The sequence below is a fragment of the Staurois parvus genome, unplaced genomic scaffold (genome assembly GCF_062004578.1).
Source record: "Staurois parvus isolate SC_StPar_1 unplaced genomic scaffold, SC_StPar_1.0 ptg000061l, whole genome shotgun sequence".
In the NCBI taxonomy this organism is placed as follows: Eukaryota; Metazoa; Chordata; class Amphibia; order Anura; family Ranidae; genus Staurois; species Staurois parvus.
Window position 1 is genome coordinate 2863499 of NW_028317857.1, and position 144179 is coordinate 3007677.

A 144179-nucleotide genomic window follows, 5' to 3' on the forward strand; every position below is an offset into this window, starting at 1 on the left:
AAACCCTTTTTAATGAAGTGGGCTGAGTATGCCAACAGTGTTCTGTTGATGGTAAGTTATACTTTTAAGACTTTGCATTGCTAGGACACCTCATATGATCCACCATACAAAGTCAAGGGGGACAAGACCCGGGGTGAATGCAGGGTTTGGTAGTAGTGGAGCAAGAGGGGTGTGGGTTGACCTGAAAGTATATCTGGAAGATAACCTGTCCCACGGGCTGTCAGTTTTAAAGCTGCAGGGCTTGTGGATGAACTACTAGCGCACTCATCAGCACCCTCACAGTTCACTGCGAACTATAAGACATCTGCCATAGTGGCAGACAGGACTTGCAGTGCTTTCATTCACAGATCATTGTCAATGAGGGAGGTAGCTTTGCTGGTGGAGTCCTGCTGTTTTTGAAGTCACAGCGGATGTGGGAAGAGGATCCCCCACTTGTTGTCAAGGGGTGGGGGAGTAGGGGAGACTGCAGGAGCATGTTACACCCTAAATATGAGTGTAGCATATAACAAGCTCCAAAAAGTGAAGTTAGCCTTTAATAGTGCACAAAAGATGGATTAAAACAGTCTGAGCCGTATCTATAAGGCACCCGAATAACCAGCCCAATAATAGCAAGTGATGCTCTAAAGGTGTTTCCCTTATTGCCATAATTATTAGGCCGTTTCATCTCCTAGAAGCTATTAAGTGCCTTCGCAAGATGGAGGCACTCACACACACAATTTTACAAGACTGAAGCTTTCAGTCTTCCATGCACAAGAGTAAAGGAGGAACACGTAACAAGTCCATCATTGTTTCAATCAGGTCAGAACCTGCTGCAATTATTGAAGATATACCGCGCATTCCTAAATGATAGTATTCAGACCCCTTTAACTTTTTCTAATTTTATGTTGCAGCCTGATACTACAGTTATTTAAATTCATTTTTTTATCAATAATCTACACTCAGTACCCCATAATGACATGTTTGCAAATGTAAGAAAAAGGAAAAATCTAAATATCACATAAGTATTCAGACCCTTTGCAACAACACTTGAAAATTTAGCATAGGTGCCTCCCATTTTGTTTCATCATTGCCAAAATGTTTCTGCACCTTGACTGGAGTCCACCTGTGGTAAATTGATTGGACACGATTTGGAAAAGCACATGCCTCTCAGATGACAATGCATACTGGATCAGCAAAACCCATGAGGTTAAACTGAACTGCCTGCAGAACTCAGACAGAAGTAATTGCAAGGTACAGATCTGGGGAAGATTCCCAAGAGCACAGTAGCCTCCATAATTCTCAAATGGAAGAAGTTTGGCACAACCAGAACTCTTCCAAGAGCTGGTCGCCCGGCCAAACTGAACAATCAAGGGAGAAAGGCCTTAGTAAGAGAGGTGACAAAGAATCCAATGGTCACTCTGGCTGAGCTCCAGAAATACTGTAAGGAGATGGGACAAAGTTCCAGGACAACCATCACTGCAGCCCTCCACTGATCTGGACTTTATGGCAGAGTGGCTAGATGGAAGCCTTTCCATCTTTGCAAAAAAAAAAGCACCTAAGGACTCAGTGTGTGGAACAAGATTCTCTGGTCTGATTAATCGAAGATTTAACTGTTTGGCCCAAATTTTAACGGTATGTCTGAAGGAGACCAGGCACTGCTCATCACTTGACAAATAACACACCAAAAGTGAAGCATGGCGATGCTGTGGGGGTGTTTTTCAGCAGCAGGCACTGGAAAACTGGTAAGGGTTGAGGGAAAATTTAATGGAGCAAAGTACAGAGATATACACAATGAAAACGTGATCCACAGGACCTCAGACTGGTCCAGAAGTTCACCTTTCACCAGGACAATGATCCTAAGCACACATCCAAGACAACACAGTTGTAACTTAGGGACAACTCTGTGAATGTCTTAGAGTGGCCCAGCCAGAGTCCTGACTTGAACTCTATTGAACATATCTGGAGATATATCCAACGTGACCAAGTTTTAGAGGATTTGCAAAGAATAGCAGAACATTCCGAAATCCAGGTGTGGAAAGCTTGTGTCATACTGGGAAAAAAAAAAAACTGGCTATAATTGTTGCCAAAGGTGCTTCAACAAAGTACTGAGTAAAGGGTCTGAAATACTTAAGTACGCGTGATATTTCTGTTTTTTTCTTTTTAATAAATTCAGACATTTTTTAAATCCTGAATTTATTTTGTCATTATCGGGTACTGAGTGTAGATTGATTAGAAAAAATTAATTTAAACAACTGTAGTATCAGGCTGCAACAAAATAAAATTGAAAAAAGAAGGGGATCTGAATACTTTATGAATGCACTGTAATTCCTGACATTTGTTCTCAGAATAATATTCCCCCAATCAGGGGTCACCAAAAGGGGGCTCAAAACTTTCACACACAACGTTAGTTTTCCAAAGACCTTTACAAGAAGGAAATGGTTTAAAATAATGGTCTTTGAGCATTTCTGAGTGAGTCCGAGGAGATGCTCAACTTATATTGTATTAGTATGTAAATGAGTAAATATGTTAATGAGAAAATGAATTATTATTGATTTGGCAAGATTTAGCTGGTGACCAATTGTACAGAATGAGAAGCCCATAGTTAAAGTACCATCTATGGCCCCATTAGTGTTTATTTTTTCCAAAATTATGAACATATTAAAAATGCAAAGGATTCCTGTGGCTCATATCCTTCCTGCTATACACCAAGGGGTGCACTATGTGCAAACAGCAGCTGATACTCCTTACAAATCAATGGCTGGTGCTGCCTCTGAGCGATTACAGTGGATATAAAGAGTCTACACACCCCTGTAAAAACGCCAGGTTTTTCAGGTGTAAAAAAGTGGAGCAAAATAAATCACTTCTAAATTTTTTTCAATCTTCACTGTGACCTATAATTTGTGCAATTCAATTAAAAACAGAGATTGAAAAAATAAACAGAGGGCGAAAAAATAAAAAACCATTCACTAACGTGGTTGCACAAATAGGCACACCCTTAAACTAAAACTTCTTTGAAGCACATTTAGATTTTCTAACAGCATTCAGTTTTTTTCTTGTATGAGTCTATCAGCATGGCACATCTTGCCTTACAAATCTTTGCCTACCCTTCCTTGCAAAAGAGCTCCAAAACTGTCAGTTTGTGAGGCTTCTCCTGTGCACAGCCCTCTTCAGGTCACCCCACAGATTTTCAATTGGATTCAGGTCTGGGCTCTGGCTGGGCCATTCCAAATATTTGGTGAATATCTTCTGATGAAGCCATTCTTTTGTTGAATTGGGGTTATGCTTTGGGGTGTTCCCATGCTGAAAGGTGAGACTTCTCTTCATCTTCTTAGCAGAGGCCTAAAGGTTTTGTGCCAAACTGACTGATATTTGATACTGTTCAAATGTCCCTCCACCTTGACTAAAACTCTGCATCCAGCTTAAGAATAGACCCAAAGCATAATGCTGCCACCACCATTCTATACTGTGGGTATGGTGTTGTTTTGGTGATGGCAGTGTTGCGCCAAACTTACATTTTGGGATTGTGACCAAGTTCAACTTTGGCCTTATCAGACCATAACATATTTTCCCACATGCTTTTGGCAGACTTGATTTAGGTTTTTGCATTATATACTTAACCTGGATGGTTTTATTAGTAAGAAAAGGCTTCTGTCTTGCCACCCTACCCCACAGTCCAGACAGTGAGAGCTGTGAAATGTGGAATAGACCCCTCAAAAGTTGGTTCTGGCCAGCTCAGTGGATTGCTTCAAAAAAGGCCTGGATTCTTTCTTAGATACACAGAATATACCTGGATACTAACATTTATAGGTAAAGTTGATCCAAGGAATATCCGATTGCCTCTTGGAGGATGAGGAAGGAATTTTTTTCCTAGCAGGAGCAAATTGGATCATGCTTTGCTGGGTTTTTTTTGCCTTCCTCTGGATCAACTGTGGGTATAGGATTATAACTTTTTTTTTTATGGTTGAACTGGATGGACTTGTCATTTTTCAGCCAGACTATGTAACTATGTGAAGAATACATGTGTCACATATAGCATACAGCCAGTACTAGCCAGAAATTCCTGTAACTCCTTTAACATTGCTGTAGGCCTCTGGGCAGCCTGCCAGTTTCCTTTTTTTTTTCCTTTTCAAATCAATTTTGGAGGAACATCTAGTTCTTAGTAATATCACTATTGAGCAATATTTTCTCCACTAGTCGATGACCATCTTCACCATGGTATATCTAATGCCTTGGAAATTTTTTGTACCTTCTCCTGATTGATGCCTCCCAACTATGAGATGACTTTGATGCTTTGTAAGTTCTTTGCAGATCGTGGCTTTTTCTGTAAGAGGCAACTGAGTAAATGTCAGAAAAATCCAAGAATAACTGAACTTTACTGCAGGTATAGAAATCACATCCCTTTAAAATAATCACATTTTGTTGTTTTGCAGCCTGAAATGAAGACAGACACAGTTTTTGTTTTATCCAGCTGTATTTACTCAGCGCAAAATTCAAAAACAGAAGCACTGAGTTGGAAAAAAATATCACCCCCTTTGTGTCAGTATTTTGTTGAACCACCTGCTTTAATTACAGCCTTTAGTCTGTTGGGATATGTCTCTAGTAGCTTTGAACATCTAGCCACCTCCAAGTTTTATTGTAGGAATGGTGGTATTTGGATGGTGAGCTGTATTGGATTTCCACAAGACATATCGAATAGTGTTCAGGCCAAATCATTCAAGGTTAGTCTCATCTGACCAGAACACCTTTTTCCATATGGCCGCACAATCTTCAAGGTGCGCTTTGGCAAAGCTCAGTCGTGACTGCATGTGGCCTCTCTCGAGGAGTGGCTTTTTCTTGCAATCCTCCCATATAAGCAACATCTGTGGATAATTTGTCAGATTGTTGTCACATCCACACAATGAACACTGTCATAAAATCCTGCAACTGCTTTAGAATTGCTGTAGGCCTCTTGGTAGCCTCTCTGACCAGTTTCCTCCTGGCTCTTTCATTCAGTTAGGAGGGATGTCCTGATCCAGGGTGGGTCTGTATTGTACCAAATACTTTCCACTTCTTAATAATAGACGTCAGTGTGCTTCTAGGCATTGATAAAGCCTTTTAATTTTTTTTTGTATGTAACTATTGACTTGTGCCTGTCCACAACTTTATCCTTTTTGACAGTGCTTTGCCACCTATAGTTGATGGTTTGCTTCAGTTGCACTATCAGGGACTGAAATGCTCCAGGAAAGCTCTTTTCATGCTGAGCTAATCAAAATGACCACAGCTAACCACAGGTGAAAGTCAAATGGCTTTGTGGGCCATTGAGAAGGTGAAGAGCTTCACATTGAGTTTACAAGTCATTTTTAGGAGGGGGGGGGGGGTATCTTTTTTTCCAACATGGTGATCCAGTTTCTGAATTTGTTTTAATTTTTTTCTGACATGTTAATGTTATACCTTTCACCTGGATTAAGCACAGTTGGATAAAACTATCTTCATTCCAGGCTGCAAAGCAACTAAATGATATTTAAAAGGGGTGATTTTCTATACCCACTGTATGTAGGCTTAATTAGAGTCACATACACTGATAGCCGGTGTGTGCTCACTACTATTTAATATAAGTTTGAATGTGATTGGTTAATTCTGAACACAGTCACATCCCTAATTATAAGAGAGTGTGTACACCTATGCAACCACATCATTTTATTTTCGCCGCTAAACAATTTGTTTATTTGAACTGCACAGATAATAGGTCACGTTAAAGGTGGAAAAAAATCTGAAGTGATTTTCTTGGCAGGATTTTTTGAAATGTAAAAAAAAAAAAATCAGACCATTTTTATATCCATCGTACATTCTAATACAGCCTCTGACGGACTATGGATGCTAACAGTGTGTGTCCAGGGTCTGCGTTTATGTCGCACCCAAAATGGCTTCAGTCAATCGTCCAGCCTGTATGCAGCCATTGCACAGTGTTTCTGTGCATCCGGAGGTGGCATTCAGCCATCATTAAATGCAGCAAACTATTCCCCCCATCCAATTGCCAGAGTGTAGCCTAACAGTTACCCTGTATGGTCAAATGTTTGCGGACACCTGAACATTACACTTACAGCATATTGCCAAAAGTATGTGGACTCCACTCCAAATTACAGATTTCAGGCATATTCAATAAAGAGCACTGTTAGTGCAGCAGCATACAAACCACACTTTAGACCAGGGGTGGGCAAACTTTTTGACTTGAGGGCCGCAATGGGTTCATATATTGGACCCGGGGGCCGGACCAAGAGTAGATGAATGATGTGTATGTGTCATCCATAGTAAGTATAGTAATATTCCCCCATAGTAATTCATCCCCCATATTAAGTCCCCAAGTCCCCCCTGTGTCAATTCACTTACCTTTGCTCCGCGCGTTCCTCTCACGCCGTTCCGGTGTAGCATGAAAATCTGTCTCCTATGAGGCTCTGTCCCCCTCGACGTATCTGCGCATTTGCCAGTTTCAGGCATTAGCAGCCGATCGGCGATCTCCGGCACATGCGCAGATACGTCGAGGGGGACAGATCCTCATAGGAGACAGATTTTCATGCTACACCGGTCTTCAGGGAGGACTGTGAGAGGAGCCTAGCTCCGCGGGCCGGATTAAAAGGTGGGCCGGATTAAAAGGTCCGCCGGGCCGTATACGGCCCGCGGGCCGTAGTTTGCCCATTGCTGCTTTAGACAGTTGTATACTTCCAACCTTGACAAAATATTTTGGGGAATGTCCTTTTCTGTTCCTGTATTACATGAGCCTGGTCCATAAAGACATGGTGTGATGAGTGTGCTGTGGAGGAACTTGAGTGGCTAGCATAGAGCCATGACTGTAATCCTCCTGAACACCTTTAACATGCATCAGGATATCGACTGCAAGCCAGATTTTCTCATCGAAAGCCAGTACCCGACCACACAATTTTTTTATTTTTTTTCATGAATGGGCAAAAATTCCCAGACACACTCCAAAAATTTGTGGAAGGTCTTCTCAGAAGGGTGTTTTTGCTTAGTTTTGCATTGGGATGACCAACAAGCTCATATGGTGCAATGGTAAGTTGTTCACAAACCTTTGAGAATTCTAGGCTAAAGAGGAAAAAAAAGACTTTTCTATACCAGTTCAACCTCTCAAATCTCATAAAAAAATGCAACAAAACATTCTACACCTCTTAAAAAAAAAATGTAAACACCTTTTCAAATTTTTTTCTTTTTTTTATTTTGAACACAAATACATTTACAGCATGCAGAGAGTCTGACGTAAATGGTGTTTTAAAAGTTGATGTGAGTTGATGTATTGGAATTACATGGCTGAGACATCTTACTGGTTTTATTTTCTCATGATGACCAGTAATAGTCTATAGCTTTTAAATAATGCAAATAACTTAGTTGATAATCAAGAATAAATAGGATGCTTTACTATCCCCCCCACACATGTGCCTGGCAAACATAAGAAAAGGAGAACAAACGAAAAGTGTTTTATGTAGAAAATGGTTTGCTGAAAGTTATAAAAAAAAACCTGACAGCAGTTAACAGAGAACGTAAGACAAACCACACAATCTTTAGGAAGTGATGTGAATTTATCTATGCCTGATTCTTATCGGAGGGTGCACAATTTTGTAAAAACAATTAGACTGAGTTTTGGACCTATACTGAAAAAGCCCTGCTTGACCCATTATTGCAGCAGCCTAATGGATCCAACAGTGGACAAGCCCCTTCCATGCAATGTGCCATTTGCCACACATTTACATTCCCTGCTGGGGACCACTTTGCACTTTTTAATGTGGGATTACAGTAGCTCACAATCATAGAATGAACCAGGACGTACATAACCTATTAAGTACAGTTTCTGGTCATTTTTATCCTGGCTAGAAGTTAACATATAAAATAGGCTAGTTTTAGCGAAGGCAAAGAGAAAATATACTAATTCTTGTGTAAGCTTCAGACTAATGTTTATTTCAAGCATTTTGTATTCTTGACACAGAAAATTAAAATCTGATATCATGAAGATCTGTTAAAACAAAGAGTAGATAACAGTGGAAAATATTCTGCTTCCTGTTAGTGTGATGCATATGGTGTGAGGCAGGTCTCTGCTAAAGTGCACCTGTTGCCTATGCCAGCATTGCTGAACCCTTCTCCTTCAGGGACACATGACAGTGTATGTTCTACCCTCTTCCTACAAGCATATATGCATTAAATTAAAAGCATCATCAAGTACATTTGTTTTTTTTTTAAACATCCAGTAATAAAAGCTTGTGCGGCCGTTTGAAATAAAAGCTGTACCCTACTGGGAACATTGAACTTTTGCTTGTTGTCATATGGAATCCTGTAGACAGCTCAAATCTTTCCATCCAGCAAACACACCCTGAACATCTCCCAGCTGGCACAAAGGACACTTTGTAAGCTTGTATGGGATAGTTTCAATATGAACAGCCACATAGGCTAGTCTAGTGTTCCTGAAATAAGCAATGTATACCAATAGCTGTGCATTATAGAGCTCCTAAACAGAGGAATGAATAAAGAACCCAAATGAGATCATCTTCTAATGTCTAGCGGCTAATCCATAGAAGTAGGGAAAAAAAATTACTATTCTAATGACAGATATTGGGCGCTATGTGTGTGTGGACATGTACACTGTGGTGGGGAGAGTGTTTGTTTCTGTAATCTCCAGGTATTTTGGACAAAGTAGTGTCCTGATTTTATCCACAGGATGACCGAGAGACTTAATAGAAAAAAAAAATGCAAAGATTCTGACAGCAGAAATAAAATGTTGCAGGGTAAGTAGGCCTAAACTGAAGTTCAATGGCACTTAGACATGGCATGACACCATTAAAAGTTGGGGAAACTTGAATCCTGTGAAAGGAACAGGGAAAAAAAAAAAAGCACAGTTACATAGTTTTGAAGGCCAGGGTTGAGAAACAGACCTATAAAAAAGGTAGCTCTTTATATTCACAGCCTAGAAGCCCCAACACTGACCCAAATGTTCTACTTACAAACGTTTTCCATATATTTGTTTTCAGCACAACATGAATGCTTTTACAGTGACAGGTGCACTTTACAACTCCAATGACCATTCACACACTGTACCAATGGACAGAAACCGATCTCAATAACCCAGAGCGGCTTAGTGTTTAGAGTTGAATCAATCTTACAGAAGATCAGTACTCACACAATTGGAGTTACCATGAGATGTCCTGCTGTCCTCAGAACCAATCTTGCAGTTATAACTTACAGATAGGGAGTGTACACATTAAAAGGAGGTATTTAAATAGAATTCTAAAACTTACCAGTGATGGACAGCTATGGGTACTTAAAGCCGCCTATAAGTCAAGTATATGTATTTATGGCCTGCATGATCTATTAACATTACTGCAGCTCACACTATCATGCACCTACTGCAAATGACCAGGCAAAGCTTATAACAAAAATAGAATACCAGACCACCATGAACAGGCAGCAAGCCCTATAACCTGAGCCAACTATCCTAGTCATTACAAGAAATGCCATTTAAATATCTAAAACAGCAGAAGACTATGAGCCAAAACAATATTTAGGACAATGCAGTATGTCAGTTTGCTAAGTGAGCCACAAGCCACCTAGTATACTGGATAACTGCATTATATGTAAGCAATGAATTTACTTTCATTGGAGATAGTGGTTACATCTGCCCTTGACTCTTACAAATGGCTTGTTTTTAAAAGTTGTGCAATAGATTTGAAAATGGGGGGGAAAAAAAATAAAAACTAAAAACTAGTCATGGTAATCTCAATCTGTAAAGAGGTAGAGTGCATAACTAATGACATTAACTCCCTAAACTAAAAAAAAAACAAACTATCTACAAAATAGAAAAAGGCAATATACTGAACGCTTACTGAGAAAAGTATGTATGGCAACCGAAGCTGGCTGGCATCCTGATTCAGTAGCTTCTTAACTTTGAGCCAATGTCCTGGAATAAATATTACCAGTTTATGCTTTACTTTCTGCATGCTAGTGACTAGATTGTCTGGCTGTGACTAGCTGGGTCCTAACCAGACAACTTATATCTTCTGGATTTTCAAAAGGAATAACAAGATGACTGCAATGGCAGCCTACATACTCCTTCCAGTGCAAAGTTTTTTTTAATAGACATTCTATTATTTTCAAAAAAAAGTGCCAACTATATTTACTAAACATGGCCACAGGCGGTGATCGGAACCCCTAGCCCTCTCTACACAACATGAAAAATCTTCTGCTTTATGGAAATGAGAGCAAGGGTGGTGTTGTCCATCACATCCAATCTCTTTACTTGTTTTAATATGAAACCTGACTAACCACTATGTGCAACAGTGTCACATCTTGTAACTGTACCAAAGTCACCTTTCCTGTGATCCGCAGAAAGGAAAAAAAAAAAAAAAACAAACAACATGCCAAAACCATTGTACTGACACACTTAGTTTTTTCCAAAATGCTATCAGGAGATGATCCAGACTTGGCTCTGTACAATGGCCTTATGAACAGTTTAATTCCAATGGGCATTTCCTACCCAAAACGTTATTGTATAACAGAGAAGGCCTAACTCTGTTACAGTCCATAAAGATGACAGAGAGCCCTCTTCCATGTTCCCAGTCTTCCAGAAGAGTACAGAGATGCAGATTCGTCATAAAACCTTTGCGACGTTCCCGTAAAACATCAAAAAACACATTCCCATAACCACATCTAAGCTATAAAAAAAAAACAAAAAAAAAAACATTAAATTCCTAAAAGAGCATAAAATCCAGTTTGCTCTTACTTGTTTAGTAATTCGGAGGTCCTGCTGTAAAACATGTTTTTACTGATTAACTGCTGCTTCCCATTGAGTATACATACATTATTCCAGAAAACCACCGTTGCAAGGAATGTTTGATCTCTTAGCTGAGCTGGACACTTACAAGTGGTATTAGATGAATACAGAAAAAAATAGTATAATATAAAACATAAAAAAACAGAACCAAAAAACACCTTAACTGCCAGTGCAAGCTGCATATTACAGTAAAATGATTAAATAGCTCATGATAATCCCATACACATTTATTAACAGAACGAAGCAGAATGTTTTCACAGCAGTTGTGACACATTAATGCTTGCTATAGGACAGTCAATGTTTTTCAACAATGAATCCCTATTGTCATGTATAAAAGTTTTATTCCTGTATGTCATTACTATACATTATTTAAACCCGAAGACAGCATGGCAACTGGCTATTCCACTGGATAACAGTAGAGCAGCCTCATAGGAACCAGAAATTTAGATTTTATGCTAGCTGGATTGGTGGCAGCTTGGTGTAAAGCACACTTTTATAGCCAGACACTGCAGTACACTGTACAATGCGACAGTGCCATATCTTAGCATCGCCATTAATGAAGTCACTTCAGAAAGCTCTCTACTGCTGCTGTATAATAAAGCAGTAGTGTTATACAATTAAACAGGTTAACCTGAAGTGTAATAAACCGTTAATGTTTGCTCCATGTCCCCAAGACGAAAGATTTACAGAGACCTATCTAGGTTCTACTCGACCAGCAACATACATTCAGACTTGGCACAGTGCAGACTAAGTTTAAGACATGGATAACAAACTGTGCAATAGATGGAGCTATATACCTTAAATTACATGTTGTATGCAAAGACATCAAAATTGCACTCTAGTTTTGCTGCAAATCATTACAAATTTGCCCAAAAAAAGAAAATTTGTTGGGAATAAAAGGAAGAGCTGTACAGGCCAGATATAAATTACAATTGGAAAAAAAAAAAAAACAATCCTACAATCCCAAAAGGTAAATGAACCCCAAAAATGGCCGTCGGGCACTGTTGTCATTCTGATCAGTACTTCAATGATCCTTCACCATCTGAAACACGGAAGAAAAACAGAAATAAGTATAAATGTGTACTGCTGTTCTGTGGAAAGACTTGTCATCTAAAACTAAAAACTTAAATTGTATTACTCATTAACCTCATGATACAAAGAAACAAAGCTCATATTAATGTATTATATACTATATCCTTCTTATTTTGTCTACAGTTTTATAACACAAAAACATTCAGTACATCTCTGCAAAATATGCCTATTACCCAGTTTTTGTCTTTCAAAACATTGCAAGCACACAATGTTCTGGTTGAGATGGAAGGAGGAAACCAGCTTAGGATGAAGAGAGGCTTCAGGCCTCAGGACAACCTGGTCTTTGTGTAACACTAGGAAAGGCTCTTTACAAGGTCAGCCCAGTAACTCAGGGACCCTTCACGCAGAGGTGATCTCAAAAGGTCCCAAGAAAAAACAGGGGAGCAGACAAAGGTGGAGATGTGTGCTACATTCTACACAAATACCTCAACTAAGAAATGACTGACTGATGGTCTCTGAAAAAGAATGGCCAAGGCCAAATTTGTCCTTTGATGGTACTCAACTCCAGATGCCAGTGAAGACCGGACTGTAGAAAGGACTCCTTAAGATGGGGCTTCCTAGCCTCACACCACTCAAAATAGGTTTTCCAGGTGTAATGGTAAACTTTCTGATAAGCTGACTTCCTAGACTTCAAGAGTGTAGGGATGACCGAATGTGATAAGCCCCTGTTCCTAAGTACCTAGGCCTAAGCCGTTAAAGCCAATAACCAAGAAGAAAGATACAAGATGCACTGGCCCTTGGGACAGAAGGTCCCAGAGTCTGCCAGGAGTCTGAGTACCATGTCCTTCTGAGCCAGTTTGGTGCAGTATGAATCACCAGAATGCCCTCCATCTCGATTTTAAAAAGCAAACAAAAAGGGCTTCACTGGTAAAAACCTACTCTGTACCAGCACTCATGATTAAATGCCACATATATCATGTCATAATAAAGTTCACTGTCTCATGCTTCTGCTGCTATGTGTTTATCAATCAAGCTATGGAGAAAAAAAGAAAATGCAAATTCACAGCGCACAGAGTCTAAAAGGTGGACATATTATGAGTTCCAAATATGGATGTAGTCTATCAACTGATTCCAGTATAGTGAATACTCAGGCTTTGCCATAAATTATATAATGCCAATAAAGATCACATGAAAGGCCAGACATTATCATCCTTTACTCAGATTCATCAACATATATTTATATATCCATATAGTTCACAGAATCTTGACCATAAATGCACAGCCACCAGAATGTATTATTATTCAATTGTATCCACTTTTTTAAAAATTATATAAAAAAAACAAACACCATGTCCTTCTGCTAGATAGGTAATGAACCTAATACTGCAAAGGAAGGCTTACATGCTGCTCTGGTGACTCCATGGTGTGTGGTTAAATCTAACGGGCAAAGAGAGATGGTGGCAGCCCCTTGTCTACCTCCTCAGGCACTGTGTCTGCAGACAAGAAAAAGTAAAAAAATCGACCCAAAAGAGGGAGAACAAAATGCCCATGACATTGGATTGGTAGAAAAATCCTCTTTAGCAGAAGAGTGGCTGAGTGGCAGTAGAGTCAGTGGGGAGTTCCCAGAGGAAGGCTCTCCACCTTCCTGGAGACATGTGTTGAGTCTGTGCTAGTGACCTTGTGCCAAGGTGAGTGCCAAAGCAGGATCAACTGAAGTCAACCGACCTGGAAAATGCAGAAGCACAGTGACTGTGGTGCAGTCAGGAAAGGTTGATAGGAGAACCAATACATCTTCAAAAAAAAAAAAAAATTCTCCATAAAAAAGGGGTAAGCATTCTTTCAGTAGAGGGGAGAGTCATCAACTAAGGAAACGAGCCTTAAACTAGTTGGCAGTAGGAGGGGTTATATAGATGTTCCACAGCTTTCTTTTTTGCCAGTGTCTAACCATCTAAAAAGGTAGCCACATATGAGTCACGGTTAAAGACTAAAAATCCTGTGTCCTGTACTGTACAACTAACACAACTGCACACCAACATTCAGAGCGTCTATGTATAACAGAGAGTGATTTTTTTAAAATTTTAATTGATCTAAACTTTAATAGAGACAGACTTCAGACCACCCTGCACGTGCAGCTTCTGTCCTAAAACTAATTCTAGCAGCTATTTAGCAGCTGTATAATTTGAATCTCCAGTAGGTAAATGTCATTCTTGGCAACAGCTGACATTTGGAAAATGGGCTGGGCCAATGGAAACAGTAAAGAATTATGGAAACAAGAAAGAGGCAGAAAAAATATTTCAGATACAAAACAAAAAAAAGGGCAGCTTAGGCCGTATAGAGAGTGCAGCGCCACCGACCTGTCAACAAGCACAATCCATGGGAAGTGTAGGGAAGGAAGCAGATACTAATCCTTTTTATTAGGTAAATTTGGGGCATGCAAAATGCAGTGTAAATCTGGCACATTCAAAATGTCAACCACAATGTTACAACATGGTAATGTTCTCTCTGCTGAGTCTGGCTCCTCATACCTCCACTTTCCAGAAAAGAAATGCTAGGTATTTGCGGATACATAAGAGATATAAGAAACAAGTGGACAATTCAGCAGGGTATTGACCAATCCTCTCATTGTATTATCAATTTATGGCAATGAATCAAATTCAAACCTTCACTAACTGCCATTTTTAACTACTTGCTTCGATCTGAGTGGTTGTGGGAGTAACAGTAGATGGTTCTTCCCTTGTAACTCTAACTGTTCATTGATAGGTTAACCTTAGGGAATACAGAATAGTTCTTAGCTTTACAATGGAAAAAAACCCATCGATTTAAAGAAGAACTTTAGTCAGAAAATTAACTCCTGCTAGATCACTTCAGGCTGGCTCCTTTTGCAGGTATAGCCATGTAACATATTAAAAATAGATGCCTATACGGTTTAAAATGTAGGAATAAAACGGTCTCACCCTGCTCTGCACATGCTATTTTTTGGCACTGTGCCAAATTTTTAGAGGCTGATCTGCTGACAGCCTAAAGATTTAATGCTGCTCAGAGGCTCTGGGCTTCAGCAAAAATGGCAGCCTCCAGCAAGAGGAAACAGAAAAATGCTGGAGGCAATGTACAGCACACACTAATTTTGGTAGCGGAGTTATTTATATGGAATGTATGTTCCTTGCGAAAGAACTTTTTTTTAATCAAGTTACTATGGGTAAAGTTTCACTTTTAAGCAAAACTAAAAGGTATCAATACTCTTTTTCCAATGGTTCCTCTCCAGCACCAGCATCTCCTGTGTGCTGGTTTCCGGCCATCTTAATTGACTGGCACGACATGACATCTCTCGTGCACATGAGCAGGAGCTAGTCACTCCAACGGATCAGGAGGGCCACTGTAAGCCAAGCTGTGTCTACATCACTGTGGGAATCATTGTGACAGTTTTGCTCAAAATAGTTATGTTAAAAGGTATGGCATGAATGATAACTGTCACACTTATTTGTACTCTCAACTGAACCGCCAAGCCATCAAATGGCTGGTGTCAAAACTGATCACATGTAGCCAAGGGCGGACTGACCATTTGGAAACTTGGGCATTGCAGTACAATGACAACTACAGATCAATCAGATGATAAGATGGCTGCTTCTTTGACTGTAAAGGATAGCAGGGTGTAGTTCTGCTTTAATGCAGAACAAAAAAAGAACTCTGAATACAAACTATCAGTAATGTTCTCAGAGAAAGAAACGATCATTAAAGCTTACATTTTGTCAGGGTTTAGTACTTCCTCCACGGACAGACAATGGCTGACTATTCTGAGGGAACACGGCTCCCCCACGGATTGCGTTTGGATGTGTTGGAGAGGCAGCTGGGTGCTGTCCAGGACGGATGGGTTTAGCTAAAAAGGAAAAATAATGGATTGTTAGTAGGTGAATCATTGTAAAAGTAAGGTAAGTTTTTACAACAGTCTCAGACATTTTAGATTGAACTTTGTCCTGTTAAAGGCCATCTAAACCCAAGAACTTAGAAATGCTATACTTTGTATTGATTGCTGGTGTGACTTATCAACTCTTTGACCTGTTATAAATATTTAGCTAGATATTTTGCATAGCACATGGCCATGTGAAGGGAGGAGGTTGTACTTTGATGCAGTTTGATTGTTTTAATATTGTAATAAAGCCTTTTCCATTTTAAATGTAGCTTTCTGGAGCCAATACAGGTAGGTCTTGTTTTTCAGATGGTACAATCTTTTGTTCACTAGTAAGCTTCAGACTAAGGATACACCATTTCTAAGTGCATTTACAATAGAAATATGTGGTATGCCATTGCTAGTCAGAAAATTCTAGTTGCTTATACTGACCTCAAAATGTTCTGACTGACCTTGAACAAGTTTCTAAATAGGAAAGTTGGTAAAAAGGTCTTCTCTGCATATTTGTTCTGGATCACAAATTGAAAAGTAAATAAAATACGTGGAACTGCTAGCTAGACAAGTATCTAGCTTTTTTAGGAGAGGTTATCAATGCATGTTTTGTTTAGGACCAGTCCTTTTCAAGTAAATATGTGTCTGCACATATGTTTAGTCATCTTGTCTGAGTGCCAAGGTAGTTTTGAAACTGTGCTCTATAAACAAAATCTCTTCTGCAGAGAACGCCAAATTTAGGAAGCCCCCTAAATCGTTCCAGGACTCATTACTGATCATTGAGGCTGCCAGTCACTTAAAAAGGGACCAATAATGTGATCTATGAGCTTGACAGACTTTTTGCCAATGTGCAAGTTCTGTTTACAATGGTGACTCATGATTCCAAAGTTTGTTACATAGTTCCAATAATAGCAACAAGTATGTGCATTGTGTTTACCAATCTGTGCTGAATGTCCTCTTCTAGCCATGTTTTTGGACCTTACGGCCTCCTTGATGCGATCCACCTCTTGCTGATAGCGTTTCCTATCGCGGGATGCATTTTCTTTGGCTTCTTTTAGAGCAGACTCCAAGGCCTTAACTCGCTCAGCTGTAGCTCTAAGTCGTTTCTCCAGCTTTGGAAGCTCGCAGCGAAGATCTGCATTATCACGTACCAACTACAAAACAATAATAAAAATATATATATATAACACACACACCTACCTTCATTTTTACTGATTCGCATAATGCTATGGACAAATCAATTTAGGGGAAATGTTGCATACCTGTTTGTGGACTTTTGTGAGCTGCTCCAGGTTGTTCTCAAGAAAGGATATCTTTTGCTTCTGTGCAGCACTTCCCCCTGTGTCATCAGAGTCCATTTCTGCACTCTACAGAGAAAACACCCTGTTAAGTCATAGGGGGTCGCCAGAGCAAAGGACTATGTAAAGACATTACATATAGCAGACTGAGACATACCTTTTTCACTCTAGTAGTCAAATCTTGAACAAACAGCTTCCTGAGATTGTGCAGTGTTTGAAGCTCTTTTGCCTACAATAATACATGAGTACATGATTGGGTTTTTTTTTTGTTTTGTTTTTTAAAAAAAAACAAAAACACAAGTAGTAGAATGAAACAGCAACGTATGTATTCATTGAAAGATTTACTCACCACTGTCTCTTCCAGTCCCTTCAGATCCTGCCGTGCTTGTTCTCTTCTATCTTGCATTACCCTGAGGAAATGGTGCAGCACATTAGAAAAACTGGCAATCACCAAGGAAAAGGTCTGAATGTGGACCGAGAGAACTGCATTTAGGTATTGCAAGGTATCAAGACGCACATACAATTTTAACCCTTCAATAAACCCAACAACTGTTCACTTTTCTTAGCACATTTGTACCTATCCCAGATGAGGCAAGTTGTGGAAAAAAAAGTATCTGGACAGTTTACAGGCCTGGGGTGTGTGCCAGCCACACTCACATAACTATTAGAATTCTTTTTGTAACCAATTTTAAAGGCTAAAAAAATTCTAACGTTTAGAAGGAGCCATTTATTTTTTCCAGTCACTTAATCCTGAACAGAAGGCAGAAGAAACTCACTGCCACAGACCTCCTCTTCCCAAGTACCCCAGGACCTGTTGGGGACTAAAAATCACACCAGTATATTCTGGGTCCACCCCATAAGGGAAAATCCCCAAACCACTTTAGTCGGTGCCTCTCAAACTGCCACTCCACTTATCCTATCATAAGTGAATCTCAGTTTATGATCTACAAAGATGCAGGTATATTAGACTGGTCTTCTTCTGCTGCAGAAGAGTGTGGCATGTTTACCAAGCATTCTAGGTAAAGGAGAAGTACTACTCCCAATATTATCTTAAAGTTGACCTTCACCCAAAGGGACATTTCCACTTATTTGCATTCTAACCACCTCCTCCTCAACATCTGGCACTTTTTTAGGGGGGGGGGGGGTAGAGTAAGTCTCTGGTTTGACAGGTACCCACTCCCACCTCTGATCAGATCGCCTCAGCTATCCGAGCAGAAGTTGGCCCCCCTTCTTTCCCCATAGCCTTCTGGGACTTGTCACAGGTCCCAGAAGGCTGCTGATCATTCACAATATACAGCGTGGCTCATGCATGTGCACTGGGAAACAGTCTGTGAAGCCGCAAGGCTTCACTGCTGGTTTTCCTTAGTTAAGATGCCGGCTCCTGGACCCTAAGCGGATTGAAGAATCGGCTCGGGTAAGGACAGCGCTGGATATCTGGACAAGTAAATGTCCTTATATTAAAAGTTAGCAGCTGCTGACTTAATTTTTTTTTTGGGGGGGGGGGGAAACCACTGGAGAACCACTTCAAGCAATCCCAAACAGCCATTATATCTGAAAACTTCACTGCAAACATCTTATTTCAGGCATCATTTGCAGAATCTGAAAATCAACTATGTACTACCCATCCCTAAAGCCTAGTACACACTATGAAATATCAGACGACTAATCTTCCAATTCTCCACAAAGGTGCATATCACGATGTAACCAACAATGGTATTAACGTGTATGAAAATTCCTGGCCTACGTTGGCAAACATTCTTTCTTGCGTACAATGTCTATTTTCGTTGCCACCTTCTTCCGGGTCTATCTCTGCTTCTGTTCATACGCGTTTTTTCTATTTGATTTCCATGCTACATTGAGTGAAAATCAGAAGTTGTATTCACGTATGATAAAAAATTTCTAGCTTGCACTTTCGATTTTTTTTCCCCATCCGACCAGTCAGAATCGGCTGTCAAAAGCACTATACTTACCAGCAGATAATCGACCAATCGTTCCTCGTACGGAAATCTTCGTACAATTTTCTTATGTGTATGGGACTTCACACATCAGTGTACTTGATGAAAAAAATATCTGCAGGATACTGATTGCTTTACTTAACATCTACTTACGTGAGGTCATGGAGTTTCTTACTCTTCTCCTGGTCTGCATATTTTAGTTTTTCATGCTCCACTCGAAGTCGTTCCTGCTCCAGCATCATCTTCTGGTTTTGGCTGCAAGAAACAATGGAAACTTATTAAAATAATTAGTATTGTCCATGTTTTGTTAACATATTTCAATAGATCAATTTAAATTAGCACTTGTTATATATGCGCTAAACAGCATATCACAATACAGTTCGATGCACTGTGACCGAAGGGTGGTATGACACTTCACCCAGGTCAGCAGGAGAGTACACAGTGATGTGTTCTTCCAGGATTACCCATGGATGGAGTGACATCCCTATACATACTGGAAATGGATGGAGTGACATCCCTATACATACTGGAAATGGATGGAGTGACATCCCTATACATACTGGAAATGGATGGAGTGACATCCCTATACATACTGGAAATGGATGGAGTGCCATCCCTATACATACTGGAAATGGATGGAGTGCCATCCCTATACATACTGGAAATGGATGGAGTGCCATCCCTATACATACTGGAAATGGATGGAGTGCCATCCCTATACATACTGGAAATGGATGGAGTGCCATCCCTATACATACTGGAAATGGATGGAGGGACATCCCTATACATACTGGAAATGGATGGAGGGACATCCCTATACATACTGGAAATGGATGGATGGACATCCCTATACATACTGGAAATGGATGGATGGACATCCCTATACATACTGGAAATGGATGGATGGACATCCCTATACATACTGGAAATGGATGGATGGACATCCCTATACATACTGGAAATGGATGGAGTGACATCCCTATACATACTGGAAATGGATGGAGTGACATCCCTATACATACTGGAAATGGATGGAGTGACATCCCTATACATACTGGAAATGGATGGAGGGACATCCCTATACATACTGGAAATGGATGGATGGACATCCCTATACATACTGGAAATGGATGGATGGACATCCCTATACATACTGGAAATGGATGGATGGACATCCCTATACATACAGGAAATGGATGGAGTGACATCCCTATACATACTGGAAATGGATGGAGGGACATCCCTATACATACTGGAAATGGATGGATGGACATCCCTATACATACTGGAAATGGATGGATGGACATCCCTATACATACTGGAAATGGATGGATGGACATCCCTATACATACTGGAAATGGATGGATGGACATCCCTATACATACTGGAAATGGATGGATGGACATCCCTATACATACTGGAAATGGATGGAGTGACATCCCTATACATACTGGAAATGGATGGAGTGACATCCCTATACATACTGGAAATGGATGGAGTGACATCCCTATACATACTGGAAATGGATGGAGTGACATCCCTATACATACTGGAAATGGATGGAGTGACATCCCTATACATACTGGAAATGGATGGACATCCCTATACATACTGGAAATGGATGGAGTGACATCCCTATACATACTGGAAATGGATGGAGTGACATCCCTATACATACTGGAAATGGATGGAGTGACATCCCTATACATACTGGAAATGGATGGAGTGACATCCCTATACATATTGGAAATGGATGGAGTGACATCCCTATACATACTGGAAATGGATGGAATGACATCCATATACATACTGGAAATGGATGGACATCCCTATACATACTGGAAATGGATGGACATCCCTATACATACTGGAAATGGATAGAGTGACATCCCTATACATACTGGAAATGGATGGAGGGACATACCTATACATATTGGAAATGGATGGAGTGACATCCCTATACATACTGGAAATGGATGGAGTGACATCCCTATACATACTGGAAATGGATGGACATCCCTATACATACTGGAAATGGATGGACATCCCTATACATACTGGAAATGGATGGACATCCCTATACATACTGGAAATGGATGGAGTGACATCCCTATACATACTGGAAATGGATGGAGTGACATCCCTATACATACTGGAAATGGATGGAGTGACATCCCTATACATACTGGAAATGGATGGAGTGACATCCCTATACATACTGGAAATGGATGGAATGACATCCCTATACATACTGGAAATGGATGGACATCCCTATACATACTGGAAATGGATAGAGTGACATCCCTATACATGCTGGAAATGGATGGAGTGACATACCTATACATACTGAAAATGGATGGAGTGACATCCCTATACATACTGGAAATGGATAGAGTGACATCCCTATACATACTGGAAATGGATAGAGTGACATCCCTATACATACTGGAAATGGATGGAGTGACATCCCTATACATACTGGAAATGCCTACTTAACCCTTTTCTCATACATAATACACCTGAAAAAAAAGAAATATTCTTAACATACATGTAGGGCATACAGTTTAGAAAAGTTGTAATTTTAACTTTTCTAAACCGACACTACAGAGAGAGAACAAACTCCAGGTATCAGTAAACACTACCAGTTTCTTAAAAGATTGCTGCAAAGCATCAGTACATCAAAATGATGAGTTTAATTCACAAAGAAACCTCGGTGTACATTCTAGGAGTACACATTTTCATATTTAATTTTAACAGTTAAGCTAAAAGTAATATTTTATGCAACTTTTCCATTTTTATAAGCTTGTCATTCCATATTTTCACGAATGAATTTTATACAGAGTTCCATAGAAACTCCCCCTTGTATGTCTGGAGTGCGATTAGCTGCCCTGCTCAATAATTGCAGAGTTAAAAATGTTGGCCGCATTAAAATCCAGAGTTGGTTGAACTTTACTGAGCAATGCTATTTATAGCGAAGAGGTCCATTCCATGGGATATGAATTTATTAACATCTGATGGATTTTCGAAACACTGAATTAACAGAATGAGATGCTGTTTAGAGATCTTTGCGGCTTTATGATTTAACCATTTCCCGTCTGCCCTATATCAGAAGGACTGCAACACAGCGGCACGGGTGTGCAAAATCACATGTATATATACGTGATTTCACAGTTCTGGGTAGGGGGCGCATGCACGCCCTACCAGCACCGCCGGTCGAAACCTCGGCTGTCAATCATCAGGACCCGGCTGGTGATTACTTATCGGCGCCCGGTGAATGCCGATCATCTTTCACAGGGGTAAGAACAGTTTGTAAACAATACAGTTCTCCCCCTGCATAACACAGTCATAAAAAGCAGTGTGCTTGCTGTGAAGCACACACACAGAACACCATGTATAATGGCACACACACCACACAGTTAACCCTTTGATCGCCCTCATGTTAACCCCTTCCTGCCCAGTGCCATTAGTACAGTGTCAATGCTTTTTATTAGCACTGATTACTGTATTGGTGTCACTAGGGATGTCAGTGACACCAAGTCAGTTCCCCCCCAGTGTCAGAATGCCCGCTGCAGTCCTGCTATAAGTCTCTGATTACCGCCATTACTAGTAAAAATTTAAAAACAAAATTCCAATATATAGACTGCCATTTGTAAATTTCACGTAAACCAATTAATTTACACGTATTGGGTTTTTTTTTTTGTTTTTTTTTTAGCAAAGTCATGTAGCAGAATACAATTTAGCATAAATTTATGACGAAATTAGATTTTTACAATTTTTTTACTAGATATTTTTTATAGCAAAAAGTCAAAAATATAGTTTTTTTTCTAAAAATTGTCAGACTTTTTTTTAAAAATTTATAGCGCAAAGAATAAAACCGCAAAAGGAGATCAAATGCCACCGAAAGAAATCTCTATTTGTAGGAAAAAATGACAAATTTCATTTGGGTGCAGCGTTGCATGACCGCGCAAGGGTCAGTTAAAGTAACTCAAAAAATGGCCTAGTCAGGAAGGGGGGTAAATCATGTGGAGGGCAAGTGGTTAAAAGGAAAAGTGTAGAAGTAAAAAAAATAAAACATACACTCTCACCTATATAGCTGCAGCTGTGCTGCTGGCTCTAAGCAAGAGATCTGAGTGGTTACATAACCACTGATCGCTCATTTCTCGGGCCCCTCTGGACTGTCAGTCACCAATCTGCGATTTGCCCCTCCGGCACAGGAGCACCGGGGCTGTGTAGGGGGCGGGACCAGCTGCCTCAGGCTCTCAGAGGCGCATGAAGAAAGGCTGAGCCAGCTGCCTGTAAGGTATCTGAGTGGATCTCAACATTGTCAGGATACATCCAGAATTTGCAGCGGCTCTGTGACATCACCCAATTGCAGACTGTAGCCCACTGTTGGCTGGTTCTTGGTCACGGGAGAGCAAAAAAGTAAGTGCACTCCTCTGACCCACATGAGAACTATGACCAAACAAGTTTTAGCCATACATTTGCTGCAGTTATTGGTTGCAGTCGTAAAATGTACAGTAAGTTATATTTTCGTCTTGCTTGCAATTAGTCTGAGCACACGAATAGATCAACACTGAGAAAGTGGAAGATTTAAGTACTACAAAATACAGGGAGCACATCATTTATAAGCAATAGAAAAACAAGTCTGTTCAAAGACCATATATACAGCGAGTAAAATAAGTATTGAACATGTCACTATTTTACTCAGTAAATAGATTTCTAAAGGTGCTACTGACATGAAATTTAGACACCTGCTGTATGAACTAGTCAAATGCATTGCTCAGGTGTGATTCTGGCCCATTATTCCACACAGTCTTCAAATCTTGAAGGTTCCGTGGGCCTCTTCTATGAAATCTGATCTTCAGTTCTTTCCATTGATTTTCTATTGGTTTCAAGTCAGGTGATTGGCTGGGCCATTCTAGCAGCTTTAGTTCCTTTTCTTTTAAGCCAATTGAGAGTTTCCTTGGCTTTGTGTTTGGGATCATTGTCTTGCAGAAATATCCACCCTCATTTCATCTTCATCATCCTGGTAGATGGCAGCAGAGTTTTATCAAGAATGTCTTGGTCCATTTTTCCATTCATTCTTCCTTCAATGATATGAAGTTTGCCAGTACCGTATGCTGAAAAACCGCCCCACACCATGATGTTCCCACCTTCAAACTTCACTGTCGTTATGGTGTTTTTGGGGTGATGTGCAGTGCCATTTGACCTCCAAACATGGTGTGTATTATGTCATCTAAAGAGTTCAATTTTGGTTTCATCTAACCAGACTATATTCTCCCAGTATATCACAGGCTTGTCGAAATGTTTTGCAGCAAACCTTAAATGAGCTTCAACATGCTGTTTCTTCAGCAATGGAGTTGTGTGGTGAGTGTGCATACAGGCCATGGCGGTTGAGTGCATTACTTATTGTTTTCTTTGACACAATTTTACTGGCTAATTCCAGTTCTCTCTGAAGCTCTCCACAAGTGGTCCTTGGCTCCTGGACAACTCTTCTGATAATTCTTTTCACTCTGTTAGAAACCTTGTGAGGAGCACCTGTTCGTTGCCAGTTTATGGAGAAATTATGTTCTTTCCACCCCCTGATTACTGCCCCAACAGTGCTCACTGGAACATTCAGAAGTTTATAAATCCTTCTGTAACCAATGCCATCAGCATGTTTTGTAACAATAAGGTTGCAAAGGCCACGAGAGAGCTCTTTGCTTTTACACATCATGAGATGTTTCTTGTGTGACATCTTGGTAAAGAGACAGCTTTTTATAGGACATCAGTTGAGACTGAACCAGCTGATATTAACTTAACTTGCACTGACAAGGGGCAGGATTGCTTTATAATTACTGATAGGTTTCAGCTGGTGTCTTGGCTTTCCATGCCTTTTTGCACCTCCCTTTCTTCATGTGTTCAATACTTTTTCCCTCTGTCGTTCCATTTTATTACACATAACTTAAATTTTGAACTTATTTGTTTTTAATATCAATAGCACCATTACAAATATATTTACTGAGTAAAATAGTGATGTGTTCAATATTTATTTTATCTGCTGTAATTTAAGATGATGCTTGGAAACAAGATGTGTATCTTACAAAAAAAAAAAGAAAAAAAAAAAAAAAAGACTTGTATTACAGGTTCCCATTTGCTTAACCAGGAACAGAGCAAAGTGAAATGATTTCTCCAGGAGGATCTGGTCAGTCACAGAGTAGTTATTATAATACAGGATTTATAAAGCGCCAACAGTTTGTGCAGCAATTTACAATAGAAAGGGGGACAGTACAATTACACTACAATTCAATACAGAAGGAATAGGAGGGCCCTGCTCATAGAGCTTACAATCTAAAGGAAGTGGGAGGTGGTATAAAAGTTGATAGCTGCAGGAGATGATCTGATGGAGGTGACTCAGGTACAGTTCTTAAGTGGTGGTGGGGTAGGCTTCCCTGAATAAGTGAGTTTTCAAAGAACACCTAAAGGTGAACAGGGTGGGGGCTGACTGACATACTGGGGTAGGGAGTTCCAGAGGATGGGAGAGGTTCTGAAGGAAAGCATGGGAGGAGGAGATGGAGGGAGCTACAGAGCAATATGTCTTGGGAGGAGCAGAGCAGACGATTTGGATGATATCTGCAGATGAGGTTGGTGATGTAGCAATGTTGTGGATGGCTTTGCACGTAATTGGTTAGTATTCTGAATTTTATCCGTTGGGCTAGGGGAAGCCAGCGAAGGGATTGGCACAGAGGGGCAGCAGTCGCTGATCGATTGGCAATAGGGTAGCTAAAACAGAACACAAATTACACAGGCTCTGTGGCTTATTGAGGTAATTTAACTCACTAAGTGCCTTATCTGTAATACATTAGCCTCAGAACCTTTGTAATTAATGTGTTCCGTTTTAAAACAGATGAGGTAGCTACCCTATTACCAACCGATCAGCGACTGCTGCCTCTCTGTGCCAATCCCTTCACTGGCTTACCCTAGCCCAACGGATAAAATTCAATATACTAACCAATTACTGTGATGAGGTGGCAACCCTAATTGGTAAGGTGTATAAGTCTAGCAGTAACATTCATAACAGACTGAAGGGGGAATAGCCTGTATAAAGGTAGGCCAGTGAGGAGGGAGTTGCAGTAACCAAGGCGTGGATAAGTTGTTTTGTGGTGCTGTTAGTCAGGAAATGGCGAATTCTGGAAATGTTGTGGAGGTTGAGGCGGCAGGATTGAGCCAGTGATTGAATGTAGGACCCAAAGGAGAGGTCAGAGTCTAGGATTACACCTAGTACCCTGGCATGTGGGGAAGGACCAATGATTGTGCTGTTGATCTTGATGAAAAAGTTATGAGTGGGGGATTGGGGGGAAGGAAATATTACAAGCTGTTCTAGAAAGACTGAGTTTGAGGAAGTGGTGTGACATACATACTGATATGTCGCTCAGCAGATTTGTGATACATGAGGAGACTGGGGGTGAGCTGGGGTGTAGAGAGATCTGAGTGTCGTCAGTGTACAAGTGGTACTGGAAGCCATGGGAGGTTATCAATTGGCCCAGGGAGGAGGTGTAGAGAGAGAAAAGGAGGGGCCCAAGGAGAGAACCTTGGGTTACCCCAACAGGAAGAGGAGCACTTACTCTTGAAGGTCTGTGATCAGCTTCTCCTTGTTCTCAATCTCATCTCTCAGACTGCTCAGCTGTTTCTGGTGGCTTTCCCGATGACTCTGAATCTGCTGCTCCACAGCATGCTAAGTGAGGAAAAAAACACTTTCATCAATTATGTTATAAATACGTTTTGTTTAAATAAAACTTCACATTTAGTCAAAAAGTAGCCTAAAAGGCTCATCAACATACCTTAACTTCATTGGCAGTCTGTACTTTATTTAAGTGCTCCTTCTCCATTTCATGAACTTTTTCTAGAAAATAATAATAAAAAAAAAAAAATATTCAATAGAATTCAGTGATATCCCCTGGATTTCAGCTGGAGCTGACATAAGCAAGCTCTTTGCCTATCATCCCAACATCAGTTCACTACTTAACTACTTAGAGGGTCACTTATCTGGAACAAGCATGCAGTTTGAAAACCTGAACTTCAGTCCAATGTGCTTGCTGTAGGTCATCGATTCACTGAATAGTGAACCAAATTTTGGGATGATAGCCCAGGTGATGGCTTCTACATTCAGCAATGGCAGCTCCCTTGTTGTTGTTCTGTCCTCGCAAATTTGCTTATAATGGTAAGAATGTACATAACATGTTTGAAAAGCTCTGAAAGCGGATATACCCCCCTAAAGGTATTTTGGCAAAGTGTAATTAAGCCCTAAGCCAGGAGTGTAAAAACTGCGGCCCCAGAGAGTTTAGCATGCGGCCCAGGTCCGTCTGGAGAGACGCTGAGGATCCCATGAAGGAACAGCAGCCACAGCGGCCGACAGGCAGCCTATGCACTGCTGTAGGGATGCTGTGCAAGCCTAGCAGTCGCAGCGGTCTACATTGAAAAGCCAGGAAAATGCACAACTGAAGGGATGCCAGGGCTCCCATTTTTGCAATAACACTGGCAGCAGGGAATACAGGGGCGCCAGGTAAGTGAATGCTCTATGGCCAGATCTAAAGGGGATAGGCGAGGCTGCCAGCCCTGTTCACTATGATGACAGTTCGCCAGCAAGGGCACCTATTCAAGGCTATCTACACAGGCAGCAATCACCTGTGGTAATCACTGCTGGATGCACTTTATCTGCATCCAGTAGCGATCATTGCAGGTAACAGTATGTGTATGTATGAATGTGAGTTAGGGACCTTAGATTGTACATCCCTTGAGGGTTAGGGACTGATGTGTGTGTACAATATATATATGTAAAGCGCTGCGTAAATTGACGGCGCTATATAAGTACCTGAAATAAATAAATAAATAATGCCTAACACAGGCAAAAAGTATTTTAGCTTTGGAAAGGGGGGGAAGAGTTCAAGTATCTGTAAACTTTTAAATCCCCCCCCCCCCCCCCAGAGGGAGATTTTTTCCGCACCACCCATACAAGAAATTGAAAAGGGGGAGGGGTTGTGACCACTGCTAGATCACAGCCATTGTTAACTGGAACTAAGCACAATGGCTGTGACCTAGCACAACTAATGTTAAAGCCTGCCACGGCCTAGCTTTCAGAATCAGTGCATAAACATCATTGAGAAAAATGCTGCAAAGGTGTGCTGTGCCCTGAAACTAGCACAGCTCATTATTAGTAGGGCAATGGCAGCTTCCAGGATAGGGGTCCTTTGATGTTCATTAAGTTCTCTTTAATGCACTTTAAAGTTCAAATGCAAGCAGGTTTATGCCGAAATCTAAAAAGGCATGAATACAAATAATTAGCATACCCAGCCACACTGAAAATGATTTACCTGCCCACTTTGCCCCTCCCTGTTCTATTAAAATTCTTAGCAGGTTTTCTCGACTATCTGGTCTGAGGAGTTTCTAATGACTTTCTGAGATGGTTTATACAACTTAACACTGTATACAGCCCCACCCTGTGCCCGTAGCTTGACAAGCTCCTCATTCAGCGAGTCTACAGATTCTTCCAACTGCCTCTTCTTCTGCTCCACATTCTGTACATACTCTGTCAGGGACTTGATCTTTGCTTCATGCTATAAACAAACAAAAATTAAATATTCATAATATAATCTAAAGCAATGCAATAACATATGTATCACATAGCTACATTAAATGCTGCAGGTAACCTAGACTACAATATGTCACAATAGGTAGTTTTTCTTTAAGGACAACTTTGCTCAATGCTGATAATTCAGTTTTCTACACAACTGCTGGCATGTTATATCACAACCTGGCTTACAGTTAAGAGACTACAGTAGTGAAATACCCAGAAGAACGGTCCACAACATAAATTAGTACTAGGAGACCATTCATGAGAATAAGCCATTCATTACAGCTTCCTGGAAGACAAAGTACTATATAAAAATCAGGTTAGCAAACAAGCACGGAAAGTCTCCTTGTGTTGCTTCTTTCTCCCAGTCTGAGCTCTGTTGTACAGGGAATTGACACCAGGTAAGATTTGGGTCCTTACACTGCTTGCATTAAAAATATACATTCAAAAAGGTATTAATAGATTGTAGATTTATTAAGCAGCTGCAGTAATTTGTGTCCTATAATTATACCTATATTATTTATAGGTAAAGTTGATCCAGGGAATATCTAATTGCTAGGAATTGTTTCCCCCGCTGGAGCAAATTGGTTCAAGCTTTTATTAGGGTTTTCGGCTTTCTCTGGATCAACTGTGGGTATGGGATTGTGTATATAGGATTGTATATATTTTATTTTCCCTTTTAATGGCTGAACTAGAAGGACATGTATCTTTTTTTTTAACTATGTAACCATATGTCTTTTATAAATGCCTAGAGCTCTGCTTTAAGAAAGCCATAAGTGACAATGTTCATGCCTCAGCTGGAGTTTTAATACTTGGCCTCTTCTAACAAGTCATGGTACACTATAGCTTTTTACGCATGTGTCTCACCTGTGAGATGCGGAGCTGACATGCAGCAAGCTCTCTCTCATTCTCATCGATTTTCTTATTGCTGTCAGTCTGGGTGCCCTCCAGCTGCTTGCAGCGCTTCACCATGCTCTTCACCTCAGATTTCATTTTGCTGATGTACAGTCTAGCCACGGTGAACTCTTCATCAATCATGCCACTCACTTCAGGTTGCTAGCAGGAAAAAGCAGGATGTGAGACATTTGCCTATCACTTGGCAGAGGTCACTCAGTTTTGGATAAACGGACCAACAAGCAGCTTTCATGACTCTGCCTGCTGACAGCCAGTCAAGTGAAAATCAATGTGTGCACTGGTCACCTCAATTAAACCAAAACGCAGATTAAAAGCATCAATACAAACAAAATCATTGAATTGGCACAGCCTGCACCGCAAGAGGAACCTCCCCTCCCTCCACCAGAGTTCAGCTTGAATACATTCAAGCAGTTCAAGAAAAAATGCAAATACAGAACTTCATATTTCCTTGTAGCCACTTGACATGATAAAGACGCCTGTCCAACTTTTCTGATTGGGGACTGAGAACACCATCAACAGTCCCAGGACAAGGGCTGTCTTAGCGAACATGAAACTGGACCTTAAAAAGCTGACCTAGAATCTTAAACTTTTTAAAATAGTTGCATCGTATAAGAATGTGTTCGTGTAAAAAATGCACTTTCCCCTATTGCACTAATAACTGAAATCCCATTTTCTTCTGCTGGTCACTGGTTCAATGTTAAGGCACTGGGTATACAGTCTCTGCTAAAGGCTCCTGGAGGACTGATGTTCAAGCAGAGACAAATGTCGGGGCTTTCACATTAACAGAGCCCTGGTCAAGAGACACATCACTGGAGATAAACTGCATTTTCTTGTATACCATTGAGAGCATCCTCACAAGTTGCATCTTCATGTGGTACAACAGCTGCACTGCTTCAGACCGCAAAACCCTTCAGAGGGTGGTGAAAATCACCCAACGAATTATTGGTGTTCAGCTTTCCACCTTGGAGGACATTTAAAAAAAACGCTGCGTAAAAATGGCGAGGGGCATCATTAATGATGCCTCTCACCCTAACCATGGACTGTTCATACTCCTTCCATCGGGCAAACGATATAGGTGTCTCAAGGCCCATACAAATAGACTGAAAAATAGTTTTTTCCCTGTGGCTGTTAAAGCATTGAACAGCTAATCAGACAATATTGCATTACTGTATATTTTATTCACCATTGCATTACTGAATATTTAATCCATTAATGCACTACTCATTGCACAGATTATGGTATTACTGTATATCCCATACCCCGATTTTTATTATATTTATTGTAAATGGGCCATTTATGCACTTCTGACTGGATGCTAACTGAATTTCATTGGCTCTGTACATGTACTCTGCACAATGACAATAAAGTTAAATCTTTTATTTAAAAAAAAAAAAAAGGAGAAGAGCAGAGCACTGCCTGTTTCCTACCAGTCAGTGGAGGTTTTTCACACCAAGTTTTACACCTTCAGCGGGCATGTTCCACCTCCCTGCCTGCTCTCATCCTCTTTGTTCACTCCCTCTACCAGCACTTATTTACAGTACAGCATGACCTGTTATCAATCAGCAGTATATCTGTAACAAAATTCTTAAACATGGTGACATTTAGGGCTTTTAAATACAGATTTGTCTTTGCACTTCCTGGAGAAAATGCTATACACTAGTCTAGTAGACGTTTGTTAAATTGTTTTAAGAATGTTCACTTGTTTTTCTAATCATTAGCGGAGTCAAAGCACATTAGTTATGTGAACAGATTTTGCTTTTTTGCAAAAAATTAAAAAAAAAAAAAAAAAATACATTTTAAACCTGAAGATTTAAAACCCCCAAAACATTTTCTGAAAGCAGAGACCCTGGAGAATGAAGTAGGGGGAGCTTCAAATTTTTTTTTATTATTATATTCCAAATTGATTTGTAGATAATCCAGTATTATATTCCAAATTGATTTGTAGATAATCCAGTGTAGACTTTATACAATCTTCGTGAACCTCAAAACTAAAACAAACTTAAGATAGTGTATTACCCTTTGACTTATGAAAAATCAAGTATCATGCGAAATCCATAACGTGCACACTACACACGTGAGAGAAGAAAAAAAAAATTATAAAATAAATAATAAATATAATTAATTTATAAAATAATGTATTTTATATTCCTAGTAGTGAAGATAACAAATCCCCAAAAACAAACAAAACTACACGTGATAACCTCCACGTACTAAAGGCTAATAGTGAACACTTCAAACAAAGTGGCAAATCAGGTACTCTGGCCTGCGGGGCGGGCCTGATGGTGGCATTGTTGGACGTCATGGAGAAGTCAGTGGGGGGTTGTGTCCGGGCTGGGGGGAAGACTAGGAGCTCGGTTTTGGAGAGGTTCAGTTTAAGGAAGTGGAGCGACATCCAGTCTGATATGTCGTTCAGTAGGTTTGTGATTCAGGCGGAGACTGAGGGGGTGAGGTGGGGGGTCGAGAGATAGATTATTCGGCATAGAGGTGGTAGTTGAAACCGTGAGAGTGTATGAATTGGCCAAGGGAGGAGGTGTAGATGGAGAAGAGAAGGGGCCCAAGGTCAGAGCCTTGAGGGACCCCAACAGAGAGGGGGAGTGAGGGGGGAGGTGGTAGCGTTATAGGTAACGCTGAAGGAGCGTTGTGATAGGTAGGACGAGAGCCAGGAGAGAGCGGAATCTCTGAGGCCGAGGGAGTGTAGTTTTTTGAGGAGGAGGGGGTGGTCGACTGTGTTGAAAGCCGCGGAGAGGTCGAGGAGTAGGAGCACTGAATAGTGGCCATTAGCTTTGGCGGTTAGCAGGTCGTTGGAGATTAAAATGAGAAATACTAAACCCATCCTTCGTCTCAATATGAAAAATAAAAAAAACTGTTAACTTGATTCAAGCTAAAAACCACAGATGGCTGTGTTATCTTAGGACAAGTCAATATTCCCCAATAGGAAGTGTCTGATGTGTACCCCAATAAACAAAACAAATTTTTCTATTGGAAAAAAAAAATGATTTTGACAGACTTGCATCAACAGAAAACACTTTACAAAGAAGTTCAAACACTTGTCAGTGTATAAAGCACTCCAAATGGGTACAAGCAAACATTTCTCTATTCTTTATAAAAGCATAAGCCACATTAATTCTAGACTGTCTGTATTAAGTATACCTAAGGAACATTTCCAAAATGAGAAAATTAGTTAAGTGACGATGTATCAGAGACAGGAGAGGCCTGCAAAAAGCATACTGAGAACAGGAAGGTTTGCATTATTAATATATACTAAATATATTCATGAAGAAAGGCAGATGTAGAAAGTGGACAAGTTACCTTTGAATCATTATTTCCTACTGCGATACCAATTTCAGCAAGATCTTTAAGTAAAGAGGTCATCATTTCTGTAGCTCTTTTCTTTTGATGGTTGGTCATTTCTTTAAGTTTTTGCAGTTCAGAGTCTAAGCTGCTAAGAACAGCCTAAACAGAAAAACAGAAAAGGTCAACTTGGGGAGCCTGATCACAATGCAATAAATTAGTGGACAGCAAGTGAGCCAGGAATTGACACATCCACAGAACAAGTTGTCAAATGTGCTTAGACAAGTACAAGATGGCTCAACTTTGGCTCTCCATTTTTGTCATTGGAAGCACAGATTTCCTAGAATCTTAATACCTACTGGCTTCTTTAAACAACTTAAAGGATATGCCCCTAAACAGAATGCAGGTCATTATACTACTATACATGTAGCACGCTTGTTGCCCCCCATTTTTTTTCGTATCTATGCATTTGGTGAGATCACTTGCCACTCGTAAACACACACCCCATGAATTCTCTAACTTTAGAAACCATAAAGTACTTTGGATTCTCTAAATCCTTTTATTCTGCTTTGCAACTTGGAAATCATAGAACTTTTAAGTACTTACACCTTGTGCTAATGGCAAATGTTCTTAAAGTAACTAAAAAGGGGCTGAATTGCAATTAAATTAAAATGTGTTCTTCCCTTTAGGTTGCTACATTTTCTTTCATTTCTGAATATCCAAGAAAAAAAAAAAAAAAAGGAACATGCGTGATTTGGAGACCCTCAATGTAATAAAAATATAGTCCCCATCTCCCTGACACCGTCTCGTGCATACATACATAGTTATTACAATTACGGTTACTGGTAGACAAGCAACAAGTAGTCTGTAAAAATTAACCCAATGGGAGCTGCAGAACTGGTTGGGAACACCTTAATGGGGGGAAATATAGAGGAAATTCCTGCTAAAACATGTTAATTTAACTACAAATATCATTTAACTCAACCTTGATAAACCAAGACACACTCTGAACCTCACCGATTTCTGACTAAGCTCTTCACTAAGAATCTCGTATTCTTTAGCTTTGTCTTCTACTTCCTGTGACTTCTGATCATAGTTGACAGCCAGTTCCTCAAGGGCCTGAAGGACTTCCTTCACTTCCTCTTTGGAGGCATCATTTTCAGCTTGTAGGCGGTTTAATTCAGCCTGCATGTTATCCTGATCCCGCCTTGTGGAGGCCAGCAGCTAAGAGAAACATTTTTTTAAAAAGAGAATACAAAAACATGAAATTCATGACAATCCGGTAAATCGTTAGCATTATTTGACATATGTAAGAACAATCTTACAAGAAAGAGGAGAGAGAGCGAGAAAGAAAGATGTATGATGGGACATTAGCAGAAAGGTTAAAGCAAAGGTCCCGGTTTCCTGTCACTTTAGATATTTTGTTTGGGCCAAGCTGAGGTGGTGGAGATCATAAAAACATTTACCCGCTTCACCAGAGGAAGCCTTGTATTAATTGATAAAAATACAAGGCTTTCTCTGAATGGTAGAAAAGCACCATTTGTTCCTACAGTAGTGCATACTGTAAGTAGCTGATATTAATCTGGTATGATACAGCACACACAGCCATCAAATAACTTAAAGATCTCCATGTTCCTGTACACTGCTTACCTCTTCTTGATCCAACATCTGTTGCTTCAGTTTTTCTACTAACTGACTCTGCTGATTGATCTCTTCATCCTAAAAGTTAAAAACAAAAAAATGTTTATATGAAGATGCTGTAAGAAAAGAGATTTTTTTTCCTAAACACGGCAGCCAGTAGCTAGAATGTCAGCCAGCTTAACAGCTTTAATAATCAGAAATTAATAAAAGGGACTACTGTAGACAGGAGAAGTTCATTTGATATTCTTGGAGCCATAAAAAAAAAAAATAAATGAAGAAACAACTCTCCAACACCTGCGCAAACTAAACAGAATACGGAGCTTCTGTACACCACAACGCCATGTAACACGAGAGGCAAGATACAATCTAAGTTTCTTTCCAGATCAAGGAGACTCCTGCAATATTCTACAAATAGGACATTATAATTGCAGTTGGTTGTATTTATATATTGACAATGACCTTTAAAACTGATGAAACTAAGTTAAAGCAAATTAGCCATGACAGAAAAATCAATGAAACATGGGCATCCTGTAAAAATAGTTTAAGACATCATTCATGTGGGAAAAAAGTGCCCTCCTGCGGATTTCTGCTTCAAATACACTGCAGATACTTGCAGCCAGAATGCTAGCTGTTCCGATCAGCGGCAGCTGCTCAGCCCAACTAACTGAATGCATGGCAGGCTGACAGCATCTACTGGCATGTATCTGTATATCTAGTGATCACCTGCTGTTGCAGACAGATGTCTGTCCCAAACATAGATAGATTGCCTTCAGGGGTGGACATCTGTCTTTAATCACAAGTAACCACTCGATGTGCAGTTGTACAGGTCGAGCTGCCGCTGGCTGGAACACCTGGAATCCAGGCCGCAAGTATTTGCATTACACTTGTCACAGAAATCCATCGGAGGGCATTTTTTGACCATGTGAACAAGACTTAATATTGACCTTCTCAGCAAGTAGCAAATCAAATCTTTGCTCTCTTGAAGGGATACAGGTGTCGCAGTTATCCATCACTTCCAGGTGTGTTGGATAGCATATCTCCCATTGGACCCTGTGGTTCTTGCTGCTGACTCCTGCATCACTACAGATTTGTGCTGCACCTTTCATATGTTCTAACAGATTATAAAAATTGTACAGAACAGAGCTTACCTTGTCATCCAGTTGTTTGTACAGTTTAGCAACTTCATCCTCACGCAGTCTCCTATCAGCTTCCGTTAAATTAGCAGTAAGTGTAACAGCTGGCTTGTCATTGGCTACCACATTATCCACAACAAATGCATCCAGGTTGGCCTTCTCCTTGTCAAACTGCTCTTCAATAGGCACTGTCTCGCCTGCAGGACACAGAAAGATGATACTTTATTGCACCGTCCTTAAAAAGATATCAATTTGTAGATATAAAATTAAACTTTCTATAAACTAATAATATTTTGTGTTATATGTTGTAGCTTCCACTTGCATTGAGAAAAGCCATTTGTAATGGTTACTTATATACATAAAAACACACACACACACACGGATTAAAACTAAGGGAAATTAAAAAAAACGTATACAGTGCACCCCATGATCTCCAATCGGAGAACTACTTATAAAGAAATATTCCTGCCTCAAAAATACAGGCCACAAAGAATCAAAGATTTGGGACCAAATTGTGATCAGACCCCAGCAACTTAAGCACTACAATGGTACAGTGCTAACAAACTTAAGGCACTATTTTGAAAGGAGACTCATATTCCAGCAGCCTTGTAATTTTAACTATCACAAAGCCAGCCAATCACAATGAAGGTGAATCTGTACTCAAAAGTTAGCTTAGAGCTAAGAAAGCATATGGACTTTTGTAAACTTAGACCTTTAATTGCCAGAGCTGTTTTGGTATGTTTTGTACACATTTAAAAAAATATTTTAGGTCTGAAAAACAACCACTTCCCATCCGGCCCATGTATATAAATGGCTGGACGGGAGCAGTGCAGGAGCGGGTTGCCGTTCATAAACGGCGCCTGTCATTTTAGCCTATGCGTGCTGCTTGGGAAAGAGCGGCACCTTGATCTGGAGCCCACTGTGTCCTCTGGACACAGCGGAACACTGATCGCTGTATGGGATCTCTGTGTGAGGTCCCGGATCATGTGATCACTGATTGGCCAATCAGTGATCACATGAATAGTAGTAAGCAAGACGTCACTTCTGACATCAATGCTTACTACGTGTGAAATCTGTGAATGATCACACGGTACATGGCTATTCACAACAGCCTTGTACTATGTGACAAGCTGTGGCCAATCACAGCTCTCACTGTATTTTTCAATGGTTGCAAGAATGCAGCCAGAGAGAGAGAGAAAGAGAAATGATTGCTTTTACAGCTTTTGTCAGTGTAAAAAAAAAAAATCTCACTATGGGGACACTGTACTGTTGGTAATTACAAAGTTTCGTGTTACTGGGGCTGTGAAGTGAATGCGGATTTCTTTCACTGCCTATGGAACTGTCCCACAGTTTATGCTTTGTGGTTGGAAGTTAATACTTTTCGCTCCACTGCTTTGGGCCTGCTCAATATCCTACACTGTAAGAACTGCCTTTTTGGCATTTTTGGAGACTTCCCTCTTTCCAAGTATATGAACAGCTGTTACGGATACTCTATTATTTTGTAAATAAAATTATACTTTTGTCCTGGAAGGGTGCCCCTCCCTTGTCGCTGGAGGCTTGAAAGGCTATGGTGAATAGTAACCTCCGCTTATATAGGCTAACCTATGAGCTCTGTAAACAACCTTGGCTTTTTGAGAATTTATGGAGTTGTTGGACAGACAATCCTCATACAGCTGCTCTTGTAGATCCAGGGCCGGCCCTAATTATTCATTGTCCATAACTAAATCTTTGGTATCTTTGACTGTTTTTGATGGCACCACCTTTGTCATACTAATTTGTATATTGTATGCTTGATTGTATGAAGGCTAACTTAGGCTGTTACAGGTATTATGTTAGAGAGTTTTTTTTCCTCTTTGTTTGCCCCTTATGGGGCATGTTTTATGTGTTGTAAAACTTAATAAAAAGATCTTAAAAAAAAAAAAAAAGCGTCACCTGATAATTAGTGCAAAATATTTATCCCGGGCAAAGTTTCAGTAAAAAAAATACACAAAAGTTAATTTTACTGCATACATATGTAAGAGATTACCCAACGTAAAATATGAGGTTGTGCCAAGTCAATAGATAACAAATGTGTCAAGCATAAAATTGTGTGCATCCATGAAATGACAACAAACCTCGGAACCCAAAATTATCTATAGATATGGCTTTAAAAGTGCTTGGGTCTAACTCATTTTTTTTTTACTTTTAACTTAACTATTTATATCACATAGAGGGCACACAGTCCAAGTATAATGGAAGCAAGCAGTTCAGAAAATCCCTCCATGAAGAAACATTTTGGTTCTCAGATACTGCAACAGTCACATTACCTGATAGAACCAAAGCTTAGGACAAGAAGGTTCATCACTAAAGCTTTTCCATCATAAATCCAGTACTATGCTTGACCTCACCTTTACGCCAGCGAGCAAGCTCGCTTTCCAGGAACTGCACTGTAGCTCGCAATGTCTTTGTCTTCTCCTTTTCCTTTTCATATTTTTTCTTCCACTGCTCAGCTGTGAGCTCAATATTAACACACACTGTGTTTTTAATAGTCTTCGCTCTAGTGAAAGTAAAACAAAAAATGTTACTTTTGCTCTTCTCAGCTTACAGCTAGAACTTAGATGTAAATGTGTAATGGCATTTATGCATCATTAATACCAAAAAGAAACAGTCCATAATGCTTTGCCACATTCATAACTGTTTATGCTTAACTGAAATGAGCTAAAAGGGACACCCAATTCTGGAGGATGTGCCCAAAAAAAGTCAGGTACAGAACAAAGGACAAGTCACTAGTTTTATCTGTGGTTTCCTTGCAGATAATCTTTTCCCCACAACTGACTTACCATGCTTTATTTTACACAATTTCTCCGTGAGGCAGCAATCTATGTAAAGGCAGGGCTTTGCTTTCTCATTTCAGAGCCACCAGTAAAGAGAACGGTAAGCAGAACAGCAGTGGCATCACCGAATCTAACTCCCAATATCTTAAAACAACCAGTCAGAGGCAGCAGTGCTCCAGATCTCACATCGCAGACATAAATCTATGAGGCTGTAGGCACAAAAGTGCCTAGGCACATTCAAATACCAGGAAGCAAGCTGCTATTGTCCAGGAAGGATTTCTGACAAAAACAAAATCTTTCAGTGTATTTCTTAGACACAAATCACAGATATTTACTTTTCGAGTTCAGCTCCATTTTAAGAAATTGTAACCAGGCTTTACGTATTCATTTGGTTATACGCTGTGTTTTATGATGCAAACGTGACATTTTATTACAGCTCTCAATAAAAAAAGCAGATTGAGGCCAAGGTAATAAATGTAAAAGCAATTGATTCAATTTAGCAATACAGACTATTCAAAAAGACATGACAGATGTAGCATGGAAGACTGAAATGATCCCAGTTTTGCATTAATATATACAGGGGTTGAACAAAATACCAGGTAAAAGAACAAAACTGTTACCCAATATGGTGCTGAATCGCCTTTGGCATCCAACAAGGCCTGATTTCTCCTGCGAGTTGACAAATACAGGTCCTGGATGGTGGATAATAGAATCTGATACAACCCTTCATGCAAAAATTGCTCCAGTTCTCACAAAGATGGAAGTGCAAAACGAGCCCAAACCTTGTTCTCCAAAATTGACCATAGTGGCTCTATGTTATAGAGATTCGGCACCTAAGGTGTGAGACTTCATCTGCATGCTCGTCACACCACAATTTGACAACACCAGGTGTGTTAATTGGAACATTATCCTCTTGGTAAATGGCGCTGTCTTAGAGAAATAATGACTGCACCATGTGGTAAACATGGTCAGCCAAAATTTGTACAGTCGCTGGCTTGAACTCTATCTTTCAAGGTGATGATGGGCCCAGCAGAACAACAAGATATGGCTGCCCAAACCATGATTACACCACCACCATACTTTATCATTGGCACAAGACAGTCCTGGTCGTAAGCTTGGCACGGTGTTTGCCACGCATAAACCAGTGTCCAGTGGTTGGGAATAGTGTGAATATCAACTCTTCGGACCATATTACATTCTTCCATTGATTGATAGTCTACGATTTAGAAGTGTTGCATCAATTACTCTTCTTGTGAGCATTGATATCGGTCACTAGTGGTTTGGCAAATGCAGCTCGCCTGTGAATGTTTTGCTTATGGAGTTTCCTCTGCATAGTTTTTTTTGGACATGAGCTTTGGAAGACTGGGATTGAGCTCTGCAGTCACTTTTGCAGCAGTCTTATTCCGGGTCACAATCCTGTGCAATGTCCTTTAGTCTTTTTCAGTCAGTTGACCATATCGACCCTGCTTATGCTCATCAGACGACGTTTTCCCGGAAACTGTATATGCCGTCATAACCATTGATACTGTACTTCGTGACACAGCCAATAAATTGGCAACTTCAGTCACAGAAGCACTAGCTAAGCGGACACCAACAATTTGCCCTCTTTGAAGCTCAGTAAGCTCTAACATAACTCCGCATCACTAGCAGCTCATGCAGTGAATGATGAAAGGGAGGCTTCCCACCTTGTTATCTAGGTGTCTCATCAAACAGCAGATGCAAAAGAATGTCACATCACTTCTGCTTTCAATGCGAAACACAAAGTCTCTTTCACATCTACAAATCATGTGTCTCCATATTTTTGTATAAAACCATATCTAGATCGATAGCTAGCATTGCTGTTGTTTTTTCTTCCATCTTGTGTAACAAAGTAATTTAAATACTTGCATGCCAGTTCCTACATACATGTGTTGTGTCAATTACTAAAGATCAAACATACAGAAAAACACCAAAATCACCCTAACGATATAGAGTAGATTTTAACTTAACAAATCACGATGTTTAAATATTGGTAATCAATTTTTTTTTGTGGGGGGAGTAAGTTGCAGATCATGCAGTGTTTCTCACCTTTGACCAAACAGTAGAGTAGACTTTGTTTCAGCCTCATTGTAGGAGGAGGGTGAGCAGCAAATTACAATAGTGGTTCGACAATTACCTCCTAGGGAGTCTTGGAGGATTCTAGTCATTTTACTGTCTCGATATGGAATATAGACCTGTATTGGAACATAATGTTATATCAAGCAAGATGAAACATTTAAAACTATGAAGACTAATAATATATTTTAAACACAATGAAACGGGCTAGGAATTCTTACTAGAACTAGGGTCAAACATTACAGTTTAGCAGAGTTTGTAAATTAAGGGGTTTACAATGTTCAGCTATTGAAGCAAGTTGTGAAATGTATTTATGCTTTTGATACAGGTGACCACCTCCACCTCAAAACACTCTATTCTGGGTCTATCCAACTGTACTCTTTGTTGGTTCACATCTTACTTTTCACCACACCTTCAGTGTCGCTTACAACTCTACCTCCTGCTCTCCTATTCCCTTTTCCATTGGGGTCCCCCCAAAAAGGTTTTGTCCTTGGTCCTCTTTTATCCTCAAATTACACCACTTGCCTGGGTCAGCTGATAGCTTCCCACGGCTTCCAATACCATTTCTATGCTGATGACCACCAAATCTATCTTTCTTCCACTCAGCTCACCCTAGTAGTCTCTTCATGAATCACCGATTTACTAACAGACATATCAATACGGATATTACACCCCTTTCCTCAAACTCAACCTCCCCAAAACTGAGATATTTCCTCCCTCACATACCCCTTTCCTTGACTGCTCTGTCAAGATCAATGGCACAACTATCAACCCGCCCCCACAAGCCCGGGTGCTAGGGGTAACCCTGGCATCTACTTTTGGTCCCATATCCAATGACAGTCCAAATCGTGCCACCTCAACATCTCCAAAATATGCCCCTATTTAACCAATGACACCACAAAGCTTCTAATTCACTCCCTGGTTACCTCTTGCCTCGACTAAGCCAACTCCCTCATTGTCTTACCTTTACATAGACTATCCATCTTCAGTTCATCATGAAAGCTAATGCCAGACTCATCCACCTCACCAGTTTCTGCTACCCCTCTTTGCTGATCCCTGCATTGGCCTCCGCTCACCCAACGAATAAAATTTAAAATATTAAATAAGACCAACTTACAAAACCATTCACAACTTGGCACTTGGCTACCCACTAACCTAGTCTCAAAATACCAACAAAATCGTTCTTTGTTCCTCCCAAGACCTCCTGCTCTCTAGCTCCCTCGTCACCTCCTCCCTTGCTCACCTCCAGGACCTCTCCAGAGCCTTTTCCATCCTCTAGAACTCCCTTCCCCAATCTGTCAGACTATCTTCCACTTTATCCACCTTTAGGCAATCCCTGGAAACTTGTCTCTTTAGAGAAGCCTATCCTGCTTCTTAATACACTGACTTTCCGTTCTCCACCAGCTGGTACCCAACAGTTATTACCCTTTGTATCACTTGACTCTTCTCCGTAGATTGTAAGCTCTAAAGAACAGGGCCCTTTAATTTATCTTGTATCGAATTGTATTGTAACTGTAATGTCCCCCTTCATTTTGTAAAGCACTGAACAAACTGTTGGTGATATATAAAACACTTTGAAAACAAATCAGATCTCAGAGGGTAAAAATATCATGCTGGATATCTATACGATATATATCTATACGATATGGACTGAATAATGTGTTAGGAATGCAAGGATGCCCCAATTTTGATGGAAATTAAAATGATCAACCTACAGAGGACTGAATTCAAAGACACCCTGAAAATCAAAGTGAAAATATGATGCAGCAGGCTAGTCCATTTTGCCGAAATTTCATTGCCATCAACTCAAAATGGTCCTCAGTAGTTTGTATGGCCCCCCACGTGCTTGTATGCATGCCTGACAACGTTGGGGCATGTTCCAAATGAGATTATGGATGGTGTCCTGGGGTATTTCCTCCCAGATCTGGACCAGGGCATCACTGAGCTCCTGGACAGCTTGAGGAGCAACCTGGCAATGTCAGATGGACCTAAACATGATATCCCAGAGATGTTCTATTGGATTTAGGTCAGGTGAGTGTGGGGGCCATTCAATGGTATCAATTCCTTCATCCTCCAGAAACTGCCTGCATACTCTCACCACGAGGCCAGGCATTGCCGTGCACCAGGAGGAACCCAGGACCCACTGCATCAGCGTAGGGTCTGACGATGGATCCAAGGATTTCATCCCGATACCAAATGACAGTCAGGGTGCCATTGCCTAGCCTGTAGAGGTTTGTGAGTCCCTCCATGGATATGTCTCCCCAGACCATCACTGACCCACCACCAAAAAAGTCATGCTGAATGATGTCACAGGAATCATAACTTTCTCCACAGCTTCTCCAGACCTATTCATGTCTGTAACATGCTCAGTGTGAACCTGCTCTCATCTGTGAAAAGCACAGGGCACCAGTGGCGGACCTGCCAATTCTGGGGTTTAATGGCAAATGCCAATCAAGCTCTATGGTGCCGGACAGTGAGCACAGGGCCCACTAGAGGATGTCGGGCCTTCAGGCCAACCTCATGAAGTCTGTTTCTGATTGGTGTGAATGTCTCTGACCAACCAATGGCCTGCTGGAGGTCATTTTGTAGGGCTCTGGCATTGCTCATCGTGTTCCTCCTCCACAAAGGAGCAGATACCAGTCCTGCTGATGGGTTAAGGACCATCTATGGCCCTTTTCAGCTCTCCTAGAGTAACTGCCTGTCTTCTGGAATCTCCTCCATGGTGTTGAGACTGCTGGGAGACATAGCAAACCTTCTGGCAATGGCACATTTTGGCACAACCTCTGTAGGGTCCAGGTATCGCTTCATGCTACTAATAATGACACTGACCCTAGCCAAATGCAAAACTAATGAAAAACCATCAGAAAGAAAAAAAAAATGAGTAGGGGAAATAAAAGCCAGTGTCCTTCACCTGTAAAACCATTCCTGTTTTGGGGGTCAGCTCATTGTTGCCCATCTAGTGCACTAGTTGTTAATTTTATTAACACCAAAGCAGCTGAAACTGACCAACAACCCCCTCTGCTACGTAACTGACCAGATCAATATCCCAGGAGTTTAATTGACTTGATGCTATACTCTGATTAAAAAGCATTCCTTTAAGAGTATGAGAGAGTGTGAGTGTGAGAGTGAGAGTGAGTGTGTGTGTGTTTTATACAGTGCTCAGCATAGATGAGTACACCCCTTTTGAAACGTAAGATTTTCATCAAGATCTCAATGAACACAACAACATCTTCCAACATTTTGACATGTTTTATAGAACATTTGTTTAGCTCATTACATGAAAGTAAGGTTACTAATATGACTTAGATTACAAAATTTTCACTTTTACTCAAATTAGTTGATGCAAAAATGAATACACCCCACAACAGCACCAAGTCTTCTAGGCATGGAATGAACAAGCTGGCGACATAATGCAACATCTATCATTTTCCCTTTCTCAAGAACAACCTCTTTTAGAGTCTGGATGCTGGATGCAAAGTGATGCTCAACTTGTCTTTTCTAAATTCCCCATAGGTGTTCAATTGGGTTCAGATCAGGAAACATACTTGACCACTAAATCACTTTCACCCTGTTGTTCAGAAATGAAACAGTGGTTTTATATGCGTGTTTTGGATCATTGTCATGTTGGAAAAGTGCACAACAACCAAGTGATGGTAGCATCTTCTCTTTCGAAATAGAGCAGTACATGTGAGTTCATGATACCATCAAAAAACTGCAGCTCCCCAACACCATCAGGACTCATGCAGCCCCACAGAATGACACTGCCACCACGTTTCATTGTTGGCACTATGCATTTTTTTTTTGTACTCCTCACCTTTGCAACGCAATACAGTTTTGAAGCCATTAGTTCCAAAAACATTTATCTTGGTCTCATCACTCCAGAGTATAGAGTGTAAGTAAAAAGGTGGTTGAGGTTCACGTTATATGACACAATTTCCATCACATGGGAACTCTTTGGTGACTGTGTCCTGGAGCGTTGGCAGGAGTATGGAAAGACACTTGAAATATATAAAGTCATAAGGAGCAGCAGTCATTTTCCTAAAAGGACCGGATTGACATTTTGGATCCTGGAAGCATTGTCGACAAGCGGAGGAGCGGTAATGTATGTGCCGCCCTTATTGGGGAGCCTATGGACATAAGACCATTTAACACTCCCTGAACATTAAGTCCAGTGGGACTGGAAAAAAATGGAGTAAAAGGTCTTGTGTCACACATCATGGGCCTGATGTCCTTACCTGATACTGCCCGCACATATTCCACTTTTGCGACATTTGTTGCTGGACACATGCTTTGCTTTGATGCTTCTCAATCTATGCTTATACTTTAGTCCATGACTGCATAAGATAACAGTAGTCTGTTTTTGCAATACCTCTTAAAGGAAATTTGTGTTTTGTATGGAATTTTTTACTTCATTTTGAACAGACATAATCAGTTATTGGACACATTTTCCTATATGAACTGCCATATTGCCCCCACAAAGAAATTGGCCATTGAGCATTTTTTCTTAAGCCTATAATTTTTTGCTTTATTCAGTACATCTGAGTCTCTTTTAGGATCATTGGGCCCCTAGAGATTCTAGATTCACACATGGGGGTCATTTTGAATGTGATTTTTTATAACAAAAGCAGCATGTTGCTGCGTCATGAAAACCCATATGTGAAACTACATGCGTCCGGACGTAATTATTTTCCGTTTTTCTTGTCTGTCTTGTTTATTCAGTTATTTGCAATGTATACAGTGGAAGCTGTTTGAGTTCACATTGATAAAACACCAATGTTCTATATTAAAATCATTGTATTATGATATTTTGCATTTAGAAGCTTTTCTGCGATACTTTAGCCTAGTGAATTTTTGTCACCTATAGTAATCACTTTGCCTACTATTTGGGCAGATTGTTTTTTATAGTGTCAGTAGTTTTCTTTTTCAGCATGGGCCATGGCAAATTCTAGATGGGCTTTTTTTGTCTCATGGGCTTCAGGAGAGGCTTCCTTTGTGGACGATACCCATGCATGCCATTCCTCTGCAGTGTACACCGTTTTGTGTCACAGCAAAAAAAAAAAAAAAAAAACACCTCAGTTTGGCTTTCTACTTCTTTAGCCAACTTGCATGTTGTTCCAACCCTTCCCATCAGAAGATGCTCCTGTCGAGTTGTTAACTTCCATGGACAGCCTGGATGTCTCTGTGAGATAGTTGCAGTTCCATCCTTGTTAAATTTTTGTATCACTTTTGCTACGGTATTCTGACTGACAAGTAAAGCTCTGTTGATCTTCTTGTATAAAGAATTATTTTACTTTTCAGGCCTTGTGACATTTCTCTTCCATGTGGTGCCATTAATGTCTAAAGGTGTGAATGGGGAGCAGGTGTGTTAAATTTGGTGTTATTGCTCTCACTCTTACTGGTCACTGGAAGTTCAACATGGCACCTCATGGCAATGAACTCTCTGAGGATCTGAAAAAAAGAATTGTTGCTCTACATTAAGATGGCCTAGGCTATAGAAGATTGCCAAGACCCTGAAACTGAGCTGCAGCACGGTGGCCAAGACCATACAGTGGTTTAACAGGACAGGTTCCACTCAGAACAGGCCTTGCCATGGTCGACCAAAGAGGTTGAGTGCACGTGCTCAGCGTCACATCCAGATGTTGTCTTTGGGAAATAGATGTATGAGTGCTGCCAGCATTGCTGCAGAGGTTGAAGGGGTGGGGGGGGGGGGGGGGGGTCAGCCTATCAGTGTTTAGACCATACGCCGCACACTGCATCAAATTGGTCTGCATGGTTGTTGTCCCAGAAGGAAACCTCTTCTAAAGATGATGCACAAGAAAGCCCACAAACGGTTTGCTGAAGACAAGCAAACTAAGAACATGGATTACTGGAACCATGTCCTGTGGTCCGATGAGACCAAGATAAACTTTAGTTCAGATGGTGTCAAGCGTGTGTGGTGGCAACCAGGTAAGGAGTACAAAGACAAGTGTGTCTTGCCTACAGTCAAGCATGGCGGTGGGAGTGTCATGGTCTGGGGCTGCATGAGTGCTGCCGGCACTGGGTAGCTACAGTTCATTGAGGGAACCATGGATGCCAATATGTACTGTGACATACTGAAGCAGAGCATGATCCCCTCCCTTCGGGAGACTGGGCCACAGGGCAGTATTCCAAAATGATAACGGCTCCAAAACACACCTCCAAGATGACCACTGCCTTGCTAAAGAAGCTGAGGGTAAAGGTGATGGACTGGCCAAGCATGTCTCCAGACCTAAACCCTATTGAGCATCTGTGGGGCATCCTCAAACGGAAGGTGGAGGAGCGCAAGGTCTCTAGCATCCACCAGCTCCGTGATGTCGTCATGGAGGAGTGGAAGAGGACTCCAGTGGCAACCTGTGAAGCTCTGGTGAACTCCATGCCCAAGAGGGTTAAGGCAGTGCTGGAAAATAATGGTGGCCACACAAAATATTGACACTTTGGGCCCAATTTGGACATTGTCGCTTAAGGGTGTATTCACTTTCGTTGCCAGCGGTTTATACATTAATGGCTGTGTGTTGAGTTATTTTGAGGGGACATCAAATTTACAGTTATACAAGCTGTACACTCACTACTTTACATTGTAACAAAGTGTCATTTCTTCAGTGTTGTCATATAAAAAGGTATAATAAAATATTTACAAAAATGTGAGGGGTGTACTCACTTCTGAGATACTGTACATATACAGGCGTACCTTTGTTTACGAATTTAACGCGTTGTCAGGGAAATTTCGTAATGCGAAAAATTCATAAACCAAAATGCGGTTTCCCACAGGAATGCATTGAAAACCAATTAATCCATTCCAGAGGTCAGAAAAAAAAGTAAAAAAAAAAAAGTCTTATCTGTTCAAAACTCTTTATAAAGTGTACTTTAAAAGGCATAAATAGTGTACAGGGACATGATTAAAAATTTCCAGAATGGCTCCAAACACTGCTCCGACACCTCCACACCGCGTGCTACCCACAGACTACAGCATGCACGGGTCTGGCGCTATAAACCTCCCAGGCGCAATGCATTCTGGGGAAACTTGCTTTGTATTGCAAAAAAAAAGAAAAGAAAAATGTATACCAAGGCATTATTTTCAATAGATTTTCATTCGTAAACAAAAAAATGACATTAACCGAGGCACGCGTATGTATGTATATATATACACACACACACACACACACACACATATATATATACACATATATATATACACACACATTTTATTCGTGTGCAAAGCCACTTTAGGAGGAACACCAGTTGACTTTAATGAAGAACACCATGTAAACACACACAAACACCTTCAAAAATATATAGCTAGTATTGGCAATGCTTACTCTTTCATCAAGCAGATTGGCAGAAGGTAGAAGTTATCAATTGGACATACAGGAGAAAGGTTTGTGCGGTTTCGTTCACTAAAATTCATAAAGAGAACACTGGGGGTAGAGCAGTGGCTAGGAAACAGCCCTCTAGTACAGCAAATCTTGGTTGAAAAACATATTCCAGTGGGGAATGAGTACCAACTGAAAAACAGTAATACTAAAAGTACAATTTAAGTGTGCTGACAACTTACACTGCCTTCAGCCAGGGCAGAGATGACATTTCCAAGGGCTGACAAAGATTTGTTGATGTTTTTCGCTTCATCGAGTAAAGCTCCTTCAGCTCCAGTTTTGCTAACCTAAAACCATTAGAAAGAAATACATTTTGAAATGAAGGACAAAAGTTTGGTGTTCTTGAGTTAGAGGAAAGGCATAAAGCTTCATTACTAAGAAACAGACTCACAAAATTAAAACCCTTTTTCGGTTTCCAAGTACTTCCAACTTTTCTGCTTTATATTTATATTCCCAGAAAATGCAACCAATCACATTGCACCTTTTCCTGATAAAGGTTCAGTATCCAGGGTTTGGATTGAGTATGTGATACAGTTCTTTGTACTGTTATGCAGGCCATACATGATTTGAACTCCGAACGATTTTTCGTCCGAAATTTGAAAACGTTGTTCGCTCGGTAATTCGATGGTGCCATCGGTGATTTCGAAAATCGGCCGACCAAGTCATAAAGTTCACCCCATATAACAGGCAAAACTTCTGTTCCTTCCAGGTCACTGCTCATGCGCATATTCTTTTCATAAAAATGATCGTACGATTTGACCATCATTGAGTTGAAAATCGGTTGTTTCTCACAAATTTTCTAACACGCCTGATCACCGAAAAGGGGAGGAACAATGAAAAACGGCTGGTGCCATTGACCCACTAATGGAGCAAAAATCGACCGATTATTCTTGGATCCGATTTTTGGACGAAAAATCGGTCGAATTTCGACCCATGTATGGCCGGCCTAAAAAACATTATACAAATATATGTTTCAGTATTTTTGCATAGTTCACCCTATATATTTTATAATAAAATGAAACTCACAGCAAGAGATCAAGTCCCTAAAGCCAGGCATACATGGACTGAAATTTGGCCGATCGACTTCTGTACAACTACCCTTTCTGATTTTCCCTGCTGGATCAGAACTGCAGGGTGTGTTCTGAGAGCAGGAAAGTCTCTACACTGTCAGAATTCAATAGCTCAACGGGAAGGACTACCTCATCCACCTCCAATGTGTGGATGGAAAAACTGGGTCAGTTTTTTCGTTCAACCTGCTGTTTGAACAAAATAGCGGACTCATTTATGGGCTGCTTAAGTATATATAGGGAACAGTAACTATTGACATTATACACAGACTAAAAGCAATCTGAAGCAGCTTACCTTTTCACTACCAGCCAAATCAACCAAGTAAAGTTTACCACTCAGTTTCTGCTCTGTTTGAGTGTTTTCTTGCTTTACATTAATTAGAAAAATGCTGTGACTTCTAGAGCTGTGTTCATTCATATCTAAAAGAAGGGAAAGAATCTCATTACATCTACAGAGGAGGATCACACTTTCCATTGTAGCCTGATATTGTACAGTGAAGTTCAATTCCTGTTCTCTGCTAAAAACAATGCATGTTTTCTTTACAGCCAAGCTGGGGGCAAAGCTTCATTTAGTAATGTAAAGGTCCGGACACTCAGGTTGGCCGGAAGGATCGGTGATCATGACTGGCTGTCACAGTGGTGACATGAACAGAAGCCGGTCCCACCGGCTACCAATTCTTAGTCAGGACCTAGAGCAGTCTTTGGCAGCTCAGTCATTGTGCTGGCAGCGTACAGTGAGCGCTCCTAACAAACATTGGCCGTGCAGCAAGACATATGTGCAGCATGAGGGCAATAAAGCCCATCTTCTTGCCACTGCACAAATGTGTTACCGGGTGTAAAGGCTGGAACTTAAAAACATGCTTAGACAACTGAAAAGGTACATCACATCTTAGGAACATAAAAACCCTTACAATGAGTGTACTCTCCAAAAGACAGCCTGCACAGTAAACATTTCATTAATAAAATGCAGGACACAGTGCAGCATCTCTTGGATGTTCTTCGCAGAACACTTCAGAGAACACTCAATGACAGGAGAGCCCACTCAAAGTCATGCAACATATTGCCCCTCCTCCTCTAAGCACCGTCCCCCACTCCCATTTGCTTGAATGAATGTGGATTTATTTAAGAGATGCTAAACAAGTAGTGTAGAAAGCGCAATTGTAAAGCACAATGCTGTTCTTTAAAAATATGGAAAAATGTTTTTTTCTCTGCTAAAAGCTGCTTTTTAAATCACCCCCTTAGACCTCTTGCACACTGCTACTTAAAAAGACAGCGTTACAGGCTTTTCTTTTTTTTGTACATGCAGAGAGTAATGTAAATGCAGAGAATGTAAATGCAGAGAATAATGTAAATGCAGAGAATAATGTAAATGCAGACCACTGTTTTCAATGTGCCTGTACACACAGGTGCGCAAACATGCTTTGCGTATAGATCAGTAAAAAAAAAATAATATACAGAAATCTGCTTTGCTGGTCAGTATTTGCACACATATACATGCAAATATGCACATATGCCACAAAACCATTAATTAAAATAAAGCTATAAGAATTTTTATGAGTGTTTATGCATACATATGGGCATGAGCTATACAGCCCATCCTCCCGTTTTTCTGCCAGGAATGCCTGCTATTCATACATTAGTACAGTGTGCAAGTACCCTTAAAAATCAAATTAAGAAAAGGAGCTGGGATAATGTCATTCTTACTGGAGAAAATAAAGAACAGCTATTGAGAATTATGGGAGTATACCCTGCTCGGCCATGACACAGCAGGTGGTGTGCCATACACTGTACAAAAGCAAGATGAAATATGGGCCATACAAGCAGCAACAGGACTTGGACACACATCATCCATGTAAATTTTTAACTGTCCATTTCTGCTTATCCTGGAAGATTGTCCAGCAATACTAACATGAGGAGTCTTGAATGCAAGGGTCTCAAAAGCAATGTCTATGGCTGGCAAACAGATTCACTTTTCAATGAAAAATGACCTCAGTCGTAAAACTTGGATGCATAAAAGGTTATTGGCAGATCATGTTGTAGAACTAAATGAAAATGATGTATTGACAGGATGAGATGAGTAAGACATAGCCCCTAGATTTCTTAAGCTATGATAAAGAGCTTGTGCTATAATGCCATTTTAAACACCAACAGTGCTTAACATGAAATATGATATAGTACAGTGATGGCGAACCTTTTTGAGCCCGAGTGCCCAAACTGCAACCCAAAACCAACTTATTTCTTTCAAAGTGCCAACACTGCAATGAAACCTGAATATCGAGCTTTTGGTTTAGAAAAAACAACTCGTACAGTAGTGCAAACTAATTAACAGTACAGGGATGACCAGAGACTGCGGACAGTACAGGGATGACCAGAGACTGCGGACAGTACAGGGATGACCAGAGACTGCGGACACAGTACAGGGATGACCAGAACTGCGGACAGTACAGGGATGACCAGAGACTGCAGACACAGTACAGGGATGACCAGAGACTGCAGACACAGTACAGGGATGACCAGAGACTGCAGACACAGTACAGGGATGACCAGAGACTGCGGACACAGTACAGGGATGACCAGAGACTGCGGACACAGTACAGGGATGACCAGAGACTGCGGACACAGTACAGGGATGACCAGAGACTGCGGACACAGTACAGGGATGACCAGAGACTGCGGACACAGTACAGGGATGACCAGAGACTGCGGACACAGTACAGGGATGACCAGAGACTGCAGACACAGTACAGGGATGACCAGAGACTGCAGACACAGTACAGGGATGACCAGAGACTGCAGACACAGTACAGGGATGACCAGAGACTGCAGACACAGTACAGGGATGACCAGAGACTGCGGACAGTACAGGGATGACCAGAGACTGCGGACACAGTACAGGAGATGACCAGAGACTGCGGACACAGTACAGGGATGACCAGAGACTGCGGACACAGTACAGGGATGACCAGAGACTGCGGACAGTACAGGGATGACCAGAGACTGCGGACAGTACAGGGATGACCAGAGACTGCGGACAGTACAGGAGATGACCAGAGACTGCGGACACAGTACAGGCGATGACCAGAGACTGCAGACAGTACAGGAGATGACCAGAGACTGCGGACAAAGTACAGGGATGACCAGAGACTGCGGACACAGTACAGGGATGACCAGAGACTGCGGACAGCACAGGGATGACCAGAGACTGCGGACAGCACAGGGATGACCAGAGACTGCGGACAGCACAGGGATGACCAGAGACTGCGGACAGCACAGGGATGACCAGAGACTGCGGACAGCACAGGGATGACCAGAGACTGCGGACAGCACAGGGATGACCAGAGACTGCGGACAGCACAGGGATGACCAGAGACTGCGGACAGCACAGGGATGACCAGAGACTGCGGACAGCACAGGGATGACCAGAGACTGCGGACAGCACAGGGATGACCAGAGACTGCGGACAGCACAGGGATGACCAGAGACTGCGGACAGCACAGGGATGACCAGAGACTGCGGACAGCACAGGGATGACCAGAGACTGCGGACAGCACAGGGATGACCAGAGACTGCGGACAGCACAGGGATGACCAGAGACTGCGGACAGCACAGGGATGACCAGAGACTGCGGACAGCACAGGGATGACCAGAGACTGCGGACAGCACAGGGATGACCAGAGACTGCGGACAGCACAGGGATGACCAGAGACTGCGGACAGCACAGGGATGACCAGAGACTGCGGACAGCACAGGGATGACCAGAGACTGCGGACAGCACAGGGATGACCAGAGACTGCGGACAGCACAGGGATGACCAGAGACTGCGGACAGCACAGGGATGACCAGAGACTGCGGACAGCACAGGGATGACCAGAGACTGCGGACAGCACAGGGATGACCAGAGACTGCGGACAGCACAGGGATGACCAGAGACTGCGGACAGCACAGGGATGACCAGAGACTGCGGACAGCACAGGGATGACCAGAGACTGCGGACAGCACAGGGATGACCAGAGACTGCGGACAGCACAGGGATGACCAGAGACTGCGGACAGCACAGGGATGACCAGAGACTGCGGACAGCACAGGGATGACCAGAGACTGCGGACAGCACAGGGATGACCAGAGACTGCGGACAGCACAGGGATGACCAGAGACTGCGGACAGCACAGGGATGACCAGAGACTGCGGACAGCACAGGGATGATCAGAGACTGCGGACAGTACAGAGATGACTGCTGACCTTTGGGGAGGGAGGGGGAGCGGGTACCTGAATTTGACAGGTACCCGCTCTTACTTCCGCAGAGTTTTTTTTTTTATCTTACCTGTTCCTCGATCCAGCCGCGCGCTGTCTTCCCGGCTTCTGTAGTGTGGGCGCTCGTCGGACAGCCGGATGCCCAGTGCGCATGCGCGAGAAGCGCTGCGCTTTGTGATTGGTCCGGCGGCTTCTGGGATCTGTCATGTGTCCCAGGTACCGCCTTACCATTCACAAGGAGCACTGCTTCTTGTGCATGCGCACTTGGGACCCGGCTGTCACGCACACTACAGCCGGGAAGACAGCGCACCGCTGGATTCTCCTGGCGTGCCCACAGATAAGGCTCGGCGTGCCGGCTGTGGCACGCGTGCCACGGGTTCGCCATCACTGATATAGTAGAATAAACTGTGAAAAGACAGTGAAGACCCAGGAAAAAAAAAAGCAGTAACAGCAGCTCTGAAATCTCCCAGGACTATTCCAGTTTAAAAGGGGCATGTGCAACATACTTGTCACAGCTACATGTCTGTTAGATTTTCCGTCATCTATAGTATCCATGACTTCTTCAGGACTACAAACGAACCGCTCAGTACAACCCTACAGAGGAAATAGAAACTTATTAAAGTAGAAATTAAACACACAGTATGAATACATAATACAGAAATATGGGTGTGTATATACACACACTCATATACAGTTTTCACAGCAAATAATTATAAGACCCACCTTTACATACGGAACTCTGTTTTTGTCTTCATGAACAGACAGATTTGTTTTCGACACTGAAATAAAAGATGGAGAAATTTGAATGCGTACATTAGCAGCATAGTCTCTGCACAGGTACCATCTCAGTCAAGGATTGTGCACAGCAGTTTCAGAGGCAAGTCTCAAGGCTTCATGGGAAAACCTAACAGCTTCTGATTCCCTAAGAGAACTTAGCATTGCACACTGCCAATCAGAAAGACAAGACAATCATTGTCTGGAGGCTTGTTAAGGACAGTAACATTTGCCCACATTCCGGCCTTTTTTTAATAGAAAAAAAAAATCATCTGTCCTAAGACTGGTAAGTCACATATAAGGGGTGTTTACAACGCCAGAGTTGTCAAGTCTTCCTTAAAGTATTACTAAACCCACAACAGGAAAATCAGTCTGTATATGCAGTAAAGCATGCGTGTTTTATTCACTGTGGAACCTAAGGGGTTAATCCTCTGCATTGTGTAAAAACGCTGTTTGATCCTGACTTCTCTGATCCTCCCCTTCTTCCAGTGTCCCCCTCATCTACCGATAAGACATATTGTGTTGATTCACTCTGCACATGCTCAGTTTGGTTTGTATTGCTAGAAAGGTTTTTTTTTCTTTTCTTGGGAGTGCGCATATGATCAGCACAGGGCCAATCAGCACTGTCCAGACAGAGGTCAGGGGTTCTGCATCCTCCTAGGGAAAAAGGAAAACTCCTACAAGCTTTAACCAATGCTCGGCTGGACACTGATAGAAGTAACAAGATTTCTCTAACTGCTGATGAGAAAAGGTATTTAGCAGTTTATATTTACTGAAATAATTACACTTCCATGTTCTGTGTACTGTGGGAGACCAGATATAGTGAATGCAGGGTCAGGGGTTTAGTAACACTTTAAAACCTCTTCTCTTTTGATCCCCACAGGAAGTCATGGCATGCTACACAAGAGAGCCTGGATACCTGAGTACCATCTGACTGTCACTGTGGCCCCTTCCTCCTGGGGCAGTGAAGCAACAAGACAGTTCTGAGAAAACATTATGGCAAACTTCATTTTGCCAGCTAACTTGAAGCCTGATATCGGAGCCCTTGGGAAACCACATTTGACTTTTTCTTAGTTTTGGGCTTGAAAACTGTGGCCATAATTCAGCAGTCTGTTGTCGAGTTGGTGGAGCCCATTCCCCATGTCACTAAGTTGGCAACCTAACCCCAAGTCTATCCTGGGTGGCAACCACGTATGCCTCCATAAATACAGTGGAGAAATGAGTTTACCTACAGAGGGACAGGAAGCATTATTCACAGGATTAGTAGGTGAAAAACAAGCCTAAAAATGCAGCCTGCACATCTAGGGACCAGCAAGCTTAAATAATAAAAATTTTATTTGGGGTTCAGATACACTAACTTGCTAATGTATTTTTTTTTTTTTTTTTTTTAAAAAAGTGATTTTTGATCTTTTTAATTCTGCAGCTTTTATGAATTACTTATGATCCTGCCATGTAGGTCTTTGTTCAGATACTTCCTGTTTATAGACTGACAAGGTTTTGAGGCTTTGTCCCACATGTGCCCATGTGTTTTTACCCTATCACACATGACCCCCAATGCAGACTGCAAGTGGCTGTGCCACAATACAACATTCCACCACATGCATGCACCACATGTGAGTTAATAGGCTATCTGCATATAAAACTTACCATCCAACAGATCTCTTATCTTGTCTAGATAGATTTCAAAATATGACACCTAAACAAAACAAACCACTTATGAGTACTTATATAAACATACTTCACTGTAATTTTTTTTTTTTTTTTTTAATAATGGTTTTTTTGCCTAGGCTATTAAACAACAGGTTGCCCCTTTACTCATTAGATAGCTTTACTTTCTTTAGCAAAGCCTGCATTTAGATTGGGCAGAGATCAGCCATCTTTAAATAATTATATTAGCACCTTGAAGACCCTGGTATCAGCTTTGAATATAATTCCCTGAACTGCTTCTTCTTTGGACAGATCTTGGTATACTCACAACCTGCAGTCAGATAGGCGGGGTCTGCCTCAATATGGCCATTATCCACTAGGGTCTGGCCTGAGAAAGATCACAACTATTTGGATGAATGTTGTAGACACAGCAGATATATTCAGAAAAAGAGTTGGGAAGCAAACAGTATGGTGGGCATATCAGCATTTTAAAGGCTATCTCCACCTTTAGCAGTATGGTACACCCATATTTAGGGTGTACCATGTTTCTATGCACCCCAACCTTCACCCCCCCCCCCCCCCCAACACCTATGACAGCGGAGAGAGTTCCACTCACACAGCCTGTAATTCCTTCACAGAGATCTGGGAAGGAACTCCAAGTCCCACCTGCCACTGTGGTAGATGGAATTCTAGTTCTCAATGGATGATGAGTGTGCTGATCAGAGCACTCAATCCACTGACTCTTCCTGAAGCTCAGTAACTAAAAGCCAGCACAGAGGTATGTGCCTGTGATCCACTAAAAATGGGTGCAATACTTTGCAGGCTCCATGCATTTTTCTTTTTTCTTTTTAAAGCTTAACTTAGTGTTTGAAGGCCAACAGTATGTGGACACCTAATTGTCACACCTACAGTCAGGTCCATAAATATTGGGACATCGACACAATTCTAACATTTTTGGCTCTATACACCACCACAATGGATTTGAAATGAAACAAACAAGATGTGCTTTAACTGCAGACTGTCAGCTTTAATTTGAGGGTATTTACATCCAAATTAGGTGAACGGTGTAGGAATTACAACAGTTTGCATATGTGCCTCCCACTTATTAAGGGACCAAAAGTAATGGGACAATTGGATTCTCAGCTGTTCCATGGCCAGGTGTGTGTTATTCCCTCATTATCCCAATTACAATGAGCAGATAAAAGGTCCAGAGTTCATTTCAAGTGTGCTATTTGCATTTGGAATCTGTTGCTGTCAACTCTCAAGATGAGATCCAAAGAGCTGTCACCATCAGTGAAGCAAGCCATCATTAGGCTGAAAAAACAAAACAAACCCATCAGAGAGATAACAGAAACATTAGGCATGGCCAAAACAACTGTTTGGAACATTCTTAAAAAGAAGGAACGCACCGGTGAGCTCAGCAACACCAAAAGACCCGGAAGACCACAGAAAACAACTGTGGTGGATGACCGAAGAATTCTTTCCCTGGTGAAGAAAAGACCCTTCACAACAGTTGGCCAGATCAAGAACACTCTCCAGGAGGTAGGTGTATGTGTGTCAAAGTCAATAATCAAGAGAAGACTTCACCAGAGTGAATACAGAAGGTTCACCACAAGATGTAAACCATTGGTGAGCCTCAAAAACAGGAAAGCCAGATTAGAGTTTGCCAAACGACATCTAAAAAAGCCTTCAAAGTTCTGGAACAACATCCTATGGACAGATGAGACCAAGATCAACTTGTACCAGAGTGATGGGAAGAGAAGAGTATGGAGAAGGAAAGGAACTGCTCATGATCCTAAGCATACCACCTCATCAGTGAAGCATGGTGGTGGTACTGTCATGGCGTGGGCATGTATGGCTGCCAATGGAACTGGTTCTCTTGTATTTATTGATGATTGACTGCTGACAAAAGCAGCAGGATGAATTCTGAAGTGTTTCGGGCAATATTATCTGCTCATATTCAGCCAAATGCTTCACAACTCATTGGACGCCGCTTCACAGTGCAGATGGACAATGACCCAAAGCATACTGCAAAAGCAACCAAAGAGTTTTTTAAGGGAAAAAAGTGGAATGTTATGCAATGACCAAGTCAATCACCTGACCTGAATCCGATTGAGCATGCATTTCACTTGCTGAAGACAAAACTGAAGGGAAAATGCCCCAAGAACAAGCAGGAACTGAAGACAGTTGCAGTAGAGGCCTGGCAGAGCATCACCAGGGATGAAACCCAGCGCTGGTGATGTCTATGCATTCCAGACTTCAGGCTGTCATTGACTGCAAAGGATTTGTAACCAAGTATTAAAAAGTGAAAGTTTGATTTATGATTATTATTCTGTCCCATTACTTTTGGTTCCTTAATAAGTGGGAGGCACATATGCAAACTGTTGTAATTCCTACACCGTTCACCTGATTTGGATGTAAATACCCTCAAATTAAAGCTGACAGTCTGCAGTTAAAGCACATCTTGTTCGTATCATTTCAAATCCATTGTGGTGGTGTATAGAGCCAAAAATGTTAGAATTGTGTCGATGTCCCAATATTTATTGACCTGACTGTATGTGAGCTAGTTGGACATCTCATTCTAAAACCATGCACAGTAATAAGGAGTTGCCCCTTCCATTTGCATCTATAATGGCTTCCAATCCTCTGGAAAGGCTTTCTTTAAGATTTTGGTTTGTGACGTGGAAATGTTCGCCCCTTCAGCCAAAAGAGCATTTTGGAGTTCAATTACTGACGCTACATAATAAAGACATGGCTCCCAACTTAACGAGCTCCTCAACACCTACCCTGTCAAATTCTGTCTTTGTGGAGCTGGCTTGGTGCACAGGGGCAAATTCATATTAGAACAGGAAAAAGCCTCCCCTTGACTGTTACCACAATTTTAGAAGTGTACAGTAAGACTAAATTGTATTTGTACTGTATGCTACAGCATCAACACTATCCTTCACTGGAAACATGAACTCAACCTGAAGGGTGTCCAAATAGTTTTGGCTATATGGTACATAATCTACTAATGCCAGCCCACGTCATGTCTGTGATCTACACAAAGGCCTTGCTAATGAAAGTACAGCTACCCTTTAATGCGGGCAAAACTGACTTTAGTTCTGAAAAAAGGTTGAACTGAGGGTAGAAGACTTGGCAGTAGTGCATAATTCCACATGGCAATATTAACCTTTTATTGCCGGTGTGGCGCATGTATGCGTCCTCTCGGAGGGTGGGCTTTAACACAGAGTCCTCATATATGCAGCCCTATGTAAAACAACTCCCTGTCCTGAGAGTGTGCACCCTGCATGCTGCCGGCACAGACACCGGCGAGGACTGGAAAGCTCCCCGATGCTTTATAGCGATCGGGACCTTTCTGATCATCTGACCTCTGTGACAGCCAATTACATCGGTCACATGGCCAAAATGCCCGCCTCCGTCTACCAGCAATTAAATGCTCCTAAAGGGCCAGGAGGGGTCGGCGGGAAGGGGTTAAAGCAATACAATCTACAGAGCAGAAAAAGAAAAGGAGGGGGGGGGTTGGGGAGGAGATGCCACTTTTGTGCTTTCAGACTGTAGAGGACACAACTTTAAGGCACTTTATCTTATGCTGTGTTTTGGCTTACCTTTATATGAAACTCCAGGTTTTCATCCATTGAATAAATGTAGTTAAATATATCTTGCACTATTCTAGGAATAATCCCCATTCCATCTGGATCATGTAATTTTCCCTAAGTATAAAAAAAAATAAATAAAACAAACCATTCTTATCACCACAGTAATACAATATCACATAAAGCTGCAAACTGCATACACGTTTTTTTTTGTTTTTTTTTTACCTCCATGGTGTGGGTCTTTCCAGATGATGTCTGTCCATAAGCAAATATTGTACCATTGTATCCCTCGAGTACATCTGAAGGAAAAAGCATTAGATATTATTGCAGGCAAACTGACATTCCCCATTCTGAAAAGCCTCTTAAAGCAACTTTATTGCTATTTTGAAAGGTGGAACGCAATCCCAGCAAATCAAGCAGAGAAACTCGGAACTGTGCTAAGCCCTGTGATCAGGTTCACACTGATGCAGTGCGGGAACCCGCAAATGATTTGGACAGAAATTGCACCACATTCTTGTTCAAATCACATGCGATTCTTTTGCAGTGCCATTTGAGCCATTCATTTTGTATGGCTCAAATCACACCCGCAGGAAAGGTGCAGTACCTTTTTTTCCTGCACTGGAATCGAATCGCATGGATGTTCATACCCATGTGATCCGATTAAGCCAATCGCACTGCATTTTGCAAACTGTTTTGGGGGTGCGTTAGCATCCCACCACACGGAATGTGGTTCTGATACGGTGCAGGAAACGCACAGAATTCGCTGCAAATCCTGCACATCAGAACCGGGCCTGAAGCTCTTTCAGCAGTAAAGTTCAGTAGTGAGGGTAGCAGAACAAGCAAAAATTGAGTACTGTGTAGCAGATAAGAAGCGCCACAGAAAATACAAAATAAATCAAATAATAAGCAGCACCTCTAACCAAAAAAGGTAAAATAGTGTACAAATAAAAAGTGCGCTAATTATTCACAAAGAATGCAAGGATAAATAATAAAAATATAAATAAATTCATAAATATAAACATAAGTCCAGCCACCATAACAGTGATAGTCCAATATCAACTTCAATGTCAATCTTGAAAACAAACACCCATGTGCAAATCCGACACCAGATGAAATGAATACACTCACCAGAGCTATATGCTGATTATATTATAAACCAGCATGATAGCATTTTGCTCTGGGAGCGATGATCTGCAGGATATCCCAGTAGAGGAACAGCAACCAATAGTGATCCAATCAGCATATATGGAACAGCTAAGCAGCAAATGATCTTCCAATAACATGGGCAAAGCTCGAGGAATAAGAAGAGATATGATGGTGCAGTACTTTTAAAACCAGTAAAAAATTATTAGTAAAGTATTGCACTCACAAAGAAGGTGTCTAGCCGACACCAGCAATGGCCTAGTGGATGTGACGTTGGAATGTTCCTCCCAGCTGTCGGCTGTGTTGATCGCGGCGCAGGAGGTTCGTCCCTTGGTTTTTCCCTTGTGGATGTGGCATTATAGAGGCTGTCATTGCTGGTGTCGGCTAGACACCTTCTTTGTGAGTGCAGTACTTTACTAATAAAATTTTACTGGTTTTAAATGTATTGCACCATCATATCTCTTCTTATTCCTCGAGCTTTGCCCATGTTATTGGAAGATCATTTGCTGCTTAGCTGTTCCATATGTGCTGATTGGATCACTATTGGTTGCTGTTCCTCTACTGGGATATCCTGCAGATCATCGCTCCCAGAACAAAATGCTATCATGCTGGTTTATAATATAATCAGCATATAGCTCTGGTGAGTGTATTCATTTCATCTGGTGTCGGATTTGCACATGGGTGTTTGTTTTCAAGATTGACATTAAGTTGATATTGGACTATCACTGTTATGGTGGCTGGACTTAGGTTTATATTTATGAATTTATATATTTTTTTATTTATCCTTGCATTTTTTGTGAATTAGCGTACTTTATTTGTACAAAAAATTGAGTACTAATTGCTTGGGATTGCCAGTTTTCACCAAAAGAGGGACAGACTTGCTTTAAATAAGGATTGCAGCGCTCTCTCAAGTTTCAAGACCCCCAGGGCAGATAACAATACCCCTTTATTAATATAAAAGAAAGGAAAAAAAAAAAAGAAAAGAAAAAAAAAAAACGAAGGATCCCCATGCTCACATCAATTACACACTGAAGAAACGCAAAGCTGAGGATATTGTCCCCTGCTATCGCTGACCAACGTCACATCTAAAAAAAATTCTGAACTTCATCTGTGCTGCCCAGATCATTTTATTTTGTTGCATCTTTTATTCCAGGGCATGGTAAATAGGTTTCAAGGCTTTTGTCATATGACCATAACATTTCCACTGTTATCACCTAATATTTCACCAGTTACTGCTGTAATAGTATACATTTTACCACTAAGTTTCATCCGTAAGTAGACATTTCTTTTTTTGATGTAATAAACATTTTTGATGTGTGCTAAATGTATAAAGCATGCCATAAAATGTACTTGTGCACCAACATGCAAGACATCAAAACTTCAATACCGCTGCTCTCACAATGAAAATTCAATAATACAAGTTAAATCTCTTTAACATGCAGTGCTACAGAAGGTCGAAAATTCTAATAGCACAATGCTGTGACCACATTAGATCCACATATAAAAATGTACAAATCTTTGAACTTCCTGAGCTTTGATGTTTACTTAGATTAACAGAGTAAAGTATGCTACAGTAAAAATGGTTTTAAAAACAAAAGTGACACGGATAACGTGCAAAAAGCTTTCCCGATCCTTCATTCTAGTAGAGGTATCTGTCAAGTTAACTACATACAACAAGATGAAAATCATTCTGTTTCACTAGAATGTCTGCTGTGATGTGCACTAAAAAAAATAGTAGTGTAGCGCAATTCATTGCATTGCACTGCAGCCAATAGAACTGAATGAAAATTAGATTTTTTTTACTTTATATCCCAAATAGTGCTGTGCTGATAAATGAGTGGATTTAGACTCCTCCCGATCCTATACAGAACTCAAAATAATACAAATTAGTGACTGTGAATAATATATGTACATACTATATAAATATGATTATTAGAAGTCCTCGAGGAAGTCACGTGCCCTGTGACGAAACGCGTTGGAGCAGGGCTTGGATGACGTCACCACGTTCGATCTTGATATGGCAAGTGTAAATTTTCATATAGCACCATTTGCACAATGTTGCTACAGTTATAAATAAGGCTGGATATATTTGGTGTGCTTTAGCACCTGTGCAATGTGAGTGACATTTTATATGGTTTTAGGAAACAATTAAGGTTTTAAAGCACTATCTTTAGTATTTAATTTCCATGGTTATATCTTTTTCATTTACATGCAAATATTTTCACTTGCATGTTGTGGAGCAGAGGAGCATCATAACTATCTCTGAGCATAATGTGGAGTGGTGACCATAGTCCATTAACCACTTTCCCGCCGCCCTGTATCATATATACTGAGGGCAGCAGGGGTGCGCAAAATCTCACACACATTTTATATATATATATATATATATATATATATATATATATATATATATATATATATATATATATATATATATATACATATACATACACACACACACACACACACACACACACACAGTGGGGCAAAAAAGTATTTAGTCCGCCGCCAACTGTGCAAGTTCTCCCACTTAAAAAGATGAGAGAGGCCTGTAATTGGCATCATAGGTAGACCTCAACTATGAGAGACAAAATGAGAAAAAAAATCCAGACAATCACATTGGCTGATTTGGAAAGAAATAATTTGCTTTGTTATATATCCTTTGTTGGCAATGACAGAGGTCAAACGTTTCCTGTAAGTCTTCACAAGGTTGGCACACTGTTGCTGGTATGTTGGCCCATTCCTCCATGCAGATCTCCTCTAGAGCAGTGATGTTTTGGGGCTGTCACTGGGCAACACGGACTTTCAACTCCCTCCAAAGGTTTTCTATGGGGTTGAGATCTGAAGACTGGCTAGGCTACTCCAGGACCTTGAAATGCTTCTTACGAAGCCACTCTTTCGTTGCCCAGGCGGTATGTTTGGGTCTTCCAACATGACAATGATCCCAGCCACGTTTCATCTTCAATGCCCTTGCTGATGTAAGGAGGTTTGCACTCAAAATCTCACGATACATGGCCCCATTCATTCTGTCCTGTACATGGATTAGTCGTCCTGGTTCCTTTGCGGAGAAACAGCCCCAAAGCATGATGTTGCCACCCCCATGCTTCACAGTAGGTATGGTGTTCTTTGGATGCAACTCAGCATTCTCTCTCCTCCAAACATGACGAGTTGTGTTTCTACCAAACAGTTCTATTTTGGTTTTATCTGATCACATGACATTCTCCCAATCCTCTTCTGGATCATCCAAATGCTCTCTAGCAAACTTCAGATGGGCCCGGACATGTACTGGCTTAAGCAGGGGGACACGTCTGGCACTGCAGGATCTGAGTCCCTGGCGGCGTAGTGTGTTACTGATGGTAGCCTGTTATGTTGGTCCCAGCTCTCTGCAGGTCATTCACTAGGTCCCCCTGTGTGGTCCTGGGATTTTTGCTCACCGTTCCTGTGATCATTTTGACCCCACGGGTTGAGATCTTGCGTGGCGCCCCAAATCGAGGGAGATTATCAGTGGTCTTGTATGTCTTCCATTTTCTAATTATTGCTCCCACAGTTGATTGGTTCACACCAAGCTGCTTGCCTATTGCAGATTCAGTCTTCCCAGCCTGGTGCAGGTCTACAATTTTGTTTCTGGTGTCCTTCGACAGCTCTTTTGTCTTCACCATAGTGGAGTTTGGAGTGTGACTGTTTGAGGTTGTGGACAGGTGTCTTTTATACTGATAACAAGTTCAAACAGGTGCCATTGATACATGTAATGAGTGCAGGACAGAGGAGCCTCTTAAAGAAGAAGGTACAGGTCTGTGAGAGCCAGAAATCTTGCTTGTTTGTAGGTGACCAAATACTTATTTTCCACCATAATTTGCAAATAAATTCTTTCCAAATCAGCCAATGTGATTGTCTGGATTTTTTTCTCATTTTGTCTCTCATAGTTGAGGTCTACCTATGATGCCAATTACAGGCCTCTCATCTTTTTAAGTGGGAGAACTTGCACAATTGGTGGCTGACTAAATACTTTTTTGCCCCACTGTGTGTATGTATGTGTATATATATCTATATCTATCTCATACACACACGTGATTTTGCACACCCTACCTGCCCCACTATTCACGGCCTTGGCTGTCAATCACTGGGTCCCAGACGGGGAGTACTCACCAGCTCCCAGTGATCGTTGAGCATTACCGACAGGGGGAGAGAACTGTAAACAATACAGTCCTCTCCCGTCAGCTCCGGCAGGTTGCTTTGTATGGCTCTGCATAGCACAGCCATACAAAGCAGTGTGCTTACAACTGAAAGCACAAACACAGCTTACATTTAAACAGCACGCAGTTAACCCTTTGATCGCCTCTCATGTTATCCCCTTCCTGCCCAGTGCCATTAGTACAGTGTCAGTGCTTTATTTTAGCACAGATCACTGTATTGGTGTGACTGGGGATGTCATTGACAACAGTTTCCCCCAGTGTCAAAATGCCCTCTGCAGTTCCGCTATAAGTCGCTGATTGCCGCCATTACCAGCTAAAATTAAAAAAATCCCAGTATATAAACCGCCATTTGTAAATGCTATAACTTTCATGTAAACCAATTAATTTACACTTATTGGGATTTTTTTTTTTTTTTTTAGCAAAGACATGTAGCAGAATATATTTTGGCCTAAATTAATGACGAAATTGGATTTTTAAAATTTTTTTACTGGACATGTTTAATAGCAAAAGGTCAAAAATAGTTTTTTTTCTCAAAATTGTCTTTTCATGGCGCAAAAAAAAAACAAAAAAAAAAAAAATGCACAGGCAATCAAATACCACCAAAAAAAAAAAAAAAAAGCTCTATTCATGGGGGAAGACATAAATTTAATTTGGATGCAGTGTTGCATGGCCATGCAATTGTCAGTTAAAGTACAACAGCGCCGTAACGCAAAAAATGGCCTGGTCAGGAGGGGGATAAATCCTCTGGAGGGCAAGTGGTTAAAAGGAGGCACATGTGCTTTATGACCGAACACTTAGTGGGAGGTCAAAATACTGAGGTGAGAGTACACCTGGTGGTGGTTAGTGGCGCACGGAGATGGAAATAATATTTGGCATATCAACAGGTTTTGAAGTTTATATGCAATTTTTTATTTTGAATATGGATACACAATATTTATTCATATATATTTATATAGTTTGTGCATATATTATTCACAGTCACCGATTGTATTATTATGAGTTCAGTACAGGATTGAGAGGAATCTAAATCCACTGATTTATCAATGCAGCACTATTTAGGATATCATGCTTGGACAAGGAGTCATACAAGGACAAGAAGTCATATGTGGTGCATAGCTGCTGGTATTCTCGCTCTTCTGTATAGAATTTTTATTGGTATTTACATAGTAGCTTGCAAGCGATATAGTGATGGGGAGAGATTTGTCTTCCATAATGTACTCCAAGAAACGGATTTTACATGGAAGTCAAAAATTCAATTTTTTTTTATAGTACAGCATGGGACACAGAGCAGCTTTAGTTATCTATCACGGATGTCCCAAAACACCTAAGTGAGTGGAGGGCAACACCATGGCAACAAGCCCCCCCCCCCCCAAATAAAAAAAAAAAAAGCAGAAACAGGAAAGAACCACTGCAATCAGAATAGGCCTTCACAGCGGCTCTAACATCCACCTGTTAAAAATTTGGATGAACCCAAAGACTGTCTACCGACATGTTGTGATGTAAGGGGAGGGGCTTGGTGACATAATGATGCTTGCGGTCAGCTGACCCGCTCTAAAGAGCTCACGGACCAGTGAGAACTTGTACAGCCAGAGGGTGTCAGCTACATTTTTACATTATTGACTTGTGCGTGCAATATTGAGTGTAATGAAGCACCTGTACCATGTGAGTGGCTATTGCATATTTTAGTAAAATGTCAGTTTTTAAATAAAGCGTTATTGGTTTCCCTATGTATTTTTTATATGCTCGCTGAGTGGAGGAGAAGGAAGGAGCTGAATCAACAGTGAAGGAGAGTCTTGGTAGAAGTCATACCACCAATATATGTCCATTTAAAGGACACAAGCCATTTTTAACCAAACTTAATTGTGAGGTCAAAAATCCCAGGTGAGAGCACAACTGGTGTCAGTGTTGGTGGAGGTACACCATATATGATAAAAGGAAGATTTATACGGCACAAGTCATTTTGAAATGAAAGAATCAAAGCTGTGGAGATGGACTTCATTAGTTTATAGTTATTGTGCACACTGTTTATTATATATTTCTTTATTACCCACTTCATACTGGGATTTTTCATGATATTTTATTTGGCATTATGGATGATTAAGAAAAGCGTGGCACATTAATTGAATTTTTTTGTCATTTGCACATCTGTACGAGTATGTGTAGGTGTGGGTGGCTTTTCATTTTCAAATAATTTTTTGAGGTAATTTAGAATTGCTCTCAGGTTTTCATATATATATTTTAGATGCAGGAAAAGCAGTAGTGGAGGAAAGGTGCAAGTCAAAGCAGACCATTCCCATAGTGTCCCCAGAACATCCATCACAAACGCTTAGGATCCCTGGTCCTGGAAATGAACAAGGTCAAGGTTTGCAATGAACCTGGATGCCAGAAGGTCCAAAAACCCAGTTTGTCCCCCCCATCGACAGCTCTTCTCAAACACCTCTGGTTAAAGAGCCCACTGCCCCAGAAATTTTTTTTTATTGGACTGAACTCCTATAGGGAGACCTTGCTGATGTGACCAAGTCACCAAGTCCTTGAACAGAAAAGTAATCCAAGACTCCTCCTCAGCCCGCTAAGTTGGTGACCATTGTAAGCACCTTCCAAGAAAGGGGGAGAAAGATTTTCCTGTCTCAAGCGATGGCAAAGGCATCCACAAATCCGAAGACCAAAAAGTGCTGGAGAGTAAGGACGTCAGGAAGTCTAACAACTGCAGCCTCCTCTCTTATGCCTCTTGGACCATTGCGAGGCCCAGGTACCTTTCCTCTGAGCGATTAGAATGGATCCAGATAGAACCAGTCTCCTGACCCCTGTTGGAACCATTAAAAGTCTGGGAAATTATGCAGAAAAAAAGCAACAGTGACCACTGCCTTCAGACAATGGCAAAAAAAAAAAAAACCTGAAGCCTCTCCTACATGGCAGGGGTTACATCAAGGAGAGGAATTCCAGTCTTTTCCTACCAGTGTCCAATCACCTGTAGGTGGCACATATCCCTGGTAGCAAGAGTTACTAAAGCTGCTCTATGTCCCATGATATAAAGATATTAAAAGGGAAAAAAAAAAAAAAAAATTTATATATATATATATATATATATATATATATATATATATATATACACATATACATACACACATATATATATACACATACATATACATACATATATATATATACACACATATATATATACACATATATATATATATATATATATATATATATATACACACATATACACATATATATATATTTATTTATTTATTGCACAGAACACCTGTCATGTCACCATACGCCAGTAGATGTTTTGACACAGCTTCTGGTGTGTATGGGAGCTAAATGGACAAGAACTAAATATTGAGGCTAAAGATTTCTTTAGTTATGACACGAAGGAATTTAGCTCTTTTAACTAATAAAAGCACATCTTTATTATGTTTTAAGAGTTAACCAAAACCATTCTTACCTTTAACAATTGCTTTAGCACAGGCATTGTAAACTTGTTCTTGAGATGTGTTTGATTGGAATACTCGGTCAAAGACATAAGGTTTGGTCTATATCAGGGGGGAAAAAAAAATAAATAAAGTCACATCAGCATGGAGGTTATAGTGGACAGGTCATAGTAATGGATATAGTGGTATGGATAAAGGCATGCCATCCTGACACAAGTGCTAGTTATAGAGGAGAGACTACATTGCAGTGTCCCGATACAGGTTACTATAACAAAAACATAAATTGAAGCACAACACCACTGCAAAAAGGTTCAGACGTGACTATTCCAATAAAAGTCAGGGGACAAGCTAAAAACAGCCAATGCGTTTCAGGAGTCCAAAAGTATCATTACATCTCAGTAAACAGGAGATGTAATGGTATTTCTTCCACTGTGATTACAAGCACCCGTCATGTCAGCAACTGGTTTGGCAGTCATACCAGCTGTTTACAAGACCTGTGCTGGTAATCATAGTGGAAAATATACCAATAAAAAAAAAAAGGTACAGTTCATTTCTAGTTCGTTCACATTGTTTTCAATCACGCCCTGATGAAGGTGGCATTTTTTGGACCTCCAGAATCTGCTGGTACTTTTTGGATTTTTTTCCCCTAATTTATTTGAATAAAACTGCATCTGGGCCTTTCAGCAGCGGTGTGCCACTCCAGTTCACATTTTTTGTTACATTACACTACAAGCCGAGACAGTAGAGATCTTCCATGGTGTAGAAGCCTCCTCTTACATCAACACTTTAGGATAGCAATATTGGTAAGATAATTAACGGATACAGTGCTATTTTTTTACCTTCTTTAACAAATACAGCTTAGGACAGAATGTAGCACACTGCTCTTATACCAACATGCCACCTTATACTAGCATGCCGTCATCTGGTACAGAAGCTGGGTATGATGAGCTGAACAAATATATATATATATATATATCTCCATATCCATCCATGCACACATATACACACATACATACATATATACAGTTAGGTCCATATATATTTGGACACAGGCACGATTTCAGTTTCTCAGGTATTATCCATTATATAACTATAGTTTGAATATGTTTTGGTAATGGACTGAAAGTGCACACTCTCAGGTTTAATGTGAGGATATGTACATTCAAATTGTAGGAAGGTAGGAATTACAGTTCTTAAGAAAAGCCAACCCCCTTTTTCAAGGGACCAAAGGTAATTGGACAATTGAATCAAAAGTTGTTTCTTGGCCAGGTGTGGGCTACTCCAGTGTTATTTCTTCATCAATTAAGCAGGTAAAAGGTCTGGAGTTGATTCTAAGTGTGGTATTTGCATTTGGATTCTATTGCTGTGAACCTACATCATGTGTTCAAAGGAGCTGTCCAAACAGCTGTCCATGCAAGTGGAAAGAGTCCATTGTAAGGCTTCAAAAACTAAACAAATCCATGAGAGAGATAGCAGCAACATTAGGAGTGGCCAAATCAACAGTTTGGTACATTCTGAGGAAAGAAGAATGCACTGGTGAGCTCAGCAACATAAAAAGGCATGGACGTCCACGGAAGACAACAGTGGTGGATGATCGCAGGATACTCTATATGATAAAGAAAAACCCATTCACAACATCCAGACAAGTGAAGGACACTCTCCAGGAGGTGGGCGCATCATTGTCAAAGTCTACAATCAAGAGAAGACTTCACGACAGCAAATACAGAGGGTTCACCACAAGGTGCAAACCAGTCATAAGTCTGAAGAATAGAAAAGCCAGATTAGACTGCCAAAAAAAACATTTAAAAAAGCCAGACCAGTTCTGGAAAAGCATTCTTTGGACGGATGAAACAAAGATTAATCTGTACCAGAATGAAGAAAAAAGTGTGGAGAAGGCTTGGATCAGCTCATGATCCAAAGCACACAACGTCATCTGTAAAACATGGTGGAGGCAGTGTGATGGCATGGGCATGCATGGCTTCCAGTGGCACTGGGTCATTGATGTTTATTGATGATGTGACAGAAGACAGAAGCAGCCGGATGAATTCTGCAGCGTTTAGAGATATACTGTCAGCCCAGATTCAGCCAAATGCAGCAAAGTTGATTGGACCGTGCTTCATAGTACAGATGGACAATGATCCAAAACACACTGCAAAAGCAACCCAGGAGCCTTTGAAGTAAAAGAAGTGGAAAATTCTGCAATTGCCAAGTCAATCACCTGATCTCAACCCAGTTGAGCATGCATTTCATTAGCTGAAGGAAAAACTAAAGGCAGAAAGACCCACAAAACTGAAGACAACTGCAGTTAGAGCCTGGCAAAGCATCAGAAAGGAGGAAACCCAGTCTTTGGTAATGTCCATGGGTTCCAGACTTCAGGCAGTCATTGCCAGTAAAGGATTCTCAACAAAATATTAAAAATTAACATTTTATTTCTGATTATAATTATTTGTCCAATTGCATTTGAGCTCCTGAAAATGGTGGGACTGTGTATACAAAATGGTTGCAGTTCCTAAATTATGTATTTGATATTTATGTTTAACCCCTTGAATTAAAGCTGAAAGTCTGCACTTCAAATTCATTTGGAATGTTTCGTTTTAATTTATTCTGGTGGCATACAGAGCCAAAAGTATGAAAATTGTGCCTGTGTCCAAAAATATATGGACCTGTGTACACACACACACACACACACACACACACACACTAGATTTCACACACCCTTTTTTATTTTTTAATAGAGCATGTGCAGAGTATACTTGGAAAAAAGAACACATGGCTAGCTAAATGCAGCAATCATTTTCCCCTTGAACAAATGGCAAGCTATAATTACACGATCGCTCATTATATACAGCACAGGCATATGACCCATTATAAAGGCCACATAGCTTTAAAACAGACTACTTAGACACAGCACAGAAGCCACATTAAATCATCACACATCTGAGAACTTGTACATTATTTACAGTGAAATCTGTTCTTCATAAACAAATGTCACCGGTCACACCGCTTTGATTTAAAATCGTGTGATTTGTGTGCAATTTCAGGTGTGATTTCTGAAGACTTTATTGTTACTTGTGAAGATTTTTAAGAATTTCTTGCAATTTGCAGTGTGATTCCCATTATATTCTATGTATGTGAAATCGCAACAAAAAACTGCAGAAAAGGTAATGCATGAACTACTATAGAAATCGCGCTGCAGCAAAATCGCACGTTAAGACACTGACATTCATTAGATGTGATTTCAGATGCAATTTCAATTCGCAAATTCGCACCTAAAAACGCACCGGTGTGACAGGGTACTAAAATAGGATTACATAAATATTTTCTATTCTACACTGTTTTATAGCCAGGGACTTTCTTTTTTTTAATCAGACTGTTTGTGTTTCTAATAAAAACTGTTTCCATACACAGTTAAGTTTTTGTTTTAACAAAACAACCCAAAAACAAGTGAACAAGAAAAAGCTGAAAATAACAAGCACTTGTACAGGTCCGACACACGGGCCGACCCTTGCAATGTTCCAAAACATAAGCAATAGAAGAAAAAAAAAAAAAAAACCCACAAAAAAACAATAATCCGCCTGCCCCACTGCCAATCCAACAACCAACAACACTCAGTTCTCATTATACATAAGGAGGAGGACCATAACATAAGGAGACAACATATTATAAAATAAGAGACTAGTAAGTCGTCACACCCACCAGATCATTATTTCTCAGATATCAAGCAAATCCTTAAGGAGGGCCGACACACCACCTATAGCTACAGGAGTCCAAAAAATGAAAAAACGCAGGGTCATCATTACTCAGCTGACTAAATACCATCAGATATAGTTCACACTTATAAAGTCACAGTACCCGTCAAATCAGAACTACCGGAGCGCCCTCACTCAATCTATCTTTGACCAAGTGAAGTGGTGCAAGGCCCGGGACACCCAGTCAAGCCTCCCAAAGTTTAATTTACCTGCACACTCCCTATGTTGAAATACTAATTTCTCCCAATGTAACATGTTGTTAACAGTTTGACCCAACCTGATTTCAAGAGCGAAGTAGGAGACAGCCAATGTTGAGCTACGAGTTTCCTAGCCACAAATCAGAGATGGAGAATAGCAGTATACAAATGAGAATCAAAATTCTCCTTGTCCATCCAGCCAGCTCAATCAACACAGTTTCGGGTCTAAGGGTAGGGCGAGAGAATATTATAGAACAATTACATGACAGAGGACCAGTAACGCACCAACTTGGGAACACTTCCAGAGCGTGTAGAAGAGTACCACTCTCAACCGTGCAATGCATGCATAACGGAGTGTCCCTCCTACGCCAAGAAAATCATTTCTGTGCAGTGCAATAAGTACAATGAATTATAAAAAGCTGGGTACGTTTCTGGGAGGAGGATAAGGATACTGAAGTGACATTGGATAGTATTATGGACCGTTCTTCTTCCGAAATGGCAGCTCCTCTGTCAACCGATTGCTTCCACACATGCGGGAAAAGTGCCCTCTGCCATGTATCCCAGGTTTCGTTTGCCCATCTGCGGGCCCAGGACTGGCATAGCGGGTGCCGCAGGGTAAAGGGGAGGAAGGAGAGCAGACACACGTCCGCTCTCCTCCCCATCTTGTTCCTGACCTGGAAGAGACCTGTATGAAGTCACTTCCAGGTCCCCGTTGACAGTTTCTCCAGCCAGCATGGTCAGGAAAGAATGTAATGAAATGCGGTCTGCACTGCATCACATTCAGTGGAGCATAGAGGAGACATATAGGGTCTTTTAAACCCTGCATGTTCATTAAAGAACCTGTCATCAAAAAGTCATCACAGAGGACTTTTTGTCCCCTATGTGAAGAAAAAAAAAATTATTTTAATTGTAAATAAACTCATCACATAAAATTCCCCCCCCCCCACCTCCACATATACACAAGTGCAAACAAATGCACGTATTGGGGCACCAATGTATGAAAACGACGCTTGTGATACACATGAGAGCAATAATTCCAGCACCTGACCTTCTCCGTAATGCTAACCTGATGACCTAGGGAACTTTAAAGTTTCGCCTATAGAGCATAAAGGGTACTGTAGCTTGGCTCATAACTTTTTTTAGCTGATTCCTAGATTCAAAGCAAATTTGTCAAGCCCCGAGTGCGTTTTTGAGAGGAGCTTTTAGGCAGAAAAACAGTTGACGCTCATAAAACGTGCATAAACTCGGCATTTAGGAGCGTTCAGTGTTTTCAAGTGTACATTGAAAAATGAGCAGAGGGGAATGTTTAGGGAAAAAAAAAACCCCAAAAAAGTATAAAAGCAAATGCCCATAAAAACGCACATAAAGTCTTGTGCAAGTTGAGCTACTAAGAGCATTCTTTGTGCCACTTTTTCTGCCAGAGGTTTTAGCATTTTGTTCTGCCCCTAGTGTGCCTGGACTCTTAAAATTTATCTAACTTGCTCCTTCCCTATAACATAGGGAGAACATAGGTGTGCCAAGCAGTGTAAATTCCAGCTCATACTCAGCATGCTAAGAACAGGGCTGAGTGTCCAGGCTGAGTGACTGCCAGTCACCGGCTCTCTGCTCTGCCCCTCCAGTGATAACTGGAGCACAAGGCTGTGGAGGGGTGTGGAGAGGATGGTTCAGGCTCCTAGCTGCTCGCTGAAAGGCTGAGCAAGCTGCTAGTCCAAGCATCTGGGTAGATACCGACTTTAAAGTTGGGATCTCTCCCCTGCCCGGACTGGCTTAGTGATCCACCAGGGAAGTAGAGCCAGCCGAACTTTGGCTATACTTCTCCTTTAAACTTCAGTCCTAATCATAATGCATCTGCAGCTAGTCCAGAGGGAAACTTCCAACTTGTCTGACAAATAGCACACCGGAGTGACATCCTCAGCTGCCTACAAAATATCAAATCACCAAGATGGATAAGACCTAAAAACATTAAAATCAACTATATAATAAGATAACTGCATGGTGGTGATGCAGTAATTCGATTTATTAGAGAATTATTTGTACTAGGAGAGGGGGAAGCATGCCTGCAGGGAGAAGCCATGTTGTGTGATCAGATGCCCAATCCCAGTGCACTCCCCGAACAAAGCCGTGTTTCAAGAACCAACCCTAGGCTGTGCTGCCCTGCCTGGTAAACATATTTTCCACAATGTATCACTTGATTGTCATCAACAACCTCATTCCAATTAAGCAACAAAAAGCAAACTAAGCCTATACACAGCAACTGTGTCTGCTTCATTTGTAGCTGCATCGAACACACATTTCACACAGGTTTTAGGACTCGTTCACACCACATTAGCTGAACTACACTGATCTGCGTAGGTCAACACAGGCTCAATGCCAGGGCACACAGAAATTGTTTTCTTTGTGCCCTGTTCTGACCCCAACACTGTTGAGGTGAGCTGTATAAAATAGGCAACCACTGCAGTGCACAGAAGTGAAAGAAATGTCATTTGCAACCTTTCAAAAATGTAAAAAAAAACAAACAAAAAAAAAAAAAACATAACACAATGCTAAACGGTGAGGCTTAAGTGCAGGCACCAATATATTCCCATTTTATTGAATCACTTCCCCTTAAAAAAATTTAAAAAAATACACTACACAACTATGTGAAAGAATTTTCTGAATGTATAGTTCAGCAATGGGCAAACTACGGCCCGCGGGCCGTATACGGCCCGGCGGACCTTTTAATCCGGCCCGCGGAGCGTGATGTGAGGCTGTCAGGATGTGTGTAGGCGGGGCAGCGTGACGAACGTGAGGGGAGCTAGGCTCCTCTCACAGTCCGACCTGAAGACCGGAACGGCGCGGGAACACGGCGAGAGGAACGCACGGAGCAAAGGTAAGTAAATTGACACAGGGGGGGACTTACTATAGGGGGGATGAATTACTATAGGGGGGATGAATTACTATATGGGGGATGAATTACTATGGGTGACACATACACATCATTCATCTACTCTTGGTCCGGCCCCCGGGTCCAATATATGAACCCATTGCGACCCTCAAGTCAAAAACTTTGCCCACCCCTGGTATAGTTTATGTACAAAGATATTACCTATAGAGGTTAAAGGATATGTTCACCTTTAAATGAAAAACAAATGCACATTTTTTTGCAGGTAAAAAAAAAAAAGCACCAACGATCAGCAGATCACTCATACTTGGCCTCAACCATGACCCCAGTATAATATAACCAGGCCTTTATTGCCATCTCTGTAAGGGAGATTGACCTGTTTTACTTGTACTGTTTAGCAACTTCACTGAAAGTTAAAAAAAAAATAAAAATTTTTGGTAAAGGGGAAATCTTCCAATGGAGACACTAGCTCTGGTGACCCTGGTGATAACCAGGAATTTCCTCACGTCCTGTTTTGGCTTTGGGACAGGAAGGGAAAGCTCCCCAATGGGAAATGGACAGGGGTAATAACCCCAGTCCCAAAAAAAAAATGATTTGCCATTATTGTAGTTCTATTTTTAGAATGTATTGTTGCTGCATTATTTTGTGTATTTTATATCTGTCTGGAGTTGAAGCTTTATAGGCACACTGACATTTTTAGAGCTGTAACCTATTTATAATAGTGATGCACTAATATTGGCAGCCGATAATTATCGCCCAACAATAGGGTTATCTGGGTTTTGCCAATGGGGGGGGGGGTGCCCAGAATGATTTACTTCAGTGCTAAATTGTGTCCTATTGGCTTCAATGCAAAAACGTCTCTAAGTTTTTTACTTTTAGCCCTCATGCACACTTGATGTATTCACAGCGGCTGTTTTTGGCTTTTGGTGGGTTTTTTCAACAGCCAGTAAACCCCCCAGCATGTTATCCTATGTGTTTTTCAGCTAACTTTACCAGCGTTATGCGTGTGCATGAGGACTTATATATATTTCATTTTATTTTCTGTTCAATTGTTACTTTCAATAAGTTATTTTAGGTTACTGGATTGTATTTTTAAATTCACATTATTTAAAAAGTCAAATAAAATTACATATAAAAAATACATTTTTTTTTTTTTTTTTTTTAAACGGTCTATTTCAGTTTTCGGCCAAGTGCATCCTGAATTTTTGGTTTCACTGCAGAATTTTCATTTTGGTGCACCACTAATTTATATGCATAAAAATAAGTCTTGAGATTCTTCCCCAATAGAAAACTATAGTAGATGTCTGATAGGCCACTACTAGTTACAGCACCCTAAAGCTCTTGATCAGCTAAAACTTAAAGCGGAGCTCCACCAAAAAGGGAAGCTCCGCTTGTTTGCACCCCCCCTTCCACTCCCACATTGGCAGTTTTGGGGGAAGAGGGAGCGGGTACCTAGTTTTGACAGGAACCTACGCCCACTTCCAGCTCAGTTCACCACACCCTTCCACCCCCCGCAGTCTTCTGGGCCACTTCACAGGTCCCAGAAGACTACGGGTCCAATCACAAGGCACAGAGCGACTCACCCATGTGCAGTAGGAAACCGGCTGTGCAGCTGCAAGTCTTCACTTCCAGTTTCCCTTACTAGCAATGTCAGCGCCTGGAACCTGGCCAGGAGTGAAGAACTAGCCCAAGTGACAACAGCATGGGACCCCTGGATAGGTAAGTGTCATATTAAAAGTCAGCAGTTAAAGCATTGTTAGCTGCTGACTTAATTTTAGGGGGGAAACCAGAGCATCTCTAAGTGGTAAAACAAAACAGAGAAATCAGGTAAGGGGTCTGCTCTGATAAACAAGTAAGACAAAGGAAGGTTTGAATACAGACATCATTGATAGGCTAGTAAGGGCTTGTGGAGACCAGCCATTATTATTTACAGTGCTCAGCATAAATGTGTACACCCTTTGAAAAGTAAGATATTAATAACTGAATGAACACAAGAACAATTTACAAAATGTTGACAAAACTGAGTTTTCTAGAACATTCGTTTAGCTCATTACATGAAAGTAAGGTTAATAATATAACTTGGATTACAAAATCTTCAGGTTTACTCAAATTAGTTGATGCACAAATGAATACACCCCACAACAAAAACTACTACATCTAGTATTTTGTATGACTTCCATGATTTGTAAGAACAGCACAGAGTTTTCTAGGCCTGGAATTAACAAGTTGGCGACATATTGCAACATCTATCTTTTCCCATTCTAGAACGACCTCTTTTAGAGCCTGGATGCTGGAAGGAGAGTGATGCTCAACTTGTCTCTTCAGAATTCCCCATAGGTGTTCGATTGGGTTCAGACCAGACATTCAGAGACATACTTGACAACTGAATCACTTTCACCCTGTTCTTCAGAAAAGAAACAGTGGCTTTACATGTGCGTTTTGGATCATTGCCATGTTGGAAAAGTGCATGAAGACCAAGGGCACAGAGTGATCTTCTCTTTCAATATACAGCAGTACATCTGTGAATTCATGAGGCCATCTATGAAATGCAGCCCCACAGAAGGACAACGCCACCACCATGTTTCACAGTAGGCACCAGGCATTTTTATTTGTACTTCTCATCTTTGCAACGCCATACAGTTTTGAAGTCATCAGTTCCAAAAACATTTATCTTTGTCTCATCACTCCAGAGTACAGTCTCAGTAGTTGTCTTCTTTTTCAGCATGAGCCCTGGCAAATTCTAGGCGGGCTTGTTTGTGCATGGGCTTTAGGAAAGGCTTCCTTCGTGGACGACACCCATGCTTGGCATTCCTCTGCAGTGTATTCATCTGGTGTAGCAGGGACGATCTGATGACCGACTCCTCTTGAATGGGAATGTTAGTAAATTTTAATTCAATAATCCAATCTGCTGCAGTGCTGATCAGTGTATTCTGACAGTCCCCACTGTCAGAATACAATAGAACGGCGGAGAGGAATTCTCCATTCACCAACTGTTCAGTTTTTTTTTTGATCAGCCTACTGGCTGAACAAAAAAAAAAAAACACAACACACAACCATGTATGATTAGCTTAAAGTTCTTAAAGTAGAATATGCAAAACTTTTTTTCCTTCATTTTGAATAGAGTGTCCCATTTCAGAAATTTCCCTTCACTTCCTGTCCCATAGCTAAAACAGCAAGAGAAAGGAAATCCCTGAAAATGAAGGGAAACCCTTGGGGACCCCCAGGTTACCAGAACAATTGTCCCCATTGGAAGATTTCTACTCTATTACGTTTCTGGGGACAACCCAAAATTTGGAGTTTTATATACTTTCAATGATAATGGTAAACAGGACAAACAGAGAGGGTGAATCTCCCTAACAGGGGAAGAGACGGCAATAAAAACTGACAGGGGTTCAAATCCCTCTCCACACCTGCCTATAGTTATACTTGTATATGTGTGTGTGTGTTTTTTTTAACTCCGCATCCACAGTACGTATAGCCACTGACTTTTAGCTTTTTAAAAATCGAATGAAGTTCCTGTAAGGTTGTGTATATTATGTGATCAGTCCCATAGTCCTGTACCTGAACAAAGATCTCCTTATCACAACTGAGGCTCAAGGGTGTGCCTGTTGCCAATTCAATGAAAATGCTACATGATGATGAACTATACATTTCATACCTGTGTTTATTTTTAAAACATGCTACATCTTGTACAGTGTCTGTCAGTCTGAATAACAGACCATTCACATTTCCCGTCATCTTTTAAAAGGAATCTGACAAGAAGTGTAGCACAGCAGTAATCCTGAAGTATACTCAATATTTTTCCATTAAAGGCTGCTATTGCCTCTCATACTAAAGCTGCTAATCCCCTGGCTGCAATATTTCTCCAATGGCTACAGACTTTGAGCCCAGGTTCACACTACAGTGGTGCAGCAAATCCCATGTGATTTGCACAGGAAACGCACCGCATTCCTGTACAAATCACATGCGATTTGTATGCAATTCGATTACAGCCATACATTTTGTACGGCTCTATTCACACCGCACCAAAATCGTGCAGGACCCTTTTTTGGTCCGCACTAGAATTGGATCACATAGGTATTCACCCCTATGCGATACGATTCTGCACATTGCACTGTGTTTTGCGGACCGATGTCCGGGTGTTAACATACACACCCGCATCGGTTCGTATGAACGGGGTGCGATTGTGATGCAGTGTGGAATTCGCACTGAAAACGCTGTGAATTCCGCACCGCATCAGTGTGAACCAGGGCTCAATGCAGGTGCTCTGACTTTCCTGATTGGCATGTTAGTTCCAAGTCACTGTCACAGAAAGCTGAGGCAAAAAAACTTACCTCAAGCATTTTCAGGAATTGGTCAGCAATGACAGTCCCTATACTTACATTACTATATCTAGACACATCAGTGTGATTACCTGTATTGCAGCAAACTGTATTACACAACATATAAACATTGCCTTCATCACCATCCTCCCTGTGAGCACAAGCCTTCATTTCACAAAGTTGCTTAGTCAGGATAATGAAGAAAAAAAAAAAAAAAAAACCCTTTCTAAATACAGGACACACCTTCACCGTAGGAGAGAAATCACAATGAAACAGGGCAGACAGATTATATAGACGTTCCAACTGTACTGATTATTAATAGAGTCAACACTAACTGACATCCCCCTGAAATAGAAACTTGCAGCTCTGAAAAGCAGAGCCAATGACAGAAATATTTATAGGACATAGGAAATAGATGCAGACACAAGAAACAAAGAACAGTCTATTCCAGAAAATAGGAAGGGCAATCAGTAGGAGCTGTAAAATGATCAGAAAACAAGTTATTGTTCTGATACAGCAGAGGAGCATTCAATTTACTTTGTTGAACCTTATTGCCCTGCTAAGATTTCCTTTTAAAGGGATGCTCCACAAGTCAGCCAAATATGTAAAAGGGAAACAATGTTTCTTGGATCAAAATAATATAAGTGGTGAAGCGCTCAACTTAAATACTCAAAAACTAGTGCAATATCCCCATATATAATAAATCCCTAGTGATACAATAATAAACAAATGATACCTCTTAAGCTATGCAGATATACAAATAATACTAATAAATAATAATGAATGGAAAACTAGTGCAATATCCTCATATATATAATATATATCCCTGGTGATATAGTGATAACTAATATCTCTTAAACTGTGCAAAAAAGTGATACTGAAATGCAATTGACTATATCAATTTAAAATAAAAAATTAATTAAAATAGTGATGCCACACTGTGCAAAAATTATAACAAAGTGTTCAAATATTGCCACTCCATGCTGAAATAGTGCTCTTCGTGAAAATCTTGACGTGACTCCCCTCAATAGCAGAAATGCCCCCTCACCTTCCACATTCGACCCTTGCGGGTCACAGAGCTTTTTATATATATATATATATATATATATATATATATATATATATATATATATATATATATATATATATATATATATATATATATATATATATATATATATATATCTCTGCCAGATGTTAATCTCCTCCACTGCCTCCACCGACCATGATCCTCCTCCAAGCAGTAAGTACCACTCCAATTACTCCCCTCACACAATGAACTCTGCCAGAAAATATTCTCCTCCACTGCCACCACCGACCAAGATCCTCCTCCAGGCAGTAAGTAATACTCCAATACCCCTCACACAATGGACTCAGGCATAAAGCGATTCATATGGAAAAACAAAAGCAGACCTCCATAGTGCAACACTGTTTAATGGACTAAAACGATACAGTGAAACATTACACTCACATGTCCTCAAAAACCGAGAAGCAGTTTCCCATATGCTATGGGTGTATACAGGAGTCCAAAGATGGCGTCCGCACCCGGAACCGGAAGTACGTCACCCCTACGTCGACGCGTTGCGCCACGATCACGTGGCTTCTTCAGGATCCTGAAGAAGCCACGTGATCGTGGCGCAACGCGTCGACGTAGGGGTGACGTACTTCCGGTTCCGGGTGCGGACGCCATCTTTGGACTCCTGTATACACCCATAGCATATGGGAAACTGCTTCTCGGTTTTTGAGGACATGTGAGTGTAATGTTTCACTGTATCGTTTTAGTCCATTAAACAGTGTTGCACTATGGAGGTCTGCTTTTGTTTTTCCATATGAATCGCTTTATGCCTGAGTCCATTGTGTGAGGGGTATTGGAGTATTACTTACTGCCTGGAGGAGGATCTTGGTCGGTGGTGGCAGTGGAGGAGAATATTTTCTGGCAGAGTTCGTTGTGTGAGGGGAGTAATTGGAGTGGTACTTACTGCTTGGAGGAGGATCATGGTCGGTGGAGGCAGTGGAGGAGATTAACATCTGGCAGAGATATATATATATATAAAAAGCTCTGTGACCCGCAAGGGTCGAATGTGGAAGGTGAGGGGGCATTTCTGCTATTGAGGGGAGTCACGTCAAGATTTTCACGAAGAGCACTATTTCAGCATGGAGTGGCAATATTTGAACACTTTGTTATAATTTTTGCACAGTGTGGCATCACTATTTTAATTAATTTTTTATTTTAAATTGATATAGTCAATTGCATTTCAGTATCACTTTTTTGCACAGTTTAAGAGATATTAGTTATCACTATATCACCAGGGATATATATTATATATATGAGGATATTGCACTAGTTTTCCATTCATTATTATTTATTAGTATTATTTGTATATCTGCATAGCTTAAGAGGTATCATTTGTGTATTATTGTATCACTAGGGATTTATTATATATGGGGATATTGCACTAGTTTTTGAGTATTTAAGTTGAGCGCTTCACCACTTATATTATTTTGTTTCACTTATCTTGCGGTATATAGAATAGGTGATAGCAGCTAACTCACTAGGTTCTGTGGAGCGCAGGGGGATTTCTGTATTTTTATTAATGTTTCTTGGATGTTCTGCTTGAAAGGCAACATTAAAGGATAAGTTCACCTTTTAGAAAAAAAATAATAAATGCACATTTTTTTGCAGGTAAAAAAAAGAAATGAGATTTTTTTATTTTTGTCTGCAGGAGCCTGGGAAGCATTGCACCAGCAAATCAGTAGATCTCTGATGCCATGCAGGTCTCCTGCAGACCAGTCAAAAAATCGGCTTGCCATACGGGACGTATGAGCAAGCAGATATTCTGACAGGAAAAATGAACTACCATGGTGTTTCACAGCCCCATGGTAGTTCATTGACTACAAGCTGACAGCCGCTAAGGCTATTTGGACTTGTAGTCTCTCATTCACAGATGACTGTAAATGAGTGACGCAGCAGTGTGGGCGGAGCCCAGCACAGCTATGTTTTTTTACAATATGAACGCTAGTGAGAGGGGAGAAGATCTCCCACTACCTGTCAAAGCGGGGATGGGGGGGGGGAGCAGGGGCCAGTCTGAATGTAACATGTTACACCCTAAATATGGGTGTAACATGTTACGAAAGGTGAACTTATCCTTTAATGTAGTATTAAATGCTATATAAAAATAACTCAATGTCCAATCACTTTAACATTTTATAACTATATAATTAAAATGCACAGTACTCATTTCAGCTTGTGCAGCATTTCCCCTAAGGTCAGCTGAGGAGCATGCACACAATTACTCCACGATGCCCTGCCCTCAGGACTAACTGTCCCATGAGTACTTGTGTGTGAAACTTTTAACATGCATATTCCTATTATTCTCCTTGAGTCCATGCTGGTCTCTTCTACCTAATTTAAGGCTGGCCAAAGATGGATCAAAATTTGGCACCGGTTTAGCAGGGAATTTCAATCCATCTATGGCACCAGTTTAGCAGGGAATTTCAATCCATCTATGGCCATTTCTGTACCTCCGTGGAGATTTCATACTTGTCTTTCTAAAATATCCTACATATGCTTGAATGAATTGAGATTCAGAGAATTTGGAGGCAAAGTCAACACCTCAAACTCATGGCTGTGCTCCTCAAATCATTCTTGAATCAGACCAGGCCACTTCTTCTTTCATTGCTCCATGGTCAAGTTTTGATGACCACATGCCCATGGTAGGCGCTTTTGATTGTGGACACGGGTCAGCATGGGCATTGTGACCAATCTGTGGCTACATAGCCACCTTCGTAACAACACTGTTTTGACACCTGTTAGAACTAGCATTAACATTTTTTCAGCAGTTTGAGCTACAGTAGCTCTTCTCTTTGATCAGACTATACGGGGCCACCCTTCTCTCCTCATGTGCATCAATGAGTCTAGGCCAGCAATGGGCAAACTACGGCCCGCGGGCCGTATACGGCCCGGCTGACCTTTTAATCCGGCCTGCGGAGCTAGGCTCCCGCTAGGCTCCTCTCACAGTCCGCCCTGTTTCCTATGAGGATCTGTCCCCCCTCGACGTATCTGCGCATGTGCCGGAGATCGCCGATCGGCTGCTAATGCGTGAAACTGGCACACGCGCAGATACGTCGAGGGGGACAGATCCTCATAGGAGACAGATTTTCATGCTACACCGAACGGCGCGGGAACAAGAGGAACGCGCGGAGCAAAGGTAAGTGAATTGACACAGGGGGGACTTGGGGACTTAATATGGGGGATGAATTAATATGGGGAATGAATTACTATAGGGGGAATGAATTACTATGGGGGGGATGAATTACTATATGGGGGGATGAATTACTATATGGGGGGATGAATTACTATATGGGGGGATGAATTACTATATGGGGGGATGAATTACTATATGGGGGGATGAATTACTATGGGGGACGAATTACTATATGGGGGACGAATTACTATATGGGGGACGAATTACTATATGGGGGATGAATTACTATATGGGGGATGAATTACTATATGGGGGATGAATTACTATATGGGGGATTAATTACTATATGGGGGATTAATTACTATGCTTACTATGGGGGAATATTACTATACTTACTATGGATGACACATACACATCATTCATCTACTCTTGGTCCGGCCCCCGGGTCCAATATATGAACCCATTGCGGCCCTCAAGTCAAAAAGTTTGCCCACCCCTGGTCTAGGCCGCCCATGGCCCTGTCACCAGTTCACTAGTTTTCCCTCCTTGGACCACTTTTGGCAGGTCCTGACCACTGGGAACATCCCACAAGAGCTGCAGTTCTGGAGTAGCTCCGATTCATCTAGTCCAGTGTTTCTCAACCTTTTTCCAGCCAACACACCCTTAAAAATTATGCACAATTTTAAGGCTCCTCTTCTAGTTTTGCATACTGCAGTGGCATCCACAAATGTAGGACACCCAACATTAGAGAGGATTTATTTGTGCAAAGCAAATGCACTTTTGCACATTGGTACTGACTATATTCCAGCATTTGTGTGCACTCATTTTCTCTCCACCATTCTGCCAACATGAAGCCAGTGCCGACAGAGAGGGGTAAATGGATGCTGTGCAGGTGATAGATGTTCTCCTTAACTGATGATATCAGGTGTTAGGGCGCTGGTGGCTGGCCCACATGGTGCTCAAGGTTATAATGTTGCACAATGAAAACCTATGGCTTTGTGTAACAAAAAGGTATGCTTAATGTACCCACTGGCTTAAACACAAATTTTGGGCAATTTTTAGACATTTTATCAAGGCACCCCTGGAGAACCCAGAGGGAACCCTGGTTTAAAAAGGCTGATCAAGTCATTCTAATTTGGACCTTGTCAAAATGCACTTGCAGATTTTTCTATATAACTTCCTATATATCATTTTCACTTGTCGCCCAATATATCCCACCTACGTTCAGGTGCCATTATATCAAGATAATCACTGTTATTCACTTTACCTGTCAGTGGTTGTGGTTATGTCATGGCTGACCTGTGTATATGCAGACTCTGCTATGTTTTGCAGTGGTACACAGTGCTTGTGCTTTGCTACTCCTTGTCACAGTGCAAGTCTGAAGTGACCTACTTAAGAGTGATCCTGTCACCTTGAGAGGACCTTCACCCACTAAGTCACTACTAAAAGTGTGAATATACTGATTTTACCGGCGGGCCAATAAAATACAACCCCCCCCCCCCCCAAAAAAAACAAAAACAAAAAACACAGCTTCTCACCTCCTGCTACTGTGGCACCTACTACAAGCTCAGACATTACTGGAGGACATGCGAGTCATTGAGAGGAACCACTGCAGCTAGATGGAGGGCATGAACAAGTTAGGAATCAGCATTAGCAGGAAGGGGGTTCAAGTATTTGATGGATTCAATGAGTCAAATAGTTGGGCAGAAGAGTTTTGGTGGCTTTTCAATACATGGGGTGCTGGAAAGGCGAGTATATTTACGCTTCTTTTACACGTGGCCTAGTGGGTAAAGTGACCCTGAAGTGACAGGGTCAGTTTAAAGCAAACAATGCGCTTCCAGCATGGTCAATATCTTATTACATAATTAAAAGTCAAAAGGAATAATTATGTTTGGTGGGCTAAGAGAAAAATGGATGGAGCTGAAATCAGTGACCATACTTCTAGGAACCACTAATAATCAGATTTACCTAGTGGATTTTCCTCAAGTTTACATGTCTGATTGCAGAGCACCTTTGCAGTACAAGCACAAACTACAGACAGTATTTTCTCAACAGCATACAGATTCTTTGAACTTCAAAAGTGAATCTTGCTCAAGTCTCTACTTGTATGTAACCCACATCACAAAAATCTTGGACAGCACCAGGTTATTTTTTTTTTGCAACTAGTTTACCTATCAAAGCAACAAAGTCATCAGTCTTAGAAAACCCAATAAAGGACATCTTCATCCTGTACCGTTCATGGTGGCTCTAAATCAGTGGACCACAGACCAACTACACACCAAGTCTGTCCCGGCACACATCGAAAGTATTTCTAAATATACACTACTGAACAAAGGTTTGGAATCAAAATGTCATTGTATTTGTTTAAAGAGTTTTTTTCAATTATCTTAAAAAGGTGTCAAATACTGTCTAAGCCCTGGTTCACATATATGCGGCCGTGCGGGTCGCGTTTTGTGCAGGCACGAGAGCCCATTCATTTGAATGGACTCCCGTGCCCTGTGACACGCAGGGAAGAAGTCCCTGCACTTCTTCTGAAAAAGCAGCCCACACGGGAACCTCGGTTCCCAGTACGGTTGCGTTTTCTAGTGCGGGAGGCCTGCCATTAGAACTAATGGCACCCGCCTGTGGGTCCGCATTTCTCTGTGCGGGTGGTGCGGCTGCACGGATTTTTGTGCAGATCCGCATCAGCAACAATCCGCACAGATGTGAACCTAGACTAAGGCTAGATTTGCATCTATGTATGTGGTTGATTCACTTTTTGAAAAAAAACTTTGCGGCACGTTTTTTTTATGTCTTTTCATGCTTCTGCATTTTCTTGGAGGAGACTGGTTGTTGAACTCCAAACCCTATCAAACATGCACTAAACATGCGTTTTTGAGCTCCACTGAATCAGTCTAGGTTCAGACTGCTGCGATATAATTTGGAAAAGACTTTCACCCTTCCTAATTTGCTACACCTTTTGACACATTTTTTGGGCCTACGGGTTAACCTAGCCAAGTCCATGGCCCTGAATGTCACTCTGGATCAGGTTTTGGTTACTTGTCCACAATTCCATTTCCCATTTTGCTGGGGGACCTCATCTATTAAAGCGGAGTTCCACTCACCCTGTCAAAAAATAAAAGTCAGCCGCTACAAAAACTGTAGCAGCTGACTTTTAAAAAAACAGACACTTACCTGTCCCTCAGTCCCGTGATGTGTCCCCCGCAGCCCGTCCTGTATTCCAGGCCGCCGGCATCTTCAGTGTGGGCATCCGGCTGTGATAGCTTGTGGCTTCACAGCCGGTTACCCACTGCGCATGCGCGAGTAGTGTTGCGCTTCACGAATGGTCCTGTAGTCTTCTGGGACCTGTCACGTGTCCCAAAAGACTACAGGGAGGGAGAGAGGACACCTTGCGGCTTCCAATCACCTAGGCGATCGGACTGGAAGTGGGAGCGGGTACCTGTCAAATTCGGGGGAGCAGTACTGAAAGCGGAACTTCCCCTTTAACTACCTGGGTATTCAAATGACCCCTACCTATTCCTCTTTGTTCTGTGCCAATTATTATCCTTTGCTCCACTCATTGACTCCTCTTATGCAGTCATGGGGGTGCCCATATGTATCTTGGATAGGTCACAATAATTCAGTAAAGATGACCATTTTACCTAAGCTCCCCTTACTGTTTCCACACCCTACCTGTGTGGGTACCCAGTACAGGAACATTTTCCAAAATAGTGTTATGCTAAAAATTGCATTGTCGTCAATAGGCACCTTTGAAAACAATGCGATTTCCATTGTAACTTGATTCTGTGCAACTCAAGTTGCATGTGAAATGACTCTAGTGTGAACAGAGCCTTAATGTGTGCATATTACCTATTCCAGCTTGCTTCTGCTTGATCACATGACACACACAGGGTCTTTTATGCCTTTTCTCCAGTGCTTAGCAGTCTTTAATGCAGAAAAGAGCACTGACCTTAGGACATCAGCACCCGCAGCACTGCAATAAGTCCAGAGAGACATGCTGACACACATCAAGGACGTGTATCCATCTCTCTGGAGTTCCAGGAAATATATCAGATGAAGCCAGGCATCATTCAACTCAGAGAACCGCTGCTGCACCAGGAATGTCAAATCTTTGGGGACAGCAACATGGAGAAGGCGAGTAGCAAAAGCTGCTGCACATGTGTGATGCACATTTTCAATACTTCATCAATGGCTGCCCAGGACATTAAAGGAGAAGTATAGCCAAAACTATTTTGGCTATGCTTCTTCTATGGATCACAGCAGTGCAGTACATTCAGTCTCCTGTGTAATGCTGCTAAGGCTACTTTCACAATGATCTGAGCATTTTTAAAGAACACGTGAACTAAAAACTGCTCCAAAAACACTTCCCAGAGGAGTTTGAGGTGCTTTTCAGGTGTTTTCCATTGATTTCAAACGGGAAGAGGCGTTTCCGGGGTTTTTTTTTTTTAACTCACCAAACATGCTGCAAGCAGGAGTTTTTACACCGCACCACAAGCGCAACGCTTCAGTGTGAAAACATACATAAACATTCACATACATAGGGAAGCATTTTTCTTTAGCTTTTCAGGTGCTTTTGTTAACGCAAAAATGCTTCAAAAACTCCTCAGTGTGAAAGCAGCCTAAAGGCCAGTCGGATGAAGCCACCCAGCTGGTCCGGGCATAGGAAAAATCCTGACTTTAAAGTCGGGATCCACCCAGATGCCTCAACCTCTCAGCGAGCTGCTGAGAGCCCGAGCCAGCCTCTCCCACCCCCTCCACAGCCCAGCACTCCAGTGAGCATTGGAGGGGTAGATCAAAGAGCTGGTGACTGGCAGTCACTGGCACTCTGCAGGCTGAAGACTGAGAGCTGAGCTATAAGTGGTGTTTGATTGCTCAGTGTTCAGTCTTAGAGGCAACAGGGGACAGCTGCATCTGGGATCAATGCTGCAGCCATCTAGGAGTATGATTGTTTTTTTTTTTTAACGCCATACTTCTCTTTTAAGTGATTGTAAACCCTTGCATACACGGTGAAGTGACTGGCCTCAGGCGTTGTGTTTTTGTTTTTTTCAGCCTGTAGAAGCAGCTCTATGTTAGGTTATGTGTCTGCCTGGAGTTTGCATGTTCTCCCTGTGCCTGCATGGGTTTCCTCCGGGTACTCCAAAAACATGCTGGTAAGTTAACCGAATCCTATCTATATTGGTCTCAGCCCGAATCACACACCTACTGAGCGACATATCAGACTGGATGTCGCTCCACTTCCTTAAATTGAACCTCTCCAAAACCGAGCTTCTTGTCTTCCCCCCAGCCCGGACACCACCCCCCATTGACTTCTCCGTCACATCCAACAATGCTACCATCAAACCCGCCCGCAGGCCAGAGTACTTGGTGTCATTCTGGACTCCAACCTATCCTTTCAGCCCCAAGTCCAATCTTTAACAAACTCGTGCAGACTCCACCTCCGCAACATCGCCACAATCCGCACGTTCCTAACCCCAGAAACCACTAAACAGCTCATCCACTCCCTCATCATATCACGACTCGACTACTGCAACTCCCTCCTTACTGGTCTGCCTCGCCGCTGGCTATCCCCGCTTCAGTCGATCCTGAACACGGCTGCCAGACTCATTCACCTTTCCAACCGCTCCGTTTCCGCCACCCCCCTCTGCCAATCCCTCCACTGGCTTCCGATTGCACAACGGATCAAATTCAAAATCCTAACACTGACGTACAAAGCTGTCCACCATACTGCCCCGAACTACATCACTGACCTAATATCCAAGTACTGCCCAGCACGCACACTCCGCTCCTCACAAGACCTCCTTCTCTCTAGTTCCCTGGTCTCCTCCTCCCATGCCCGCCTCCAGGACTTCTCCAGGGTGTCACCCAGACCTTCTGGAACTCCCTGCCCCAACCCATCAGATTATCACCTACTCTCCTCTCCTTTAGGCGCACCCTGAAAACCCATCTCTTCAGGGAAGCCTACCCCACCCCCTGCTAACTTGCCGATCTCCTCCACTCTTCCTACCACCCCATCCCCCACAGCTATCTCCTCCTGTGCCACCATCCCCTCCCTCCTAGATTGTAAGCTCGAAAGAGCAGGGCCCTCAATCCCCTCATGTTTTGCATTGTATTGTTATTGTTCTGTCACATGTTCTGTCCCCCTTTGTAATGTACAGCGCTGAGCGAACTATTGGTGCTTTATAAATACTGTATAATAATAATAATATTGCCCCTAGTATGTGTATGTATGAATGTGAGTTAGGGACCTTAGATTGTACACCCCTTGAGGGTTATGGACTGATGTGAATGTACAATATATATGTAAAGTGCTGCGTAAATTGATGGCGTTATACAAGTACCTGAAATAAATAAAAAATAAATGTGTCCATACACATTAGGGTGTATAGAATGTCTATAAATTCACCTAAATTCTTGCGCAATACAAGCTACTATGAGAATTGTTTATCCTGTTTTTTTGCAGGTGGTTCTGGCATTTTTTCTCTACTCCTAGTATGCATGGATCCTGAAAGGCCAGAATTTCCATAGCTTGTCTGAACTGTAGCAGGCAGGGGGCAGAGATCTGATGTCACATACTGTAGAGCAGAGGAGAGATGAGTGTAACCTGAGGCTGCATTTACACTTCAGCAATTTGTAGCCTGAAGCTCCAAAAACACTCAAACTTAAAAAATCAGTTGTTATCTATGGTGCCTGTTCACACCTGATTGCATAGAGAACATTTGATTTTTTTAAGTTTGAGTGTTTCTGGAGCTTTGAGCTACAAAGTGTGATTGCAGCCTTACATAGTTAGTCTGGCTGAAAAAAGACAAAAGTCCATCCAGTTCAACCATTAAAAAAAAAAAAAAGCCTTAGAGGAGGAAATGGACACACACACCCACTCGACACCGTATCATACACAGCTGAGGCTGTTGATGATCACAGGCTTTGTGCTGGAGCTCCCCTCCCATGTCCTCATCCATTAGAGTTGGCACAACTTGTCAGAAATGACTCATACAGATAGCAGAGAAACTAGACTACAGACAGATATCGCATGGTGTGCTTTAGATTGAGGCAAGTACACACTAAAGAAGGGTGTGCTTTGTTCATTACTCATGTCAGGAGTTTACAGCCACTTTAAGTCCTCATGCACACGGGACGTTTTGAAAACGCTGGTAACGTTAGCGGTTTCAGTTTTTAGCGTTTTTTTTTTTTTAAACAAGAAAAAACAATTTAGAGGGACAAAAAAAAACGCCAGTTTGCTGCATTTTACTGTGTTTTTCAGTGTCAGAGTGTTTTTATAGCTAAATTCCTCTAGAAACCCACCAGTCCTGAGTTTTTTTTCCAGCCAAAAAAAAAAAACTTTGGATTACAGTCTGTGTGTGTACATGGACACATAGGATAACATGTTGGGGGTTCACTAGCTGTAGAAAAAAACATCAAAAGCCAAAAACAGCCGCTGTAAAAACGTCAAGTGTGCATGAGGACGAAGGCCTAAAGTACAAGTAAAAAGCAAAACTTTTTTTCTTTAGTTTTGGATAGAGTGGAGAGGAATTCGATCCCTGGTCAAGCTTTTACTGCTGTCTGTGTCCCTGTTAGGGAGAATCATCCTCTTCATTTGTCCTGTTACCGTTACCATCAAAATTGAAAGTAAATGAAAATTCTCACATTTTTGGTTGTCCCCAGAACAGGAAGAAACCTTCCAATGGGGACACTAGCTCTGGTGACACACCAGGGATTCCCTCACTTTGAAGAGATTTCCTCCTATTTCCTGCTTTGGCTATGGGACAGGGAGTGAAAAAAAAAAAATCTTCCCTATGGCACAAAGCAAAACAAAAAAACAACAAAAAACACCTTACAAGGGTTACAGCCCTCCCTTACTCTATTCAAAATGAAAAAAAGTTTTGCCTGTAGTCCTGTTTTAAGAAAGAAGACACCCAGAGATTCCAAGCAGTGAGGGCAAACTAAAAAGGTCAGTCTGCCATAATGTGAAAGTATGTGCGCATGAAGGTGAATGCTCCAACCCCCCCCCTACATCTGCACTGATAAAAAAAAAGTGTCCCAAAAGTGCCCAGCAGTGCTGTCCATCAGTGCTCTTCGGTGCTGCGTATTAGTGCTATCCGTGCAACCTATCACTGCTGCGTCATCAACGCACATCAGTGAAGGAGAAAAATTACCTGTTTGCAAAATTTTATAATACAACAAAAAAACCTTTTCCCAAAATTTTGGGTCTTTTTTCATTTATAGTGCGAAAAATAAAAACCCAGTGGTGATTAAAGCAAAGCTCCACCCAAAAAGGGGGACTGCTCCCCCGCTCCCCATTAAGGATTGGCACCTTTGGGGGGCAGGGGGAGCATTTACCCGAATTTGACAGGTACCTGCTCCTACTTCCAGTCCGATCGCCGATCCTCCCTCCATGTAGTCTTTTGGGACACGTGACAGGTCCCAGAAGACTACAGGACCATTCATGCGCAGTGGGCACCTGGCTGTGAAGCTGCAAGCTATCATTGCCGGGGGCCCACACTGAAGATGCCGGCCTCCTGGAATACAGGAAGGTCGGTGAAACGGGCTGCGGGGGACACACCACGGAACCGAGGGACAGGTAAGTGGCTGTTTTTTAAAAGTCAGCAGCTACAGTTTTGACAGGGTGAGTGGAACTCTGCTTTAAGTACCAGAAAAAAAAACTATATTTGTGTGAAAAAAAAATTAAAATGTCCTATGGGTACGGTGTTGCATGACCGTGTAATTGTCAAAGTGTGACAGTGCTGAAAGCTGAAAATTGGCCTGGGCAGGAAGAGGTAAAATGCCAAGCACCTAGGATAAACAGGAAAGTGTCAGCAATGGCAGCCTTCTATTTCTCTCAGTATAGGTTCCCTTTAAACTGTCACCTCCAGCACCACAATGACTAATAGGTCTGCAGAGAGGAAGATTTTGGATGAGTGACTCTACAAGAACCAGCAAGATGAGTGGGATGACTAACAAAGCGCACCCAGCTAGCAGCTATCCGAACTGTGCAGAGGGAGTATCAAATCCCACAGGTGACACCAGCTATTCACAGCCGCAAACAACAACAATGAAGTAATCTATCAAAGCTTCTGAAAGGAGAACATGACTATGCGCCAGACATGCCTGATTTAAAGGCTTGGCAGCACGAAATTAAATCTTAGATTTTACAGTTAAAGCAATTATTAAAAGGATTACATTATCTGCTGTGCAGACTAAAGCAGCTTCACAGCCCTTCCAATTCTGAATGCTTTGCTGTCCTGCATTTGTATAGATCACAACGTGTTGTATTTCACAGAGCTATTTATTACAACGTACAGATCTTCATTTCCAAAGCTGAAATGCAGGAACATCTGGACTCCGCATGCCCAGACTCCTGCTCCTCTGCCAGATCAGCCACAATCTGTTCTTCCTAAGAGCAGACAGACAATCTCCATTATGGAAGAGGAGGAAGATAAAGAGTCTGCTGACTGAGGAGAAACTCCACTCCTGTTTTCATGCAATCAAACACCAACATCAAGTCCTCATGCACACTGGAGGTTTTTACAGCGGCTGTTTTTGGCTTTTGACATTTTTTCTACAGCCTGCAAACCCCCCAGCATGTTATCCTATGTGTCCATGCACACAGACTGTAATCAACGTTTTTTGGCTGGAAAAAAAACCCCCAGAACTAGTGCGCTTCTAGAGGAGGGAGTTGTTTTAGCTGCAAAAATGTGGCAAAACACCACAAACCAGCAAATTTTGGACATGGTTTTGACCCCCAAAAAAAAGTTGTGGGGGAGGGGGGTTAAAAAAAAAAAAAAACGCCGCTAAACGTTAGTGCAAAAACTCTAAAAAAACTCACGTCTTTAATGTGACTTTACACAGCTAACGTTACCAGCGTTATCAAAACGTCCCGTGTGCATGAGGACAAAGTCACTGATTATTTAGGCCCTGGGAAGAGACTGTTGTGTTGCCATTCACTGGGATCGCTTTTCAGAGGAGTTTAACAGGCAGAGAGGGTGTGTGTTGTATCGCCTCCTCCCACTTGCTTTATTCCCCTGTACCCCACAGTAGCACTGCATGTGGTTGTGGGGGGCTCTCGTAGAAAGCAATGGGGGTATAATTGCTGCTGCAGTCACATAGCAAACCATTTCCCTGGCCGCTGCCTCTGCTACATAAGGGTAGAGGTTTGGTGGGTGGGGGGAATTAAAACCACAGATTGACTGCAGGGTTTTACCACCCCCCAACTTCACGTGTGAATACAGTTACTAGAATGCTTGTGTTAGTTCTCAACTGAATCTGTCAAGCCATCAAATGGTTGATATCATAGCTGATCACGTGCAGCACCACGGTAACTACAGATCAAGCAGAAGCTTAGCTGGCTGGTTCCTTGGCTGTAAAGGATAGGAGGGTTTAGTTCCACTTTAAAGACATGTACCGACAGATAAAAGTAAAGAGGCTCTTTTAGGCTATGTTCACACTAGCGTTGTGTGCAGGTGGCAGAGAGGCGTTTTACCGCTTCCCAAATGCCTCTAACAATTCTGCACATTGCAGCACATGATGCTGTTCTAACAGGAGCGTTAGCATCGCGACAAAAGGGACGCCTCTGGTCGAGTCAGGAGGCATTGAAGCCTCCTATTCTAGTCTATGGTGCCGCTCCGCAAACGCCCAGCCGTTGCGACGCGGTTAGGGGGCGTTTGCGGAGCGGTAACACCATTTAAACTTCATTATAGGCGTTTGCGGAGCATTTTTAAACACTCGCCAAACGCCTAGCAACCGCCGCTGAACCGCGCATGCGGCATTTGCGGAGCGTTTATCAAGCCTTAAAAAACGGTCCGCAAACGCCAGACCAATGCTTGCCAAACGCTATAGGGGCGTTTGGCAAGCGTGGTTAAACAGTCAAGTGTGAACGAGCCCTTACAGGGCTGGTTTCTTTTTGTAAGTGGCCCTGTGAAAACTCTCTCTCCTATGGTGACAACACTCACTTGATACATTTCACTAGTGGAGAAGCCGCATTCACTCCCCAAGGACAGGACTACAAACACCTCACCCTCTTCTCCATAACAAAGGACAGAAGGGTTTTGAGACCTGTAATCTGGAGACTGGTTAAGGCTGCCATAGATTTCCGATTTTCTTGCCGAATTATCGGCCGATAAAATGATAAAATGGGGAAAATGTTGGCCGTTTTTCCTAATTTTAAGAAATTTTGAAAATCGTCCAAGGTGGAAAATCCTGGGACGATTTGTTAGATCGGCCGATTTTCGCGGTAATTTATGGTCAAATTGGCCGTTCTTCTGGCCCATTTGACAATAAATTGACTATGAAGAAAAAGAAGAAATAGATTTTGCAGGAGAAGAAAAAATAGAATATCAAGAAGAAGAATAGAAGAAAAGAGAAGATGAAATAGATTTTGCAGAAGAAGACGGAGAAGAAAAAAGTTGCAACATTGTATCTATTTGTATGCATTTCGGATACAGATGTTTCTATTCAAGTACAAATAGATACAATGTTTCTCTTCTTCTTCTGCATAATCTATTTCTTCTGTCAAATATAATAGCGGGTCTCTATGCAGGGACACCGCTATTATATTAATTGATGGCCGTAGACGGGACTAAAACCCTCCGACTTTTTTTCTAATTAGTGGCAACGTCGGCAGTCTGAACGACCGATTTACGACTTTTAAAAAAAACAAAAACCGGCCGATAGTCCCCACGTCTATGGCCTGCTTAACTTTCCATGGATGGATAACGCCTGGTGGTTGCTGCTGCCCTGATGACTCCATCCGTCTGCAGTGTTCCAGATCCAGAATACCAGGAGTAGGTTTTATATACTCCATGCGCAAGTGATTGCGCTATTTGGTTAGTGCAATATATATCCATTTACACAGCCACAGGAGTCACAGATGTTTGCACCATATGGTTATATTGACTGTATCACAGATGTCACGATATGCACCTTTTATGATTCACACATAAGACTTTTTTATCCGTATTGCTTTTCACCATCATTGAGCGCCACTGAAACGTTGGTGTTCAGGCTATTCCACTGTAACAGATATGTATAACCATTTTACTCTCTAGCGCTGCATAATTTTTGTACATATATTTTAAAAAACTACTTGTCCACGGGATTAAATCCAGGATCACAATCTACTTGTACCGCATGACAATCTACGAATCTTAAAAAAAAGAAATAAAATAAATAATTTATGTAAGGATGGAAAATATGAAGGGCTGACTTTCTTTTTAGGCAGAGATGATTTTAGGAATGTCTGGGGCTTTTAAAAACAAAAGTGGCTTTATGGCAACTTAAACTTTTATTTTTTTTTATTGTTTGCTATAAAATTTCTTAGAACCCCCAAACACTATATATTTTTAAAGCAGAGGCCCTAGAGAATAAATGGGTGGGTGTTGCAATATTTTACATCACACTGTATTTGTGTAGCATTTTTTCAAATGCTATTTTTTTGGGAAACAAAATACACTTTTTAAAAATTTAAAAGCAAAAAACACTATACATAACCCATTGTAAAATATAAAAGATTATGTTACGCCAAGTAAATAGATACCAAACATGTCACGCTTTATATTTGCGCACACCTGTGCAACGTCAATAAACAACCTCAATTTTACTATCTATAGGCGACGCTTTAAAAGCCTTTACAGGTTACCACTTTAGATTTACAGAGGATGTCTGGTGCTAAAATTACTGTCCATGATCTGACATTCATGGTGATACCTCACCTGTGTGGGACTATCACTGATTGCGTGCGTGCGGGACTGAAGCGTGCATTTTCCTTTGCACGGGAGCCCAGGGGGACGGGGGTGCTCGAAATATTTTTTTTTTTTAAATGAGAACATTCCTTGTGACAGCAAAAGGCAGTGACAGGTACTCTTTGTGAAGAGATCTGTGGTCAAAAAGACCCCAGCTACTTCTTCTGCCCTTAAAAGCCTCTGCTCACACCAAGATCAGTGTGATCAAATGCTTTTCATTTTTAAAAATGGTGCCATTTGCATCTGGGGAAAATGTAAGTGCCGACTTGTTGGTTGGGTTTCTCAGTGGGACAGGACAGCCCGCAGAAGGCAGCAGGAAGGGGGCTACTTAGCTGCTCACATTGCTTATACAGGAGAACTGACTTCAGCTCTAAACTCTGCTGCTTGCCCACAGCAGAGCTGAATGTAAAAACACCTCTTGCCCCTGAATGCCCGGGCATCAAGCGATAGGAGTTGCACATCCCTGATAGTGTCCGGCAGCATTCTGATAAATTCAGTGCCGAGAAGGCAATTCCCCAGGAACCTCAAACGATATGACTATTGCTCCTTTTAAATCTACTGCTGGAAACTAAATAGCTCTCTGACTATATAAACATATGTTAGTGGTCCACATAATAAAAGCCATACCCTCTTATCTCCATAAAAGAAATGCAAAAAAAAAAAAAAAAAATACACTGAAGAAAACATCAATCTACCAACAATTCCAACAGTCAGAATCGCATTTATAACCCCCAAGAGCACCCAATAAAAATGTCAAGCTCTACTGAACAGGGCACTCTCTTCCCTTTGTATTCAAGTAATGCATCATTCATGCCACCTATAATGTAATAGCTGCAGGTATCGCCCAATAATCAGTGTGGCAGAATTCTGTGTTTTACTTACATGGACCTAAAGTCAACTCCCCCACCTAAGTTACCAGGGCTTCATTTGTCCTCATTCCCCATCCATGCTAAGTAGCACAGATGGAGGAATCTCCACCAACGGCTATTGCACACATTAGCACAGCCAAACAAATCACTGCATCGAATAGGCACTGTTCACACAAAAAATTTTCAACTGGGCTCAGATGATTTTTAAACAAACTTGTTGAGCCACGGGGTGCTTGCACGGCCCCACACGGCTTAAATTTCTACCAATTCAGCAGAAAATGGGTGGTACTGGAGCCGCCTGTGGCCAGGCTAAGGGCAAATACACACGATGAGAATATCGGACAAATGATCGTCCATTTTTGTTTGTTTTTTTTTCTTTTTGCATGCTAGTCTTAAATTGAAAATGAAGAGGTTACTAAAGTTATGAAAATTCTTATACAACAAAATAAAAATTCGGAAGTGATGTAATGTATTTGTATTGTATTTTTGGCCGAAAACTGTACTGACTGAATGAAAATACCAGATCATAAGAGAAAAATTTTCATGCTTGTCCCTTCAAATAATTTCGGCTGAAAGCTGTGTACTAACCATCAGATTATCATACGATCGCTTCGAAAGCGGTATTTTTTGGATGATTTTTCTGATCGTGTGTACTAGGCTTCATCTTTCAGATCCCTCTTGTACCCCCGGTTCACATATATGTGGCCATGAGGGCCACGTTTTGCGAGGGCAGGAGAGCCCATTCATTTGAATAGACTCCCGTGCCACGCAGGGAAGAAGTCCCTGAACTTCTTCTGAAAACGCAGCCCGCACGGGAACCTCGGTTCCCAGTACGGCTGCGTTCTCCAGTGTGGGCAGCATGCCATTAGAACTAATGGCACCAGCCGGTGGGTCAGAATTTCTCTGTGCGGGTGGTGCAGCTGCACGGATTTTCATGTGGATCCGCAGCCGCATCCCCCGCACATATGTGAACCTAGCTTTATTGTTTATCAGCAAATTGCTACTTCCAGGTATGAGCCACAGCAGGGGTAGGGCCAGCATGAAGATTCAATCAGCTAACACCCAGTGGCAGAGATCAGATTGTAAATAAAAAAGTGGAAGTTCTTGAAATATCTGGAGTCCCCAGTGGGTTTAGTGGTAGCTTAGAACACTGGAGGTACAGCTAGAGCTGTATCTAGACTTTAGATCGGCTTTAGTGGCCTATCCACACCTATACATTTTACACATGGTGTTTTACACACGCTACAAATCATCTTGATGGAAGTTGTGTTTTGCTGGAAACCTCTTCAAACATCCAGCAAGTGGGTTAAGTTTTCATTTTTCGTTTTACTGTGATCGGACATCCTGTTAAAGGGTGGCTATATTCCCTCTACATGGTCCCTCCATACACAGAAATGTAGCCACCCTCCGTTGCTTGAGAAGGACTTTGGGATTTGAAGTGTGCATAGAGCAGTGCACATGACCACAACGAACATGCGCTGCTTGTTCCAAACAAACAGAAGTGAGTGGAAAAGGAGAGGTTAGGGAGCTCACAGACATCATCACAAGGAGGCAATAAAAAATAATGTCATGAAAAATGGATGGCAGGGCCATTAATAGATTAAAGGTGAATTAAACCCTTTTTTTTATTGCCGGTTTTTGCCATAATGTAGTATATACCACATATTAGCGCATGACAAACTGACCTGTCATAACGTGCCCTCCAGTACTGCACTATCACTGCTCTCGCTGGTCTTCGGTACTTCCATCTTTGCCCGGTCTTAATTCTGGGTTTTCTCTATTCAGCCACAATATCATCACTCCTGTTCATGCACTCCGGAGTCACATCATCATGGCAGAGATCAGGTGCTGTAAATGTATGCCAAGCTGCGCATGCATGGCTCAGTGTACATGACAGCTGACAGACAGACTTCTAGAGTCTCTAGACTAGCCTGTCAGCAAACTTTACAAAACAGAGTTTAATACCACTTTAAGTAGTGGATGTGTGTGGATTATTCGTTGAGCATAAGGATCAGTTTAAGCTGGCCATAGATGGATAGAAGTTTGGCTTGTTCAGCAGGGACTGGAGGAATTTCCATCCATCTATGGGCAGGCTGGTTGTGCAGAAGTCAGTCTCGCGACCAACTTCTGTATAACCTGCCTGTTGGAAAGTTTTTGCTCCATTAGTGCCCGGCTATAGCCGGCGGTGCTGATAAGTGTATTCTGATGAGGAAGCTTCCCCATTATCAGAATACATTCGTTTTGTGGGAGGGATTCCTCCTTCCACCTTGAGTGTGTGGAAGGGGGAATCAATTCATTTTGTTCAACACGCTGGTTGAATAAAAGAAATTAAATCATGTATAGCCTTACCTAGAGCCGGTCATAGACGATTTGAATCTCAACTGTTCAGCAGGGACAAGCCGAGATTTGATATGGGCAGACTGAATGTACCCAAATTGATCAATCAACTTGGGAACAACCAGCCTCTCTGATTTTACATGTGAATACTGCCAGCACCTATTAGGCTTCATGTACACGAGCAGCTCCTAAACTTGAGTTTAGGCATTTTTTTGCCAAAGCACCTAAACTTAAATCAATAAAAGCCTGTGTGTCCAAGTACATATAGGCTTTTAGCAGAGTTTAGGACCTACCGCATTTAGGTGAGGTTAAACCTCCCTCTCCTTTATGCGGAAGAATTGTGTTACGGGTAGGAATGTTTTGACTGCCGACCACGGGAAAACACAAAACCGCGGTACAGTGGTTTTGTGGTTTCCCGTGGTCGGCGGTCAGGGTAGGCCCATGTACATGAAGCCTTAAAGCAATACATCACAGTAACCACTGTTCTTCTGGCAGGGATGGCTCCCCCTGCTGGGAGAACAAAATGACTCAGCAGGAGGGATCCCCCCACCAACACTGATGGTTGCAGGAAAGGAAATAAAAAAAAAAAAAAAAAATAATTGCTCCATGTACAGCTGGCTTTAGTGTCACTTTCCAATGTTAGCTCTATGGGCAGGTGGATGTAAACAAACATGCTTCATTTAACATACGTTTAGCTCTGATCTGTCATGTTTAGATCCAAAAGGGCACAAAACATTTTCTCTGTTCTTTCTATTCAGACCCAGCCCATCGAGCTTCTTTGCAGATCCAGCAGAAAATCTGACAAGCGACCCAAACACGATTGTGTGAAAGGGCCCTAAGACACCAAGTAATATGTTCTGGTTAACAACTAAACAATCATTGAATAAGGCTACGTTCACACTAGCGTTGTGTGCAGGCGGCAGAGAGGCATTTGGGAAGCGTTTTTACCGCTTCCCAAACGCCTCTGCCAATTCTGCAAATTACAGCACATGGTGCTGTTCTAACGGGAGCGTCTGCGTCGTGGCAAAACGGACGCCTCTGGTCGAGTCAGGAGGCATTGAATTCTCCTATTCTCGTCTATGGTGCCGCTCCGCAAACACCCGGCCGTCGTTTGCAGGTGCAGTTGCAACGCGGTTGTGGTGCATTTGCGGAGCGGTAACACCACTCAAACTGCAGTATAGGCGTTTGTGGGGCGTTATTAACGCTCGGCAAACGCCTAGCAACCGCCGCTAAACCGCGCATGCGGCGTTTGCGGAGCGTTAAAAAACACTCCGCAAACGCCGGACCAACGCTTGCCAAACGCTATAGGGGCGTTTGGCAAGCATTGGTAAAACTGCCAAGTGTGAACGAGCCCTTAAATCAGGCCCCACGTGCGATTTGTTGGCTGCACTGACTTTACAGTAATCGACCCTGTAAATAATAAGATATAATAAAAATACCCACCAAACATAAAACCTTATATAAAAAATAAAACCTTTTCTACAGAACAAGCATGGTCCTGCTATCTCTTCTGATGAATAAAAACACATTATGTATCCTGTGAAATGTTAGAATCTTAATTGGCCTGATTTTATGATGGAGCGCAGAATAGAGCTGCCAAGACACAGCCTACGAACAACAGAAGATGCACAAAATCAGCAAAAAAAATAAAAAGTCATCTCAGTGTGCAGTAACAAAGCAGATATATGCGTTGTGAACACAGACTGGGCTAAGTCTGGATATGTATTGGGGCCTGTTTCTTATTGACTATAAATACAGAAAGTGTATCCACCTTTACAATGAAAGGCTCTTGGACAGGATCACATGAATCACAGACTCCTTGCACAACAAAGATATATAGTTATCTGGTTTAATAGTGCACTCCAAAGTACAACAAACCATCAGAAAGACTCTAGACCACACTTCAAAGCTGGAATGTTTATCTTGGGATAGCACTGTAAGCAAATCAATTGCCTATATCCACCGAATCTTAGCCGGGGTTCACACTGATGCGGTGCAAAATTTGCAGCTTTTCCTGTGCGAATTCCGCACTGCATCAGAATTGAACCCCGTTCATGCGAACCACTGTGGGTGTGTAGGTTAACAACACCCCAAGATCGGTCCACAAAACACGCTGCGATGTAAAGAATCGGATTGCATGGGTGTGAATACTCATGTGATCCCATTCTACTGCGGACCAAAATAAGGGTCCTGCATCTTTTTGGTGCAGATGCAGTGCGATTTCAGCCATACAAAATGTACGGCTCCAATCGCACCGCACATGATTCGCACAGGAATCACATGTGATGTACCGCACCGCATATGTGTGGACCCAGCCTTACAGACAACTGAATGCTGCAGACTGAATCAGTCCTGGGAATCAGGTTAGAAATGACAATTACAGAGCCGTCCTGGGGAGACGAATAGAAACTTCGACCATTCTACTATGTGACCTCTCTGTAGTGAAGCTTGTAAAGTCAGTAACAAACACTATTCTGGTTGAACTACATGTCCCATCATGTCCCACATAGCCAGCCGGTCTGACAAGGCTGAACACTGCCCAGAAGGAACCCATTATGTAATGCCGCAATATGACAGTCTACGGTACTAGGAGCCATATTATCAATGACACCAAATTACATATAAAAGCTGCCAAATGGTAAGAGCTATTTCGGAGAGGAGAGGACTGCAAGCAGAGGCACAAGGCCTTCATCTTGGCGGGAAGCCAGCAGCACCAGACACAGAGATAATTGGGGCCCGTCTGTTGTGGCTGGTACCATTGCTGCACTGCCAACTGTGGCATGGAAAACAGCTGGAAGATCTCCAATAATGGCAGCAACTGGTGACACAAGAGAGCGGAACATCCGCAGTCCACAGCCCAGAGAGAGAATCCACTTAGAGGAAGCCTTGGAACAGCATCAAAGTCTGGACAGAAAAGTCATAACACACTCCAATGACACCAGTCCTGACATCAGTGACACCGCTCCTCACAGACCCAATGGAAGCCAAGAGAACATTCCCTGAGACGTCATCCATAACCAATGGCCAGAAAACCAGCAATATCATTTAGGACTTCTGGAGGCCTCAGCTGGAAGACAGTGTGAGGACCAATCTAGACATGATGGCCCTACAACAGCAGAGGGCCATATAGAGAAATATAGGTCAGGTAGGACCGTAGTACAAGGCCTCAGTCACACACCCTGGGGCTGACACACTGCGCTGTGACCCGTACATTGGAGCCACACATATGTACCGTGTGGGGGTGCAGAGGTCGGCCTGTCACTGATCTGACCGGGACACCCCTGTATATGGAACACCTGTGTATCCCGGGCAGCTGAAAATGGCCCTTCACACAGGAATATGGACCGGTACGTTGGTGTGGCAGCAAATATAACCACCACAGATTTACAACTCAATATGACAGCTGGAGGGGCCCCAGTGATAAGGGGGATACAGGAAACGAAGGGGGGCCCAATGACCAGGTGGGACAGGGAATGGAAAGGGCGGGCCCCAGGGTCAGTAAACGGATAGGGAATGAAAAGGGGGGCCCCGGTGTCAGGGAATGGAGGAGGAGGCCCCCTGGTGTCAGGGAATGGAGGGGGAGGCCCCCTGGTGTCAGGGAATGGAGGGGGAGGCCCCCTGGTGTCAGGGAATGGAGGGGGAGGCCCCCTGGTGTCAGGGAATGGAGGGGGAGCCCCCCTGGTGTCAGGGAATGGAGGGGGGCCCCGGGGTCAGGGAATGAAGGGGGGGCCCCGGGGTCAGGGAATGAAGGGGGGGCCCCGGGGTCAGGGAATGAAGGGGCCCCAGCTGTACCCTGTCAGGAGTCATTGGTTGTACTCCCGGTGCCCCTCCCCCACACTCACCGTCACCACCACAGTGTCCTCGGCCTGGAACTTGGCCACATACTTGTCCCCTCTCATCACCTCCGAATCATTCAGAGGCCTGAAGCGGCACATCACTTTGATGCTGCACTCCGCCGGGTCGGCCATCTTGCTGGCTCTCTGCCCCCCTCGGTGTGACCGGCAACTATCAGGCGGCGCCCGGGGAATCTCTAGGGCACAGTGAATGGACGAGCACCGGCGCCGCCAATCTCAGTGGGCGGAGGGAGGCAGCTCACTTCCCATCCAATATGGCAGCCATGGCGGAGGCCGGCGATGACGATACCCGCTCCTCCCCTCCTGGCGGCGCTGGACTGAAGTTGACGTCACCTACACACGGGGCTCCCTCGGCCCACGGCGCATGTGCGAAAGTCCAGTCACCGTCTTCCTGAGAGGGGCGGAGACTCGCATTCTACCGCCACTAGAGGAAGAAAGGACAACTACAATATGTCTCCGATTTAGAACAGCGGCTGCCAGTCACAGACGCCATTTTTGTAGAGACCAAGACTGAGTTTTAAAACCCAAAACTAAAATGTAATATATTGCGGTTCAACATTCAGAAAACGTAATGGCTGCATTAGTTTTCTGTTTTTAGGCTTCTTTTTACCTTATTTTTACCTGATGCTCTAGCCACTTGAAGACCAAGTATTTTCTGGGATGCTTTGTTTACAAGTTTAAATCAGTATTTTTTGCTAGAAAATTGGAAAATTACTTATGACCTCCATACATACATAATACACTGTTCAAATGAAAGGAACACTTTGAAAACACATCAGATCTCAATGGGGAAGAATCTCATGCTGGATATCTATACTGATATGGACTGAGTAATGTGTTAGGAATGTAAGGATGCCCCATCGTTTGATGGAAATTAAAGTTATCAACCTACAGAGGACTGAATTCAAAGACGCCCTGAAAGTCAAAGTGAAAAAATGATGCAGCAGGCTAGTCCATTTTGCTGCAATTCATTGCAGCAACTCAGAATGGTACTCAGTAGTCTGTATGGCCCCCATGTGCTTGTATGCATGCCTGACAACCTCGGGGCATGCTCCTAATGAGACGATGGATGGTGTCCTGGGGTATTTCCTCCCAGATCTGGACCAGGGTATCACTGAGCTCATGAACAGTCTGAGGTGCAACCTGGTGGCGTTGGATGGACTGAAACATGATATCCCAGAGGTGTTCTATTGGATTTAGGTCAGGTGAGCGTGGGGGCCATTAATTGGTATCAATTCCTTCATCCTCCAGGAACTGCCTGCATACCCTCACCACATGAGGCCGGGCATTGTCGTTCACCAGGAGGAACCCAGGACCCACTGCATCAGTGTAGGGTCTGACAATGGGTCCAAGGAATTCATCCTGATATCTAAGGGCAGTCAGGGTGCCATTGTCTAGTCTGTAGAGGTCTGTGCGTCCCTCCATGGATATGCCTCCCCAGACCATCACTGACCCACCACCAAAATGGTCATGTTGAACGATGTTACAGGCAGCAGAACGTTCTCTACAGCTTCTCCAGACCCTTTCACGTCTGTCATGTGCTCAGGGTGAACCTGCTCTCATCTGTGAAATGCACAGGGTGCCAGTGGCAGACCTGCCAATTCTGGTGTTCAATGGCAAATGCCAGTCAAGCTCTATGGTGCCAAGCAGTGAGCACAGGACCCACTAGAGGACGTCAGGCCCTCAGGACACCTTCATGAAGTCTGTTTCTGATTGTTTGGTCAGAGACATTTACACCAGGGGCCTGCTGGAGGTCATTTTGTAGGGCTCTGGCAGTTCTCATCCTGTTCCTCCTTGCACAAAGGATCAGATACCGGTCCTGTTGATGGGTTAAGGACCTTCTATGGCCCTGTACATATGCGTACACACAGTTTACATTTGCGTTCGCAATTTACGTATGTGTTTGCTTCTGCGTGCAAGCACAGAGGGATGGGGCGCTTTAACGTTTTTTCTTTTTTTACACTGCCCCTTTATATTTTTTTTCCACCTTTTTTCCTATTCAAGCAATGTAAACCATCACTTCAGTCCTCCATCATGATAGAGGCAATCAAAAACCATAAAGTCTTCCATCGCCTCCATCTTCAGCCAGCCACACCGTCCGATTGTTTCTTGGGCCTGCTGGTTTGAAAGGTAAACCCGAAAAGCACCGGCAAGCATCGGGGGTGGGACATCCCCTCCCGCCGCTATGGAAAGTGATCCCATGTCCTGAGAGCTGCTGGGTAAGCTGGCCGTCAGCTGAAAAAAAAAAATGCCAGGGTTATGGTTGGTTTCTTTAGCCATAACCCCAGTTAATCACCTGAAGACCACAACATTTACATGCGTATTGTGGTCTTCAAGTGGCTAGTAATGCACTTCCTGTCCTAGGGTGACAACGCTCATTCAGGAGAATGTATCAGGAGAGACACAAAAGAGGACTACAAAACTCCCCCTCCCTCTCCCATTCTACATAGTAGACAGGTGTGCTTCTTTAGTCCTTACCAGAGCTGAGAACAATGTAACAGAGAACAGTCAGGACAGAGGGCAGGAAGTTATCAGATCACTGGATTTCTGGCAGGATCAACAGGAATTTTTTTGTTAACCTATCAAGCAAACAACATTTCACTTACAAATGCATATATAACTGACCAATAGGGAGCACATATTACATTTGTGTTGTTGGGTTAGGTATGAGTTAACCTTTTTGCTCATGTTGATGGCAGTGCAGCTTTCTGTTTTACAACTGCCAATCACTTCCACCTCAACTGCCCCCCCCCCCCCCCCAAGTTACAACCCTCCTCCAACTACCCCTGTCATGCGTCCTGGGCTCCACTGCCCCTCTTGCTGGACAGGTATGGTGGGTGTTGGCACATACAGTGGCTATTAGCCCCCTATGTGATAACAAAAGAGTTAATCAGCATTATCTTGAGTTTGGTTTTAAATTGTTAGTCATTTATGTAACATCCACGTAATCTACTAGTCCATCCAACACTATCCTGAAGGCAGGTGCAGTTAGCTAGGCTGCCACTCGGTGGCCCTGTTCCAGAATAGTGTCTGGTTTCAGAAAGCAGTGTCATCAGGTGTTAGGTCCCTTCTAGTTACTGCCCTCCTGTAGTGATGTCATGGATGAGTCAGGTCCCAGTTATAAGCCAGGTTGGGAGGAGCACTAGTGCAATTGGTGCCATGTGAGCCAAACTCTCCACATCTATGCGGATGTAGCCAGCAAATGGAGGCCCTGGACAGGGATGGAAGCCAGGGAGAGATAGACCTGCACCAGAAGAGCAAGCTGTAGACTTCCTGACCCTTTTGAAGGTGGGGGCTAGGGCGACAGAAGACCTTTTAGGCCAGGCCAAGAGTTTCCTGAGTGAGGCTGGAGGAGCCTGGAGGTTCCAGGAGAGGTGTACATATGGAGGAGGGGACTGCAGAGATCCTGCAGGTGGAGAGAGACTGTTAAGGGAAGATGGTTACTTTAATGGCAACACAATGCTTTCACATGTGACTACTACTGCGGACCATCCATTAAATGTGATTGACAGTGTACTGTAAGTATGTTGGTGTCATGTAACTTTTTGTGCCATTTCATAAGTACCACCAGTAAATTGCAGCAACCATATTTCTGCATGGTCTTTCCTTCCTTTGAGAACATAAAGGTTAACGGCCAGGAATGTTGGGAGGAGGCCTCTGGTATGGAGTGGGGCATAAAATGGCAGAGGGTACAGCCAGAGCAGAAGGGTCACTGTTCTAGGAGGGAGAGGAGCCGTGCAGAGTCTTGTACTCTTGGCACCAAAACAGTTAGCCAATCGCAAGCCCCTAATTACAGCCCTCTTCATTGACCGATGATGCTGCTGTCCATGGGTGACTACATTGCTTCTCCATAGATACAATGAGTGCAGTCATCCTAAGACAGGAGGGGTGTTACTGGCCCACCCTCAAATCAAAACAGTAATAACAGCTTGGAAAAAAGAAAACTAATGCAGTCACCACATCCAATGACTGCTAAGCTATAATATATTCATTTTTAGGGTTTAGTTACACTTTAAATATGGATTCATTGTCTTTTTTTATACTTTTTGTCTTTATTTTCATCTGAGGATCTTGCCAAAAAGTCTGTTCCTTTTCAACTTCCTTTAAGCAGTTGCAAGTGAATATTAGCTGACCCTCGTGAGCACCCCTGTCAGTGGTAAATTGTTTGTCTCCACCCTCCAACTGCAATTTTTGCTGGACAGCTTGTTATGCTAAAGAAAGATCACCAGATAAAACTACAGTATATTACAGGGAGACTCTGAAAAACAAAGACCGCTGTGTTAATTCTACTGGCAGACTGTACCATAGTTACATAGTTACTCTGGCTGAAAAAAGACAAAAGTCCATCCAGTTCAACCATAGAAAAAAAAAAAACGTTATAATCCTATACCCACAGTTGATCCAGAGGAAGGCAAAAAAAACCCAGCAAAGCATGATCCAGTTTGCTCCTGCTGGGAAAAAAATTCCTTCCTGATCCCCCGAGAGGCAAGCGGATATTCTAAAGAATCAGTACCATATATGTCATTGGTTTTTTTTTGGCCATAGTTCCACTTTAAGGATTGATAAGCTACAATATAATACATTTTTGTGTTTTGGTTTGGATATGCTTTAAATCAGCAATGGCAGCTCCCATATTGTTATTCCCACCAGCCTGAGCCACGGCTTCCATCAAACATTGGATTCCTTAATATTAATATTCCTTTAATATTTATTTATATCAGACAAAATAGGAGTGGTTCTAGTATATTGTGCAGCTTCGGCAACTGCAAAATCATTCATGCATGTTTTCAATCAACTACCAATCCACTTCTGAAATTCTGTATTGATTTTACTTCAAAGCCAAAATATACCTCAAAATGCTGAGAGAACGCTTTCTGAAAGCAAACAACATGAATAATTCAAAATGGACTGAATTTTATGCTCTTTATAAGAGCGGAGTGATATTGTTGTGGTAAGCTGTATTCAGAATAAGTGGGGCTGAGGACAGGACAGTTGCTAAGGGGGCAAATATTTTGACCTAGGGACTGCAATTGTTAGTCTATTATTTTCTCCCTTTTGTATTTTAAAGGAGAACTTTGAGCAAAGTCTTTATTTTCCCATGCAGTGGGGCTGAGCCTGTTTTGTTCATTTTGTCCAGGGGTGCACGGAAAAGCTATACTTACCTGATACTTCGATCTTCCAAGAAAACAGCCCCCCCCCCCCATGTCCAGGGGTGGACTGTTCTTGCCATCTTCACGTCCAGAGCCGGTCTATGGTTATGATGATGTCTGGAACAACCCATTCACAAGACTGCTAGCGTGTGGTGGGCAGGAGTGGCGGGGACTTGCCTTGCGCTCAGATGATCAGTGGATTAGGTATATCTCTGCTCTGCAATCCTCTAGACCAGTGGTGGGCAACCTTTTTTTTCAACTGAGCCAAATCTCGCCAAAACCATGATTGAAATTTATTTTGAGAGCCACATTTTTAAAACTGAAAATACATCTCCCATATAGTAATTCATCCCCCATAGTAATTCATCCCCCATATAGTAATTCATCCCCCATAGTAATTCATCCCCCATATAGTAATTCATCCCCCATATAGTAATTCATCCCCCATATAGTAATTCATCCCCCATAGTAATTCATCCCCCATATAGTAATTCATCCCCCATAGTAATTCATCCCCCGTATAGTAATTCATCCCCCGTATAGTATTTCATCCCCCGTATAGTATTTCATCCCCCGTATAGTATTTCATTCCCCGTATAGTATTTCATCCCCCGTATAGTATTTCATCCCCCGTATAGTATTTCATCCCCCGTATAGTAATTCATCCCCCGTATAGTAATTCATCCCCCGTATAGTATTTCATCCCCCGTATAGTATTTCATCCCTCATATAGTATTTCATCCCTCGTATAGTATTTCATCCCTCGTATAGTATTTCATCCCCCCATATAGTATTTCATCCCTCGTATAGTATTTCATCCCCCCATATAGTATTTCATCCCTCATATAGTATTTCATCCCCCCATATAGTATTTCATCCCCCCATATAGTATTTCATCCCTCATATAGTATTTCATCCCTCATATAGTATTTCATCCCCCCATATAGTATTTCATCCCCCCATATAGTATTTCATCACCCCATATAGTATTTCATCCCTCATATAGTATTTCATCCCTCATATAGTAATTCATCCCTCATATAGTAATTCATCCCCCATATAGTATTTCATCCCTCATATAGTAATTCATCCCTCATATAGTATTTCATCCCCCATATAGTAATTCATCCCTCATATAGTATTTCATCCCTCATATAGTATTTCATCCCTCATATAGTAATTCATCCCTCATATAGTATTTCATCCCTCATATAGTATTTCATCCCCCATATAGTATTTCATCCCTCATATAGTAATTCATCCCTCATATAGTATTTCATCCCCCATATAGTATTTCATCCCTCATATAGTAATTCATCCCTCATATAGTATTTCATCCCCCATATAGTATTTCATCCCTCATATAGTAATTCATCCCTCATATAGTATTTCATCCCCCATATAGTATTTCATCCCTCATATAGTAATTCATCCCTCAGATAGTATTTCATCCCCCACAGTACTATTCCCCCCCCCCTTCTAGTAAGCCAAGTCCCCCGTGTCAATTCACTTACCTTTGCTCCGCGCGTTCCTCTCGCTGTCTTCCCGCGCCGTTCGGGTCTTCAGGGCGGACTGTGAGAGGAGCCTAGCTCCCCTCCCCTCACGTTCGGCACGCTGCCCCGCCTACACACATCCTGACAGCCACATCCGCGGGCCGGATTAAAAGGTCCGCGCGGACTTTTGGGGCGGCCAACCGAGAGGAGGCAGGGGAGCGGCCGACCGAGAGGAGGGAGGGGAGCAGGCGCCCGGCACACAGAAGAGCCGCATTAGAGTGGGTAAAGAGCCGCATGTGGCTCGCGAGCCGCGGCTTGCCGACCACTGCTCTAGACAAAATCAAACAGTTAACCCATGCAGTGCGGGCACAGCTCCACTGCATGATAAAAGAAAAATGTTGCCCGGAGTTCTTTAAACATATCATTGAGAACTTTTTGCTTTATCTGTATAATAGATGCAAACCCAATAAAATAGCAGTTGATCCTGCTTGAAATTCAGTAAGTGAAAGTGGCAAGAAATGCTAAACTATAAACTGACCTTTAAATGTTGCCTCCCTAGTGCTCCCCATTGGCCAGTATTCATTTTCTAAGAAATTGCAATGTGACTACCCTTTTTATCATTAATCTGTGTGGTCACATGACCACAAAACCCTGGCTTCACCGTCTAATGTGGAAGCTTGACAATAGGGCACTGCACAGGCTGAGCAAAAAAAAGCAAACAAAAACCTGAGCTCACTGTAGTAACTATGGGATGTTAGTACAGTGATGTCCCCGCTGTGCTATTGTGGACTGACAGGGGGACCGCCCAACAACCCCCTCCAAGAACATCAGATGCCGATCAGCTTCTGGTTTTCCAGTATGCCCATTCAAACTAAACCAGTCATTAGGTCAGTTTCTGTCGGACAGGCTGCTGTACACTCTGGCTGAATGTTGGCCGGTTACTTTTGCACCGGCTGATATTTGGCCCGAGTATACCAGCCTTAAGGTGATACTAAACCCAGGACCCTATATTCACTATATCTGGTCTCCCACAGTACACACAACATGGAAATGCAATTATTTTAGTAAATATAAACTGCTAAATACCTTTTCTAATCAGCAGTTAGAGCAATCTTGTGATTTCAGCCGAGCACTGGTTAAAGCTTGTAGGATAAATTTTTATTCTGCTCTTGGAGGATGCAGGACCCCTAACCTCTGTCTGGACAGTGGTGATTGGCTCTGTGCTGATCACATGCACTCTCCCAAGTAAAAAAAACCTCTCTAGCAATACACACCAAACTGAGCATGTGCAGAGGGACTCTACACAATATGACTCATCAGGAGATCAGAGAGGGACACCGGAAGAAGGGGAGGATCAGATAAATCGGGTGAAAACAGTGAGTATAACAAGCATGCTTTACTGCATATACAGACTGATTTTACTGTTGTGGGTTCAGTAATACTTTAAGGCAGGCCATAGATTACGCAATTTTCTTTCCTTCCACCCCTATCTCTGTTGATGAGGGAATCCCTCTGCTGCGCTATTGTGTTCTTTCAGCGGGGAGGATTCCAGGACACAATGATTACGGCTACAGTCGGTGGCACTAATCATTTGGGAAAAACCCGACTGGCTAGTCATACACAAGTCAATTGATAGATGTCCATAGCTGGATCAAAATTTGTCTACTACCTACTCGATTGGCTGAAATGTGTTCCTTGTATGGCCGGCTTTAGAACATTTTCAGAAAGTACAGAAAATAACTGTAGATCTTGCCAGAAATGCAGTGTCCTTGTCACTACCTGAGAGATGAAAAGAAAAGTAAAAACAATGTAAACTACTAAGCCCATCATCTCCCATGTAATGAAGATGAACAAAGGCAGGCATGTTTGAAGTCCAAATCATAATAGGTTAGCACTGTATAGCGTTGTATATTTTAGTCCTCATGCACACGGGACAATTTTACAGCGGCTGTTATTGGCTTTTGACATTTTTTGCTACAGCCAGTAAACTCCCCAGCATGTTATCCTATGTGTACATGCACACATAGACTGTAATCAACGTTTTTTGGCAGGGGCGTTTTCTGGCTGGGAAAAAAATCCAGAACTAGTGGGTTTCTAGAGGAGTATTTTAGCTGTAAAAATGTGCAACGCTGAAAAACACGGTAAATCACAGCAAACTGGCGTTTTTGGACCTTTTTTGACCCCCAAAAATTTTGGGGGGTAAAAAAACAATAAAAACGCAAACACGAAAAAACGAGGTAAAACGCTAATACAAAAATGCTGAAAAACGTGACTTTACACAGCTAACGTTAACAGCGTTATTAAAACGCCCAGTGTGCATGGAGCCTTATGCCCCGTACACATGATAAGAAAATCGTCCGAAAAATTTCACGTAACTACTGATCGAACTATTTTCTCTTCGTTGATGAGCAGGATGTTTTAACTGATAACGATATTGTGAACAAAAAAATTTGGTTGAACAACAGTGAAAAATTTTGTCATTTCGCATACGAACGACCGATTTTCTATGCGGTGGTATGACGGTCGTACAAAAAAAAATCTATCGAGCGCTATCACGCATGAGCGGAAACAGAAGATGACCCGGATGTTTATGTCCAGGGAATCTTCGTAAACACAAACGAAAAATCCAAATGTTAAAAGTAGATTGGCCTAATGAAATAATGAACCCAGAATTCTGCATATTATATTTTATGTATCACTATTTATGTATATAGGTCATGTAATAAACGATATTATACTCATTGCTGGTAATTGTTGTGTATATCGCTCGTTCTGGCCGGAAGGGCGTGGCTACAAGGTCACACGTACACTGCATTACTTCCACTTGTACGGAAGACGTCAACACTACGTATTGCCCAACAAATGATTTTCTTAGATTGGTTAATGTGGGCCACGATTTCAACCAATCCACGAACTCCTCTCGGTCATCGGATGACCGATCGGTCGATTTTCTAATTGTGTATTCCAACCCTTAGTGAGGTGTCTAAAGTCAAGCCTGGGCAGCAACCATGGATACATGTATACAGTCAGGGGTGGACTGACAACTCATGGGGTCCCCGGGCAATAGGGGATCATGGGCCCCTGTGTCCTTGCCCACAGTCAAAGCACGCCCAAAAAAGCCTAAAAAAAGGTACCAGGGGCATTTCATGGGGCCCCCAAATGACCCCGGGCCCTCGGGCAGTGCCCGAGTGCTCGAATGGTCAGTCCGCCCCTGTATACAGTAAAGGAGCGAGTGTAGCCATGCAGAGACAGAATGTGTGTTGATTACAGGATTACCAGGTGAAAATAAAGACAAAAAAATGGAGATAATAAACGAATGCAGGCACTTCATATAAGGACTGGTAAGCTTCTAATTTCTGACAGTTTAGATACACTTTAACTACTTGCTGCCAGGGGCATTTTTTTTAAAAATCAGCATTTTTGCTAGAAAAATATTTAAAACCCCGACACATTATACATTTAAAACAGAGGCCTTGGAGAATAAAACGGTGGCTGTTTCAATTTCCTATGTAACACAATATTTACTCAGCCATTCATCAAATGCATTTTCAGGAAAAAATAAACTAAAATGAGAGTTAGTGCACACAAGCACAATATAAACTCCATTTTTTGGTAAAATATAAAATATTACATTGCATCGAGTAAATAGATATCAAATACGTCAAGACTCAAAATTGTGCGTGCCTGTGAAATGACAACAAACTACAGTACCTATCAATTTTCATCAGTGACGCTATAAAAGTCTTTACAGGTTAGCAACAAATAATTATGAATGATGGCCTAAGAATTATTGCTCTCACTCTGGCATTTGCAGCAATACCTAACGTGGCACAATCGCTGTTTACATATGTGTGCTGGATCTAAGCTTGCATTTGTGTGTATGCTCTGGGGTGCTCTAAATGTTTTCTAAGTTATCTTTATATTATTGAAATTTTTTTTTTTAAACTTTTAAAAAGTGTTTTCATTTAAAGTGGTTGTAAAGGCTCAAGGTTTTTCACCGTCAAGCATTCTATGCATGAATGTGAAAAATCTTTTCTGTGCAGCAGCCCCCCCTAATACTCACCAAAACCCCCACTCTCCATCGATGTGCACTGAAGTCTTAGCTATCCTGGGCCATTGGTTCCTACTGCTGTCAATCACAGCCAGTGAGCCAATGAGAAGAGAGAGGGGGTGGGGCTGAGCCAACGCTCCGTGTGTGAATGGATCCCATAGCAAGCTGCTTGCTGTGGGAGCACCCAACAGGTGGGAGGGGCCAGGAGAGCCTTTGGGGGACTTGAGAAGAGGAGTATCGGGGCTGCTCTGTGGAAAACCACTGCACACAGAAGGTATTTATAGACATGTTTGTTATTTTTTAGAAAAATAAATAAGCCTTTAGTATTGTTAACTTTATTGTTACCACAAGGGGGCTGACAAGCCCCCTATGTGATAGCTTTGGGCAGGTGACAGGTACACTTTATGGAGACATCAAGGGGTTTATTTACTAAAGCTGGAGAGTGCAAAATCAGACTCACTTCTGCATAGAAACCAATCAGCTTCCAGGTTTCATTGCCAAAGCTTAATTGAACAAGCTGAGGTTAGAAGCTGATTGGTTTCTATGCAGAAGGGAGTCTGATTTTGGACTCTCCAGCTTTAGTAAATAAACCCCCAAGGGTCTTTTAGACTCCAAATGTCTTCCTTGCCCTCCAGTGCAGCTAATCAAACACAGATCATGCTTGACTAGCTGTTTCCCTGGCTGTAGCAGTGCAAAAGTGATCAGGTGGCTATAGAACTTCCCACATCACTTTTATTGAAAAGCTGGATGCCAGCTTTAAAAAAATGACACCAAGCTCATGGTTGCAGCTGCCATGAATGTGTAATAACCACATGATGCCAGGACGTATATATATATATATATATATATATATATATATATATATATGCACGTACAACAGTTAGCAAGTAGTTAAAATAGAAATAAATGCAAAAGTTTCTTTTTTTTTTTTCATTTTGAATAGAGTGAGATTACAACCTCCAAAATATTTTTCTTGCCATCTGTTTCGCAATGGGGAGATTTCCTTTCACTTCTTGTTCCATAGCCAAAAGAGGATGTGAGAGGAAATCCCTCCAAAGTGAGGGATTCTCTGGTTGTCACCAGGATCACAAGATTGTTTCTGCACACACTTAAATGTAATATATTTATATGGAATACTTAAAATGTATCTAAAAAATATTCAAATACTGTATACTACATAAAAAACACTTTACATTCTATTTAAAACTCAGACAGGAAAACACGCTTTCCATACATTTATTATAATTTCCCGACTTTCTGGTTTTTTGGATATTTGAGAGCAGAGGTCTCTGAGGCCTAGCAGTAGATTGTGAATATTTAGGACATAGAGCAGATAATCAAGCTGCATTTGTTCACCCAGCTGCTTATGTGAGTAGAAGTATGTGTTTGGATCATTATGGAATCTATGAATCAGTGCCTGAAATTCCGGTGGCTAAAACAGATGTCAGGCAGACTAGTTTTGAAAGCTCTAAATAGCTCAACAAAATCCAGCGGACAATTATGCTGCATTAGACTATGAGGTATAAGAGCCTAGATCATAAAGACCTATCATCGAAAATGTCTAAACACAGATTCATAACACAGAACTTCTAGTCATCTTTTTTTGTTCATAAATGGCCAAAAAATATAAATCCAATACAGTTTTCAGGAAGAAGTTTTTTTATGGAAAAATCAAACAAGCCTAATTTATAAGTCAAATATATATTTATTCCTTCTATATTTATTCTGTGTATGTGACAGTGAATTTAACCATTTGCTTCCCCGGGCCTTTTTCTACCTAAATCCCATGAGGTCCCAAACCATTTTTTTTTTCATTTTGGTGATATTTCCACATATTATATCTTTTAGGTTTGTAGTCTATCCTAGTATACAGTATATATAATTTTTTTGGACAGATAAAGATTATTTTTTTTAGGACTTGAATGCCTAAATTTAAATTTTCTTTGTTTTTTATTGGGGAAAAAAATAATAAATGAGAGAAATTGCATTTGCTGTAATTTTTCCCAATTCAGCATGACTTTTATATAACGTACTGAAATTGTAAAGGTCTAAATGATACATAAATAAAAGCTGACCTAAGTAAGCACCACATGGTACATAGTTTGTCTCAACCGTCTAACTGTCACTTTTGCTCAACAGTTTGGTCTATTTTAGAAATTTGGAAAAATAACTGACTTACTGGCCGGATCATCAGGTGAAAATAAAGAAAAAGAGAAAAACACTTTAATGTTTGCTGACTGCATCACATAGATGTATGGCTACAAAGCGGCATCCTTGCGCTGGATCACGTATCTAATACGTTATCCAGCTCTTCGGGGTCGGGAGTGCGCACGCTCTGTCCAGGGTGTGCTGTGATTAGTTACAGCAGAAACGGGGACGATGATTGATGGCTGGGATCCGCCGTTTGGTAAAGTGAATGATAGGACAGAGCTTTGTGAATGTAAACAACACAGAGCTCTGTCCTGTTAGTGGGATGTGTCAGTTTTTGTTTCCCTGCAAAGCAGGGAATAAAAACCGGCACATCGATTTGTAAAAGCACCACACAGTAAACACATCAAGCACTGTTAGGCAATCAGTTAACCCTTTGATCACCCCTAGATGTTAGCTCCTTCCTATTCAATGTCATTAGTACAGTGTCAGTGCATATTATTATCACTGATCACTGTAATAGTGTCCCTGGAGATCTCAGTGGCAGTTAATCAGTTCCCACAAAGTGTCAATGAGCCCCAGTTTACACTAGACCTGACTGTGAAATCGTGTGACTTCAAAATCGGATGGCAGTGCGACTTCGGGTGCGTCCTGATAGACATCTGTACAACTTCATGCACAGATGTCTATGCAAGTCATACCCAAAATCAGCAAAAGTAGTGCAGGAACTATTTTTCAAATCGATGCGACTCCAACGATGTCAGAGTCGCACCAATTAGAACGGCTCCTTTACTGATCACTGGATGCGATTTGTCATTCCAGTATTCCAGTATATATACAAATTCCAGTGTATATCACATAGTTTGTAGACACTATAACTTTCACGCAAACCAATGAATACAAACTTATTGGGTTTTTTTTTATTTTTTTTATACAAAAGACATTTATTGAAGAAATTTATGAAGAAATTATTGAAGAAATATAAGAAGAAATTAGATTTGTTTAAAAAAAAACATTTTATCAGCTGTTTTATCACAGACAGTAGAAAATACAGTTTTTAAAATTTATATCGCAAACAAATAAAAAACCCAGTGGTGATCAAATACCACCAAAAGAAAGCTCTATTTGTGTTAAAAAATTACATAAGTTTTGTTTTCATACAGCATTGCATAACCACGCAATCACCAGTTAAAGTAACGCAGTGCTGAACTGCAAAAAATTGCATGGTCAGGAAGGGGGTAAAATCTTCCGTAGCTTAAGTGATTAAGTGGTTAAAGTAAACACAGCTTCAGTTGGTTAAAGCTGAACTCTGAGCAAATATGAAAGACACATATTAATTCAGCTCTGAATTAAAGTGGAACTCCACCTAAAAGGGGAAGTTCTGCTTATCTGCCCCCACCCCCACTGCTATATTTGGCACTTTTTGGGAAGGAGGGGGGAGCAGGTACCTGTTTTTGACAGGTACCCGCTCCCACTTCCGGGTCAGATTGCCGTGGTGGTTCAAGTCAGAAGTTCAGCCATCCTCCTAACCCCTGCATTCACAAAGTGAGGCGTACTTTGCTTATGCTCAGTAGCAAACTGGCTGTGAAGCCACAAAGCTTCACTTCCGGTTTCCCTTACTGAAGATGTCGGTGCCAGCACCCAAATCCTATTGAAGATTCTGCTTGTGTGAAGGCATCGCTGGACCCCTGGGACAGATAAGTGTCCTTATATTAAAAGTCAGCAGCTACAGTATTTGTATTAATTTTTTGGGGGAGAGCCCGGAGCTCCACTTTAATTATTAAATCCTTTAAAGGGGTTGTAAAGCTCAGACATGAAATATGAACAAAGCTTATCTCTCCATGGTGTGTACTTGTCTCAATCTTGAGCTTGTCATTTCTGTCTGCTGCCTCATTCCTCTGTAGGGGACAGCCTGATGTAGATAAACAGGTACATCTCTGTGTATCACTTGAGGCTAGTCATTTCGCTGGGTGTATGTAACAGTTTACAACCCCTTTAAAGTGTAAATACCTCCTGCAACTGTAAAAACAGTGTAAGATCTCATGTACACTGCTGCTCCTAAACATGGGTTCAGGAGCTTTTAGTGGGGTTTGTTTTGCCAAAGCCCCTAAATGTAGCTCAATAAAAGCCTACGTGTCCATGCACACATACAGTCATGGCCGAAATTGTTGGCACCCTTGATATTTTTCCTGAAAATCAAGTATTTCACACAAAAAAGGTATTGCATTAACACATGTTTTGCTATACACATGTTTATTCCCTTTGTATGTATTGGAACAAATATAAAACAGAGGCAGAAAAGCAAATATGACATAATGTCACACAAAACCCCAAAAATGGGCTGGACAAAAGTATTGGCACCCTTAACTTAATATTTGGTTGCACACCCTTTGGAAAACATAACTGAAATCAGTCGCTTCCTATAACCATCAATAAGCTTCTGACACCTCTCACCCGGAATTTTGGACCACTCTTCCTTTGCAAACAGCTCCAGGTCTCTCTTATTGGAAGGACACCTTTTCCCAACAGCAATTTTAAGATCTCTCCACAGGTGTTCAATGGGATTTAGATCTGGGCTCATTGCTGGCCACTTCAGAACTCTCCAGCGCTTCTTTGCCATCCATTTCTGAGTGCTTTTTGACGTATGTTTGGGGTCATTGTCCTGCTGGAAGACCCAGGATCTTGGACGCAAACCCAGCTTTCTGACACTGGGCCCTACAGTGCGACCCAAAATCCTTTGGTAATCCTCAGATTTCATGATGCCTTGCACACAGTCAAGGCACCCAGTGCCAGAGGCAGCAAAACAACCCCAAAACATCATTGAACCTCCACCATATTTTACCGTAGGTACTGTGTTTTGTTCTTTGTAGGCCTCATTCCGTTTTCGGTAAACAGTAGAATGATGTGCTTTACCGAAAAGCTCTATCTTGGTCTCATCTGTCCACAAGACGTTTTCCCAGAAGGCTTTTGGCTTACTCAAGTACATTTTGGCAAACTGTAGTCTTGCTTTTTTATGTCTCTGTGTCAGCAGTGGGGTCCTCCTGGGTCTCCTGCCATAGCGTTTCATTTCATTTAAATGTCGACGGATAGTTCGCGCTGACACTGATGCTCCCTGAGCCTGCAGGACAGCTTGAATGTCTTTGGAACATGTTTGGGGCTGCTTATCCACCATCCGGACTATTCTGCGTTGCAATCTTTCATCAATTTTCCTCATCCGTCCACGACCAGGGAGATTAGCTACAGTGCCATGGGTTGCAAACTTCTTGATAATGTTGCGCACTGTGGACAAAGGCAAATCTAGTTCTCTGGAGATGGACTTGTAACCTTGAGATTGTTGATATTTTGCCACAATTTTGGTTCTCAGGTCCTCAGACAGTTCTCGTCTCCTCTTTCTGTTGTCCATGCTTAGTGTGGCACAGACAGACACACAATGCAAAGGTTAAGTGAACGTCTCTCCTTTTTATCTGCTTTCAGGTGTGATTTCTATATTGCCCACACCTGTTACTTGCCCCAGGTGAGTTTACAGGAGCATCACATGCTTGTAACATTCTTATTTATCCGCAGTTGTGAAAGGGTGCCAATACTTTTGTCCAGCCCATTTTTGGAGGTTTGTGTGACATTATGTCGAATTTGCTTTCTTTCCTCCCTTTTTTTGTTTTGTCCCAATACACACAAAGGGAATAAACATGTGTATAGCAAAACATGTGTTAATGCAATACGTTTCGTGAGAAATACATGATTTCCTGGAGAAATATCAAGGGTGCCAACAATTTCGGCCATGACTGTAGGCTTTTATCAGAGTTTGGCAGCAGCAGCATTTATGGGCAGTTAAATGTCTCTCTCCTGAATGCGGAAGAATTGCGTTTAGAAGAGGAATGTTTGGCCAAAAAGTGCTAAATGCGGCAGAACTGCATGTAAATACGCCCAAATGCTAGCTAACCACATTTAGTGCTTGGAATGGAAATGGAATGGAAATAGTTCATGGCAATGGAAAATATTCTGGGCAATCAAATAAATAAACATCCAAGCCAGTGGTGTATTTAGGTTTTGTGCTGCCCTAGGCAACACAAAAATCGTCCGCCCCCCCTTCCCCCCAAGAGAGAGCCTGACACCAATCAATACCAACCCCCCCCCCCCTTTCCACTACCACCACCCTCCATACACAGGCTACCCCACCCCCCAGCGAGAGAGAGAAAGACACTCACCTTCACAGCTCCAGACATCCCCTGGAAAGACAGTCAGGCTCTGCATACACCGTCAGGCAGCCCACAGCCTCTCTCGGACCCCACTTTGCCCCCATGCTGTGTGTGTCCCTTTTCTTCTTCCAGGGGGTGGTGCTGCCCCCCTGAAAAATGCCACCCTAGGCAAATGCCTTTTTTGCCTTGTGGTAAATACACCACTGGTCCAAACGCTAAACGTGGTACCACGTTTACACGTGTTTTTGCCACATTTAGCATTTTTCTGCTGCCAGGAGAGCTAAATTTCCAGGGGAGTTCATGTGCTTTTAGATTGTAAGCTCCACAAGCAGGGCCCTCATATTCCTTCTCTACTGAAATGTATTGTAATTGTACTGTCTCCCTTATATTGTAAAGCGCTGCGCAAACTGTTGGCGCTATATAAATCCTGTATAATAATAATGTGTACATATGGCCTAAATACCTCTTGCAAAAGCAGCCCTGGTACTGCAAAGCACAAAGCATACTGGTAGGAGGTGAGAGCAGAATGACAGAGATGTGAGCTCATCATTCTACTGCTTCTTCTTTCATTGTCTAATCACAGACTGGGTGTAGGGAGGAGACCCAAAGAAAATACAGAAGCAGAGAATAACCAGGACTCCATTCCTGCCAATTAGGACGGTGTTGCGTAGAAGAGCTTTGAAAATCTCAGTACTGGCTGGAAAAAAATATAATATCTTTGGCAGATAAACAGCTCCCTTATATGTATTTCATCTGTGTATGTACTGGTTTGCCTGATTTGCCGAGTTCAGCTTTAAATAAAAGATCGACTTATTTAGTAAAAATCCCCCCCGTGGGGTACTTAAAGCGAATTTATGGCCCCCGCCACCTCCCAAAAAAAAAAAATACTGTAGCTTCTGACTTTTAATACTAGGGCACTTACCTCTCCATCCATCCAGAGGTGTCCTCACTCTGAGCCGATTCTTCAATCGGCTGTCGGGTGCTGGCACCTCCATTTTAACTAAGGGAAACCGCCAGTGAAGCCATGTGGCCAGTTTCCTTCTGCGCATGTGTGAAGCGCTGTGCTTTGTGAATGGACCACAGCCCTCTGGGACCTTAGAAGTGTCCCAGAGGACTGCAGGGAGGGGGAGAAAAGCAAAACCTATGTTATGATTAAGCACTAAGGTTAGCAAGAAAAGCGTGAATCGTTCTCCTCCACTGGTACATTGTACTGTATGGTGTTTTTATGCCTTTTTTGGATACAATAAAGTGGGTGAGTGTTTCAGTGTCGCCTTCCGGATTTTCCTTTGATGTCAAATGGCTGTTGGCTGTCAGAATCTATCTGGCCTCTGGACAGCCTCCCAATTGTTTCAACAGAGTACAGGTAGTGTACCCCTTCCCCCATCCAACCTACCCCCCTTCGTGCAGCTCCCCTGCTATGCTTCCCAGGCTCCACTGTCCCACCTGCCGCTGAATAGAGAGGAGGGAGACCAGTTAACATCTGTTTGCTGATTTCCCATAGCTCACAGGGGTCAAACTGGCAGCCCTCCAGCTGTTGCCAAACTACATGTCCCATGAGGCATTGCAAGATTGACAGTTACATGACTCCCATAGGCAGAGGCATGATGGGACTTGTAGTTTTGTAACAACTGGAGGGCCACCAGTTTGACACCCCTGATCTAGCTAGAATGAACACAGAAGCAACCTTCATTATGTTACTTGTGTATACACCTGTCACTTTCACTGGGGCCCTGGGTGAGAAGCTAATGGAACGTGACAGGTTAGCTTTAAAGTGATGAGCTGTAAGGACTTTTTAAGTGTCGGCTATGGACAATTTTGGGTACCAAAGTTTGTGGTTTCACAGGTGTGCACACTTTTATGGCTTGACATGTTCTATTTATTCAACACAACCTCATCTCTTATATTTTACCAAAAATTGGGTGATATATTGTGTTTGTGTGCACTGAAAGTAACCTGAATGTACAATATAATGTGCGCTTGATAAATCATTACATTCATGTCGAAAAAATTTGGTTCTACCACTATTTTATTCTCCACTGTCTCTACTTTCAGAAAATATAAACTGTTTGGGGTTTTAACTAATCTTCAGGACAAAAACTATTTTTAAACGTTGCGTGCTAAAAAACACAAAAAAAAGCTCTGGCTCGCGAAAGGATTAAAGAAAATTATAAATTGTAATTAAAAATGGATGTTTTCACTCACCGAACATAATAAATAAGGACAATATATATGTTAAAAAAATACTATATAATTCTTCTTTGTAGTGATTAATTACAATAAAAGCATATGAATGCTTATGGAAAATGGGGAACATAATATCAGAAATCTATCATTATGACAGCTGAACAAATAGCTCCAGACTCTGAGCACAGCAGGCGGGAAAGACTGTGTTTGCAGATAAATAGCCCAGGAGACACCATAAAACATTTTCTTGAAGCTGTGTGGAAATGTGATAAACTGTGGAAACACTTTAATTAGTTAGAAGTCTAGCAGACATTCATGACCAGACGGTGACCTTTGAAACAACACCAGAATAAAGTCACAGAAACAATGGAAACAAAGTTTACATTCAAATGGAGACCAGAATGACAGGGCAAAAAACTGGAAGACCAGTGGTGGTTGTTATCAAGCAGAACTCCAGCATTATTTTTTAATTTTGAAGAAAATGTCCAGCAGACTTTAAAATAAAAAAAAACATATTTTTCTGCAATACTGACTTGCACCTGTCTGCACTGTCCCCAACAAACGTGAAAGGTGGCCACCTTGACATGCTTCCTGAGGGTGCTTCATCATGCCAACCTGGTCTCATCGGAGAATGCTGAGTGTATTCAGGACTGCCCACCACTAAAAACAACATAGTACAGGAGGCTAAGTTGCAAATACAAGAGATCTGTTATGGTCTACACGTTTCACTGGATAAACAGCTTCTTCAGGACCTTCACAGATGATTTTGTTGGAAGTTGTTATACTGTAAAGATAAACAGAAAAAAAATGTACATCCAAATTACAAACCAATATATGTGATAAATGAGATTAAACGAACAACCAATAACCTAAAAAAAAGTGTGTGTGTATATATATATATATATATATATACACATTTTAATGAATTTAAATAATTATACATTTCTACCCTTCTGCCACCTCCACGATGTATGTCTAACCTGCCATTAGAGGGAAAGTAATGATCCCTCACCGGCCCGTGGGGAGACTGTGTTAGATGCCACACACACTAAATATAAACCCAAGTAAGGGAAACCATAAATATCTCCATTACTAACTGTAACCTTACCACTGTGGCCAAACTGGTTGCATACCTAGGATGGATAAAATACATGGGCAATCTCATGATTAAAGTGTCTAAAAACATAAATATATCCAATATATCACTATATACTATATATGCTGGACGACTAAACTAAAGTACCACCAACTGATAGGCCTCACAAAAAGAAGATGTTTGATTTAATCCCATTTTATTTACATACCCATTTGTCCAGCATGACACATGTATATGATGGATGTTCCCAGAAAACTAGTGACTGCCATGTACACAAACTGACAGGGGCACCCCCACACCCTGGGCGGATTGGGCTAACGCCCAATCCAAAAAACGTTCCTGGATGTGAGTACAGGCTCCTCCCCAACCTCCTAACAGAGGTAACTCACCAGAGTGAGTTATCTATGAGGAGGAAGACCAGACCAACCATTGATTGCCTTAGGAATAGCCACATGACCCTTACTCCCACCTCTCCTAAAACTTTTTATGAGTGTATCTGAAGTTTTACCCCTAAAGGAAAGGGCCTAATTTTTGACATTTATAGTTTCTTTAATACTTAGTACTATAGCTTCTGCGTCCCTTCCTCTTAAGCTCAAATGGGAAGAGGATTGTACTTTACAATGCACTCTGCAAGACTGGAATACAATGATAGACAATATCTTAGCATGTACACAATCTCTCACTGTTTTGGAGATGGCACTCACACTTTTAACTACTGTAAATGGTTTTATCCCTCGGTTCGCATCCATTGTATCTCCCCTAACTCCTCACCACTATGCTTTCAGGGTTGTCCTACTCCAAGCACATTGTATCATATGTACTGGTCCTATGAAGTGTTGCAACCTGTGTGGCATAGGGATTCATAGGGATTCTGAGAAAGCTACCAAGATTTTGGGTAGCCTACTTCAGATGACATCTTCTGTGTGTTTTCTGTTTAACTCTATTCCCAGCGCCACATGCCATGAGGAACACCTTGTCCACACTGTTTGCAGTGCAACAATTTGGGCTATAACCCTTCATTGGAAATTCAATGTAGTTTCATTTTCTTCTATTATTGATTCGATTATAATTGATTATTGAGTAGATTCTGTAATGTTCATGGAATACACCATATGTTATTTGATACAATGCCCCTCTTTGATGCCTAATGGAAAGCCTGGAAGACCTCCTGCTCTTTTTTTCAGTCATGACTGTTGTTTTACTGATATTACCATATGTTGAGCTAGCTATTTCATGTTATATAATGTACATCTTATGCTATAAGGCATGCTTTATTTGCATCCATATATTGTTCTATGAAGATATGGCCATATGGCTGTATATTGAACTGATTGTATTTCCTGAAAACTTCTTATTCTCTTTTGTAATGTTTTTATGATCCTGACCCTTCAGGTCATTTGTACTATTTTTCATTTGTCAATAAAAAATAGTTTATAAAAGGAATAGCCACATTCAACTTCCGTTCAGGGGAAAAATACTTGCCTTCCTACGGGCACTTCCGACCACTCTGCCCGAGGACGGGTCTGTTGACTAATTGGGTCCTTATAGCCCTCTTCATTGTCGCTGAATGCAGCACTGCCTTAGAGGTACAGTACTGTGCAAATGTTTTAGGCAGGTGTACAGAAATGTTGTAAAGTAAGAATACTTTAAAAAATATACAGTACATTTTAATTGTTTATTTTTATCAATTTACAAAATGCAAAGTGAGCAAACAGAAGGAAAATCTAAATCAAATCAATATATGGTATGGCTCCCCTTTGGCTTCAAGCCAGCATCAATTCTAGGTACACTTGCACACAGTTTTCAAAGGAACTTGGCAGGTAGGTTGTCCCAAACATCTTGGAGAACTAACCACAAATCTGTGGGAGTAGGCTCAATAATGTTGAGATCACGGCCCTGTGGGGGCCATACCATCACTTCCAGGACTCCTTGTTCTTCTTTAAGCTGAAAAAAGTTCTTAATGGCATTGACTGTATGTTTTGGGTCTTCCTTCTGCAGCATAAAACTGTAGAAAAAGGAAAAAAAACACAAATCACTCCCACAAATTAAAAATGATGAAGCCTAACAAAAATAGAAGCAAAGGAAGAAAAACAAAATAGGATAGTACAAACTAGTGGGAGAACCAGATGAAGGCCCAAAAATTAAAAATGGTGAAGCCTAACAAAAATAGAGGCAAAGGAAGAAAAACAAAATGGAATAGTACAAACCAGTAGGAGAACCAGATGAAGGCCCAAAAATTAAAAATGGTGAAGCCTAACAAAAATAGAGGCAAAGGAGGAAAAACAAAAAGGGATAGTACAAACTTGTGGGAGAATAGAAAAAACAGCACAAAAAACAGCGCTAGGACACCAGCTTAGATACGCCACCAGAGGACATGGCATCTCTAGTTTGAAAACTCCTTGGCCCCAAAAGACCACCAGAAAGGGCTCCCCAACTTGTTGGTGCATTTAGCAACCTGAATCCAGGCGAACTCTGATCTGCAGGTACAGACTTATTGCAGCACCATGGTCTTCTGTGTGGATCTTAAAGACATAAAGGAGAATAGGGGAGGGTTTTTCTTTACTTTCTTTTATAGATTTAAACAGGTCCTGTGGGTGGAGTTGGCACGGAGCTATATCATATGTATGATGCCATGTTGGCATCAGGTAATTTGCTGTTTTTTTTATTGCAGTCCGTGTTCTTATTGGAATAATAAATTCCTGCTTTGGTGATCACACAGGAAGGTAGGGGACTCTCCCCAATAGTAGCACAGGCTGCAATGAAAGCCTGACAGTGACTCTAACTTTTCCCTAGTCTCTCAAAGACGTATGTTGGAGATCACCTTTACAGCAAATTAGATGCTTTGGGACATAATGGAAGACGGTGATTCTGGATTCTATTTTAAATTTACAAATGTGAAATCCTCTCTAGCAGCAGATAATGTGCCTGTAAGGGAAATCGAGATGACAAGGAAGCCTCTTGCACAATTTCCTAGTAAAGTACCCCTAGAATCTAAGACAAGACCTGCAAGAGCAATGGAAGTGGCTAGGCCAAGGAAATGGAAACTAGAACTCGAGAGTGTTGGTATCTGGTGCGAAAAAGTACAGCTGAGGACGTACCAGGTCCAGGCAAAGGAGAAGTGAGGTCATAGTCTGGGACTGGTAACAAATGAGCAACAAGGCACCAAATAATAATGAGAATCAATGTCAGGAGCAGGCAGAGGTCAACAAAGTGCAGGCAGTGTGGTACATAGTCAGAGAGCAGAAAAAGTCCAGGCTGAAAACTTTTCTCTCTCAATAATCATTAACTGGTTTTAATCCTTATGCTGCTAGTAAATTGATAGGAAGTATATTATATGCACTTGTTTTTTTCACTTCTTCAGTTGCTTCCTGGTTTCTGGCTTAGGCCAAAATTATTTCATACACCCCAGGAGTCTTCATGAGCATTTTTTGCTTTAATTTGGCAGAGAAGAAGAGGGTCTTTCTTAGAGTGAAATAAAAAGTAGGAATGCAAGTGTAGCGCTCTCCAAGTTAGCTAGGCGGAGCTAGAATCTAATTGTTAGAAAGGAGGGCTGAGTAGCAACCTGGGTGCAAGAGCCAGAAGGTAAAATAGGATCCCCTGTTCAGGGATACCCCCAGATTGCTGGGTGGAGAAGAGGAGTTCTAGGGTCTGGGGTGGTACAATAGGAGACACTGGCTAGCTCTCCAACAGAGACTTTGTTGCAGTAAAGGCTTGTGAATAGTTCCAGCAAGTTGTCCTCAGTTCACCAGTTTCCCTTGGGCATCCTGTACACCCCTAAGCCTATCCCAGTTCAAATCCCCTAAATAAAAGAACAAAACCAAAGCTCAAGGACTGATATCTGAAGTCTTTGTGAAGTTGCGTGTTGCCTGGCTGTGCAGGACTATAGGGGGACCCAGGTCTTCTAGCATATCCTAAGGGGGTAATGCTACTCAAGAAAAGAAAAAAAGGGGGAGGGTGGGGAGTATGAGGAAAGGGTACTCCGTGGCATTTCATTCCAAATCACTGTCCAAATTTTAAAGTGTTTTTCTGATTGGTCTCTTTGTTAGGCAGTTAGTTGTTCCATTAATAGGATGTCATAAACTCTAGTGTACCATTTCTTAATGGTAGGTGAGCCTGTATTTTTCTAAAACACAGAAATACAGGCTTTGGCTGGATTTAGGAAATGTTTAAGAATTTTTTATATTGTTTAAGTGAGATCTGTGTGTTATTTAGGAGATATATACCCGACTCATTCACAAGAGACCACCTGGTCGGAGTTTTGACAGCAGTTTTAACCCCAGACCAGAAATTGGTCAATACTGTGCAGTCCCAAAAAATGCATAGAAGTTATCTTTCCATTTTCTGACATTGCAAACAAAGAGACGACAATTTGGGATTTATTTTATGTAATACTTGGGGTGTCTTATACCACTGCGTCAGGAGTTTATTACCATTTTCCTGGTGTATCCTTGCTAATTAGGTCTTATGCACAAAGAGGAAGATGCAGTCTTTTTGGGCTTGGGAGAAAATTGTGTGAAGTTCTTGTTTCCATTTCACTATTAGCTTGGAGTCCTTATTATGTTCACCTGAATTCAACATGGAGTATGATAAACAAAGCACATGTCTTACAGGCTCAGCCTCAATGCAGAGTGTTTCAATGCTCAAGTGTGTTGGTATTCATCCGGAAGGGATTGAAGAACAGAACCAAGTTGCATACATCTCATGAAGTCTATGTCTGAGCCATAAGAAGAACTGATGTGTGCTTCATCTGTGAGCTTATTCTGGATTGTAAAATGGCACTGAAAAGCCCTTGAAACTAGGTGACTGAAAGTGCCTTTATTTGCCATTTGGCCATCTCAAATACAAAGTGAAACTAAATCTAAACTAAAAAGTGGAAGCTACCAAAATTGTTTTGCTAGCTAAAAAAAGCTAACAGTAGGCATTGTAGGGTGTCTAACAGGACTTGCATAATCAAAAAAGGATATAAATTCACATCTGAATATCTTTATTTAGCAAACCAATAGATAAACTTTAAGTCACTATGATTCCCATTTCAGTCAATGGGAAGTCCCAAATTAGGTGCAGTTTTTGGGACTAATTCACGAAATGTCAGGTTCCTTCAAGTCTAATTTAGGAATTACTGCTTGGTGGATCCAGAGGAAATTAGAGAAAACCCCTGGGGACATGCTAGGCAATTATATACCAAATGGTAAATGAGTCCAAATATGGCAAAATCAGTTGATATCCCCGGATCCCGCATAGAATTTTAAACTGCATACTGGAATATGTGGAAAAATAATGTATGTAACACTGCCCTCAGTGTTATGCGAGATGACCCTCAAGTGGCCTAGTAGGGACCAGTCATTTTAGTTGGATTTTGTAGATTTACTGCTGAACACATACAAGGGAGAGAGGATGAAGAAATAGGGCACACAAGAACACGGTACTTTCTCTGTGCAGCAGATCATCTGTACAGCAGCTTGAAGGCCTTCTTACAGGTAGAAACGTCTTGCTTACAGGTAGGGTTGCCACCTCATCCCTTTAAAACTGAACACATATTAATTACACAGGTTCTGAGGCTAATTTGATGCAGATAAGGCACTATGTGAGTTTAATTACCACCTTGATCAGCCACAGAATCTGTGTAATTAATATGTGTTCAGTTTTAAAGGGATGAGGTGACAACCCTAAGTACAGGTCCTATATAAACATAGTATGAATTTGCACATTAGACATTCCAAATCTGTAGGTCAGAAGGCAGGTTCTAATGCATGCTTCCGTCATATGGCCAGTTCAGCTTTGCTCACCTTTTGTGGGCAGCCACAGGTGCTTTCCTTTTTTTATATAATATATTTTATTCTCTCATTCAGTTCGTTCTGAATTTTTGCTTTTTATAAATATCTCTAATTTCATGTTTAATATAAACTTTGGTACCCGTTTTTATTTTGACATTATTTTAACATAATTTCCCATTTATATTTCAACGTTTAATTTATCAAGTCTTCATTTTAATCACTATGTCTATTTATGCTAACATAGCAACATTATTATTGTACTTTTATCCTTTTCCATTTGTGATCATATCATATTATCATTTTATATATTATATATTTATATTTCATTTTTATATTTGTGTTTATATTTATACATTTACTTTGTACACTTTGCATGTTATGAATGTTTGTGAATTTTAGTGACACGTTTAGTCCCCCATAAAAACCCGTTCCCCCTCCTCCTACGAGGCCATCCCACTCACAGGGGCGCGCCAGGCCATAGATGAACACTATATTTAGGGGTAACCAATCGCTTTGTGACTAGCTCTGAGGAAGAAGGGATCCCCTTTTGAAATGCATCAGCTTGACCAAGAGTCTATCTCTCTTCCGGATGGAACTTGCACGTGTTGTCTAACCCTGTGTTGGTTTTGGATGTTATATGCCTTTTATACTGCTACTCTTGTGAGTATAACTTATCAATAAATACATGAATTGTTTACTGAGGTAATGCGCAAGGTTTGTGTGCTCTTTTCTTTTTGTTCTTTACTGCTTTTCTTTTGTCATAGGAGTTCTCTATATTATTCAACCTTGAGTCCAGAGTAGCATAGACTCAGCAGTTGAGGAACTTTCCCAAACTCAGCTCCATCTAGCGCACAACTATGCAGAGGAGAGAACATTCGGGAAGATTCAAAATGTGAAAAAGCTTTCTGCTTTTCTTCCTCTTCCTTCCCGCCTTCTGCAGGTGGAGCTCAAACCGAAGCGGCATTCCACAGAGAGAGGATGTCAGGAGGCATATACTTCTCTATGGTTTCATAGGCCACTGGGGAAGTGATCCTTTGGATGCTGCTGCCCCATGTGACTCTGGCGGCTATCTTGGGTCAGGCAGAGTCTATTTAAGACTTGGTGCGCATGTTGCAAGTGGACCGTGTAGGGACAGGTTACACGTCTGTCAGGGAAAGTGCATAGTGGTAGGGCAAGGATAGGGACACACTATCTTCTCCAGAAATCCTCCTAATTGGGCACAGACCAACCCGGCAACATTCCTTCTTCAGAGACAGATGCTGTCAGCACATCATAATCTGCTCTGCTCTACATTACTATACAAAACTGTGAGTATTCCCAAATGAATGCCTTCCCATTGAGCTGTTTGCATGTTTGGGCCATTACTCCAATACAATCTTTGTTATTTGCGACCGGACAGTGTATTTACTGCTGCTGCACCACGCTGCAACCACCCACATGCCAATACTACATCTGGTCAGATGGGATGGCAGCAAAGACTATACCTCCTATACACTTGTGGAAGACCACTTACACAGAGAGATGTACTTATGCATAAGGACATACATAAATACATGGATTAAAGCAACTAGTTGGAGACTATTTGCTATGAGTTTTAAGCACTTAGAATATTGAATGATTACTTCAGTTAGTTACTGTAAAGCCAGCCATAGACGGACCAAATTTCTTTCCTGCAACTACAGGTTGCAGGTAAGAAAAAGTTTGATTCCCCCATCAATACACTCAGCACTGATGGGGGAACCTACTCTGTGAAGCCATTGTGATCTCCCGGCAGGGAGGGGCATCCCCACGGGGAGAACACAGTGATTATTGCTAGCAGGTATAATAACTGCTATCAATAACCACAGTATAATCTGACAGGCTAGTTGTACCCAAGTTGATCAACCATTCAATTTGGGTACATTTGGCCTGCCCATACATGGTTCCAATCATACAAAAAGGTGGTCACTGCCCCAGTCTATAACTGGCTTTTACAGCAAGGAACATGGACAGGCATCGCATATCAAAAAAAGGAAAGAAAATACCCAGTTTAACTTGCCAGCCAGCAAGCCAACAACCAAATTAACCTGTCTAAAAATGTGCGTTTAAAAACAGGGGTTTAGTTAGCACACATTTGCAAATACATACATAAGCCACAGAGCCACATCACGGCACCCCGATATTCTGTGGTCCTAAATCTACAAATTTTGAGAGCCCTCATAGTAGAGGCACATGCATTTAATCTATAGACTAAGGGCAGGGGAACCTGAGGGAGCTCACCCCTCCTTAAAGGCATGTGTCACATACCTGATTGGAGACTAAAATGACCTTAGCCCTGACCAAACAGAGGGTGTCTAGGGACCAGGGGGACAAGAGTGCCAGAAGATGTTGTTTGCAGCTCTTGCAGCTGGAGTCCTTAAAAGACTGATGAACCACCGATTCAGGAACAGTAGCGATATCCAGAGCTGGTATGGTAGATCGCCAGGCGTGCACCAGAGCAAAGCAGGAAGCTGGGATGGGAGACAGGAGCAATGTCATAGGAATAGCTGGGGTCATCAATGGGCGGACAGCGAGGTACCAAATCATAAGCAAGCCAAAGTCAGGAGCAGAGCTGAGGTCAGGAACGAGTATCAAGCAGAGGAGGAAACAAGAGTCAAGTCAGGAACAAGCCGGGTCAGCAACAAGGGAATCACACAGGAACAAGTAGGACATGGGGACAGCTGAAGACCAGTCAGCACTTAGCATAGGCAGAGGCACCCTTTAAATAGTCGGTCTGGCGCCAATCTTTGCCATGTGCAATCGCGCATTTCTGTGCGCATGCGCACGACTGGCCACTCTTCTTCGGACATTTCCGTGCGCATGAGCATTTCTATTCGCCAACCGTCTCACAGGAATTCCCTTACAGCACGGGAGCGCACTGGACACCCAGCATACAGCACAATGGCAGCCATGACGTGGCTCTGTGGCTTACGTATGTATTTGCAAATGTGTGCTAACTACATTGTTAGACAGGTTTATTTGGTTGTTGGCTGGCAAGTTGAACTGGGTATTTTCTTTCCTATTTTTGATATGGTTCCAATCATGCTCGGTCCCTGCTGAACAGGCTGAGATTCTGTCTCTAAGTTGAGAATGTTCTACTGCAAAGTAGCAATATAGAGACTGCATTTGGTCTAGCAGATGATCTCCTCTCTGTTCCATAATGATTTAGGACCCTTGTCCACAGTTGATACATTTGGAAACTATTTGTACCTTTTGCTTCTAGGAAGAGGCACCCTGAGAGGACACACTTTACAGCATTTGTACACTTCTCATTCTGTATGCTCCATGGGACTAGGTACTGCTTTCATCATAAAGACTGTGTGCACTGAGAAGAGAGAAAGAGAGGAGATAGGAACATGTGAGAGGGAGAGAGAAAAGGAAATAAGAGTGAAAGGTCTTATTTGCAATAAACAGCAGGCACTACCAAGACCCAGTAATACACCTAAGCATACTTGACAGGGCAGAATATTGTAAACCCCACAACACACACAATGAAAGCACAACGTGCACAGTGCAGACATTTAATACTTCATCAGTGCTATCTGGAATGGTATTGAAGGCGTGGAATTAACTGTTAAAGGCTACAAGTCTGATTTTGATGATGAATGTGTATTGCAAATGAGATATCATCTTTCTTACCGCATTTCTTTTGATCATGGCTGTAAATGTCTGGTTGTTATTTTTGTTCCTTGATGCTTAGAAAAATTACGTTTTAATCCTTCATCACTCATTGAAGTGATGAGTATTACAGTTGTTCAGCTTTAACACTCCCTGGGAAGTATCCAGAAAGCTTTAGCTCTAACAGATGAGACATCTCAATACTCGAGAATGGTTACATTGATTGGGGAATATGATGACAGCTTCTGCATGAAGAAAATAACAAGAGCTTCTATAGACATTTTGTCAGATGCCTGTTTTGATTTTTGTAATCAGCACTGTAAAACATACAATTAGCCTCGTAATTATTTAAAAAAAGGTAATCATACTGAAAGTGTTACTTATACTATTCATATTTAAAGTATACGTAGTCCCATTCTCTAAAATTTCAAGTTTTAACATGTTAATGTGTTTTCAGAAGTCATTGTCAATATTTGTAAATTATAAAGGCACTGTAGAGCTGTCTGGTAGTTCATTGATTCTTCCTGTCAGCATTGAATTGCCTGCCTGTATGATGCACGGGCAGACAGCCTACACTGACAGTCTACAGTCAGCTGATGATCGCTGGTGCAATGCTTTACAGGTTCCTAAAAACAAACAGTAAATGCACATTTTTTTACCTGCATTTTTTTTAAAAGGTGAGCTTATCCTTTAAGTCCTAACTCCAGGTTTCATTTAACTTCCTAGATTGTAAGCTCGTAAAAGTAGGGCCCTCTTACCCCTCGTACGTTGTTTGTTGTTGTTGTACTGTGCCATGTATTGTCCCCCCTATTGTACAGCGCTGAGCAAACCCTTTGGCGCTATATAAACTCGTAGTAATAATAATAATAATAATAATAACTTTAAGGATAAGTTCACCTTCTCCAGTAAAAAACAGATGTGCAGCTTTGTAAAACATTCATAAATGTTACTTTTCATACCTGTAGGCCATTTGGGCCCCCCTGGAAGCCCTACTTTAAAACAGCCCAGTTAGCAACCCCTATGTCCTGCTTTATTGCTAAGGCCTCATTCATATGGGGTGTACAATACTGTACATCCAATCATGGCCATGTTTACCTGCACAGGGATGCGCAGGTGTTCATCCCCACATGTGGGTGCGTGGGGGAGCAGAAGTGTCTCCCCAAATGTAGACAGTGTGTGTTTGGGAACATGCACCTAATGGAAGTCTTATTGGGACATAGTGGCTGTGTCTGTGCAACTGCTACAGTATGTCCCAATAGACATCAATGGGACTGTCTGCACAGGGATGCATGAAAGCCAAAGGATGACATTATGATCGCCACCTCTGCCAATCAAAGGAAGCCTTGTATTTATTCATCAGAAGTCCTCATACCACAACCGAAACACATAGCTGTATGCTCTTTGTACAGTAGCTGATTCTACATACAGTTTATAAAGAGCTGAGAGGGGGCGTATGTGTTAGTGAATGAAATAGTTTGTTTAGACCAGTTTGGTCCAAACAAACAATTTAAAGTAGTTGTAAATCTCAGAAGTAAAATTTGAACAATTCTATCATCTGTAGTGTGTACTTGTCTCAATCCAGAGGACTAAGAGTCATTTCACACTTCTGTCATATTTTTCTGCTGTCAGCATGAGTAACTTCTGACAAGTTTTCAAGAGAAAAATGGTTACAGGGGAAGAGAGCTCCAGCACACAGCTTGTGATTAACAGTCTCAGCTTTGTTCCTGTGAGCTGTGTGGAGGGGAGGGGGTTGTCCCTTCCCACCAATCAGCTCTCAGCCCTCTTCACTGAACTCTGCAGAGAGTAAATTTTGCTCCCTGACCCCTGCCTCTGGAAGCTCACACGGGCTGTATAAATACGGCACTTTGAACGGCTGTAAAGAAGATACACAGGTACAACGTATGTAGGAGGATTTGGTTTATCTCTGAATATCTCCTAAGGCCAGTCACTTCACTGGGTATTACAACCACTTTAAAGGTAAATGAAAGGCTTGAAATACTCTTCTGGTCAGAGGAAACACCCAGCATTGTTATTGGGAGCTCTGGAAGTCTTGGAGGGAGTGGAGATCTTAAGCTAAAAATGTCCATCCATGTATGGGCTAACTGGTTGTACACAAGTCAATCTATTGATCGAGTTTTGTACAACCAGGCTGTCAGGTTTTTCCCGAACCACCAGTGCCGCCTGCAGCCGACAACACTGATCATTGTATTCTGCAGGAGTGATTCCCGCATACACACATTTGATTTGTTTTTTTTCCCATTCAACCCGCTAGTTGAATTAAAAAAAAAAAAAAGCCTTAGGAATCCTGTAAGACCAACCAGGGATCCTGCAAGTACTGTAACAGTGACAACGCTCTGTCCCTATCTCCCAATTTTGCTCTTGCGGTGTCATGCATGCAAACTACAAACTGGAGTACATGTAGACAAGTACTGTCTGAAAAAGAGTTGGAAGGAAATTAGCAGCACTGAGATGCAACAAAAGATGAGAATAAGGAGAAAAAAAATTACTGTATTCTTTAATTTAAGTTATTTTTAAAAATGAAAACTGTTTATGATCCAGCTTACTTTGGCATGTTAAATATTTAGGTTTACATCTGTATTAGTGTCTATATTCCTATGGAAAAGCTAACCACTGTTGTGGCACATACTGTATTAGAGAACCTTTTCATAGGAATGAATGAAGATTCTTCCACATGTGTGACATTAAACATCAGTTGCAAAAACTTAAAGTTGAACTAAACAGATCTGGGGTCCGCGAGAACGCTTGCCATGGTGTGCAAGTTTGCACCCCCACCCCTCTTGTCGCTTCATTGCTTCCACTGCCATCTTCTCCAGGTCTACTTCTGGATCTTCCCTCTTCTCATTTTTCATCTGACATTTTCACTTTTCTCTATTAGCCCACCAGGGAGGCGATAACTCCTGTGCATTTCACTCTGGCATTTACTTTCAGCATACTGTTTTATTATTCGGAAAAACCGCTAGCAGGCAAGCAAAATGCTTTTATGGCAGAAGCGAGCAATTTTTAAAAAATGGACATTGGGGGCAGTGGAGTGATAGGCTCCTGCTGCCATCAGTCAAACATTTGGGTGGAGGAATCAGAGGCATTTGAGTATCTGTGGATGCACACAGCTCAGGGAGGGGGCACACAGCTCAGGGAGGGAGCACACAGGCTCAGGGAGGGGGCACACAGGCTCAGGGTGTGAGCACACAGGCTCAGGGTGTGAGCACACAGGCTCAGGGAGGGAGCACACAGGCTCAGGGAGGGAGCACACAGCTCAGGGAGTGGGCACACAGGCTCAGGGTGTGAGCACACAGGCTCAGGGAGGGGGCACACAGGCTCAGGGAGGGAGCACACAGCTCAGGAAGGGGGCACACAGCTCAGGGAGGGGGCACACAGGCTCAGGGAGTGGGCACACAGGCTCAGGGAGGGGGCACACAGCTCAGGGAGGGAGCACACAGCTCAGGGAGGGAGCACACAGGCTCAGGGAGGGAGCACACAGGCTCAGGGAGGGAGCACACAGGCTCCGGCAGGGAGCACACAGCTCAGGGAGGGGGCACACAGGCTCAGGGAGGGGGCACACAGGCTCAGGGAGGGAGCACACAGGCTCAGGGAGGGGGCACACAAGCTCAGGGACGGAGCACACAGGCTCAGGAAGGGAGCACACAGGTTCAGGGAGCGGGCACACAGCTCAGGGAGGGAGCACACAGCTGGATAAGGAGACATCCCCAAGCAGGGAGTCAGGAACAGCAGCCTTGGAACCCCTAACTACAAGAGGAAAAGGAACTTTTTAGAGGAAGAGGACTACATATTATAGCTTTGTGTGGACATCATCTTTTGAAATTAAGTTTAAAAAAGAAAGATTAAAAAACAAATCCAAAAGTATTATAGTCTTTCTTCAAATCTTGTGCAGAGTTTTTTTTTTTAGAATATGATATTATCATGCAGGGGCGGACTGACAACTCATGGGGCCCCCGGGCAAAAAGGGGCTCATGGGGCCCCTGTGTCCTTGCCCAAACTCAAAAAAGCCTATGAAAAAGGTACCAGGGGCATCTCATGGGGCCCCCTACTGACCTCAGGCCCTCGGGCAGTGCCCTAGTTTCCAAATGGTCAGTCCGCCCCTGTTATCATGGCGTATTGCACAAATATTAACCTACGACGATTGGTGGGTACCTCCAGCAATATGCAACGTTACCGATTATATAATAATTCCCTGGAAGAGCTGGTCTCTGAGCACATCATGTTCTGTGCTGTCTTCAATGACCTTGTGTTACAATACCCATCATGGTTTGTTCCAAATGCTTTCATACAGGATGTCTTTTAATGTACTACATTCACATTTCTTTAATATACAGTCATCAACAGCACAAAGCTTGGAGAATAATGACAGATTAGCACTTCAAGTGGGTTTATTGAAAGGTAAACTCCAGACAAACAGCTATATACACAGAAGAAAAACATATATAGGAACTGTTTTGCTGGTTGCCAACAGATGTGCAAGTCTGCTCTGACAGTCTTGTGCTTGCCACTCATACCAAACAACATAGCCAGGTCCAGGAGCACCCTGCAGACAACAGTGTAGTACACACAGATCATCTCGCTCTGAACCTGACTCACCCCCCCCCCTTTTCCCAGTTTGAATCCCGCTGTGGGGTGGGGAAACCAGGTGGCCCATATCAAAATAAGTTTAAGGATTTATTGTAGTTCTATGTAAAGACAGTTTGAATCTTGACCAGTTTAGCAGGGAACGGCCGATAATCAAACCATGTATGGAAAGGCTGAATGTACCCAAGTTGATTGATCGGTCAACTTGGGGACAACCAGCTTGTTGGATATTAAATGCGATTATTCATAGTGGCTTTTATATTGAAGGAACAGCCCAAAATTGCAAAAAAGCCAGTGGGACCCAGCTGAGAGCACTCACAGTTCTGTGTAAACTTGCAGAGTAGAGCAGGTTCTAGCGCACCGACAGCCTCTGTCTATGAGGGTGGAAGGTGGCCTGGCCAGTCCAAGACCAATGGGGAGGATTCCGATGAGAGTGACATGTCTCTAGCCTATCCCTACTCATCTGGAACCTTTCCTTGACGCTAATCACTTTTCCTGATAGAGGGGTGCTCTTTCCCTACATTATCCATGTCCAAAGCCTGGAGGCAGAGACTTAAAGCGGAGTTCTAGTAACACTGTGGTGTCCTCCCCGTAGCCCGTTTCACCGGCCGTCCTGTGTACCTGGCGCCAGCATCTTCAGTGTGGGCACCCGGCTGTGACAGCTTGCAGCTTCACAGCTGGGTACTCACTGCACATACGTGAGTAGCACTGTACTTTCTGAATGCTCCTGTAATCTTCTGGGACCTGTCACGTGTCCCAGAAGACTATGGGGGGAGGACAACTTCTGCTGCGGATTGCCTAGGCGATTACAGTGGAAGTGGGTACCTGTCAAATTCCCCCCCCCCCCCCCCCCGTTTCTGAAAGGTTCCAATCCTTAACAGGGAGTGGGGGACCAGTCCTTAAAGTGGAACTTCCCCCTTTGGGTGGACCTCCACTTTAAAAAAGGCTCTGGTGGCCGAAGATGGCCGCCAGGGTCACCTGGATGCAGCATAGCCAACCGGAATGTTCCTCAGGGAACCAAGGAAACCATAGACAAACCAAGTTACTCTTGACTTCCTCTCCAGCTGCAGTACCTCTCCGGTCGAGGACCACCTACAGTGGAGAAACTAGACTGCACATGCCTACAAATGGGTCAGAGAGAAGAAGAATGCTCTTCACATTGATGGACAACAAGCAGAAGAAAGTTGAATTACATAGTGGTCAGCTGGAGGAACAATGCCTTTGCATTGGTAGCCAATGAAAGGAAGACAACATCTTACATGGTGGCCAGTGAGAAGAGTGCAGAAAGCTAAAATATCATAGGTGTCAGTGGTTACTTACCACTGGACCCACAGTGTAAACTATGCAGCAGACACTCAAACACTTTAATGCATCCTTCTACTTGGCTCTATCTGGGGCAAAACATACAGGCTTCCCCTATGTTAGTATAATTCTAATTTGCACAGGATTTAAGAGTTTTCAGGGTAAGCAGGCACAGAATTGTGATAAGCTGAGTATATACACAGGTGTATTATACTGTAGGTCCGATTATTGCCTGTTAATCAAACAGTATTTTGCAAGCAGAAGATGATATAAATACGAGAAAAATCCCAGTAGTGATAGCAACAAGCAAGAAGCATAGATCTCTACAGTACAATGGAGCAGTGCCTATTGAAGTGCTGGTTAGAAGGCTACAGTGATCACATTATGAATCAGCCAGATAAAATATATGGCAGGGAGCCAGAAGGGATAGCTGACATTTGCCAGAAAGGCTGGTATATGCCAGAGCTGTTATGGGCTTCTTACGTGCCTTAACCCATTTTTAAATGAGTTCTGCTGGCAACAGATAAAACTCTCAAGAGCTTTCTAAGGAGTTAAAATCATGATCAAAAAGTCATGTTTCACTCGTGACTCAATGGTACATGGTTCAACAACCTTTCCACACCCTCTCTACAGCCACTAGACTTAGTTTTCTTCCTTCTTACCATTGGCAGTAATATACCATATTGGCTTTGCAGAGGGAGATAATATAATATTGTAGTCTTAAAAAAGACCTGTGTATTATGTAATTCCATTAGTACAAATATTTTCCACCTGGTTCCCAGTATTCATATGTTCATCCCAAGGACCTCCTAAGGCAGCCAATGGATAATTTGATTTTCTTTCCTTCCACCATAGATGGAAGGAAAAAAAATCACTTGAATGCTATTGTGTACTACTGGTGGGGGTGGGGAGGGGTGCAGGGAGCCTTCCCAGTGGGTAGAACACAATGATTACTGCTAGTGGCTATAGCCGCTGGCAGTAATCACACACAGAGCAATCCAACAGGCTGGTTGTATCCAAGTCGATCAATGGATCAACTTGGGTACAATCAGCCTGTCCATATATATGGATCATATCTTGACCAGCTTAACTGTTGCAGTCATACACTATACTACTAGCCACATTTAGTGCTTGGATGTTTATTCATTTCATTGGCCAGAGTATTTGCCACTGAAATGAATAAACACCCAAGCACTAAATGTGGCTAGCACTTAGGCTCGTTTACACGCTTTTTTGCCGTGTTTGGCATTTTTTTTTGCCCAAAATGAAAGGGACATTTAACTATCCCTAAACTCTGCTACTGCTAAACTCTGATAAAAGCCTATTTGTGCATGGACACTAAAGCTGGAGGGTTCAAAATCAGGCTTACGTCTGCATAGAAACCAATCAGTTTCCAGGTTTTATTGTCAAAACGTAATTGAACAAACTGAGATTAGAAGCTGATTGGTTTCTATGTAGAAGTGAGTCTAATTTTGCACTCTCTAGTTTTAGTAAATAAACCCCATAGGCTTTTACTGAGTTGAGTTCAGGATCTTTGGCAAAAAAGTCCCTAACGCTCCTAAACTCATATTTAGGAGCAGCAGTATACATGAGGCCTTATCCATTCTCCTCTGTGAACTAAGGAACACGTCACCTATGTTATGAGATTGGCTCCACACTGTCACATAGGATCAAGGAGAGAGTTCTTAGCCCTGTGAAAGCTCACAATGTATAGCTTACATGAGGTTTCCTTTCTCGACTTCTGGAGCCTGATCAAAGCAGAAGGGCAAGGAAGAAAAGGTCGTACTTCATAATATGTGGAGGTGTAGGGAGCAGCTTCAGGCTATTAGGTTTTGGATGAAAAGACATGGCAGGGAACATAGACAGAATGTTCAGCATCCGGTGGAACATACTGTATATGCCCTTTTAGTTTCTGAGTAAGACAGATTTTGGCAAGGTGGCAATAAGGCACGGCTTTTTAATATGTAACACAACATGGATAGCTATCAAAGCGGGGCCAAAATGTTTATTACAATAGGGCCCCATTGTAACCTATGCCCACCATTGCATTTATCTTCTTAAAACTTTGATCACAAGTGAGCTGTCATATACTGTTCTATGTACATGGCAGGACTATGGTCTATTCTAAGTCCAGCACTGTTAGCGCTGTATAATAGACAATTGCTCTGAAGATAAAAGCTGTGGGATGTGCAGCGAATGGAGATGAGTCAGTGATGCAAAGACCTTCAACAATTACAGTGATGCTCAGAATGAAATATAATAAAGGCACACAATTCCTTCATGGACAATCCAAACCTTTGAAAACAGATTTGGAAAAAAAGTCATCCTCCTCTTTGTGTGACTTTTAGCATAGCAGTTTGAGTGCAATGTTTTGTACAGCTTTGCCTAAGAACTCAATCACCCATTCATTTCTTTCATCACAGGCTTTGTGGTAGGCTGAAGCTCTCAAACAATAAAGCACTGCATATAATTCGAGTTCCTTATGACACCAACATACCAGACATGGCATACTCAGAGAGCCAGGCTGAAGAAGAGACACCTAGAGGGAGAAACGTTAATTCAGAGAAACGTTAGTTCAGCTTAGGGTTGCACTCACCTAACTATATAATATCTTGCAGCATTATGTGACACAAGTAAATCAGAATATATTAAAAGATGTTATAATATATTAAAAGAAATTGAACATTTACATTTATTGCAACTTGTAAAACTCAGCAGTCGATTTTATCAGTGTTTCAAACACAAAACACTTGTAAACGCAGCAAATCAGGTTTATAAGTGTTTGAAATTTTTTTTTTTACTCTTCCAGTTCCCAATGCTGTCCAGAGCCTTTTTTCATCATGAAAAATGCATGCAAAGCTTTTTCAAGGTACTCAGATGGGCAAAACACTGAACACAGGATGTTCCTACCAAGCTTGTCACACATTGTAATGACCAATTCACATCTCAGACCTCTCCCACCCTTGGAAACAAACGATATGTTAATGAACATTCAGACCTCAAATTCCTCATGAAGACCCCTGCCAGGTGGCCTTAATGACTCACTCCACCAGACCCCTTTCCCACCATTGGAAACAAAAGAAATGTTAATGAGCAACTCACACCTAAGCTAATCTCAACACATACTGCTGTCTCTGCTGTTACTCTGTATTTCTCTGGAACAGTCTGAAATAGTTAATAATTTACCACTTTTCAGTGCATTCTGGGCATTTGGGAGGTTCTCCTGTGCTTATCTTTAAAAAAACGCTTCTAAACGTAAACGTGCATAAACGCATTATGTAAATGATAAACATACATTTTTTAAAGGCAAATTTGTCTTTATTAGATTTTGTATCAAATTAAACAGTACATAGCAAGAAAATAATAAGAACATTGACAATGGAATGGGCAAAAAAAAAAAGCAACATAGGTATCAGTATGATCCATGGGGATGAAGGGATATGAATACAAACATAGATACAAGGGGGGCATCCCCAGACAGGCGATATTCAACAATAAGGAGATAATTCCATAAAACCAAGAAAATACACCCAGACAGAGAGAAAAGGAGAGAAGAAAGAGAAAAAAAAAGGGGGAGGGGGGAGGAAAAGGGAGAAGGGAGACACCAGATGTAAAGATATTGAAGGAAGAGAGGAAAGCAAAGGGAGTGGGTCGGGAGACGGACACAGCAACAAGTGGAAACAAGGTGACCATCCCTCAGTATCCCAGCAGAATGATCCCACCAGTCGCACCCCAATACGGACTGCAGGGCTACACCGAAAAACATACTAGAATGAAAAAGACTCGGGGGAGTAGGGCACAACTCCATTAAGGCACGATGTTTTTTAATCTACGTTTTCCAGCATTTGGTTTCCATCGTTCAGAAGTGTCCCGTGTACATGGGGCCTAAGGGCTAAGCTACACGGGTGATTTTTAAAGCAGAATAAAATTCCACTGGGTTGGGGTGGGGTCTTGCAACTTTATGGCACACGTAGCTCCTAGTGTGCCTAGCCATGACAGGTCTAGGCTTACAGTCATTGTTCTGTCTCCCATTGCTTCTTCCAGGTCTCACATCGTTTCTATATTGCCGTTGGATGGCTACTGAAGATGTTAGTCCTGCATATGCACACAAAAGTTACATCGTTACCGGAATCCTACATATGTTGGGAATGAAATGGAATTTTACACTACATTTTGTATATGCCTTGCAATGAACATAGAAAATACAAATTTGCTAGTGGAGATGAAAAGAACGTACCTAGGTTTGGTTTGAGGCCAGTTCGCAGAACATGACCAGAGTTTGTGTGCCAAATCTGAACCACATTGAAGTCAATGGAAGCCGAATGTTAAAAAAATGTAATGGCCATTTTCTAGACTAATAGATAAGGGATTGTCAAACAAATTCCATGGGGGCTGGCCTGGCCAAATTCAGTGTGGTGGTGATTAGCAAATTTAATAATGCTTTATGGTCAATGTTAAAATGCTAAATTCCTTAATATAACAAGCCTGGGGGATATCTTGAACCGAACGGTCAAGTGGTGCATATGTACGATGTATACAACCTACTGCAGCAAAACTTACCATTAAAAAAAATTGAAGTTTAAATGGCCAGTAAGGCCTGTTCAGGGTATTGTGGGTGGTTGCTGGAGCGTGAATTGGGAACAGAGTTAGGTTTGCCTTGATGTGGACACTGTGGCTTACACATATATTTGCCTCTGTTTTAATGTGATTGTTAAGGTCAATTCAGTTGTTTTTCAGGCTGGCTGGTGAGTGTGCTGGAAAATGTGTGTTTGTTAGCGAAGTCACCTAATTAGGCTAGATTTAACCAGGAGATTTTTTGAAGTTCAATCCTGCTACTAAAAGTAGCAACTGATCACTAAAGAGATGAGTAAGCTATGTAAATAGCATGCAGTAACATCTTGTAGTGAGCTATAACACATAATGTGAGCACTTGACAGCACTGGGCTCCATGGACTGGCAAGTATTTGTACAGTATTTGTAGCTGCTGATTTTTAAAATTTTACGACTCGAGTGAAGTTCATCATTTGTAGCTCACACATATTGCAATAGATATTCAAGCTGGCCAAGCTATTTAAACACTGGCCATAGAGGCCATTTGATGCAGTTGACTAGCTTAAACATGCAATATTTGTGAACTAAAAATCCCTGATTGTGTACAAAGTTTGCTAGAAAGGGTGTATAGAGGTTTGTAGAGGGTTCATCCAGAATTGTTAGTGTTAACGTGTGGTCACAGCCCTTTAGCACCTCATGGGTTATATATAGAGATGAGCGAATCGAACCAGGCGAACCGGAATTCGAGTCGAATTTCAGGAAATATTCGATTCGCGGCGAAACCGAAATTTTGCCTACTTCGGGTGCGCGAATCGAACATTTCCCGATCAGCCGGCAAAAGTGTCCCTGCAGTGAGCTCCGCTATTTCTGACAGTTCTCTGACAGAAGG

The 144179-nt window shown here is 41.9% G+C and overlaps 1 protein-coding gene across 1 annotated transcript; it reads right to left on the minus strand.

Moving 5' to 3' along the window:
* Positions 1-7161: 7161 nt before the first annotated feature.
* Positions 7162-103425, minus strand: KIF5B (kinesin family member 5B). The gene is made up of 26 exons (XM_089668686.1): positions 103096-103425; positions 67977-68064; positions 59412-59485; positions 59199-59303; positions 55591-55639; positions 53893-53948; positions 53676-53763; positions 49214-49338; positions 48034-48138; positions 40437-40582; positions 37944-38092; positions 35572-35753; positions 34433-34501; positions 33800-34006; positions 32801-32944; positions 29444-29632; positions 28442-28559; positions 26787-26848; positions 26571-26680; positions 19120-19221; positions 17361-17421; positions 17169-17240; positions 16976-17080; positions 16651-16867; positions 15559-15692; positions 7162-11828 (listed from the first exon to the last, which is right to left on the minus strand). Exons 1-25 carry the CDS (start codon positions 103219-103221, stop codon positions 15565-15567), a joined length of 2877 nt encoding a protein of 958 aa, XP_089524812.1. The 5' UTR covers positions 103222-103425; the 3' UTR covers positions 7162-11828; positions 15559-15564.
* Positions 103426-144179: the final 40754 nt, after the last annotated feature.

Bases quoted from the DNA above. Each gene is read 5' to 3' on its own strand.
- KIF5B (XM_089668686.1), bottom strand. From the start codon at position 103,221: ATGGCCGACCCGGCGGAGTGCAGCATCAAAGTGATGTGCCGCTTCAGG. The intron at 34,502-35,571 runs GTAAGCTCTGTT...TTTAACTTTTAG, and splicing joins ACAAACAACTGGATGACAAG to GATGAAGAGATCAATCAGCA. The intron at 17,422-19,119 runs GTAAGTAGATGT...CCATTTCCTCAG, and splicing joins AAGAAACTCCATGACCTCAC to GGTAATGCAAGATAGAAGAG.